The sequence below is a fragment of the Mus musculus genome, chromosome 15 (genome assembly GCF_000001635.26).
Source record: "Mus musculus strain C57BL/6J chromosome 15, GRCm38.p6 C57BL/6J".
Classification (NCBI taxonomy): Eukaryota; Metazoa; Chordata; class Mammalia; order Rodentia; family Muridae; genus Mus; species Mus musculus.
The window spans coordinates 93,227,136-93,371,314 of NC_000081.6; the positions used below are offsets into that span (position 1 = coordinate 93,227,136).

General features: G+C 43.6%; 2 protein-coding genes, 1 non-coding gene and 1 pseudogene across 8 annotated transcripts; 1 reads left to right on the forward strand and 3 right to left on the reverse strand.

Moving 5' to 3' along the window:
• Window positions 1–12,594: 12,594 nt before the first annotated feature.
• On the reverse strand, window positions 12,595–48,201 carry Gxylt1 (glucoside xylosyltransferase 1). Of its 4 annotated transcripts, none has more exons than NM_001346785.1 (8): window positions 47,741–48,044; window positions 38,736–38,828; window positions 34,612–34,783; window positions 31,930–32,055; window positions 27,166–27,417; window positions 21,224–21,347; window positions 20,724–20,896; window positions 12,595–17,994 (listed from the first exon to the last, which is right to left on the reverse strand). In NM_001346785.1, exons 1-8 carry the CDS (start codon window positions 47,944–47,946, stop codon window positions 17,833–17,835), a joined length of 1,308 nt encoding a protein of 435 aa, NP_001333714.1. In that variant the 5' UTR covers window positions 47,947–48,044; the 3' UTR covers window positions 12,595–17,832. The 4 variants fall into 4 exon arrangements, with proteins under 4 accessions (NP_001333714.1, XP_006520911.1, NP_001343935.1 ...); XM_006520848.1 differs by having other exon boundaries at window positions 12,600–17,994; window positions 20,724–20,854; window positions 47,741–48,201; NM_001033275.5 differs by lacking the exon at window positions 38,736–38,828 and adding an exon at window positions 18,468–18,557 and having other exon boundaries at window positions 12,607–17,994.
• An 8,496-nt stretch (window positions 48,202–56,697) lies between these two features.
• On the reverse strand, window positions 56,698–109,800 carry Yaf2 (YY1 associated factor 2). Of its 3 annotated transcripts, XM_006521292.3 has the most exons (6): window positions 109,622–109,741; window positions 109,205–109,330; window positions 90,423–90,473; window positions 65,418–65,438; window positions 59,275–59,427; window positions 57,143–58,487 (listed from the first exon to the last, which is right to left on the reverse strand). In XM_006521292.3, the coding sequence occupies exons 1-6, from the start codon at window positions 109,645–109,647 to the stop codon at window positions 58,253–58,255; spliced, it is 612 nt and encodes a 203-aa protein (XP_006521355.1). In that variant the 5' UTR covers window positions 109,648–109,741; the 3' UTR covers window positions 57,143–58,252. The 3 variants fall into 3 exon arrangements, 2 of the variants coding, with proteins under 2 accessions (NP_077151.3, XP_006521355.1); NR_028315.1 differs by lacking the exon at window positions 65,418–65,438 and having other exon boundaries at window positions 56,698–58,487; window positions 90,404–90,473; window positions 109,622–109,800; NM_024189.6 differs by lacking the exons at window positions 65,418–65,438; window positions 90,423–90,473 and having other exon boundaries at window positions 56,698–58,487; window positions 109,622–109,800.
• Window positions 79,689–83,345, reverse strand: Gm52193 (annotated as a pseudogene).
• Window positions 109,801–117,548: 7,748 nt separating the features above from the next.
• Gm26371 lies at window positions 117,549–117,652 on the forward strand. The gene has a single exon (XR_003951741.1). It is a non-coding gene; the product is annotated as a U6 spliceosomal RNA (small nuclear RNA).
• Window positions 117,653–144,179: the final 26,527 nt, after the last annotated feature.

The following is a 144,179-nucleotide window of genomic DNA, read 5'->3' on the forward strand; positions in this document are numbered from 1 at the left end:
TGCCTGTCTCGGCTACTTTCTCCTGGATGGAGTAAAGGTTGTCTTACTCACTCCTAGCTCCCCGCACCCCAGCCTCCCATGACCTTGGAGCATGGACCTCACATACATTCTGGAAAGAGCTTCTGTTACAGAAAAAATTAGTGTTAGTCTAATTTCTGTTGTGAGCAGCTCAATACCGCAGATGAAGCAAGTTGTAAAGAAAAGAGATTAATTTGATTCACAGTTGATTCAGCCTCAGGGAGCCCCATCTGGTAATGGGTATCTTGTTGGCAGAGTCCCAAGCAGAGCTGGGGCTCGCTCACATGGCAAGCGACAAGGAATGTAGGAATAGGTAGAGTTGTCTGGTCTCTCGCCTCTTACAGACCTACAAGGATTCAGCCATGTGAGCCTGACTTCTATGTCATTTGACCCCAGTCACCTCCCCAAAGTCCCCTCTAACCATCACCAGTGGATAGCCAGTAGGTTTCTGCCCTCTAGATACACCACAGCAGAGGTCGGATTGTAACCTGAGTTTCCCATAGGCCAAGGACAGAGAAGGGTACCCTGAGGGAGTCTGTGCTGGCCCATTACAGCCAGCCTGTGTAGTATGACTTTCCTGAATGCAGTGGAGCCTCAGAAAATGCCTGCCTTGCTTTGTAAAAGCAGCCAGTGAAGTGTGGGCGAGGGAAACCAAGAGGGTAACCTGGAAAATGCCCAGGCAAAGGAAGACCTTTCCGCTGAGGACTGCAGAGCCAGGAAGCAAGTGCCCTCTGGTGGAGGACTGCATCAGCTTCACCACGGAAGCCAACAAAACTGCAGCCTCGCCCAGAGAGGACCAGAGAGAGGGCTTGTCCTTTTTCTCATCTCTTCCTGTGTTTGAGGAAGACAGGAGAGAAACAAGCCCCACCGGCACTGAGGAAGAGTTTTCATCCGGTGTGAGGCTAAAGCTTTTAACTGTTCTAGACTGAACTGGTAAGAGAAAATGATGAGACCTGCCCAAGGTATTATCTGGAGGGCAAAAAGTAAGATTTAGAATAGAATTATTAAAAAGCAGCTTATGCCGGGCAGGTGGTGGTGGTACACACCTTTAATTCTGGCACTTGGGAAACAGAAGCAGGTGGATCTCTGAGTTCCAGGCCGGTTTGGTCTACAGAGTGAGTTCCAAGACAGCCAGGGCTACCTAGAAAAATCCTGTCTCAAAAGAAAACAAGCAAACAATAAGCATAAACAGAAACAAAACGAAGCAACAACGAAAGAAACAAGCTTACGCCCTCAACTTAATTCTGCATCTCTATAATGCAGCTGTGCGCTCGTCCACACCAGAACGACACCACACCCCAAGCTTCAACAGCCAGGTGGATTTCTAGCCTTGCAATGGAAAACCAACTCTGTTTGCAGACTGAACTGTACAAGCTGCTTCGGGAGTTGAGGAATTCCAGCTGACAGCGGTCATGCAGGACATACCACACAGCATATGGGGGAAGTGCCGAGTGCACACCATGGACCATGGCATGAGCCAGAAAAGCCCTGCGCTGCTGGAAACGGCTTCCTAGACAGCACAAGGCCTGCATTCGCTGTGCCTGGACAAATGGACACAGGTACACTGATAGACAGACTGAACTCTGGAGGTGGGAAGAATAGTATAAGGAAGGTACAGAGCTGACCACCTGGCATCACGGCGTACCTGGCCACCGAGGTATTCGCGTAAAGGAGCAAAGGGTACACGCTTGTAAGAGTCAGAGGTGGGCCAGGCTTCAGTGGCTGTGGCCTATCAGCCAAAGGAAGCTGGACCGCATTGCAGAGGCAATAAGAATACACTAGGGATTCTTCTGTAGTTGCTTTTGAAATGATGGTCAAAAGTGAGGCTCGAAGAGAGAAGCATTTAGAAAAGAAATATCCTTTTCCAAGAGAACCCTATGTCAAAAGAACGAGCTAACCAAACACACAGAAAGGGCTTAAACATAAAAGCTGCGAACGAGCCCAGATGATGGAGCTGATGTTCACCTGTCCAGAAAGGAAAGCAGCAGCTTCCTCGCACAGATGGAGATGCTCACAAGGGTTGCAGCATACGGTCACAGTGTGACAAGCAGAAGGTGGAATATGGTTCACAGGAAACAGTTTGAGGTTTACCGCTAGAGGGGTCACCCCATTCCGGGTGACCTTGTTACTTTTGGTTTCCTCTGGTTGTCATATGTGATGTGCTGGGTCATACAGGGGCAGGGTAGGTTGTCTCTTTTGCTTCTACGTGATCAAAACGGGAATGAGGCCAATACATTGGACACAGGGGGGTCAGTGTGGGTCAATCGTTCGTTCAATGGCATATCACACAGCAGCAAGGGTGTCACTCAGAGATGCTATCAGCTCCACCAGCTCTTCTCACAAGCTGATTTCCCTCTTCTGATAACTGCCAGTTAATTAATTCGACCGTGGGTGTGTTCTGGAGTTACTATCAACAAGACAAATGATACCAGCTTCACGAGCGGGAGCTACAATTCAATTATTCTTAATTAGGCAGTGCTTATCTAGGGAAGAGTGCTCCCACAAGATCCTTGCCACCCCCCCTGGGGTGCCACTGTCCCTGCATCTATCCTCATTGGGAATTCTTCATTTACATTTAGGGGTTCTATCCTGGACTTAGAATGCACAATTGATACCCCATTATTATGTCCTTAATCAGGGCACAGAAAGAAGTGAAGATAGAAATACGCAACAATGGGGGCTGGAGAGATGGTTCAGCAGTTAGGACCACTGAATCCTCTTCTGAAGGTCCTGAGTTCAAATCCCAGCAACCACATGGTGGCTCACAACCTTCTATAAAGAGATCCGACGCCTTCTTCTGGTGTAGCTGAAGACAACTACAGTGTACTTACATATAATAAGAAATAAATCTTCTTAGAAAGAAAGAAAGAAAGAAAGAAAGAAAGAAAGAAAGAAGAAAGAAAGAGAGAGAGAGAGAGGAGGGGAAAGGAGGGGAGGGGAGAGGAGGGGAGCGGAGGGGAGGGAGGGGAGGGGAGAGGAGAGGAGGGCACTGGAGGAGAGGGGAGGCGAGAGGAGAAGAGAGGGGGAGGGGAGGGGGGAGAGGAGGGGAATGGAGAGGAGGGGAGAGGAGGGGAGAGGAGGGGAGGGGAGGGGAATGGAGGAGAGGGGAGAGGAGAGGAAGGGAATGGAGGGGAGGGAGGGAGGGAGAGAGAGAGAGAGAGAGAGAGAGAGAGAGAGAGAGAGAGAGAGAAGAGAAAATAAACGCAACAAGGGTTACACTGCCTCAGCCATCCAAGGCTCCCTGCTACTTCCACTTCCTGGCCTTCCCTGCTCCACACTGACAGAAGGAAGCACTTTCAAAACCATGACAGTGTTCAGTCCTTCCACCTCCTGGAGGTTTTCACCTAAGCTAGTGAAATGGCACTTAATTTTTAAAGTACCTTATGTGGACAGGGTGGCAGAAGAGACCCCCTCCCCCAACTGGATTCTGGAGTGGGAAGCTAAAAGCAAAATACACCAAATGTAAATGTTACCATCTCATTCTTTTCTTATTGTCTCTTGTGGCTTTTGTGTTGGGCTTTTGGAGACAGGGTCAGACTATATCGTCTGCACAGGCTCTATGATCGCACTGCCTTGCCTTCTGAGGGCTAGAAGGCAGACGTGTGCCAGGCAGCTGGGACAGCTGGATCCATCTTAACCATTGCTAAGTTAAACACAGTCACGCATCTTGCTGACAATCTCCAGTGCTCTTCTCAGCTGGTAGAACTGAAGGTTCACACCCACTGGGCAGCACTACCCATACCTATTGGGCAGCACTACCTGAACCCACTGGGTACCACTACCCACACCCATTGGGCACCACTACCAGCTCCTCTCTACTAGTCCATGACCCCCTTCAATGGGCTGGAGAGATGGCTCAGGGGTCATGTGCATGCTGCTCTTGCAGAAGACCTGGGTTCAGTTCCCAATACCCATCATTCATCTTTTAAATATCCACACAAAAGTGACGTAATAATCACAATAGAAACACCAAGCACATACTGTCTAGCTCTGGGCAAACCCGTGTGGATGGCACTTGTGCTGGGTAGCTTCCTTGCGCCCCCTATCCAGCTCCACTCTCCACCATATTCCACACCAGCTGTGAGGTCTGAGATTGGATAGCACGAGCTCCCTGCTGGGGTCCTCGTTGCTTCTGGATGATGTTGCCTAGAACCTGGAACCCTCTCTACGTCAGAATAGGTTAGGAAAGGGTAATGGCTGTCCACTGCTCTAAGCACCGGGGCATTCCAAAATCTTGTGCTGTTCTCTTACACCTATTTGCAAATACTTATCACACTTAGTGCCCCATTCCAGTAGCCCCAATCACCCTGACACACCCCCACTCTCTCAAAGGTTCTTGTCAAACAACCAACTTGAAAGCCAACTTGAGCTATAATCCCTAAGAAATTCTGCTCGGAGCATTTATGCAGCTCCTAATAGTTTCGATGCCGTGTTCCTACATCTTTTCTGGTATTTGTGTGTATCGGGCACTACTATTGCCAGTTAATCACTGTACCATTTCCAACTGTCTAGGGCTAGTGCTGTTGCTGATCTGACCCTGTTCCTCAGTTTCTCCCACCCTCCCAGGCTCATTGGACACACTGTGGTCCTCTAACGCCAGCAATGCCACGATGAAGTTCACTATTCCAAACACTGGATATATGGCAAGGTATGGTCCGTGCTTTCTAAAACAGAACAATGCTGAGCAAAATACAAGTAAGTACTGTTAAGATACACTGTGGTGTACCTTGTCACAATCTGAATTAAGCCTCCATCCCCAGTCGCCATCTTCTGGCTTTACAGTTTGAACATCCATCTCCCTTAAGTGTCCTCAGGCATAGCTGAGCAGTGTCCAGCGAGCCGCTTCATGGGTATCTAGGATCCGGGTGTCTGCTCTCTTCTGCTTTGGTCTCCTGACGTCCTCATGCTGAGGTCCTTGATGGTGACTTTAGTGAGGTTACTGCTGCACTGTCATCCCTCCCCAAAGGAGCCGTCTTCCCCCTTAACTTAGCATGAGTACCTCAGACAAAGGTACAAATGTTTTTATGGGTGAGACAAATGAGTGAGTATATGGATGCTCTTTCTTATATGTGGGGATAGGCATGTATGGCATGTGTAGAGGTCACAGGAAATGGGGTAGGGAGTAGACCGACCAAACCTAAGGATCTCATTTGTTTGAAATAATAATAATAATAATAATAATAATAATAATAATAATAATAATAATAATAAATTTCTAATTATATATAATATATATGTAATTTCTAGTAACTTTGAACAAAAGTACCCCACTCACATTGGTGAGACAAGCTGTTCCCAAATACAGGTTATGCCACAAGTTACTGGTCAGGGAGGCACCCAAAATACCCACACAACCCAATGCCGGTTATTGCCACTACTCTTGGCTGTCTATCATAACTACACATGGTTAAGACCTTATTTCTGAAGACATCACATAACTTGGTTTCAGAACACAGAAAAGGTAGTCCTGGAATGGCTAGGATACTCTCCCCCCACCACCCACCCACCCACCAGCTAGCTTTCACAGTGGTGAAAGGTGGTACACATGATTCTGGGTCGGTCGGAAAAAAAATAATCAATGACTTCATTCAGGGCTACCCTACATGCTTCAATACCGACCCATCAGGCAAGATGTGCCCGTGGTACAAGAGTGGCAAGACTTTATGAGGGTACCCAGCTCTCTCTTGACTGGATTTGGGGTCTGCTTTACAGCAGGGTATAATCATGCTTCATACTGTAAGCATGGTCAAAACCCAGTTAGAAAGGCCATAGGCCCTGGAGCAAACTTTCTATTGTTTTTCTATTGGCCACTGTGGTAGTTTGAATGAGAATGGCTCCTATAGGCTCATGTACATCAATGTTTGGTCCCCAGTTACTGGAACTGTTTGGGAAGAATTAGGAAGTGTGGCCTATTTGGAGGAGTGCTACTGTGGTCAGCCTTTTGATGTTTCTGTTCTTTTTTCATTTCCTTTTGTATTTACATTTCAAATGTTGTCCTCTTTCCCAGTTTCCCCTCTGGAATGCCTCTATCGCACCCCATCCCACCCCAGCATCTATGATGGGTGCTCCCCCACCCATCCACCCACTGCTACCTCACCACTCTGGCATTCCTCTACACTGGGGAATCAACCCTTCACAGGACCAAGGGCCTCTCTTCCCACTAATGCCAGACAATGCCATCCTCTACTATATATGTGGCTGGAGCCATGGGTCCCTCCATGTGTACTCTTTGGTTGGTGGTTTAGTACCTGGGAGGGAGGGGCAGGGAGGAGGAGGGAGGGAAATAAGGGAAGGGAAGGGAGGGAGGGATCTTGTTGGTTGATATTGTTGCTCTTCTTATGGGGTTGCAAACCCCTTCAGCTCCTTCAGTCCTTCCTCTTAACTCTTCCATTGGGGTTCCTGTGCTCAGTCCAATGGTTGGCTGGAAGCATCCACCTCTGTATTTGTCAGGCTCTGGCAGGGCCTCTGAGGAGACAACTATATCAGGCTCCTGTCAGCAAGCACTTCTTGGCATCCACAATAGTGTCTGTGTTTGGTGTGTGTATATGAGATGGATCCACAGATGGGGGAGTCTCTGGATGGCCTTTCCTTCAGTCTCTACTCCACACTTAGTCCCCATATTTCCTTTTGACAGGAGCCATTCTAGGTTAAAACTTTGGAGAGTGCATGACACCATCCCCCAACCAGGGGCCTTGCCTAACCTCTGGATATGGTCTCTACAGTTTCTCCCTCCCCTTTGTTGGGCATTTCAACTAATCTCATCCTTGTTAGGTCCTGGGAGCCTCTTGCTTTCCTGGCATCTGGGACTTGCTGGTGGCTACCTCTAGTTCCCCATCCCCCATTGCCACACACCTCTGTTCAAATTCCTGACCCTCTGTATATCATCCCTGTCTCCTCCCATACCTGATTCTGCCCCCTCTTTTTCTCCCTCCCCTTCCTCTCTTCCTCCCAAGTCCTTCCTACCCTCTATCTCCTGTATTTTGTTCCCCCTTCTAAGGACTGAAGCACCCACATTTTGGTCTTCTTGAGCATCATATGGCCTATGAATTGGTATTCAAATTGTCCAAATTCTCTTGGGTATTCCAAGCTTTTGGGCTAATGTCCACTTATCAGTGAGTGCATACCATGTGTGTTCTTTTGTGACTGGGCTACATCACTCAGAGTGATATTTTCTAGTTCCATCCATTTGCTTAAGAATTTCATGAATTCGGATGTGAGGGCGATCTGGCTGCGACATCTGTCACCCCATTGATCGCCAGGGTTGATTCGGCTGATCTGGCTGGCTAGGCGGGTGTCCCCTTCCTCCCTCACCGCTCCATGTGCGTCCCTCCCGAAGCTGCGCGCTCGGTCGAAGAGGACGACCTTCCCCGAATAGAGGAGGACCGGTCTTCGGTCAAGGGTATACGAGTAGCTGCGCTCCCCTGCTAGAACCTCCAAACAAGCTCTCAAGAATTTCATGAATTCATCATTTTTAATAGCTGAGTAATACCCCATTGTGTAGATGTACCACATTTTCTGTATCCATTCCTCTGTGGAAGGACATCTGGGTTCTTTCCAGCTCCTGGCTATTATAAATAAGGCTACTATGAACATAGTGGAACATATGTCCTTATTACATATTGGAGCATCTTCTGGGTATATGCCCAGGAGGGTATAGTTGGGTCCTCAGGTAATACTATGTCCAATTCTCTGAGGAACTAACAGATTTCCAGAAGGGTTGTACCAGCTTGCAATCCCACCAGCAATGGAAGAGTGTTCCTCTTTCTCCACATCCTCGCCAGCATCTGCTGTCACCTGAGTTTTGGATCTTAGCCACACTGACTGGTTTGAGGTGAAATCTCAGGGTTGTTTTGATTTGCACTTCCCTGATGACTAAGGATGTTGAACATTTCTTTAGGTGCTTCTTGGCCATTCAATATTCCTCAGTTGAGAATTCTTTGTTTAGGTCTGTTCCCCATTTTTAAATAGGGTTATTTGGTTCTCTGGAGTCTAACTTCTTGAGTTCTTTGTATATATTGGATATTAGCCCCCTATTGGATGCAGGGTTGGTAAAGATCTTTTCCTAGTCTGTTGGTTGCTGTTTTGTCCTATTGACAGTGTCCTTTGCCTTACAGAAGCCTTGCAATTTTATGAGGTCCCATTTTCAATTGTTGATCTTAAAGCACAAGCTATTGGTGTTCTGTTCAGGAATTTTTCCCCTGTGCCCATGTGTTCAAGGCTCTTCCCCACTTTCTCTTCTATTAGTTTCAGTGTATCTGGCTTTATGTGGAGGTCCTCAATCCACTTGGACTTGAGCTTTGTACAGGGAGATAAAAACGGGTTGATTTGCATTCTTCTCCATGCTGACCACCAGTTGAACCAAGCCCTACACCATTCCCAGTACGTCCTTCTTCCTCCTGCTTCTGGATCAGGTGTGAGCTCTCAGCTACTGCTCCAGCACCATGCCTGCCACCCGCCATGCACCCTGTCATGATGGCCATGGACTCTGACCCTCTGGAACTGGGTCCTCAAATTAAATGCTCTCTCTTCTAAGTTGTCTTACCTGTTGTGTTTTAACACAGCAACAGAAAAGTAAGACAGTCACGTAGTCTGACTTCTCATTATTTATATCCACAGATTTGTGCTGTTCCGGGCCTTGGTTAGAGATTCATCTTAATACAGAGACTTGCTATTGTTCAAGGTTCCCAAAGTAAGTGGCTGTGGGTGTTCAGATGAAGGTGGGGTATCTCTATCACACACCCCACCAAGGCTCAGGGAATGCTGCAGGAGAACAGGTAGAGAGTACGTAAGAGCTAGAGTGTAGGGAAGTGTGCTGTGAAATGCATCTTCTAGACATAACATGGATGCTGTGGTCCTGAAATCACAGCAGCAGTACCCGCACAAGACTTCCACAAGATCAAGCCACATGGAGGGGTAAGGGTCTCCAAGGCTCCACCCCCTAGCTGAGCTGATGACAGGTGATAGCTGCTGTCGAGTGCATTTTATGACTTGGGCCTAGCAGTAGCATTACATTCGTAATAGAATTCTAGTAATAAAGGTTTTGATTAACAAGGAGAGAAACCGAGTAGCTAGGGGACGCGGTCTCCCTTATGCTAATCACAAATTATCTTCAGCCCCCGATAGACCAGTGAGCATTTGACTGAGAGCTTAAAAACTCGATGATATAAAACTTCTATCAAATCAGGTAAATATTTCAATTTCTCATATTGGCTGTCTGCTCTTAAAAATTCTTAATAGAGAGACTGAAGAGGTAGCTTCAGTGGTTAGGAGTGCTGACAGCTCTGTTGTGAGGACCAGATCCCAGCACCCACACTAGACGTTCTTTTTTTTTTTTAAACCCTGTCTCTCTTTTTTAAAAAAAGATTTATTTATTATTATACATAAGTACACTATAGCTTGCAGGAAGCGGGTGCAGCCCGAGGCCCGTGAAACCCACTTGTTTACTGCCTTGCCCGAGCATGCGCAGTGAGGCTGCATGCTTGGGCTGCCTGCCAGGCTGGACTGTTCCTCGTGATTGGGACCTGTCAGCCTATCTGTGAACAACCTGAGCACATGCCTGGAGCGTGTGTGTGTGTGTGTGTGTGTGTGTGTGTGTGTGTGTGTGTGTGAATTCTGATTGGATGAGGTGGGGTGGAGTTAGAAGGAAGTGAGTGGGCGCGAGTTGTGAGGGTTTTTTTAGCCCTTGCCCTAGGTAGAAGCCAGAAGTAGAATAAGAGTAGTTTTAGCCCTTGCCATGAGTAGAAGAGAAGCTGTTGTAATAGGAGTAGTTTAGCCCTTGCCCTAAGAAGAAGCTGCTGGGGAAGAGAGCTATAAAAGAAAAAGCCCGAAGTAAAGACGTTGCTGTGTGAACCCGACTTGGTGTCTGTGTCGTTCGTGTTGCCGTTGGAGACTGCGGGGACCAACGACAGTAGCTGTCTTCAAACACCAGAAGAGGGCATCAGATCTCGCTAAGGGTGGTTGCGAGCCACCATGTGGTTGCTGGGATTTGAACTCAGGACCTTTGGAAGAGCAGTCAGTGCTCTCACCTCCTGAGCTATCTCACCAGTACCACACTAGATTTTCTTAAACAACCCTGGAGTTGTTTCCTTCTGTACCCACACCCTCCCCTCTCCCCAGCCTGAACCTGTCTTCACTTCGTTAACACCTGTATCCTGCTCTCCCCTCCCCACCCCCTGGTGCCTTTATATTTTCCTGGTTCTCCATGCTGTATACTTACACTTGAGGATTTGAAGCTTGGAGCCTCAGATGAGAACATGTGCGGCTTGTCTCTGTTTATCCCACCCAATAGGATCTTCTCCAGGTCCTGCCATTTACCCACAGATTTCAAGTATTCCACTGTGGTGAAGAACATTTACGCTGTTTCCATCTCCTGGCTATTACGAAGAGTGCAGCAATGTACATGGCTGAGCGAGGATCTAGAGAGTATGATGTCGAATCCTTGAGGCATACGCTTAGGAGTGGGACAGCCAGGTCATAGAGTAATTTATTCTTAGCTCAGAGCTTTTGAGATTCTCCATGCTGATTTCTACAGTGGCCGCACATGCATATTCCGATCAAGTGTATGGGGGATTTTCTTCATGGCATTGCTAGCATTTGCTGCCAGTTGTTTTGCTAATCTTTGTCATTCTGACGGGTGAGATGAAATCTCGGTTGTTTTAACTTGCATTTCCTTAATTGATGAACACTTTGAGATACTTCTAGGTCATTTTTATTTCTTCTTTTGAGAACTGTTTATATTTTTTTTTTCTTGTTTTTTTGAGACAGGGTTTCTCTGTGTAGCCCTGACTGTCCTGGAACTCACTTTGTAGACCAGGCTGGCCTCGAACTCAGAAATCTGCCTGCCTCTGCCTCCCAAGTGCTGGGATTAAAGGCGTGTGCCACCACACCTGGCCTGTTTATATTCTTAACCCATCTTTTTAAATTGGGTCATTTGTTTTCTTGACTTATTTGTATTTGACATATGTCAAACTGGCTAAGACCCTCTCCCATTCTGTGGGTTTCTTCCCGTGCTTGTTTCCTTAAATGTATGGAGCATCTTAGTTTTGTGAGGCCCCAGCTGTAAATTGTTGGCCTTAATTCCTGGGCAACTAAAGAGGGCCAGCAAGCTGACTCAGCAGGTTAAGGCACTTATCACTGTACCCAACAGCCTGAGTTGGAACCCTGAAACCACGTGGTGGAAAGAATACTAATTCTTTCTTTTTAAATTTCAACAAGTATTTCATAGCGTATAAAGCAATTAAAATGTGATATTACTAATACTTTCACCACAAATTTCTTTTTAATTTCCTTTTTAGATTTTATATGTTTGCCTGCATGTCTTATCTGTGTATCACATGAGTGCAATAACTATGAAGGACAGAAGAGGGTGTTGAGTCTCATGAAACCAGTCACAAGTGGTGCGCCACCGTGTAGGTGCTGGGAATCAAACCCAGGTCCTCTGGAAGATCAGTCATCTCTCTGGCCCCTTCATTACCGATCTTAAGGAACTTTTGAAGTCTTAACAAAAGCCATCATCAACTCAACAACCTCCCAAGGCTACTTACACTGTGACACCCCAGAAAACAGCTGTATAAAAAAATACACAAGGCTGGAAGCTTGCATCAACAGACTTGCTAAAACAAAATCAGCCCCTGGAACAGTCAGGATATTCTTCTCTAGGCTTGGCATTTAGCATTCCCTTAAAATTGTAACAAATGCTCACCTGCCAAATAAAAGACAGTGTGTGTGTGTCCACCCAGCAGCTACCTCCCCAGCCCTAGGCTCCGACCCTAGCCACTCTACCCAGAACTCACACACTGCTTGCTCTCAGTGGCCGTTCCTCTTCGAAGGAAGCCATTTTTAAATCTAGAGGCAAACCTCCATGATCTTAAGCCAATCAGGTGAGCTTCATTCTCTTTGAAAAAATGTTTTAAAAAAAAATTATTATAACTCTCGGACCAAGTAAAAACTCCCTCTAATTGTCACCTGTCACCAAGTTCACAAGATAAGAGGCGAGGGACACAAGGGGCTGAGGTTCCTGGCATTTTCAATTGCTGAATTAGCCAGGTCGAGACTGCCCCCTGAGAGACTTCCTTACCAAGCAGCCCAACCTACAGATTGTAAAACTGGTGCCTTCATTTATTTTTTCCTTTGGTGCTGGAGACTGAGTATCTAGCTTTCTTTATGTTGTGTGTATGTATACCCATGGTATGTATGTCTGCACAACTGCAGACCAAAAACAAAGGTTCATGTTGAGCGCCTTCCTCTGCCATGCTACACTGTTTTGAGACAAGATCTCATTGTGTAGCCCCTAGCTGGCTTGGAATTACATAGACCAGGTTGGCATCAAACTCAAGAGCCCCATTTACCTGTCTCCCAAGTCCTGGAATTAAAGGTGTGTGCCACCACATCCAGGCCTATAAGCTAATCTCTCTGAGCCCAGAGTTCACTGGCTGGACTACCTGGCCAGCAAGCTCTACCTGTAACCTTCAGCAGCGCTAGGGTTACAGGTGTGCAGCAGCGTGCCTGCCAGCTCTTATGTGCTAGGATCCTAATTTCAGCCTGTAAAATAGTTTTGCCTGGTAAAAAAAAAAAAATTTAGACACATGAGGAAATCCAACATTTATTGAGTACATATTTAGTAACAGCAATACAGTTTCTCACGAAACACCTGAGCTGAACCTCCAGAACGGAACAAGGCATCTTCCAATACTGGTAAGCTAGACCCCAAGTCTACACTTCTACACTCCCCGTTACGAGTTCTCAAGATACACAAGTGACTTAAAAGATATTCACATTATAGCAAACCAAAATCGTTTTAAGGTAAAAGCAGTTTCGAGGCAGTAATGTCTACACAGCATGGTTCATCATGACGTCTTCCTGCAGCTTCAGACAACTGCGCTCAGCACAGCAACAGACCCAAGCAAACTGCTTGGCAGAAGGGAACCCTTGCACTGTTCCGGGTTCTCATTTCCATCTCTCTGCCCTGCTCCAGAGCTCACAGAATCCCTCCCTCCCAGCTCTCACGTATCGGTGGGAGCTCATGTAACAAAGGCATGCTCTGCTCAATTCCGAATAGGCACGGTCCAGAACAAGACCACACGCTGTGGATTGTTTTATAACATTTCAGTATTCCCTGAAGAGATTTTATACAAAAGCTGAAAATAGCTATTATAGGTTTTTTAATTATTAAAAAAACCCACTTGTAACAGTTCAAATAGAAGTATCCCTACTGAACTACCACAGTGAGACAGTTTACTTTTCAAATGGCATATAGGCTGTTGCGATCTCTTAATCAACTTTTAGAAGAAGCGGTCACGGTCTGCTGTGTGAAGACGCTCTAATAGTCTGACTGCATATGTAATCTCCACAGGTCAAAGGTCGCAATCAGTGCTCAAGTTTGATAGTAAAATATCTGGTGTTCACAGTATTATTGAGAGACACTCCCTACAAAGCTCCTGACTGTTTGAAACGTAAATTTATAGAAAAGTTTAAGGAAATCCCAGGAGATACTTGTTAGCCAGGATGAGGTGACAAGTTTTCAAAAGTAAACCGGACACTGGTATGTAATCAACTGTAGATTGCCCGGGCCAATATACAATTACACATTATCTCATGATTCTCTAAGTACTACATATTTGATTTAACACACACTTTTAGAGGCGTTTTTTGTTTTTGGGGGGTTTTGGGGTTTTTTTTGTTTGTTTTTATTTTGCTTTTTGAGACAAGATCTCAGCAAAGGCCACATTGGCCTTGCATGTACCTCAGGTTCCCAAGTATTGGGTGACAGGTCACGTGCCACCATGCCCAGTTTTGATCCTTATTAACAACAGCTTTTAGACAGCTGTCTTAAATCTATATAACTCAGGGTTTTGTTTTGTTTTTTAATTTTATCTTCAATGAATTAAAAAAGTAAGAAACATTAGAACAAGTTAGCAAGCTTTAGAAGAAAGAAGGGCTGCTTTAGCAATGTAGAAAAAGATGACTACTGTAAAACCAGTCACCTTGGTCTACCTCCATTGAATATTAAAATGCAGTAAGGCGATTATTACTTTAAGACACTTGAAATTATACTTAATAAATGGATAACTGGCCCCACATTTGACATATTGCACACTCTATTTTTCTTCTTTATTCCAAAAAACCAAAAACATTTTTGAAAAGACAGCTCAACCATCTTTCTAAAAACATCTCAAAGAGGTTGGCTGTGCTTGTGCTATTTACTACAAGCAACTGAAGAGGGCACTGAGTATTTTTTACTGCTTTTAGGTTATATATATGTGTTGCCTGTGTGGAGTTATGTGCACCACCTGTGTCTGGTGTCCACAGAGGTTAGAAGAGTGTGTTGGATCCCTTGGCACTGGAGTTACAGAGAGCTGTGGACCACCATGTGGGTGCTGGCACCAAGTGCTGGTAATGACTGCGCCACTCTGTCTGACAGTGACGATTCTTTAAGGTTTTTCTTTTACTATGTCTACCGTCTCCCGTCCTCTTGAGTCCACTGAAAACGGTTCAGCTGAAAGTATCCCCGCTGAGGAAAAAGCAGACGTAACCCTTGTCCCAGCCACCATTCCAGGTCACGCCACAAGCTAAGGATTATTTTATAACATTTCAGTACTCCCTGAGAGGAGATATTCATATAAAAGCTGGAAATATCTTTTAGACTTAAAAACAACAAACAGACAAACAAACAAATGGCCAGACTGGCCTCTCATTATCATGCTAGGGAAAACCAGTGGGCGATTTAGACATTTCAATGCAGTTCCCTTCACAGACCTCCTCTAAAGGACATTAAAATGGAAAATATGTGTTTCCACAGGGAAAGAAAAAAAAAAGACAACTACCACTAAAGGACCAGTGAACAAGGTGACCAAGAAACATGCCTAGCATCGATGGCTCATACAAGGCTGGTTCTGGCAGTGCACAGCGAGCACTGACCTAGGCAGGGGACCCCATGTTTCCGCAGTTTCCTCCACGTGCACCTGTCTCCCCACTATCCTTCCATCTTCCTCTCACTCTGCCTTCCGCCATTCTCTTAACCCTCTCTCTCTTTCCCTCTTCCTTGACTACTCATTTCCATCTTCCTTTTCTTCTCTACTTCCTCTTCCTTGGCATCTGTTCCTCCCACATACCATCAACAAATCTACACCGGAGAAACCAGAATGCTCCCAGCCTCGGGGGAGCCCGTGTGCGGTAAAACCGGGCTCCATCAACACTGGCATGGCTGAGGAGCTCCACGCGTTCCTCCAGTCACCCCTTCCAGGCCTCACCTCTTTGGCACTGCAGTCAGCACACCTCCCAAGCCCACAAAGAGGGGAGTCCATGCCAGTCCCCATCTGTTCTCCTCATTACACTGACAGGCGTGGCGTAGGTCATGAGCACGTCTTCATGAAGGAAAACTGCATTTTCTTAAAACACTTTCTAGAGTTTTTCCAAACTCTTTTCATACAAATGAAGTTTGGTGCATTTTCAAATCCTTTCTTTAAACAGCCTCAGTCAATCACAGTGGAACACGTGGGGCTGAGTCTTCAGCTACTGAGAAAATGGCATCTGAAGGGACTTACTCATATGAATCCCTCTGTCAAAAACCCCACTGCTTCCTCTATCCAAAACAGCACTTACAATTTAGCAATTGTGCCAATAACTGTGACATCCTAACTTCCACCTTAAAGATAGCGTAATAATTTCCATGCTTCCTAAACTAGCTGATATCGGATCCTTCTGAGGAACTCATTTAAAGCAGAATCACCATGTCCCATGCGTAGCTAAGACACGCAGGGAAATGGGTTAAGGACTGGGGAGGAGCTGGAACCAAAGGCCAGCTGCTGCTCTTGCTGGGGATGATATAGTTGCTCTAGTCACTTGTAAGTACCAAAGCACTCACTGCAGGGACACAGAACGATGCCTGCCGGAGACTTTAACATAAGAAAGGAATAAATGAAGTAAATGTAGCAAGACCCTGACGGGTGACAGACTGACCAGTGAGAGCCGCTGCACGAGGCTCTTACCTCTTCTCATCTTCCATTATTTTCTGTACTGCCGGGCCCTGACCACATAAAGCAAGCACTCTGAATATTGAGGTATAGCCCTACTCTACTTTGATGTAAGTTTTTAATCTCTTCATTTAAAAATTGTCTTAAAGACTCCTTCCTAGGTGTAGGAGATGCAGGACAGCTGACTTTGGCAAGTTCTCTCATATCACGTCAGCCAACGGATAAGGTTCCCCCTCACGGTCCCCCCTAACGAGCTACACTGCACACCGTCCACAGGGGCTGCCTTTACGATGGCGTTCTGCCAAGGAACCCTGGCTGCTGCTCCCTCAACCTGTCTGAGTACTGAGCTAGTTAACAATTCCTCCCCTGGGCGCAGATCCTTTTGATGGTATTTTAGACCTTCTCAGTCTGTCTCTGGTGAACTACAGAAGCTGGAACAACTGTACTGATCCCGTCTTCCGAATATTCCCAGAGGATACAGGACCATCACAACCGATACTGTTCCTTCATAACTTCCCTTTCTTCATGTACGGTTTAAAAATCCGAGAGAAAAAGAAGACAGACCAGGACTCAGGAGCACCTGGTAGGAAGAAACATGAGCCCCAGTACGTGAGATCACGTGCCCCAGGACAGCACATGCTGCCCGCTCAGAGTCCGTGAGGTGTCAAGGCAACACGAGCAAGGAGCACTCTTCCAGAGTTTAACAAGGCAATTGTCTTCAATGGTGTTCAAAATAAGAAATGCACATTTACCCAAATCAAAACTTTTTCTACAGCTAGATATAAAAATCTTCTCCCTCCAAACCAGCCACCACATCTGTCTAATCTAAAGTAAGGCTCTGAATTTTCTCTTCAAAAGGATCCTGGAAATGCACTTGAGGTAGAAGGGAAGTCTGAATGGACCACTGTTAACCTCACAGGCTTATGTATTTGGTCCGTTGCATTTTCCACAGTCCTTTTAGTGTTGCGATTAGATTCTTACTTTATTCTCAGCATAATATATTTTGCTTCCAGAATGCCCAGTAAAGCTGAAATTTCTCACTTAAAGTGATTTTTTAAAATGTCCCCAAATATCTTAGAGCTTAGGTTTGGCAAGACAATTTAATACATACAAAATGAACACACTTCATTTGTCAACACACACACACACACACACACGCACGCACTCACTCTCACACACACACACACTCATACACACACACACACACACACACACACACACATACACACACACAATGCCTCCTTTAAGTTTTCACTATTTCCTCCTTTCTCATACAGGTAATTTTTAAATGTGCAGCTTACTTAAAATCTACAAATAATCTCAAACATGATTGTCACCAAATATCGTAGAGCAGAGATGAAATGTATGCGGGTACATAGATTGTCAATGGTTACATTGGTTACATCACATTTCTTAAGAAACAGAACCTTTCTGCTCCTGTAAACGTTTTCTCCCACTGTAAAGTGAGGTTAGTGCTGACATAGTTATTGCTAAACTCACAGCTTGAGTCTCCACCACGTCGAGGTACATTGTCTCCATCCACCCTCCCAGGCCTTCCTTACTTGATTACGAGCCAACCCAGCTCACAGCCCACACTGTCCAATGCTTTCACTACTGCTGGAATGACACCAAGTAACGTTACAAAATACCAGAGATCCGACTGTCTTCTCCCTGGAGCACAAGAGTTCAACTTACTCTTCATGACATGAATATACTGCTCTTTAATTCTTCCAAAGAGAATTATTGTGGAGACAGAAATGCCTCCCTAAATCCTTTTCCAGTCTATTCCTTCACATCTCCTGAGGCGTTGCTTGTCTCATCCATTTCCTTCGGTCATGAAGAATCACCTTTCCTTCGGTGGCGTGTCATAACGGTTTCTTATGCTTTTTGTCAACTGCTTGATAAATATTTTGTACGTTTTTCCACAGTATGTGTGAACTGTCTTCTGCAGCTCCAGCTCTAAAGGTTTTAGTAAGGAACGGACGGAATCATCCTCAAGAGAGCACTAGAGAAGAAATACAACAGGCAACAGTACAAATGATTAATTGTTTTCCAAGTAAGTTCTCCAGTCAGTTAAATATTAACAACTACCATTTGCTATCTCACATGAAGTACACTTAGCCAGTGGTATCAGTGAATTAAACATGACTATTTATTAGAGAAGGGATTGATAGCAAATCTCTGAGGACAGGGACTCTTTAGAAAGAGGCAATGCAAGGACTTCCCAAGCCAAGAACACATGCAAGAGCAGAAAAGATGCAGAGAAATGCTGGAGGGTGGGGCATACACCTTTAATCCCAACACTCAGCAGGCAGAGGCAGGAGGAGTTCCAGGACAGCCAGGGCTACACAGAGAAACCCTGTCTCAAACAAACAAACAAACAAAGCAAGAAGCAAAAGGATGCAGAAAAACTGGCATAAAATGGCTAAACTTGTTACAGGCACCCGGGAGAAACTAGTAAAAGCCAGACTCACTCACGGAAAAGGGCAGGCGCCTTCCCATTCAGTCCGTCCCACTCCATCCCCTGAACCCACGCAGCGACACTGCTGACGCTGTTAGACACCAACACTACAGCCAGAGCAGGAAGAGTGAAATGAGTCACTTCCCAAAGAAGCTCAGAGACTTAGTACAGTGTGGCTGTGATGATGATGGAGAAAGCCTCCAGAGGATCCGTATGCTAGACTGGACCCTAGGTCACTCAGAGTGACTCTGGGAGGTGGTGGTGTATTTAGGAGGGGGACCTAATAGAGGAAGTTAAATCATGGTGACATTCCTTAGAGGGGGAAACGGAACGGCGACTGCTCCTGTCCCTTCTCTTGCTTCCTCTGTTATCTCCTCTCATCATGATATAATGTTTTACCACAGGCAACGCGGCCAGGTGACTATGGACTGAAATTTCTGAAACTGAGCAAAAGAACACTACACATAAACTGACAAACTCAAGCGTTTCTTAATACAATAGGAAGTTTGTGGCCATACTACACAAAAGAACCCAAGGATAGATACATATGAGAACTGCCAAGTACCGCAGACTCTTCACACTCTTATAGCACATGACTGTCTAGAAAGTAAGCAAGCCAGAAACTATCAGTTAAATGCTGATGGTACATTTTGGCCACGTTCTATCTATGATGCAGAACTGAGATAGAAACTGAGATAAAGTGAACTGAGGTTATCCCCGAGGGTCGGTCACAGCACACGGATTGAAGGGGAACAACACCCCTCCCAATCACCTCCCTGCCGGCCTGCTTCAGTATGGCTGCAAGGCGCTATGCAGACTGATGGGAAGAAATCAGTTGGAGCGACTGTCAGAGACTGCATGAGTGGTAACAGAGCTGAGAATGAGAGCTGCTGAATGCTCACCACGAAATGAGCCATCTCTCAAAAGGAGGGATGGGGGCTGGTGAGATGGCTCAGTGGGTAAGAGCACCCGACTGCTCTTCCGAAGGTCAGGAGTTCAAATCCCAGCAACCACATGGTGGCTCACAACCATCCGTAACAAGATCTCTCTTCTGGAGTGTCTGAGGACAGCTACAGTGTACTTGCATATAATCAATAAATAAATCTTTAAAAAAAAAAAAAAAAAAAAAGGAGGGATGGGCATGTCAAGATCTGGATCTCTGTGGAACACTGTCCTCCAGCCATGACAGGGCTGCCCCACAAAGTCTCAGTGGCTCTGATTACCTGCATGAGATCAGGCAAGACTGGGCAGAGCACCAGTGTCATGGAGGGACAGACTTAAGTGGTGGCACCCCTTCTTAAGGAGTTAAGTGGCAATTAATGGTTCCTAGACGTGGGAGCTCTCTTATCTACAGCTCTACATTTTCCTCAGTAGTGTGCCCACTGGTAAAATGGAAGGAAGGAGAAAGGGAGAGAAGGTAGAATGGTGGGTGGGTAGGTAAGAGGGAGAGAGGGAGGGAGGGCGGAAAAGGACATGGAAGGAGAGGGACTACCTGGGTAGGGGAAGGGATCAGAAGGATAAGAGGTGAGTACAGTAAAGTGCATGTGTGGGGATGCACACCCTGTCATGATACGATATAATAGATGATTGATATATGAAGATAGATATAGATATATGTCTTATTATATATGTCATCTACTATATGTTCTATATGTGCTAACAATGCACTATGTAGAAGAGGTAAGCTAACAGTGACCTGGGCTGGGAAAAGCATGACAAAGATACCAGGAAGTCATGTAAATAAGAGAAAAAGAAACCAAAGCTCTGCCCGAAGACATTGGTAGTGGATCTGAAAGCGAAGGTGTACCTGTGTTCCAAGCCAAATCAGAAACACCTTCTGCATCAACACAAATTGAAGGAAATACAATCATGGAGGGCAGGCACCCCAAAGCCTAGAGTTTGTGAACTGTGGGCACAACATCCCAACTCCAAGAGGAAGCTACACAACTGTAAGCTAGCAGGAAGCTTTGATGTTTACCAATCAAAGGAGTTTAGGAACACGTGGCAGATACACCTGAGTTTAACATCCGTATAATGGTTAATAAACACCTTTAGTCTTAATGAGAAAGGAATTGCAGTTCTTAGGTGTCAAGAAGATAATTTATATAATTCAAGCTCAGACATGCAGAGCGAGAACCTGTGACAAACCATGAAGCCAGATCTTGGGAGCAGGTGACCTTACAATAAACGACAGGAAATTCTTTACACTATATTTACAAACTCCGCATGATACTGTAAATTTTAAGTGAAAACTTCGGGGGAGCAAACCTTACATTTCTTAGTGCTTCATACACAGCTCTGAATGCTGGCTGCTTGTCGTCATGGTAAACACCTCTGTTTCCATGAAGAATGAAGACTCCTTCTTCTTCTGCTTCTCGGCAGTTGCTCCCATATATACAGTGATCTGGTCGGTAATTCCATTGACATGGAAAAACAAAGAGGCTTTCTACAACGAGGAGAAGACCAGCAACAGGAGAGCGATAAAGCACGCAAGGACTCTACGGAATCGACACTTAAAAACTATAGATGGTCTTTAGATTTCTCCCAACCAAATCAGTATTCAAATCTTACTGAAATATAGACAACCATTAATACAAGCAAAATTCGAACCAATGTGTTTCCTATGGTACAAAGGATTGAATTGAGGACACTGTACCTGCTAACCAAGTACTGTACCACTGAGCTGACCCCAGCCCACTGTTTCTTGCTTTTTGATTTTTAGTCTGTGATTGGTTTTACAAATGTAAAGAATTAAAGGAATTTAGATGGTTACCTGGATTGTGGGAAAACACGATATTTAACAGATCCTGATCGCCCCACGTGATGTTCAGTTTGTACTTTTTAAGCAGTGGCATAAGTATGTCCCCCCATTGTAGCCGCGCAGTTGTCATATCATTCTGTTGATAAAAGCATTGCAAAGTTTTAGCATTCACGTTCCAGGGGCAGCGTGACAGCTCCCATTCTTCCCTTAGAACCACTGCAAAGCCCAAAGAAAACAGAAAACCCCCTAGTTACACAACCATGTGTCCTGTACAACCTGCGCATGAGGAGGCTGCTGGTCCAGAAGGGAAGGCCGCATTGATGGTGAGACAGGGAGGGACCAGCACAGAGCGGCACGGCAGCTCACCCACTCATGCTAAAGTGAGAGCTATGAAAAGTGGTTTCTTGCTTTGTTTCTTGAGACAAGGTTTTACCGTAGACTGGGGCTATCCTCAAACTGATGATTTTCCTGTGTCTGTCTGGGAAGCAGAAACTACAAACTGTACCCCCACGGCCATCTTTGAAAGCTCGTGGCTTGGTGAGGCTGGGTTGCTGTGGATGTCCCTGCAGATGTCCCTGGAGTTCTCTCAGTGTACACAGAGATTTGTCCACACCTTCCCAGGAGAAATCACCAAGCAGCCGGCCTCTCACTGAAGCATTCACTGAGACTCCTGGAATGCACTGCTCTCAGACCATGGGGGACTACAGCACCACTAGTACATAAAATTTATCAATGGATTTTTGATCTTTATTTTCCATACTCTACGAACTTATTTCTGTTAAGCTTCTTGCTTTTCTCTTTTCTTTTTTTATACACAGTCTTATGTAACCCAGGCTGGCTTCGAACTCATGGCCAATGAGCTCTTGCTTCTCTCTGCCTCCCAAAAGCCGGGGAGGCACACTGCTTATTAGCATTAAAACTTTAACTGTAGTTATTTTATTTATTAATTTCAAATAATTTTCTTTAAACTTCCAAAATAACAGTGATTTTTGACAGGGAAAAAAAAAACCACGTGCCAGACATTGTTCTGAGCACTTCTTACCAGTTCAACCCCAACTCTAACACAAACACACAGATATCAAACTTGAGTCCGTTGTAAGGACACAGTCTGCATCATAAAATATGTGCGTATCTGTGTGTGTTCGTGAGTGCACATATATGTGTGCACATACATAACATATAAAGCTGTGTATACATATACAAAGATAAGAATCTTAACTCTGATCACCAGTATCCATGGAAAAAAGCAATGTGCGGGAAGATAACTGCAGTGCTGGGCAGGGGCAGGGGCAGGGGCAGAGGCAGGGAACAGGAGGATCACTTAGCTTGCCAGCCAACCACTTTAGCTAGTTCAGCGAAGGATCCTGACTCAGGGGATAGGGTGGAGAGTGAGAGAAGCAGGACACCTGCTGTCCTAAAGCTGTCCTCTAAGCTGGGTGCCTTCCTGCTCCTCAGAGTACTGTGACTGCCTGCATCAGACAATCAGCATCAACCTTGTCGCCTGTCCATATCCCTCCCAGAAGCAGGAGGAGGACGGTCATGAGCCCCTTAGTTGAGACTTCCTCTGCTAGCTCCCTCCCTTCTGAGCCATTTACATGTAATTCTGTCTTGACTGCACCCAACCTTGTGGAAGGTTAACTGAAGGTGGGATCACACACGTGGAGCTAGGAGAAAGTTGTCATCTATGCTGGGAAGAGACTTTCTGGTGCTACAAGTATTATTAGGAGCCATCCACTATCTGGTAAAACAAAAACTAAACAAACCCTCTACAGCTATGCTCTATAAGCAAGCCAAATAAATTCCGGTTCCCTAAGTTGGATTGGTGACACCTTTGTGCTATGGCTTGTCATCAGAGTAGACATCTATTTCCCTGACAAAACAAGAGATAAAGCTTGTACCCATTAGGTAGGAAAAAACAAAAAAAAACTAGTCCACATGTAACACAGTATGGAATATATACAAGAAAAGAACTCAGATCCTAACTTAACACAGCTTTTGTTTTTCTAATCAATAAGAAATGTTAAGTAAGCTTTCATAGTTTTCTAAGCAGTAGGAAAGGTCTCAGTATGCCCGTTCGCACATGCCTGTTATGAGGAAGCTGAGGAAGGAATATTAATGGGCGTCTGAAGCCACCCCTGAGCCACATACGGCCATAAAGCAGCCCTGTCTCAAAAAAGCAAAAGGGGCTGGAGAGATGCCTCAGTGGGCAAGAGCATTGACTTCTCTTCCAAAGGTCCTGAGTTCAAATCCCAGCAACCACATGGTGGCTGACAACCACCTGTAATGAGATCTGGCACCCTCTTCTGGTGCACCTGAAGTCAGCTACAATGTACTTATGTGTAATAATAAATCTTTGGGCCAGGACGAGCAAGGACTGAGCGAGTGGAGTCAACCAGAGCAAGCAGAGGTCCTAAAAATTCAATTCCCAACAACCACATGAAGGCTATACACACACAACCATCTGTACAACTACTGTGGACTCACATCATAAAATAAATAAATCTTTAAAAAATAATTTAAAAAAAAAGCAAAAGGGCTGGAGCCAGGTCGGCCATTGAAGGCGAGGCTCACAATCAGGACAGCAGCACTGGCCAGGTGGGTTGGGGAGTAGTGTGCTTGCCACACAGTGCAGATGCCAGCCTTTAGATCCTCAGGAGGTAGGTAAAGTCAGGCAGGTACGGCAGCTGCTCAGAGTGAGCTAGCCGAGCCATAACTGGTTAAATCCCTCAGATCATCAAGAGATACTACTTCAGTCAAGAGTGACTAAAGAAGACACTCAACATCATTAGGTCTTTGCATCCATGTAAATATATAGCGTGTGTATACCACACACATGCACACACATGCAAGAAAACCAAGATTCAACGTTGCAAACACCATCAGGACACAAAGTGCGAGTGTACCCAACAGTTTAAACAACAGAGTGTCCTGCTTACCAAGCAGTAAGAGATACAAAGAACAAAACAGAGCTTCGTTGTTTTTAATGCTCCTGTGATGCAGCAGATTGGAACTGCATGATAACAACAGCAAGAACAGTGTCAGCCAGGAAATAAATAAGCCGGGCCTTTATTATAAACAGGTTCTCTTTAGGTTTGCATGTAAGAACCATGAAGCCACGTCCAAGGATCTGTAAGGAACAACCTGTAAGGAAAGTGACTGCGAGCCAAGTGGCTAAAGACCCAAAATTTATAATCTGTGCCCAAAGTTACTGAGCAGGGGAAACCAAGGCAACATTTGCTACAAAGACAGAAAAACTAGGAAGAAAAATATACATGAATGTATTTTAAAAATCAGTAAATGCTATAGAGCCATCCCAGCAAGTTCCTGTGTGACAATGCTGAAGAATGACATCGTCACAGAGCTGTGTCTCTAGCTGGCCTAAAACCAGAAAGAAAACAGGAAGGGGGGGCGGAACCTCTCAGGAAGCTGAGAGGACTTTAAGAGCAGTAGTGAGTTTCAGCTCTACTGTCCAGTTTTAAAATCAAAGTGTTAAATTATTTCCACTTTTTTTGCAATAGCAAATTCATAATTCTACCAAGTTCAAAATGCAGTCAGTGAGAAGTCAAACAGTTCTCAGCAGATAACCTTACAGCACCATCTTCTGGCGCGACATCAGCAAACACAGTCTGGCAAGCAGAAGAGCAGGCCGGTGGACAAGCTGCTTCCGCATAAGAAAGCTTTACGGCCCATGAGATGGAACCACCCAGAACCTAAGAGCAAACGAAACAAAGCATCCACTGTTCAGCGCGAGCTGACGCCAAGTGTGGGGGCGGCTCCTGGGGTCAACTTGACTCCACCTGAAGTTAACTGACACCCAAGCAAATAACGCTGGTGAGGGGGGTTTCTTAATGAAACCATCTGAAGTGGGAAGCCATTCAGTTTCCATCTGCTTCACACCTGCTGGCAGCCTATACAAAGGACGTGGAAGGAGGAGGCTTGACCTCACTCCCGATGGCCAGCCCATCCTTCACCGCATTACCGGCTACATCCTGAGGATTCCGACGTGAAGACCAGCTGACACATCTTCCCTGCACCAAACAACTCCTGGATTCTTAGACTTTTGGTTGGTAGATAGCCATTGTTGAACTATCAGAAGCACATCCTGTAAGTCACTAATAACTCCTGTATGTATATAGTGAGTATATAGTATGTATATATGCTCTACATATATATCTAATGAGACAATTCATTCTATCCGTTGTGTTCCTCTAGAGAACCCTGCAGTACATTACTGATGGAAAGGCTGACACACACTAGTGACGACAGCAAGCAACACTCTGCCCACACTGAAGACAGCACCGGCACTGACGTGGAGGAACACGGCTTCCCCCCAGCACTCGGGAGGCAGAGGCAGACAGAGAAGTTCAGAACAGCCAGGAGCTCAAAACAAAACAAAAAACAAACAAACAAAAAAACACAGGAGGAAAAAAAGGGGAAAAAATTCTGCATGGCATAAAGATATGAAGATTTAAACAGATATATAGAAGGGACAAAGAACAATGTAAATTCTGATCTGCCAGAACTCACTGAAAAATGCAATTATATAACACAGATAAACTCTTAGTTCCCCAGAGCTTAATTATTCCTAACTAGAAATAAAAACATAAGCATTGGAGGGAAAGCCTGTGGTGTTGGTTTTTTTTTTCCAGAAATCCATGTTTTTACTTAACTTCACCTCACACTTATTTTAAAATCTGACCAGTAGGTGTCGTGCTGTAAACTGGACTTTGTAGGGTTGTTTGCTTAGTTAAACTGTGTAGTATGTGTATGTGCCTGAGTAATGTTGTATGTGCTGTGTTCCTGCAGTCACCTGTGGGGGGGAGGGGGGGAAGAGCAGAGGATCAGAGGATGCCCTGAACTGGAGTCGCCATGCAGCTGTGAGCCTCCAAATCTTAGTGCTGGGAACCAAACCCAGCTCTTCCGCATGAGGTGATCAGCAACCATTTAAGCCACTAAGCAGACAGGCCTAAAGCACGGGCATATTACATCACCCTCCACTGTACAGATAAAGAAACCCCCGAGACAGTCAAAACTCACCCCACCCACTCAGTCCTAAGGAGACACGGTTGGAGCCAGACTGACAGGCTGCAGAATCTATACTGACAACCAAAACCCCGCCCTGAATGTCACTTTAGAGTCACGTTCTCTATGCTATAAAATGATGACAGTTTCCTGCATTGACACTTGGTACACGGCTATTTTACTTCACTGTGAGAAATACCATCTGATGTATTTCTGACCTACTTGAATTGACCCCTACAGAACACTATGAACACACTTCTTCCCAATTATCCTAAGTAATAAGAAATAATTTAGTGTGTGTGTATATATGTATATATATATATATATATAAAAGATATATGGGGATGGCAGTGAGATAACATCTCACCTATGTAGCTCTGGCTGGCAAAGAGCCTGCCCCCGCCTCCTGAGTCCTGGGATTGAAGATGTGCACCACCACGTCTTGCATACACACAGGACATGTTAATTGTCTTCTGTTTTCCTTACAAGTAAGTGTATTTACCATGTGAGTCCCTGGTGCTCTTAGCGACCAGAAAAGGCGTAAGATCCCCTGGAACTGGAGTTTCAGTTGTGAGCTGCCTGCCATAGATGCTGGAGACTGAATCTGGGCCCTCTGTGAGAGCAGGACGTATAGTTAGCGACTGAGCCATCTCTCCAGCCCCACAGCTATGTGTTTTTTACAGAACTGCTCCATTTTTAGTTATGTGTGTGTTTGTGCCTGCAGAACCTCAGATCTCCTGGGGTTTGTGGGAGAGAGTACAGGCTGTAGTGAGCTACCTAATGTGGATGCTAAAGTCTCATCACTGTCCAGTGTAAAAGCTCTTAACCACTGAACATCTCTGCAGTCCTAGTCTAATTTAGGCTTTAAGAAAATCAAAGGTGTGCAGGAGAAAGGAAAGCTCGGTGAAGCGCCTGCGCTGTGCACTACCTACCTTGAAGTACTTCCTCCTCATCCGGGTCATGTTCATCAGCATCACTCCAGAGTTCACGCCCGTCCTCCCATAGTACGGGTGCCGGGCAAAGCGATTATACCATCCAATTCTGGGCTCCTCGTGTTCTGGTGCCATCGCAGCAATTTGTGTGGAATTAAATTTCTTTAGTAATGACCAAATATCATCAACAGGTCGTAAAAAAAGGATATCAGTGTCCACATACAACAGTGAGTCAACTTCTTTCAGTATTAACTATGAGGAGAGATTTGAATAATTAGTTACAAATATATTCAACAGAAATTACATCTTGATACGCTAATTTAAAATCTTTTAAGGTAATTTTTCTGAAATTTGTCATTTTTTGAAAAATTCATACTTTGCTATTTTTCCATCAGTTTTTTAAAAACTAGAAAATCAAGCCCTAATAAAAACCTCAACACTTCCAGTAAGAATTAAAAAAAAAAAAGTAGCACAGGTCAGGGAGAAAGCTGTCTTCTTGCTGCACACCACACTAACTTCTGCTGGGTTCACATGTGGAGCCTTAACACCGAAGTACAGGCACACAAAAATGAAGGTCTCCCCAACCCAGCCCCTCCACTGCACTACTTCAGTGCCCACTACTAAGTGCGAGACAGACTGTAGCCCAGGATATCCAGTCTGCACTCATATTTCTATGCACACCACCAACAAATCAAAACCACACACTTAGGAAGAAGAAGGGCAGAGCAAGACTTTTATTTTAAAACTAAGACTGACTCTGTGATACTTTTCAAATCTTCAGAGTGCCTTCCACAGAGAATTTTTCAAAGATAAGTTTTCATTTTTCCTTACAAACTTTTAAAATAATATACCTGCAAATTTAAATTTGTTGTTTGTCCTGGTATACAGCTCAATGGTTAGGTTTTAAAGAAACAGAAGTGTCCAGCCTTTTGACATCTGAAATATGACACCATCCACAAAGTCCACACACTGGAGGACCATGCAATGAAGTTAGCAAAAGTAGAAGAATAAGTCTGGTAATGTTCTACCCAAGTCTACAACTTTGTACCGGCTGCATTGATAGCCATTCCGCTGTGCGTGGCAGGCTGAGTGTGGAAACTTTGTCTGTCGTTAAGCACAGTGATCCTCTTAACCTTCCCATTCCTGCAGCAACGCTGAGCCACTGGCTCACTGAGCAGTTCCACTGAAACCCACATTCCTCTCTCAGGCTGCTCCAGGCCAGTTTAGGAGCCGATATGGAAAATACCTGATGGTACCGGTTGAGACTGAATGCCGCAGGCCCCCTAACTCAGAGATCAGTTAAAAGGTGAGTTAGGCTGTGCCTCCCACCAACAGAAAAGGGGGAAAACTGTTTTTCGGTGTTATTGGGTTTTTTCACTTTGCTTTTTAAGCGTCTTGTGAAGAGTCCTAGGGGGCCCTCTATGATGGCTAATCTCAGTTGTCAACCTAACCACATCTGGAATCAACTAAAACACAAGGAGCTGGGCACACTGGGGGTGGGGGGAGGTGAGTTCTTAACTGGATCACTTGAGGCTGAAAGACTCATCTTAAATCTAAGCCACTTTCTGATGGGAGCCTACCTAAAAGGAATAAAATGAAGTTTTGTTTTTTGCCTGCTTGTGTTTACTCTTGCTGACAAGTTCATCTACACTGCTGCTGAGGCATTACCTTACTGGAATAAAAACTACTTCTTTGGGATTCCAATGCAGACTGAAAACTAGCTGAAACATCCAGCCTTTTTAACTCAACAACTACTGGATTCTTGGCCTTTCAGTCAGGAGACAGCCATTGTTAGACTGGCCAGATCATAGGCTGTAAGCCAGTCTAATAAATACCTTTTAATATCCATAGACTCATTCTATCCATTCTGTTCCTCTAGAAAACTCAGATTAATACACCCGGTGTTTCAATAGACAGCCCAGGCTGGACTTGAACTTCATGGTTCTTCCTTCTTCGGCCTCCCAAGGGACCTGATCACAGAACTGAATATTAAAATTACACCTAGCTCAAGATTCGTTTTTCTATCAATATTCTGCTTCTATGCCCTAACACACCATAGAGTAACATTCTTAGAAGACTACAAAGACACTGTTTATAGCTTCACACTTAAAACCAGGCCTGGTGGTATGGGCCCTATAAATAACTCCGATTATTCAGGAGGCTGATGTAAAAGGATACTGAATTCAGCTAGGACAATGTTGGAAAACTGTCTCAACAGTAACAAGCAGGCTACAAGCGCACCTCAGTGGCTGACAGGCTGTTCCCCAGCACTACTGAATGAATACACAAACCATGTTTTGATTTTACCCGTGCATGTATTTTACATTCCAAGTTCAACACCAACACACACAATCGCATAGACTGTCTTCCCAGGGTTCCTTGGGAATAGATGGCATGGGTGCAAGGCATGTCGGTGCTTTCTTCTACGTCAAGGGTAGCTCAGTAAGAGTTTATCATTAGGGGAGAAAAGTACCAATTTACTTAAACCTCATTTGAAAGAGACAGTAACTGTACAGTATAAGGATAACCAAAGGCTTAATTAACAGTTCATTAGGACTCTAGCCCAGCCGCATGCAAATGATCCGGTAGATGCAGTTCAGAACGCCAGCAGTTAAACTTCTTAAGTACACGTAGCAGGGAAATCCACACCTTCATGCCTTGCTCTCACCAGGACGATTGCCGGTCACGGACCTGTGTAACTACCTGCCTGTTCCCTGACCATCCCCCGTCAGACAACAAGCTCCATGACAACATGAAGCCTGCATCTTTCCCATGTACTGCTATGTAACCAGCACTTCAGCTGACAGAAAAAAAGCCAGTGCCACATAGTCAGTGACACTGCAGTAATTCAATGTAAGACTCGTATGAAGCCTGGCGTCATGGCCCATACCTTCAATCCCAGAATTTAGAAGGCAGGGTCAAGTGGATCTCTAAGTTCAAGACTAGCTAGTACAGCATTTTGTGCTCCGATCAGCTAGGACTATGAAGTAAGACCCTGCCTGAAAAAATAATAAGGTTCTTACTAAAAGCTTTCAAAGCCTTCATGTGTGTTTTAACAGCAGAAAGGAAATTTGAGAAAGATTTTAGGATCCAAATTTTGCAAGCATCCAAGATCACTGGTGAAGCCAACTTGACTGTCAGAATCATAATGTGAAAGCTGGCCTTGTAGCCCACCACACAGGAGGCTGAGGCAGGATCACCTCAAGTTCGAGGCCAGCCTTAGCTACAGGAGACCCTCCCTATCTGAACACAAATAGAAAACTCAACCAACAGGGCTGGAGAGATGGTTCAGTGGTTAAGAGTGCTTCCTGCTCGCAGAGGACCCAGCCTCTAGCTCCCATGCATCCACATCTGGCCGTGCACAGCACTGCTAACTCCAGCTCCAGGGAATCCCGTGCCCTCTCTGAGCTCCAAAGACTCCCACATGTACATGCATTCCCATACATGTGTGCACATAACTGTCAAGGAATGTTAAAGAAATACTCAAATAACAAAAGCAATCACAACTTAAATACAATTGATATTACTTGGGCATAATAAACTATATTCTTAATTTACTCCGATGCTTTGACCTCTTAAGCAGCGACTGAAGGTTCTTTCCTATAATTCATGTATTTTCCAGGAACTTACAGCTTTTTTTGTTTGGTGTTTGTTTGTTTCTGAGACAGGGTTTCTCTGTTGTGTAGCTCTGGCTGTCTTTATCTCTCTATGTAGACCAGGCTGGTCTTAAACTCCCAAAGATTCTGCCTGCCTGTTTGTGCTGGGATTAAAGGTGTGCACAGCACACAGAGCAGAACTTAGGCTTCTGCCTTGAGTATCTTCATTGCCATAAGCAAATACACAAGTATACCACAAGAATTTTAAATGTCAGGACTTAGAAAAATAACTGGGGATTTTAAATTTTAAGTCAAATCAACTCAAACTTACACGGTATCTTTAGATTGGGGTTTGTTACCCAAAATCCTCAGCAAAGAGCTCTAGTAAGCAAACGGCCCCTCTCTGCTCTCTCCTGCCCCAGAGCTGTAGCGGATTCAGGCATCACTTAGGAAAGGGAAGGTGGCCACAACACAAATGTCATCAGGGATGCAGCGGTCTGACTTCCCTGGCTGTGCATGCAGCCACGGGCCTGCAGACCGAGACCTGAGCACTATGGTCCCCTCGGGTAAGGCAGTTCACGCTTCTCAGGGCTGAGGATCAGACCCACCCTCACTGAGCCAGAGGCACAGACGGCTCCGTTTTTATTGTCTTGATTATCACCAGGACCTGCTCTATGGAAATTTCTTTCTCGTGTTTGACATGTGTCTGTTTACTTAATGAGGCTTATATGTAATTATTCAGAAACTCTTTTGTGGTGGTTTAAATAGGTGTAGGTCCCATAGGATTATAGATTTGAATGCTTGGTCACCATGGAGTGACACTGCTAGGAGGTGTGGCCTCGTTGGAATAGGTGTGTCGACAGGAGTTTAAGGCAGACCCGGTGGCCACTTCTCCCTGCTACCTGAGGATCTAGGTGCGGAACTCTCATCTACCTCTCGAGCACCATGTCTGCCTGTGTGCCACCATGCTTCCCACCAGGATGACAATGCACTAAGTCTCTAAACTTATAAGCCAGCCCCAATTAAATGTTTACCACTGTAAGAATTCCTATGCTAATGGTGTCTCTTTACAGCAACAGAAATGCTGACTAACACGTGTTCTGTATAAAATTAAGTTTCAAATTTAAAAAGAGATAGAAACGAAGCCCTGGGAAGGAAACCGACTCACTGGCAAGAACAGCCTCTGGGACGCACAGGGCTTAAAGAGCTTCTTCCAGTCCGCGGCGCTGTCACCTGGGAAGGTGATAGGGTACAGGCTGTAGTCAAATCTCCGCAGGAAGGACCAGCTGGCAAGCTAAAGTCAGAAAAACATAAGCCAATTTGGATTTGTTTTACTTTCAACCTTCTCTGTAACATCATAAACTAATAATACTAATAATAGCTACAAAACGAAAATGCTGAAACTTAAAACCGCATTTATGTTATACCGTTAAAAGGTTCTTTTTCCTCACTTCCTCCATTTTTATTTCAAATCTAAGAATCATGACGATACACTTAAACCTTTCCATCACGGCCTCCGGGGAAGTGGATTTTAAAGTCAGTGTTCAGACCACTGAGATTGATCAGCCCAGAACGCTAAGAATGAGAATCTGAGTTCAGGTCCCCAGCACAGTGCTCGGTAGGACAGGGAAACAACTACGCTTGCTCGGCCATCAGCCTGTCCAGGAACCAGTGAATTCCAGACTAAAGAAATCTTATTGCGAACAGACAAGGGCTGAGCACATGCAGGTGCCCCTTGCTAAACCAACGGCCCAGAGTTGATCTCCCTTAATTTCACTCATATGAATTTTCTTAATTCTAAGCAAATTAAAATCAGGAAAATTAACTTATTACCACAGTATATAAGATAAAATATTCATATTTCGTGTCAGACTAATACAACACCAGCTGAGTCCACTTATGTATAGTTTAAACATATACTGGTATTCCTAATACACTATTTCTATAAATACATAGCCAGTGCCAATTTTACAAAACTATTAAGGACCAAACTTAAAAGAAAATCTACAGTGAATATTACTCTTTAGTGTTCCAAACTTGATTCAAAACACTGCCTTGGTCCAGATTCAGTTAAACATAATTTATCATTGTTGCTTCCCAAAGGGTTTATGCTACTGCAGCTATATAAACTGAGGAATGGCCCCTCCAAAGGCAAGCCTCAACCCAAGGCTCCTGCCTCAGCCTGTGATGAAATGGAATGAGGAACACTTGCCAACAGGGCTAGCTTTAGAATGTCTGGTTCAGATTACCCAACAAGCACACAACAACGACCACACAGCAACGACCACACAGCAACGACCACACAGCAACGACCACACAGCAACGACCACACAGCAACGACCACACAGCAACGACCAGGGGAGGTGGGGTAGCTGACAGCAGGCTGATTAAATGTCTCCTCGGTCAGCTGTACTCAGGGACTCTTCAAAGCATGAGCTTTTGTTGTGACACCCTGCTGGTGTCCCTGTTCATTATTTTAAAGAATAGAAATTTCGGGTTGGAGAGGTGGCTCAGTGGTTCAGAGCACCAACTGCTCTTCCAGAGGTCCTAGTTCAATTCCCAGCAACCACAAGGTGGCTCACAACCATCTGTAATGGAGATCCAATGCACTCTTCTAGTGTGTGTCTGAAGATAGCAACAGTGTACTCACATACATAATAAATAAATCTTAAAAAAAAAAAAATAGCAATTTCATTTTCCCTTTCAATTTACAAATCATTTAAAGGTCTTTGTAATACTTCAAAATGAAATCTTTGACATTTTTCATTTAATATTGAAATATTTTGCTATTTGGTCCATCAAATATCTGATAATCTTTCATTAAAATCAAAGCCAAACATTTCACTTGAAAATACAGTATAGAGCTGGGCCTGGAACTCAGACCTGTATAATCCCAGCACTCAGGAAGCCAGGGTTAGCTTGGGTAACAGTTGAGACCCTGTCTCAAAACAATGACAAAACAAAAACAAAAATAAATTATACTTTAACAAACAACCTAGATTAAGAGAAAAGGATGATAAAGTATGCATAAAAACAGAGATGAGTCAAAAACTTTTAAAGTGTAAGTAAACCTATTATAGCTCTCAGAATTAAAGTTCTTGGCCAAAAACAAAAAGGCTACAAATGGTATTTTTCCTTCAACCTGAAATGAACTTGGAAGGCAAAGACTCTTTCTCAGTAGTTAAGTCACATGCAGCAGTCCCGAGCAGCTTAGCCTGAGCAGAGGTGCGTTGGGATGAGGGCTCACATCACAGCCATCACCTCCCCACCGCAGGGCACACAGTCACCTTCCTTGTGTACCAGGCTGTCCCTCTGCTCGGCATCCCTAGTTCCTGTGTGGGCAACTGTTGTTGAGGAGGAGACACGGCTGCCCTAAGTGAACGGTCTCGTCTCCTCTGGCAGCTGCTAGGACCCAAGGCTAAGCTCCTATTAAAAGTGGAAGACGTCACCCTATGATGCAAACGGCCCTGAGGGGAAGAAGCATGGCCTCCGCTCTTCTTCTCCTCATATTGGATACAATATGGCGGTGATGCTTGGAGCTTGAACGGCTGCCTTAAACCATGAGTCCTGACTACAGCCACTACAAAACAGGAGCCGCTCTTTATACATACATGATGGCCCATGATGCGGCACTCTGCCTACTTCTATCTCACTTCTCAGTCCAAACACCCTGGACAGAGGAAGGAAATCAACTCTTCGTTCTTGGCAGGCCGTAGGTGGCCTGCTCCCAGACACTGCACCTGGACTCCTGGAAAGCACGCTCTAGCGAGAGCGCTGCCGAAGGACAGCTGTAGCCCAGCAGACTAATGGTCAGTCAGCTCTGCAGTGTCACTGAGCACCAAGTACTTACTCTGTCTTTAAAGCTATCGTGCAGTTGGTCTTCAGCAAAGATGTGGACGTGCAGTGGCTTGATGCTGAAAATCAGAGCTGACTTCAACATAGTCACAGTTTCTTCCAGTCTCTCACCACAGGCAACAACAGCAAGGTGCATTTTCTCATCGGGCCTTGTTTTCATATCATACCTAGCAACAACGAGAAGTATTTCCAACAGCTCAGCATGGACTTACTAACTAATGGCATTTTACTGTGTTTAAAATCACAAGTTTACAACTTCCTTTTAAAATGCAAAAGAAATACCAAGCTACAAGACACTGCAATGCTAGCCCACCACCCAATCGTGTATGTCTACCCTTTCTCCAGTTCTCCACAGCCGGCCCTCCTCGAGGCAACCCTCCCGAGAAAATAACTCCACTCACCACTCGCCCTGGTGCCAAGACAGGAGGCCTACCCTTCAGACACCTAAACTCTTCATTTTTTAAAAAAATTAAAACTTCTAATTCCATTTAAAACCCTTCCATATGCCTCTTCAACCCAAAATCAGACCACTATAAAGCAAGTATTCTACGATTTCATCCATAAATATTTCAATATTTCATCTTAAGCCATACCAATTACAAGAAACTTGTTCGTGTAACTTTGTCCACTGGCACCCATTCAGCTGCACTCACCAAGTGTGTAAACATTTCTGAAGGGCCTTACACATCAGGGTCTCCTCAGGCCCCCTTCCTGCCTAGGCGGGAACTTTTGTCTAACAGAGCAGTGGATTCAGGCTGGGGGGCCCTTCCCCTCCTTGGTGTGGGCTCCGCACACTGCTCTAGTAACGGCACTGAACAGAAGTGGTGCCTTCTCCCCACTGCTCCTTTAATACCAAGCCCTCATGTCTGCTAAGTCCCTCATTTCCTATCATGAAAGCTGCATGGGTACCACTTATGCTGTGACACAAGAACACAAATTTAGTTCATCTCAGAACAGTAGAAGCCACGGTCACAGAGAAGGCAATCGAGGCACAGAATTCTACAGAATTCTACATCATCCTCCTGTTTGCTTCTCCTCACAGTGGTTTTGAAAAAGTCTTCACTAAAGCCTGAGCCTGAGGAAGGGAAGATGATTCTGAGGCTGAGCACACAGTGCTCTTGCAGAAACCTGGTGGATGCCGGGGCTGCCCATCCCCCTTCCTTGCCCTCTCACGCACTTAGGAGGGGCTTATGTCACCAACCAAGGTAAGATTTTACTCATTTTAGTTTTGTTTAACAGGGCATCCACGATTTCTGTTTTCCTACGTGGTCTCCACTGTCACTGTCCACAAGGTGGCTCACAACCATCTGTAACTCCAATGCCCAGGATCTGACACCCTGTTCGGACTTCTGCAGGCACCAGACCACACATTTGGTGCACAGACATATATGCAGGCAAAACACTCAAACACACAAAGTAAGTCTAAACAACAACAACAAAATTAAAACATCACACCAGGCAAGGAGCTGTAAGCTTATAGTTCCAGCACTTGGAAGTCAGAGGAAACAGGATCCAGCCTTGGCTCCAAAGCAAGACTGTCTCAGGAAAAACGAAATCATAATTTGAGAATCTCCAATTCATTCAGTTGCTTAACTGGTCCACACATAGAGTACATCCCAGAGTCAGGAGTCAGGAGCAGCTCAGCTGTTAACTGACCTGTAACAGTCACACTTTGCTCTGCACAGAACCCTGCAGAAAATGTTAACAAACACTATACACCTTAGAAGAAAAGAAAAATGTTCCTCAAGGAAAGAAAATGAAATCTACCTAAAAGCAGACTCAAGAAGCAGTCATGCTTACAATACCTGGACTCAGGAGGTGGAAGCAAATGGTCAGGAGGCCAGCGTCACTCTTAGCTAGACAGCAAGTTTGAGATCTGTGATCTATGATCCACAAGACCCAACGCTGTCTCAGAGACAACAACAAAGCAAAACTAAAACAGTTCACCCGCTCCCCACACGTTACTAAGTACAGCTTGGCTATGGGTGTCACACTCTGGTAGCATCATGCAGACTACAGCACGCAAGGTGACAAGATGAAGCATGCAGTCTCTACCCCTCAGCACCAAGAACAGAAACAACTGCAGAAGAATGAAAAGAAATCCACTGGAAGCTTCTACGTTGCAGGAACTGATGGCTAACGTTTACTAAGCTTTCAGAGGGAAGCAGCCATTCTGGTAATTCTGGCCCAAGTGAACAGTGGGATTGTCATCATGCTCTGGAAATGTGCTTTATCTGAATTCAATAGCAAGATAAATGCTACCAAAAAAGAGTTTTAAAATAAAACCTATTTTCCATATAACAAGAGGAAATCTCTAGATAATTCAAAGAACACCAACGGGCTCTCCTAATCCAGGAGAGAATAATATAAGCAGGAGGCACAGCACTGCCTGCCCATGGGCACAAGGACACCTCAGCATGGCAGGGACTGGGAGCTGGGCACACAATCCTGGGGCCCAGCAGGATCCCGCAGACCACTCACAAAGAGAGGAGCCCTGGACTACAAAGGGGTTAGATTTTGTTGCAGACAACAGGGATCCAGCTCCCTTGGCAGGCTTCCTACCCAGCCACCCCTCAAGTCCTTCTAGATAGCTCTCCAACTTCCTATGTCCTAAGCTACTGACTGGAGTAGTAATGGATGGTTTTGACTGTCAACCTGACATAATGCACAGTGAACAAGAAGGCCATCTCAGGAGGAAAACTGCCAAGGTTAGATTGGCCTTCAACTGCGATAGTTTCCTCTCATCAACTCCTGACATGAGGCCTTCACGAAATGTCAAGTCTTGTCATTCTCTACCCAAGGTCACTACTGCAAACATTACCAGGCAAGCTCTGAAACACAAGAGTGTCACCATCCTGACTCGAGAATGCAGTAACTGGCATGGTCCTGGCAAACAGTGTGAGTTTAAATTAACCATTACGTAGTGAGCCTCAAACTCTCTTGCTCTCAAAGGACAAGTCAGGCCATCCCAGGTTCTCCTCCAGCAATGTCTCAGGACTGTGACTGCCTTACCTACTCGTATCAATACTTGATTCCTCCCTGAAGGCAAGAGCAGGATGGGATACAATCCAATACAGCCTTCCTCACGCAGTGACTTAAAAGGTTACACTCCTTCAGTAAGGATGTCTTTACCCTCCGCTTCCCCTAACACCTCCAGGCTAAAGATAACACAATCCTTCCTTAGCTGTCACATCCCCTCCAAGAGTGTTGTAGCACACTACCTTTTGGGTTTTTTAATATTTTATTTATTTGAGGCGGGTATACACACACAGTACACACATGGATGCCAAAGGGTCACCTGCAGGAGGCAATCATCTTCCTCCACTATGTGTCCTGAGAGCCAACGCAGTGTGAGGCATGTCAGCTCCAGTATCTTTACCAGATGAACAATCTCACCTGCCCCAGGATTTATAAATACTGGGTACTAAATACCCAGTATTAAAGATTCTAGCTTTAGATAACTGCATGTATAAACACACACTATCTGTAATGTCTAATGGAAGCCTTTTATCATCTTGTCTACATAAATTGTTGACTTGACACAGCTTAAGAGTCATCCGAGAGCAGAACACCTAGATCAGAATGGCATGTGGGCATGTTTGTGGGACTGTCGTAATGAACAGTGTGGGAGGTACCACCCAGAGGTAGGAGGGCCTTGGCTCTATAAGGGCAGCTGAGGTAAGCATGCAAGAAATCCAGCAAGCAGCACTTGTCCATGTTCCTGCCTTGAGTCCCTCCCCTGCCGTCCTTCAGAAATGGACTGTGTGACCTGGAAGTACAAACCAAATACACCCTTTCCTCCCAAGCTGCAGTAGTCAGGATATTCTATCAACCTAGAACACACCTAGGTATCAATTTATCAGTTAAGCTCAACCACAAATTCCTCTAAAAGCTATAGCTTATCTTAATAACATTTGGAAAAATTGAGCATTTACACATAGTATTATTAAAGTTAATAAGTAAAAGATGAGAAAAGGAAGAGAAAACCCAACCAGAAAAATCAACTTAGTTATATGATACTGAAATACAGGAAAAGAAAGTTTTATACAGTGAAATGTTTGATCATCTACTATCTAATCTTACCTACTCTCATCTACTAATTAAATATTAAGGGCCTACCTAAAAGCCGCTTCCCAAAAGCAGTTCATTCCACAAACATCAGAGGGCAGCATCCAATAGGGATTCCAGTAACTCAGAGAGAACTCTTTACACCTGACAGTGGAAGAAATAACAGGCCTGGTGAGCATTCACATTAGGCACTACCGAGGAATTTCCTGAATAACAATCACTTTATGCTCAGCTTTAGAGCAACCAAACTGAAAACCCAATTGCTATAGAAAAACTGAAGCATTTTCAGAAAACCAATGTCTTCTTAGGGCTCAAAATTTTAAAAAAACCCACTAGGTGAGAATATCTTATGAATAGAAATGTTTTCAGGTCAGGAACTCTTTGGAAACATTAAGATCTCCTCCCTCTGACTAAGACACCGATACATCTTATCTTTTTCTTCTTAGATTATGGGTACTATCTTAGAAAATTCATTTCACCAACATCTGTTTATAACAAAAATAAAATGTCACAAATGCAGGTATAATGGGAGAAAAGAATCATTAAATACATTCCAATTGATTGACTGAAATTACTCATGCGGTGTTTCAAGCTGGCCACGAGACCCGGCGCTGACAGCCTTCACGCCTACCCCTGCTTCGCTGCGCTGCGCTGCGCTCCAAACGCTGAGCTGAGGACACTGCAGCTTTCCTCCTAAGGCCGGAGAAAAGCTGGCTCATGCTGCAAAATGGTTCACGGTCACTGCCTTCCAATGCAGCCATCTGACGCTGACCACCCTTAGGGACAGAGTCGGGCACGTCAGTGACCTAGGACACCTCATCCTAGCAGCATGGGGCTCTGTCTTCTCCATGGAGTCAATTAAAAGTTACTATTCTGATATCAAAAGATCTATAAAATGTCAGACTTGCAAAACTCTTGTGTCTAATGTCCCACAAACCGCCTTGATCTATGATCTAAGACTGGAGTCCTCAGCCGGAAGTCCTATTACCATCTCTAGGAAAGGTGCATACCAGACTAATGATGAAATACGACTCTGGGACCAGGGTCTGACTGGTGATCTTTTAGATACTGCCTGTTGATTTCTGTACACTATTGTATAAACAACTACAGCACGAGAATGTTAAGATCACTAGGAAAACTTGTACTGTTACACAAGGTTTTCCTGACAGATATACCTAAGCCCACAAAGTTATATGTCTTAATTTTAAAAAGTTAGTCAGGAAAATAAATGTGTGTCTAATAATAATGCTTGTCTCTTGATTAGAAACGCCCTTTCTTATAGGCAGCCAAACTCAGTGGTACCCTAACTAATAACATATATTTCAAATTGTGTCAAATTCAAGTGCCTGAAGATCCATTTAATAAGCCTCACAAACTTTTCAGATAAAGACATTTTCAGTGTTATTTTAACAGTTTATTTACAATCAACACCTAGCATGTACCTTTGTTCTTGGCCAGGGGTAGCGGTGGAGGTGGGAAGGGTGGGCATGGGGGACTGGAACTAACCAGATTATTCCATGTCTCCTGTCAAACCGCACAACAGGGTAACAACGGAAATGAAAATAGAAATCTCAGTTTTCCAATAAAAATTACTTTGTGAAGTTGGGTGTAACAATGCCATTTTCTTTGCAGCTCTCACTTGTTTTAGACAACAAATCATTTGTGCATTGTTTCCAAAATCTGTCTGGTCCTAAGGTCACTTATTAGACCGACAGATACAGGGTCCTAGCCTCTACCTCATTAACCAAGCAGCAGCAGGGTAACTGAAGTAACCAAGGCCAAGCCTGAATGAGAAACAGTGTAGCAAGTGTAGCAAGCAAGCGTCCACACGGGACTCAGGAGTGGAGCACAAGCCTGGAATTCTGTAACCCCAGAGCATGACACAAGAACGCTCTGGTTACAGCCCCACCGAAGAACTGTTCATCAGAAGTACCGCCACTGGCTTGTCTACTATGCATAGGTATATGGACTGCTGGACCCGTTCATCCCCTCAAACGTCTAATGAGTTTTAATCTTATAAAATTTTAGAAATACACAAAGGTCTTCTCTGGATTTTGCTGGTGTCAAACAATGAGGTCAAAGTTCAGAAAGTTCAGAATGCCAATAAACTCTACAGCACTTCTATCAGCAGGCAGGTAGATTTCTTGTCTCATCCAAAATCTAGGTATATTCTTACTGTTTTAATGAATACACTGCCCTTATTTTTAAGCATGGCAACTTTTAAACTCTGCTTCTTGGCCTTTGAGCCCAGGGACACACACTTTAAGATACTTTAAGAGAAATAACATGAGCAGGTGCAAGGTAGCCATCCAAGCAGAAGGCAGCACTAAATGCCAGTTCTGTGGCAAGCTGACCTACTGGGTACTCTCCCAGTCAGCTTCTGGGCCAACTTCCTCCTATCAACACCAAGTTCTGCTTTCTCTTCCTGTTTATTCAATACATTATCAACTCAATGATCAAATATACTGGCAAACTCCAGTGAGTAAAAAGCCCAGATCACACATGTCCAGTGGGGAATGAGAAAATATCATCTTTGATATTGCAATGTGGGATACCTACCCAATTCTCCAATAGCACTCGCGTGTACTCCTACCCTCTGAGGTAAGATAGGATTTCCTATCTGGCTGGACCTCTTTAGTCTGGGTTTCAGAATGAGATGCTCAATGTAGAGTCATAGCCACAGTCTCTTAATGCTTCACAAATTGTTATTGTGGGAGCTGGGGAGATGGCTCAGTGGTTAAGAGCACTGACTGTTCTTCCAAAGGTCCCGAGTTCAAATCCCAGCAACCACATGGTGGCTCACAACCATCTGTAATGAGATCTGACAAGATCTTCTGGAGTATCTGAAGACAGCTACAGTGTACTTACATATAATAAATAAATCTTTTTAAAAAAAGAAATTGTTATAGTTTATTGTTAGTTTATAAACTACTGAAAAACTTGAGTTGTTAAAAAAGCAAGAGTAATGTAAGCCATAACTCTCTTTTAAGGCATTAACTTAGGGACTAGCAACACGGCTCCGCAGGTAAAGCGGCTTGAAGCTCATCGTGACAACCTGAGAACACTCTGGAACCCACACAGTGAAAGGAGAGAACAGACCGCTGCAGGCTGTCCTCCAACCTCCATAGTCACTAGGGCACACATATGCACACACAAAATAAGTTATTAAAAAGGTACAAGTTTAAGCCACAATATTCCATTACTTCCACTCCTAAACACTCAAGAACACTAAGATTAGCTATGTTTGTAGGAAAAATGTCTATGGCCCGGTAGAGTGATAGAAGGAGGAGATCACCTCAGGCCAGAGAATGAGTGTGAGGCTAGCCTTAGCTACAAGAGACCCTGCCCCAAGACAACAACAAAAGTAAAGGCAAATGAGTGTTCACAACACCATTATTCCTAACAGTCAAACAGTGGAAAACCACCCAAATGCCTATCAGCTAATGAACGAAATGTGTTAGATTTGTTTAATAAAATAGTACCAAGTGTAGTCATCCATTCTATGGGTGAACCCTAAAAGACAAACTAAATGAAAGAGGGTAAACTCAAACTCTACTTTCAAGGATTCAGTACGAGAAATGTTCGGGATAAGCAAATCTGCAACCACAGCAGACTTGCAGGATCGTGGGCTGCAGGGCTAAGAAACAGCGTGGGAAGGTACTACTAACAGATACAGGGCTCTTTGTGGGCAGTCAGTAAACTCTATTAAGAGCGAATGCAGACATATAAAACTTGACAGTTTTAGGGTGTTTCTTGGTTTTAACACCATGTTGGAAAACACACAGAAGAACATAGGCAAGATTTAAAATTTCCCATTGGGGGTTGAGGAGACTTCACTCAGTAAAGTGAGAAACAAGCATGAGGCCGGTCGGGATCCTCATCGCACAGGTAAAAAGCCAAACACGGCAGCACGCCTGGGACCCCAGTGCTGCAGGTGGAGACAGGAAGATCCCTGGGTCTGCTGTCCAGCCAGGCCAGCTCCACGGTCAGTGAGAAAGCTGTCTCAGAAAAAAGGCGATTGATAGAAGACATCAAATGTCAACCTCTGGTCCACATACACACATACATACATACATATATACACATATATATGTTAGACACACACACATGCACATGTGCACACAAGTATATACATGGACATATACACATGCATATACTACACGCACAGGAAAGGTTTTACGGATATGTAAGAACACACTAAGAATATGCACACCACCTACCATTATGAAAAACACAAAACAGAAACACTAAGGAAACTGCAAAGAGGATTTACCAGGTAAAGGCAGCTGCTGCTCTTGCAGAGGACCAGAGTTTGATTCCCAGCATGCACATCAGGCAGCTCAAACTGTCTGTAACTCCAGCACCCAGGGACACACAGAGTTAAATAGAAATAAATCCAGAAGAAGAGAAAGTCAAGTGGAGACGTAAGGCTTCTTTGGAGAGTCAGTTGTGCTGGATGGAAAGTCGGAGGCAGGAGGCAGGTGATCTCCTTGAGTTCCAGGACAGCCAGGGTTAAAAACAAAACAAAAACGCCTGGCACCAGCTACTTGGGAGGCTGAAATGAGGAACCTGCGTCTAGGAGATGTAGGCTGGTGTGAGTAACAGTGAGACCGGGCCAAGGACACAAGCAGACATCACTGACAGAGGCACTTCACAATTCTGCTCTCCTCAGTAACACGTCTCAGGCTTGAAGCGGACTCAAATCCAAGACCGGACGTCTTCTGCAGGGATCTGAGGAGGCCCTAAGCAAACGTGTGAAGAGCAGATGGAGTCCTGAGTGAATGTGCCTGACAAGTCAAAGAGCTAGCCTCAGATCCAGAAGAACAAGAAAGCCCCTCCCCCTTAAGCCACACCCCCTCTCCCATGAGGCTCAGGGGAGTGTGATTATAACAGGGTAGACAAGTACAATTACTGACAGTGGAGCTAAGTAAGACTGACCAGTGTGTGCTAAAACTCCCAACCCCATTTTCCTCCTCCAAGGTTTACAGTCTATGAATTCTCCACTACAGACACTGCTCACCGGCAACTCTTTCCTCTGTGCTGAGGTACCACACCAGCGTGTAGGTGCCACCACACCACCCCAGCTTTTCTATATATGTGTCTGTCTGTCTGTCTGTCTGTCCTTTCTTCATTCTCTCTCTGCTCCAGTCAGATTTCTAGGACCAAGTCATATAGGATACAACAGTCTTCTTTATTAAACTGAAAAGGGTATTTGTTCTTTCCAAAATGTCCATAATAACCACGAGACTTTAAAACCTGTATACAACAGAAGGTTTTCTTGACTCTTGAGAGTCAAGGAAAATTTCAGGCAAATCCACTGTGAGAATATGGAGGAGTGAGTTCAGGCTACAAGGCTCAGTGTTATACAATCCCAAGCCTGGGCACCTGTGACCACGCAGGAGACCAAAATTCATACATGCACTTTAAAGACTATTCTCAGAATGCTACCAGGCTACCAGGATTTACGATCTGCCTGGGCAACTCACTTGAAACTGCTTTTGTGTCTAGACCACTTCATTTCTAGCTCTAAATCAGATCTTCCCCTTTCCTAGATCTCTCAGAAAGTGAGGGAAGGTAGTTACATTAGCAGATAGCGTTGAAACTGTCTTGCCATTTCATGAAGTGACCACAAAGCACACTCTCTCCCCCTGACAAAAAGTAAATCTAGATCACAGATATAAATGTTTCCCTTAATGTGTGAGAGGACGAACTCTGGAAGAAAGTTATTCTATGCATAGTAAAGATTAAGAACAATAAAGAAAAAATAGCCAATCTGAAAACAAAAAATTTTATCATCCACTGCAATTTTATCATACACTTTCCAAGAGCTGGAGAGATGGCTGAGCAGGTAAGAGCACTGACTGCTCTTCCAAAGATCCTAAGTTCAAATCCCAGCAACCACGCGGTGGCTAACAACCAACTATAATAAGATCTGACGCCCTCTTCTGGTGCATCTGAAATCAGCTACAGTGTACTTATGTATAATAATAAATCAATCTTTGGGTCAGAGTGAGAAGGGACTGAATGAGTGGGGTTGACCAGAGCAAGCAGAAGTCCCAAAAATTTAATTCCCAACAGCCACATGAAGGCTCACAACCATCTCTACAGCTACAGTGGACTCATATAAATAAAATAAATAAATGTTTTTTAAAAAGATATACTTTCCAAACAAAAACTATGCAGGGAGAAGAATTTTAATAGAAATAAGTATTTAGCCGGATGATGGTGGCGCACACCTTTAATCCCAGCACTTGGGAGGCAGAGGCAGGCAGATTTCTGAGTTCGAGGTCAGCCTGGTCTACAGAGTGAGTTCCAGGACAGCCAGGGCCACACAGAGAAACCCTTTCTCGAAAAACCAAAAAATAAAAAAGAAATGAATATTTATACTTTAAGATCTCTAAGCCAAAACTACACTGTTTTGTGAGATGAGTATCTCAAAAAGCTCATAATATTAGTTACTAGCTCTTCCTAAATACTATGCTAAGTATTTGGGCTGTTTTTGTATGCCTCCCTCACCTGAAAATCCTCCTGTCCCATGTGATGACTGACGTCAGGGATGGATGGGGCCTTCGGTGATTAGACCATAAGGGTCAGTGCCCCAAGAATGACATTACAAGAAGCGGCTATAGACCTGCCTGGCCATGTGAGCACACAGCAAAAAGGTGTGAGAAACAATGTATCACTGCTGTTTCCATCTGCACAGACTGTAAAAAGGTGTGAGAAACAATGTATCGCTGTTGTTTCCATCTGCAGTCTCAAGTTTTGCTACAGCAGCCCACATAGCACTCAACAAAGCTATGAGAAGCCACGGCAGCGTCCAATAAGCTAGCGTGCAGGTGTGGCCCTGGCGGCACAAGCCTCACGTAATGACACAGAGTGAGGGCCTTCCCTCCCTAAGTACTCTTACTTTCTCCAGCACTCACTGCCCCAACTCCCTTTCCTTCAAAAACAGATCCAAGGAAGGGGAAACAGCAATGCAAAGACATAATGGTCAAATCTATCTCTCAACTGTCAGCGCTTCTCAGTGTTTGTCTGCATTGTAACAATAGCTCATGGTCAAAACACAGAATACTGGCATCCTAGTTTACCAGGTTTCTGACTAGGTCCCAAAGAATAAATTTGCTTCCCAAAGGGGGGGGGGGGAGAGATATATGCTTACACCTGAAAATTAAAACAATCACCATATCAGCTAGTTTTATGGTGCCAGGTACGGCACTAAGCAATCTATGCAACTATGTCACTTCAGTCCTCACAAATGTTCCACATCTAATCAGGAAGTCACACACCCAGTACGTGGCAAAGTAAAGTTGGTGACTCAAAAGCCCTCTCCGTCTCTCGTCTTTACATTCTCAGTAGTATATCCTACCAATGTCGACACGATTCAGCAAACATGAACTGGAGGTCTAGCCAGTCTGAAAAGAAGTGACGATCATTTCAGAATGTGCGTCAAAAATATCAAGCTGTTGGTACTAAACATAGGTAACTCTTGTCGATTATACTTCAGTGTAGCAGAGAAGGAACCCTGTGATCAAGGGCGCCTGCAAAAGTGACTGGATGGAGGCACGGGTTTCTCCAACTGACTCTACTACTCTCTCTAACTCCTGGAGGGGTTGAACTCGGCACCTGACAAGGCAAGTCCCTTATGGCTGGGATACAAACTCAGTCCTTGGTCTGTTGAACCTGGGTCTCATTATGCAGCCCAGGCTGGCCTGGAACTCCCAATGAAAACCAGACAGGTACTGAATTTTCCATCCTCCTACCTTACCTCCTGAATGCTGAGAATACAGGTGTAAGCCACCAAGCCTAGTTTGAAATAATCGTTTCAAATAGGATATACTAGTTGAAAGGAGATTTCTCTCAAACACTGTCCTTACCATTTAAAAATGTTTTCCTTCCAAGTTGGATTTTTTTTCCCCAAATACTTCTTATGTAATTCTGGGCAATTAATACTTTTGTTTTGTTTTGTTTTGTTTTGTTTTTTGAGACAGGGCTCCTCTGTAGAGCCCCGGATATCCTGGACATTGCTCTGCGGACCAGGCTGGCCTCGAACTCAGAGATCTGCCTATTTCTGCTTCCCGAGTGCTGAAATTAAAGACATGCACCACCACCGCCAGGCTTTTAAATGTGTAGCCCAGGCTGGCCTCGAACTCATGGTCCTCCTGCCTCCGCTCTCCTCGGCAAATCCTACTGGGGGTCTGGGGGTGTAGGTTGTAGGCAGTGGAACCTGAGAGCACACCTATACCCCACATTTCTCTGACTACAATCAAACCATAAACCAAGAGCTCACTATCTCCATGCTAGCTTCTCTTTTACCCGCTTCCCGCTGGAAAAGACCATCAACTCTCAGATGCTACATAGACAACAGCTCAAAGTGGATGTACTCTTTTTACAATTCCTGTCTTCCACTCTCCAATTAGTTGGTCTCAGAACTGCCCAAACACAGGAATCCACCAAGGAGGCAGTGCGAATTAAGTAAACTGCCCAAACAGTTTTCCATTTAAATTTCATGATTCTAACCGTGGCAGTGACTTATGCAAATCCACCAACTCATTATGCTGTGTTATAAATATTCATTTCTTTTTTTTTAAAGTGATTTCTTCATACCTTACTCCTCCCATAGATATAAGCATATTAAGTATCACTCATGTTTCTGAACTTCCTTTACGTTTCCAAAAAAACGAATATTTTCAAAATAAAAATTCACAGCTCGCTTTATGCCACATCCAGATTTCTTTAGCTACGGCTACTGATAAAAAGCTAAGATTTAGGCGGAAAATTTAGACACCTGGGAGGTGGAGGGCTCAACTAGGGCGCCAGCCTGATTCTCAAATTACTCAGCTTCGACTCCATGGAAACAGGAGGGAATCCCACTAGCCGCAGTGTAATTAGGATTTTGTGGGACACCACTTACTTCCAACGAACCTTTCAGAAAGTTGCAAAGCGATTCAATTTCTAACTGGTCTAACACTGAATCTGAAGCCAGCCAGCCAGTGCTCGGTGATGGAGCGGCGCGTCCGGCCCTCCCAGACCTCCACTCCCGGCAATGCGGCTCATACCTGCCCGTCCGGCCCGGGCCCGCGCTGCCCGCGCCTCTCCCCGTGCCGCGTCCACCGTCCGCCAGCCAGGAAACTACCGCGGCCTGCGGCCTGCGGCCCCCGGCAGCTCCTTCCTCCAAGGACACCGCGAGCTGGCTGAAGGCGTACAGCAGCGAGCAGAAGCCGCAGGCCAGGCACAGCCCTACGACCCGCAGGTAGCGCCGCATCCCGGCCCGCGCTGCCGCCACCGCCGCTGCCGCCGTCACCGCCGTCACCGCCGCCGCCGCCGCGCCCGCCCGGGCGAACTACGAAGAATCGCAACGCGCAGCCGCAGCGTGACCAGCCTGGTTCCCGCCCCTCCCCGCTCCGCCCCTCCGCCCGAATCCCCGCCAGGTCCCACTCGGTCCCATGCCGCCCAAGCCCAGCACCCCACACGACACGCCCCTAGCCCTGCCATGCCCCGCCCCGCTCACAGCCCCTCCCACATCCGGCGCAGGCCCCGCCTCTGTTTCAAACCACAGCCCCTGCCTGGTATTGTCCCGCCTCCGGGCCACGCCCCAACGCCCGGCCAAGGCTCCGCCTCCGCAGCGCACCCGGAAGCGGAGCTGAGCGCTGGCGCTCTCCCGGCCTTCACGCCGAGCCTTGAGATGGATGCTGGTTCCTCTTTACAGATTGCCCGGCTCTGAGCTGTGGACAAGTGTAGCGAAAGAAGCAGGGCTGTAGGCCCTTGCCCTAAATCTGCGATTTTTCTTTGCGCAGTTTGTGGCGCTGGGCAACTTGAATTCTCAGGCATCGCTGCGTTGACTAAAAAGAAACCGTGGTTACCGCACTTGCTAACTCTTCCTCGACCCATCCTGCTCCTCACGGACCTCAGCGTCGGGTCTAAAACATCTGTGCTTCGTGGGATGTCGTAAGGCGGCGGTAGTGCAATGGTGCTTTGCTTGCCCATCCACACAAGGCTGGGAAGGCAGCCTTATTAGACGTTGCTGACAAATCATTTGCATACCCAAAGCAAAACTGGTCCTCTCCAAACCCGGCCTCCCTTCCTTCCCGCCACACTCCACGCCTTGAGCTGGGTCACGCTGAAGCCTCGTAGGGACCTAGGGACGGGGAGGAAGGCAGATATTGAGAATGTGCAGCTCGGGGACTTTGGTACGGGAGACCTGTGGACGATTTAACAAAGCTTAAACTCTATGATTATTCTTAGTCCCTTAATAGGCTTTCGTTGACCAATCGTGTCATACCCAACATACTTTTGGCTCAAAACCTTTAAAGCAACCTCATCGAATCAATGGTTTCCACCATTCTGAAAGCTTAAAATGTCATTAGATGAGATCTGACACCTGTCAGTTTTTCCTGTTTGCTATAATCAATCTGATGGTCCAACCGGTATCTGGAAACTGCCTTAACTTCTGACTTTATTCTGTATTGGAACGTGTTATTCCACCCAACCCGAATCCATGTTCCCAGGCAATACACACGCCATTCACATCTGGTGCAAAAGCTCTTATTCCCTTTTGAAGAAGGCTGTTGTACAAAGACAGGATAGCCACCGGGTGTGGACACGCCCCAAAGTGAGTCGCTTGTACCTTCCAGTTAGTATAGCAGAGTATTCCTGAGCGAGGGTGGCCCTCTTAAGAGAAGGAATTCTAGACTGAGCGAGCAATGAAAGCGGCTCTCGTATTCAGGAGACTGAGAAGCGCGATGCCAGGATGAGTCCGCAAGAAAGGACTCGGGGAGTGGTTAAGACTGCAGAGAGGGATAGCAGTTACTCTTGGAAACTCTTGGAAGTTTGAACTTGATCTGCTTGAAGGTTTTTAAGGAAGGAAGGAAGATGATCACATTTGCATGTTAGAGAGCGAGTCTGGTTGGAGTGAAGGCTGGGACAGAGATGAGAGATTGGAGTAAGCGAATCCAGAGCCAAAACTGAGACTTAAACACTTAAAAATCCACTTAAAATGCACACAAGATATACTTGAACACACTTAACCTGCACATGCACCTAAATACATGTAAACAATTAAATGCTTTAGATGCACGCTTAAAACACATATTTTTAAAATGCACTTGAAACAAAAACATTTAAAATACAAGTAAAATGCACATATTTTAAAAATATACAGGCAAAACCACACTGAAAAGCACACACTTAAAACTAGATGCATGCACACTTAAAAGTGCACACACACGTCATGAGAAAAACCTCGCTATTGAATTGTTCAAGTTGCATCTGGGTCACTGAGAAGTGTGCCCACAAAGGACAATGTGAGGGACAATAACAGGCATAAAAGCTCTCATTCCCTGGCTCTATGACCATGGCAAGATCACCTGATGAACTATGGGCTGTTTCCATCTCAGAAGGATTAAATGTCATGCCTTAACTCCCCCCCCACCCCCCAAAAAAATCCAATGAACAACGAAGATGTATAAGGAGAAAAAAAAAAACATACATTTGTTCATTCAATAAATATTTATTGAATATTTTCTACATGCCAGACAAGAGGCTCGGATGCACAGTATTCAGGAATAAAGGAGTGTCCTACCCTCAAAAAGGAGACAGGCCAGTAAAAACAAAGAGAATAGTACATCTTTCTAACACACCTTACAATTCTCAGAGAAATAAAGATAAAAGAGTGCAGAGAATTACAAGAGCACTAACAAGAAGGGAGAGTTGGAGGACATGGTACCAGCTAGAGTAAAGAGTGAGGACCCAGGCAGAACGGCCCATTTCAAAGATACTGAGGAAAGCTGCCTCAATGACTGACACCTGTAATTCCTGCACTTCGGAGGCCAAGGCAGGGTTACCACCACAGGTTCAAAGCCAGCCTGGTCAGCATAGTGAGTCCCACATCAAACTGCGTAACACACTGTGGCCCCATTTTTTAAAAAAGGGTGTGTGGGGGGGTAATTGCTAATACTTTTTTTTCCCCAAGAAACTACATGTAGAAAGAATAAAGAGTAATCTCTCAACTCACAGATCATAAAGCATAAAGGGAAGCCAGCCAACAATGTATGCGAAGAACACACAGAATAATCATGTTCTTCACAGGGGGGTTCACGATCTTTTAATCCTATACTTTGCAAAAGATGTTGTTGCAAAAAATTAAAATTAAAATTAAAAAAGGCCATCTACAAATGAGACCGTTTATACTACCTACACACCAAGCAGCCCTGGCTACCTGGAAGCTGAGGGAGGAGTCACTGCATGTTGCTCTCTAGCCAGCATTCACCTGCTTCTTCTTTTTTTTCCATTTTTATCTTCCTAAATTGACTTTTGTTACTGAAAACAACTTTACCTATTTCAACATCGAGTGGACATTCCCTTCCTTTCTTTCACGTATATATTACAAGTAGATCTCTAGGACAACAATCTTTAATTTGCCGGTGACAGGCTGAGTAAATCCAAATTCTCAACTCAGCAGAATGAGTGTGAATGGAAGAAACAGGATTTAAGTAAGGTCAGGCATATTCAACGCGGTGACACTGTAGACAATGACAAGGAATGGAGTTTGAAATTAATATGCAAAGGTTTTTTTTTTCTCTAAAGTTGGACAAAAGATTTGTATGAGGTAGAAAACTGATTCTGGATTTAAATCAAATATTAAGAATCTCTATTTTAGAAGGTCCTGGGCTAGAAGAGGTTTGAGTGCATACTGCTCTTGCGGAAGACCAGAGCTATGCTCCTGGTACCTATCCTGGGAAGCTCACAACCACCTGTAACTTCCACTCCAGGGGATCCCATGCCGTCCTCAGGACTTCACATGCATAGATAGACTCACAGACACACACACACTAAACACACAAACACACACACACAAACAAACAAACATTTAAAATGGTGGTGCTCTCTCTTCTCATTTTCCCATCCATCCCTGCCACTCAGATATGTATACAGTCCTGTCCAGTATTTCCTTCCAATTTCTACATTTGACTTCATTTAAAAAATAAAGAAGTCATCTTTTAGGCAAATGCTCTTACCCGTGTCTCAGGGGCTGCAATTACAGGTGTCCGTCGTCTCCTGTCCCCTGCCCCCTGCCCAATATTCTATGTAGACATAGCAGTGTTTTCATAAAGAGAAACTGATCTTCAGGTAGCTATGGGTGTGCACACCTCTATTAGCACTGGGAAAGCTGAAATTGGAGGATTCCAAGGTCTGGCCAGCCTGGGTGATGTAATAAGACCCTGTTGCCAAAGAAAATCCAAAATAAAACCTGAAAGTGTGGCTGGATGTGGTGGTGCATGACCTTAGTGCCAGCCACTAGGAAGCAGAGGCATGTGTCTATCTGTGAAGTCAACCCCTGCCTTGTCTACAAACCAAGGAGAGCAACACAGAAAGACCCTGTCTCACAAAGAAAAGGGAAAGTGCCCGGCAGCTATCTTCTTCTGAGCCAGACACATGGGCCTCTACATTTTGTGTCTCGGCCTCTCTTGGGCCTGTGCTGTGACTCTGCACACTCAAGCTGCTCCACGTGAAGACACGCTTCCATTTGTTCTGCCTTGGCTTCTCTGCTCGATAGCTAGTTTCTTGGGGTGCAGTTCTCCCCGCTTTCGCTTCCCTCCCCCACCAGCAAGTAAGCCGGATCTCTTCCACTGTTGCTCTAACTGTAAGGCAAAAGCAGCACACACGAGAAGCCTAAAGGATTAGGCCTTGGTCTTCAGTTTAGTTCTGGATTTTTCGATGAAACTCTACAGAGAAGCGGTGAGCAGATGGGAGCTTTCTTCTGAGTCATCAGATGAAAACTAGGATTCAACCTTAGGGCCTAGGCTCCTCCTAACTCAGGGAAGGCGGCAGCGGTACTGCATCCTTGCCCTAAACTTACCTTTGGCTTATCCTCACACATAGAAATAAAACCATTTTTTAAAAACGTATGAGTATTAAGGGGCAGAAAAGATGGCTCAGTGACGGAGAGGGATTGCTGCTCTCGAAGAGACCTGGCTGGGTTCAGCTGCCAGCATCCACATGATGGTTCACAACCCTCGGTAACTGGGTTCAGTTCTGACCTCCACAGGCACCAGACACACACAAGATTCCCAGATATACACACACGCAAAACACATAAGATAAAAATGTTTTTAAGTAGTAATTTTAAGTCTTATTCACCCAAGAGAATTGAGGCAGTTTATAAGAACAAAAAAAAAAAAAAATCCATAGTCAAAATCATTATATATATGAAATAAGTTAGAATAAGGACAGCCATCTAGTTCTACGTAAATTATTAAAAACAGTCAATTTGGGGGCTGGAGAGATGACTCAGTGTGTAAGAGCACTGGCTGCTTTTCCAGAGGTCCTGAGTTCAATCCTCAGCAACCATATGGCGGCTCACCGCCACCTGCAATGGGATCTGATGCCCTGTGTCTGAAGTCTGTGTGTCTGAAGACAGCAACTCATAAAGTAAATAAATCTTTTTAGAAAAAAGCCAATTTTAACTGAAACTTCTTACAACTAAAACAAAAATGAAGAATACTCAATCTAAATTGCCTTAAGAGAAAGGCAAATTAATTTCTCAGATGAAGTAAACTTTTGCAGAATCCAGTCTGAGTAAAATTTCTATTTTGGAGAGTAATGCAGAATCGTCCTTCAACACTTTCACAAAGAAGAAATGTGAGACTTTATTGACTCTTTGGGGGGTGTGGGTGGGGGGCTCAGTGGTTTAGAACACATGCTGCTCTTGCAGAGGACCTGGGTTTGGTTTTCAGTGCCCACACAGTGGCCATCGCTAACTCCAGTTCCAAGGCATCCAACAGCCTTTTCTTCCTCGGGCACTGCACACATGTGGTGCACTTACACATGCAAGCAAAACACTCATACACATAAAAATAAATATAGTAAATGAGGGAGAAGGAAATGGCTCACCTCTAATTAGAATGCTGAAAAAGGTAAAGTTTTGACAATGTAAGCTGGAGTAATAGATCACAAACAACTCACTCAAACGACTCATCAGTCATTCAATTAGCTGCAAATGCCCAAGTGAGGTCCCAGTATTCCAGTGCAGCCTTCCAGTATTCCAGTGCAGCCTTCCAGGGGATGTTTAAGGCCTAGGTGAATCTTCTAAGAAAAAGGTCTCAGGCACTCCCTCCTCTGCCACTTCTATGTCTCATGTGTATTTTCACTGTTGCAGGGGTATCATCTCTGACATGTGTACTCCACATCTTTGGCATCTTTGTAACCAACCCTTGAAACAGTAACTAAAAGCCAAAGCATACTTAATAAAGATCCTGCAGTAAACAAAACTTACATCAGGAAAAAACTGACTGGTAAGCGATCTGTGAAAAGATGCAGAAAGTGGGGCTGGGGTGAAGTTCTTGTGCTGATAGAATGAACTGGGGTTGAGTCTCCAGAACCTACAGTTAAAACATAAAACTAACAAGCAAGCAAGCAAAGATTCAGTGATCCATACTTGTAACGCTGAGCTGGGGCAGTGGAGACAAGCAGGCCCCTTGGGCTCACTAGTCAGTCAGCCTTAGCCTACTGGACAAGTTGTTTTTCAAACCTTGAAATCAAAAAAACAAGAAAGTTAGATCAGTGTTTAAGAGCCGATCTTGTTGCTCCTGCAAAGCACCCAGGTTTGACTTTCAGGACCTAAATGGTGGCTGACAACTGTCATGACTCCAGTCCAAGGGGATCGTACCCCATGGTGCAGAAACCAAACACTCATAAAATAAAACCAAACAAACATAGGCACACACCTATAATTGAGCAGACAGAAGGTGGCTGATTTCTGTGTTCTGTGAGTTCAAGGACAGTTTGATACACACAGTGAGTTCCAGGACAGCCAGGAGACCTAGAGAGACCCTGTCTCAAAACCAAACAGGTTTTATTAAAATTTTAAAAAAACAAAAACAAACAAACAAACAAACAAAATGAGAAACACAGTGATTAACTCCTGAGGAATGAAGCAGGCAGCACCCAGATAGACATACCTTACACATGTAACACGGAGATGAGGAAATATGTCCCCAAACTCTGAAACCTTCAGAACTCCACTTGATTTTTCACTGAAGTATCTGGTCTTTTCACGGTACTTCGAGTGGTCAAGAATTGGCCCATCCCATAAAGACAAGATGATCTATACGTCTAAGAAAAGCCTAAGTCACGACGTTCAAATGATCTGGGATAGCAGGTATGTGTTATATAAATAAAACTTGTCTATGGTAGCTTACAGTAAAACAGGTTTGATGGAAAACTAAACTATTACAGATATTGATGCCCTACTTAACAACACGTGCTATGGGAACTGCTAATGACTAATTACAAAGATGACTTCTCACTGTATGTCACTGGCATGTCCCCAGAGGCTGCACTTCTCTCCCTGGTGGCCTCCTGCCGGAAGCTGGGCCCTGACACTCTCTGCTCCTCCTTCCTCCCTCAGTCTCTCCAAGAGGAAGCCTACTCTCCCTTACCTCTGCTAGCAGTGGGGAGCAGAAGCCTCCCTCCCTTTCTGCTGTTGAAGACCACCAAAACGCCCTTGCTTTCTGTGTCCTCACTGCTTCCCTTGGGCTATCTTTGTCACTCATTTTTCTGTATTTCAACTTTTCTACATTCTTTGTTCTAGACTTCTGTACATGCCTGCAGTGGCTGAGGGGGAGAACAGTAATGAAATGTGTTTATTTATTTTTTTGTTTGTGTTGGAAGGGTTTTGGTTTTGTGTCGTTACTGTTGTTTTGAGACAGTTTCTCTGTGTAGCCCTGGCTATCCTGGAACTGGCTCTGCAGACCAGGCTGGTCTTAAACATGCAAAGAGCCACCTGCCTTTGCCTCCCTAGTGCTAAGACTAAAGGCATGTGTCAGCACTGCCCTGCAACACATTGTTTTCCTGCTATCCTACACGCACACAGACATACACCCTCTCTCTGTTTCACTGTCTCTTTCTCCGTCTTTCTCTCTCCCTCTCTCTCTCTCTGTGTCTCTCTCTCTACTTAATTCTCAAATCACACAGCAAAGATTCCTTTCTATAACCAGTTCCTACATTAGATCTTTACAAAGAGAGAAGAGGTAAGTCGCTAAGACAGTATAGTAAGAAACCCAAGTCAATAAGCATTAAGGTAGAGTGTAAGCCAGAAGCGCATTCTCTTAGGCACTGAGGACACCTAACTAAATGGAAGTTGACTTGCCATCAACTCAGTTGATTTTCTTCCTTCTACTAATGTACTTCACCTTGTATATATCACTATAATTTTAGGAAAGCATTTAATAAAACTTTTAATTAAAACCTTTAAGTCTGCTGAGTAATATAAAAGGTTTTTAGATGTATATTCTTATGCGCTTCAAAGTGCACCTTCATTTTTACTTATCTTTACTTTTATTGTGAAAAACACTCAAGGTCTTTGAGTAAGTATGGAGTCTGGTTGCTGACGGGGCTGGAGAGACAGCTCAGTGGTCAAGGGCAGCTGCTGCTCCTGCCGAGGACCAGAGTTTGATTAACAGCAGTCACATAGGAGCACACCATCGTTTGGAACTCTCTGCAGGTACCAGGCACGCCCGTGGTACACACACATTCAGGCAAGCAAAATACTCACACATAAAATAAAAAACTAAAAAGGAACTCACCACTAAAACGATATCACAAATTTCCGAGACAGCCACAGATGCGCTCTAAGCCCTGGCTCTGGATAGTCTTGCATATTTAACATCAAGCGCATGCAGTAACGGAATGTGTACGGCTTCCTGACAGGAACATCTCTGAGGTAGCATGAGTAAAGGCGGAGGAAGGAAAAAGCAAAACCCTACACTAGGTGGCGTCGTTCCTTTCTGCAGTCTCACAATGGAGAGGGTGAGGTTCTCCACCGCAGAAAGGACGTCCTCACCCTCTCCATTGTGAGATACACTGCCTTTACTTATTTTGTGTTTTAGGAACCAAAGTATTTCCTACAAGCATTTAAAATTGAATACACTAAACATTTATACATGAAAATCAATGTAAAAATAACATCTTTAAAAAGAACGTAGCCAGTTAGTTGGTATTCCATTGGAAGTATCTTAGAATAAAACAAGTTTTAAGCCTTCATTTAACAACACTGAAGAATGAGGTATCTGAGCGTTTTCATCACAGATTTTTACTGTATGCAATAAACTATTCACAACTAGCACGTTACAAGAGTACCACTGTGCCAATGAAACGAACTGCATTTCAACAGTGACATTACCATGAGAAACCAAGTATCACAACTGTCAGGGACCACAGATTTTCCTTCAAATGTTGCCATGATGTCTTTTATGTGGTAGATGATATTCAAGGTACGTTTTATCTTTAGGTTAATTTACATTTCAGAAGCTCCCCCCACCCCCATAGGCAGATATATATTAAGCAAATGGCTAGCAAAAACAAGAGAACCTGAGGAGAATAAGATAGAGCATGTAGTTTCTAAGATGTATTTTCAAATACAACATAACACACTCCATTTAGTTGTAAACAAAATGCAAAACTGTAAGTCATAAAAAATATTTTATTGGTGATTATACATAAGTGAGTGGGGCCGTAAATACTTTTTATTTCAAGATATTGATAAGTGCATAAATTGAAGGTTGTATCTGGAACTAGAGTACTGTGGTTTCCATATGAATTGTTTTATTTAGTAAAAGGCCAATTAAGCTGACTTAGGAGTGACACCTCAGTTCTGTGTAATAGTTACATGTTTATATCAACTAGAGTCACATGTCTGTGACCCTGGGTAGGGTTGGAACAGGGAGACAGTGATAAAACTATCATTAAGTTAGAGCGTTTGCAAGTATGGCAAGTTCTTTCCTGCTTCTGCCAGATGCTTGCTTCTTTAACTCTAATGTCTTAGAGGATGCAGGAAATACCAGTGTTCAACGACAACAGCGCTAACCCTGATCAGAAAGCTAAACAAGCCACGTCGTACTGTCTACTAGTGAACAGTACAATAAATTGATGCTTTGAAAAATAAGCAAACTAACAAACATAAACTGCAAAAAATGGATAAAACATAACTCAGAAACAATAATTTAGTAAAAACATGTCAAAAAACATTGGCAAAGATTCATACAAATTCTTTATTTAATAACAACTTCCTATTTAATCACACCAAGTACCAGCAGGTGCATTAAGAGGATAACCATTAAGAAAATCCTGTTGCAGCAATAGTTGATTAAGTTGATCTCTGACTTGCATACATATAACTATTTGTTTCACAATTCTCAAATAATACATATTTAGGCAGCTTGCACTATGTAATAAAAAATTTAAACTCATTACATGCCAATAGTAGAGAATTCAATAATTATGTGTTAGAATTCACTAAACTATAAGTGAAAATAGACTTACCAATAACACTGCATAATGAATAATTCAACCACATTTTCATGGCATTTAACAGCAGAGACCAAAATGTTAACTCTGGAAATGTTTGGTAGCTTACACTGCAATAAAATCTAATAAATCCTGGCAAATTCGTATTTCGTGTAAAACTCAAATTATAGGTTATGCATGAGTGTGTCTGTCATGAAAATGTGGTAGTTGTTGGCATACTCTGCATCTCCATGGAGGACAGGCATGACTAAGTGGAGCAAGAACGGTTAGTGAGACTCTCCGTTGAGGGAGGAGGCTTCTCCCCGCGGCGAGGAGGACCTGGACACACCCCGCTCAGTGCTGTCCGAGCTGCAGCTGCCCTGGCTGTGCTGATCGCCAGCAGCGCTGGACGCAGGCGCTGACTTGGCTTTCTCCTTAAAGTCTGTGATAATGACTGTTAGATCTCCAACAGTGACTTCCAAATGCTGAGCGCTACTCCGATCCACATTTTTTAATCTTGGTCTAAACACAAAAAAAAAAGCAATGAGTTCTTAAACTAGATTTTCTCACTATCACATTTCTGAGTAAATACTAAATAAACAAGCAAAGTAACAAAATGAGTCATACTGAAGGTTGCAGGTAGCTTAATCATTTTATTCCAATAGATGTTTTAGGACAATAAGAAACAAGTGCACCACAAAGGCAGCTGATAAGGCTGGGGACTGGAGAGATTGCTCAATGGTTAAGAGCGCTAGCTGTTTTTCCAGAGGACCCAGGTTTGATTCCCACTACCCACATGGAGGCTCACACCGTCCCTGACTCCAGGGGCAGCAGATGTGACACCATGAGTGGCGTTGGAGGCATGCACATAGTGCACAAACACTTGTACACATAAAACAATAAATAACCCTTTAAAGCTAGGGCCAGGTAACTCTTTACTCCACTGCTGCCCACCTCACTGTTAGGACATGACCCAGAACCGTGATCGTGTTCAGAGCTCATGATTTGGAATACCACTTTCCTGAATTTCAAGTACCTATTTTTTTTTAATTGATAAAAGAAAAAAGAACAGACATATAAATGTCTTCTAAATATCTGCTAAGGAAGAGCAGCCTCTTCACATTTAACCTTGTATTTTTACCTTTTCTGATTTCTAACGTAACTTTCAAGTGCAGAAAGCTTCTGTAATATTCTATACTGAGATAAAATAGCTTACTTTCATGTTGTATACAGGAGTACAATCAAAGTTTAAAAAGGAATATTAAATGGTTGTTTCTATTATTTTGAAACCCCACGGAGCCCACTCTACCTGGTTTTCTTGTGACAGTTCTTTTTGCTAGCAGCTTCCTTCTCACTCTTGTCCTTCTCTACTCGGTCTTTCTTCTCTTTCTTCGACTGGGTAGGGGGCACGAACTGCTGCGTGACCTGCTGTGCGACCAGCTGGGAGACAGGGCGTGGCTTCCTGTGCATAGGACGAAAAGGGGTTTACTACAACTTAAAGGTGCATGTCTTTATGAAATAAAAGCAGGCTTGAGAATATGTTTGTGATATTTTCAACTTTAGATTTCTCATATATGAAATATAAATTTTTATTTCTGTTCAATAAAATAGAACAAACTATCATAACAGTTAAAATTTATTATATGTAAGTACACTGTAGCTGTCTTCAGACACACCAGAAGAGGTGTCAGATCTCATTACAGATGGTTATGAGCCACCATGAGGTTGCTGGGATTTGAACTCAGGGACCTCTGGAAGAGCAGTCAGTGCTCTTACCCGCTCAGCCATCTCACCAGACCCAACAGTTAAAATTTAAGACCAAGATATATGCTCAGGCCATTAGAATGCAGCTGTACATAAAGGAACATGTAACACTGTTGACAATTTATATCCAAGAAAATAAGGCACACATAATACAAACATGAATTTCAAAAATTTAACCAATGTTTACACTTCAATGGTTTCTGTGTATCAGCATTGTGGCTGAAGTACAGGGCCTCACACACAAAAGCATGAGCTAAGGGACATCACAGGCCCCTAGACTTCCTCCCAAGAGAAAGCTAAGTATCTGTAGTGCCACTTGGTTCCCTCTTTAAAATCTTTCATTCATTCACTGATTATTTGTTTACTGCCAAAACTCATCACCAAATCCTTGAGACTCTTTCTGTCTCTGGTTACAATCTTAAGATGCATTTCTGATGCTGGAGTATCCTCCACTCTGTGACATTTCCAATGGCTACATTTCAGGGTGCCTTCTTGGCTTTGCCTTTAATGCTGGCTTGAGCAAGCATCCCATCAGTCAGACAAGGCCCCTCCAGCTTCACAGAGCTCGATTCAGAGGAACAAAGAGAGAAAGAAAGGCAAAGAAGCAGGAGGACAGTGTGGAAAAACATGGGAGATTGGATATACACACACGCATGCGCACGCGCGCACACACGCACACGCACACACGGGATGGAGATATAAAATTAGTTTTATTGCTTAGGAAATCCTATCCTGAAAAAAAAAAAAAAAAAACCCTTAGACCTTATAGTATTGATTGAGGTCACACAACCCCAGAACAAAACCAAGCGTATATGTTTCCCTTCCTCTGGAGACCCTAGCCCACAGTGTGTATACATACATGTGGGCATAGTAAAGTATGTAGAATGGAGAACAAAAACAGGAACACATACTGGGTGATGAGGAAGGGCTGAGCACAGGAAACGAGCATTTGAGTCATGAAAGAGAATGTGAAGCCAACTGTTCCCCCTGTTTCAACCCTGTCATGGTTTCTGTCTTTTATCTTTTTTTTCCTGAAGTAGAAGATAAGTGCATATTATCAAATGCATATTATCAAAAATCATGTACATTGGATAGAGCATTTTAAAAAATCTTTTTTACTTTCTTATAAAAGAACAAAAAATAGCAGGATGCAACCAAAAGATGAGAAAACACTGCATAATATTGTATAATCAAACATAAAACATTTGAAGGCTAGCAGGATATAAAGAGGCAGAGTTTTAAAAACAGAACTGACAGAAATCAGGGTTAAATGTCCAGGCTAACTGGAGAAGCCGGCTCTGTGAGTTAAGTGCTTTCTGTACACCTGAGTTTGAACCTGCAGCACTCAGGTCAAAAGCTAGGCATGCCTCTTGGCACACCTGTGAACCCAGCATTGGCACAAGGAGGGCTAAGGATGACAGCTAAGGCTCATTGGACACCAGCGCAGCAAGTTCCAGGTTCAGTGAGAGATCCTAGGTCAAGGCAATAAGGCTGGAGGTAAGGGGAGAGAGACACTAGAGGACACTAGACATCCTCCTGTGACCTCCATGGACACAGGTCTGCGTGTGCCTTCTCACACACATACACATGCATACACAACACATGCAAAACCAGCCACACCTATGGAAGTGATCTGGAGGTGTTGCGTTTCGTGGTCAGCTCTGCTAAGGAAGGAACACAAGGGCTGAGTCAAGTTCATGTATTATCCAAGCAGTGTCAGAATCCCCAGAAGGGTTGTTGTCTTGTCAACTCCTGCCGCCACAGTTCTCATTTAGTGACTTCTGAGTGGAGACCAAGAATTTGTATTTCTGGCTAGTTTTCAAGTAATGCTAATTTGTCTGACTCAGGCAAGTTATGTGAAAAAAATTTTCCTGGGAAGATACAACACACAAATCTACTCACTTTATAAGGAACACTCAACAGGACACAATATGGATACCCTCAAAGTCCAATGTACTGGACCTATGAGTTTTATTAGGGCTACTTACAGAAGCAGAAATGACTCAAAACACAACTGCATCACAAAAACACACCAGAGCATGAGTGGCAGCTCACAAAGCCAGGAACCTGGTATAGTCCCTGCGAAGAGGAGCCACGCCTTCCCTCCCTTCTGCCCCAGAGATGGCCTTTGTAGGAGCCTCCACAAGAGCTGTGAAAGGGTGGCATCTCCTTGGCTTGAAGCTGTGGCAGATCTGTCCATGGTGGTGTGTCTCCTTTCCTGCCTCAGCCTGCAATAGCTGGCGCTGTCCATCATGGCCATCTCTCTCCAACTCCCACACAGCTCACCAGTGTGCCTCAGCCAAAGCCACCACAGCCAGGAAGGACTTCCCATCCCAACCAATGGAACTAATGGAGGGAAGAGGAGGTGGAAAAAAGCCACCAATCCCTGCGCAGGAAAACCCACCAATCTCCAACCTCCCCAAGATCAGAACTTGAGGCCTGGAGAGACGGCTCAGCAGTTAAGAGCACTGACTGACTGCTCTACTGAAGGTCCTGAGTTCAATTCCCAGGAACCACATGGTGGCTCACAACCACCTGTAATAGAATCTGATGCCCTCTTCTGGTGTCTGAAGACAGCTACGTGTACTCATTATAAATCTTTAAAAAAAAATCAGGACTTGAAATCTCACCAATCTTCAATCTGAAAATCTCTGTCCTGAAAAGCTCTATCCCCTACGAAATTCTATGTAAGTCCTGGCCTTTTCTCAACTCCCTGGACCGTCCAATAAATCTCTTTTATGAGATTTGCTGCCTTGGAATAAGCTGCGAAGCAATGAGAAGAAGGGAAGAAGCAAAGAAGCGGAGCGGGCTGAGGCTCCTGGGCTCCTCGGCACAGCTGGGCGCGCTCCCCTGGGAGCTGGGATGCCTCTGCTGAGCAGGCTTCCTTCCAGAGATGTGCGATTGCTGAGTTCCTGCGTCTCAGGATACCCTTCCCTTGGGACACCTTCTCCCTCGGCTGTGTGGTTCCTGGGCTTCCAGGATACCCTTCCATCCCAGCAGGACCACATAGAGCACACCGCAGTCTGCAGGCAGTTCGACAGGTCCTTGAAGTGTCCTTTCAAGGTGCCGGCCTCAGTTGCTCTAGAACTCTTGCAGGCAGCTCCTCTGGTTTCTCTTCTTTCAGGGAGCTGGTGTGGCCTCGGGGTCTTCTTTGCAGCTCTGTTCCACTGAGCTCTAGACTCTCCGCTTTTATTGCTTGCTCTAGCAGGGAGGGCCCAGCAAACCTAGCAATTTCAAGCCTTCCTGAAGCTCATTTGAGTCATTTACCTAAGGAGCGTTCCTGCAGGATAGGATGTTTCAGTCTCAGAGGAAACAGTTACACAGCAAGAGCTCTTTCTGAAAAGAAGCTTCAAGAAATGTAAGACTTTTAGCAAATACTGTCATCACTGCAGTAGGAAGCCGAAGACACTGCAGAGGACACATGTTCAGGAATAAGAGTTACCTGGGAGCAACCCTCACTGAAGAAGCTCAAGCAAATTTAACAAAGACTATGGTACATAGTCTTTGTTAATAAATAAACCCAGACTTTTAAGTACTGGTAATTCACAAAATCTAAGAACCAAACTGAGTGTTAGAAAAGAATATAATATTAATTGTATGTCTCCTTACCTATGCTAGAAACACCATCAGAAAGGCAGCCTGGGTGTTAGCTGGCACTCTGTAGCTACAACAGTACTACTGCATATACCTTAGACACCAAGAATGAATGTAGAGGAATGAATAATAAGTGAGTTTTATTTCCTTACTGACATCTAATCATGTGTATGTGGTGAGTGCACCATGTAACCAGCCAGATCCAATGCACATCATCTCTGACTGACGTCCTTAAGGAGCTGGGCTCGGCCTCTGAGCTTCTGGGCCAGGATCAGCCACTTGCTACATATGGGTAAAGACACTGTGCGTGAGGTAGAGTAATAACTATTTCTTTTTTTTTAAGTTATACAAAAATATGGAAAGAGAAAACAGAAAGATATGGCATGGTTGGGATTTTTTAATCAGGTTAATGCAGTAAAGAGTCAGTTAAAATGAAGTAAGTTCTCAAAAATACAAAGTATAGCTAAGAAACTGTCATTGCAGGGAATTGTAAATTGCTGGGTCTCTTCATTAAATTATAGCTTTGCCACGTTCATATACTGTGCTTTGTACTGTTATTCCTTTTACCTCAAAATTTAATACAAATGAATATATAAAAATATTACTTACAAAATTACAAAGTGGAAATCCTAGAGCTGGGGAGACAGTTCAGCCAATGAAGAGCACTTACGGCTCTTGCACTGGACCTGGGTTCAGTTCCCAGCACACACATGGCAGCTCAAAACTATCTGTAATCCCAGGTCCCAGTGTCCTCTTCTTGCCTCTTCAGGTACTGTCTCACACACCACACACACACACAGCATACATGTCCACAGGAAGAGCAAATACACATAAAATAAAAATAATTCTTTAAAAAGTGGAAATCCTGGAGTTTCCAGACATTAGCAAATTGAAGTGCCTTGTTTTTGTCAATACAATTTATAACATTTGGCTAGAGAGATGGCTCACCCGTTTAGAGCAGTGACTGCTCTTCCAGAGGTCCTAGGTTCAATGCCCAGCAACCACATGGTGGCTCACAACCATCTGTAATGGGAACTGGTGCCCTCTTCTGGTGTGTCTGAAGACAGCTACAGTGTACTCACAATGTATAGCACTGATAATCACTATAAGTAGTGCTACCTTCAGAGAAAGGCGCCTAAAAGAGCAGTTACCTAGCTTTGCCACGTTTTTCTCTGTCACCCCATGTAGGTTGTCACCAAGCGAGTACCATCAGCTCCTTGGCACTGCTTCGCTGCATCACACTCCCACTTTCAGGCAAGAAGAAAACAATCCTAGCGCTCCAACTCACAAATCCTACAATACAGTTGCTACTCTTTTTTATTCTTTGAAGTCTTATTCATTCTTAACAGCTATTCTCTCTCTACAATTACTCCTCGTGGAGGCAGGAGATGACAGGCAGGCTAACCACATAGATGTAAAAGTAAACATCTATTAATAAGGTATATTTTATATCATAAATCCATAAAGCTGAATCAAATCCTTTATTTTAAATGAATTATCAATTCAGAATATTCCTACTATCAATGGCAAGAATAAAATAGTTGAGAATACTATAGTTAGTCCACAAGGCAAAACCAACAGAACTAATTGAATCTGTCAGAGGAGAAAAAGGATACATCAGGCTATAAACAAGTGACATTATATCTATACTAGGGTCCAACAGGATGGGGTGTAAGTGAAACAATGGACTCTAGTGTCTCCCTGGATACTGAGGGATAAAAACCTCCGGTCATGTACGGAAAAGGACTGGGGGCATCTAGGGAAGACAACAGTGGCCTTCTCTAGTAAGAGAACCAATAGACTTGATATGGGGCATGCTGAATACTATGGCTGCAGTGTAGAATCTCTTACTGGCTCATCATGCATTTGGACAGTTGTTTTCCAGCTGGGAGTGCTGTTTTGGGAGACAATGAGACCTTTAAAAAAAAAGTGGACTGGATCACTGGGGAAGGCCTTTCATGTGACATCCATTTCTGGTTCTGACAGGAGTTTTGCTCCTTGATCTGCCAGATTAAAAAAAAACAAAACCAGATTTAAAAAAAACAAAACCAGATTAAAAAAAAACAAAATAGGCCTGCTCTCAGCCCGCCCAACAGGCCAAGCAGTGGTGCTTTCCTTATGGAGATGCCCTGCACTATGAAGCCACGGGCCTCTATTCTACTTAGTTGCTCTGTCAGCTGCTTTATAAGTGGCAAGAAAAGCAAACGAATACCCTGAGTTTGCAGGTTTGGGAGTGAAGCTGGCCACGGGGCAAGCAGAACCGTAGAACTGGTGCTCCGATAAGCAATTACAGCTATCACCTCTGTACCTTGTGTCCTTTATTGTATTCCTTGCCTTTAAAAATGTTATTCCTTAAAGAGACTTACGGCTTTTCAAGGTGCTGAGAAAAAGTGACAGTTGACTGCTTGGCCCTAATCAGGACATTGATATAATCCCACATTAGGCTCAGGGAACACTGCAGAAGAGGGAGTACAAGAATGTAGAGCCACAACACAGGGAGAAGGGCTGAGACATACTACTTTCTAGGTATGATACGACCACTGCGATAGTGGTCCCATAGCAGCTATGGGTGTGTACATACACTAGACTTGTATAAGAATGGGCCTCTTAACAGTCAGTCATGGAGGGGAAAGGGGCTCATGAGGCCAAGCCCTCACTGCTGAACTACTGGTTATCAATGGCTCCTGTGAGTGGGAGTCACTGCTCTCAGTTGTTTACCACCACAGTGCCTACCAGGCTCCAGATGACAGTGCCAAACCCAGAAGGCCTTGGTTAAACCCACTGTGTCACAAAGTAAAGAAAAGCAAAGGAACGTGGGAAACGGATTTGCAGCAAGAAGCAGAGGTGAAACACACTAAGAGGGACCTAAGAGAGGGACCAAGGTGAGAGGAACCAGAATGCATTAACATGCATAAAGCTGTCAGAGTAAAGTTACTTTTTAAATGTTTCTGAGTAATTATATCTTTCTTCTTTTATCATAGGCTTTTTTATATTCTATAATACTCCACTGTTTTTATTCTTATTCTAATGATAAGGATTACATTTCATCTGAAGACTATAACTGTACTCTACAATTCTAAGATTATTTAATCTTATTCAACTTTGAATGAAAAGAAAAGAGTTAAGAAGAACACATTTATTAACTGAAATAAAATTCCCTACTGCTCTTTAGAGAATGAATAGGCTTTAAAATTCCTTCAATGACAGCAGTGGGGATACAGTTTATCACAGGCCTTTATAATGTAGAGTGTTACAACTCCACCATGCATGTACTATCTGTCCACAGGGATCAGAACGAAGTGTGATCTCTCTTCCATTTGATAAGAGCAATCTGCTGAATGAGAGAGAAGGGCCTTTCTCCCCCAAGAGCACAAATCTACTTTTATTTATTTATTTACTCTCCATTAGTTTAAATCCGGAATGAATACAGCGTCACCCGGATTCTGTGTCCAATGGCCTTCTCGGGAAGGTTGCTTCAGAATTAGGCACGATCACTCTGGGTTTTTTTGGTTTGCCTCCATGAGTCGCTGTATTGTGTTTTGCTTTATACACATAAGCACATCTCTTGCCTAAGTAGAACTCCGTTTCATCTCTGGCATAAACGCCTTCAATTTTAAGAAGAGCCGTGTGCTCTTTGGTTTCGGAGACCTTGCTTGTAGCCAGCAAAAATGGCCTTGAACCACAGCCTTCCAGACACACTTGCTTTTTAAGAAGTTCTGTTCCCAGCAGGCCCCAGAAATCTACTCCTGAAGTCCAGCAGCACAAACTTCTCTCAACTCCACTGAGACAGGGTCTTTAATGGTGGAAACAGTTAACTCAGAAAGTACAGGATGTCATTATGAAATAAACTTCCTTCCTCAACTATTTTGTTATAAGACAAGTAATTAATTAGTGCACTTATTCAAACATAAAATGTCACACACAAAATTAACATTGTCAAGAATAAGTGGGTAAGAAAGTAAACAATGGAGACAAGTATGGAAGCACATGCTTATGACCCAGCACACACTGCTGGGCTGAGTGAGCTACACGGTGAAGTCGACCCCAATCTAGTTTGCACAGGAGAAAACTACTAGTATGCTACTAAAGAAACGTAACAACAGAGGTCTAATGGCAGACTGTTGTACCCACAGGCTAGGCTCGCCCAACCCACATCCGAGGAGCTGCTTCCAGCAGTAGATGGAAAGAAACAGACTCACGACTGGACAGTGCAGAACGAGAGCCTTCGTAGCACCCAGTCCTAAAAGGACTGCTTTATTAAGCCCCTCCTCTGGAGGGCTCAGGGATCTATGAGGAACAGGAAGCTGAAAAATTTTAGAGTCAGAAGGAATGGATGGCACCAAGGAAAAAGTGTCCTGCAGACACAACAGGACTGATGTACATACGAGCTCACAGAGACTGTGGCGTTACACCCTAAACGACCTACAGAGGTTCAAGCCAGACCGGGTGAAGAGGATCCCACTTCTAAACAAGAAGCTATTTATAATTGTTACTGCTGGCAAAAGAGAAACCAGCTCTTCCCACTGGGGTGTCACTGGGTACACAACCATATCAGAGCAGACCCTATGTCCAGGAGTAGCTGGCCAGAGGAGCTGGGGGGAACCTGACACCTTTTTGTTTCATTTTGGTGGGGGGGGGTTCTGTTTTTGTTTGTTTGCTTGTTTGTTTTAGAGTGAGAATGAGTGAGTGTGTGTGTGTGTGTGAGAGAGAGAGAGAGAGAGAGTTAAACAAGAGAGAGAAGATAGTAGGTAAGAAGGTGGGAAGGCTCTAGAAGGAGTTAGGGAAGAGAAAACATGACCAAAGTATATTGTATGAAAAATGTTAAATAAATAGTGTACAGGATGAGAAACTACTTAACATACTGTCTTAGGAACCGGTGCTCCTGTTGCTACCCTAGGTTTCCAGGCAATGGGGTCCATGAGAAGCTTGAGAGCACACAGGCAGGCAGTGCTGACACCTGAGTTAGGCACCCACCTACTCAAGACCTCAGTCTCTCCTTCTTCATCTTTGAACAACACAGCAATGGTCTACTCCCGTCCTGACTTGACAAAGCCACAGAACTGTTTGTCTTCTCCACCCTACTGTAACCTGGCTTTCCCAACTCCACAACAGGTGTAGGACAACTGCTGCTTTTATTCCTCACTTCTCTCCGTCCTTCAAAACAGCACCCAGTGAGCCTCACACCTGATGGCATTCCTGCCGTTATACTGCACCCCCATTTTTAAACAGCTCAAATGATCAAATTATTAAAGAAATGACAAATTGAGCCTTCTGTCACTTCTGTGATAATCATTTGGATCACTCGATCTGGGGAGCCCGATGCTATATCTAAAGGACTTCAGCGACTTTGTGGAGATGTACACATGGCAAGGAACTAGGTAACCCTGTCAACAGCACTCGCTGTGTGTGAGCCGTCTTTGGAAGGAGGTACCCAGAGGTCAAGCCTGCAGACCAGTGCAGCCTCACTTAGCATCTTCTTCCCTACTCCACCCTTCCTCCCCAGAGTCTGGCTGAACTGGCTAACCTGGCTGAACTGGCTAACCTGGAACTAGCAATCTTCCTGTCTTGGCCTCCTGAGGGATTAGGCTATAGGCATAGACCACCATGACAGGCCTCAGCAAATATTAACTACAACCTGAGAATAATCTAGAGCCTAAAATATCTGCTAAAAACTGAGGCAAACTTATGACTTACCAAAACAGATAAAATAAATGTTCTAAGGCAATTTGCTGCAAAAAAAAAAAAAAAAAAAAAAATTGTGACCCTGGTCACTAAAGCGTCTGAACAGAAATGCAGTCATTTCTAAGTGGGAGAGGAAGACACAGCAGGAAGAGAAGGCTGAGCAACAGGAGCAGCTTGTCAATGCGTGCAGATCACTCACTCTGGGAGCCAGCTGCTGTGTGGACAGGGCAAAAGACACCAACCTGCTCAACAATACTTTAGGCTGTAACTGTTTCTATGGTCTTAAGACAGCAGTTCTCAGCCTGTGCTTCACAACCCCGTTGGGTATGGACCAACCCTTTCATGCGGGTCTCATATCAGATATTTACATTATGATTGATTCATAACAAAACTGGGTAGAAAAATTAGTTATGAAGTACCAATGAAAATAATTTTACAGCCGGACGTAGTGGCGCACGCCTTTAATCCTAGCACTGGGGAGGCAGAGGCAGGCGGATTTCTGAGTTTGAGGCCAGCCTGGTCTACAGAGTGAGTTCCAGGGCAGCCAGGGCTACACAGAGAAACCCTGTCCCGAAAAACCAAAATGAATGAATGAATGAATGAATGAATGAATGATTTTACACTCGAAGGTCCTCACCGCAGAGACGCTGTATTAAAGGGTCACAGCAGAGAGGTGAAGAACCGCTGCTCTGAGATCACTGAGCTTTCGAAACTGTCTTTAGTATTTTATAACTATCTTGCTACATTTATTTGTGTTTGTGTGTATGTGTGTGCATGCCATGGAGCCCATGGAGATCAGAGAAGCGGTAGGAGGAAGTTCTCCTCCTCTATCGTGTAGACCCTGAGGGTCAAGCTCAGATTATCAGAGCTTAGAAACAAGCACCCACACTTGCTGGGCTGTCTCTCTGGCCCTAGGTTATAATATCTAATGCATTTTACTCTTAGAAACTAAAAGCACGGCACGTGTATAATTTTATTACGCAATAGTCTATTTGAAAACGATGAGGTTCACCTGTGGAGATCACGTTCAATTTAAAATTTCTCCATACAAGCTATGATGCTGAACTGAAGAGAGCCTAATGAAGGTCATGTGGTTTCTAGAACCCGTGAGATCCAATCAGGTAGAAAAAAGCAGGAGGAACCCAGGAAAGACTTCTAACATAGTATATGTCCAAGTAGTTGCTGAATAAATTTGAAAGGCAAGAAACATAAATAACACCTCCATACCTCAAAGTCAGAGAAAACTGTTCTTGAAGAGAGGATGTTTCAAGCTAGTCCCTGGGCAGTTTCAGTAAGCAATGCTGAGAAGCGGGACAGTTAAAGAAGAGGAAGCAGGAAGCAGGACGAGCAAAGCTACCATGCCCAAAGATTCACAGAATTTACAAAGCACTTTCAAGAAAATCTGTAAGGACTTAGTTGAAAGAAAAAGACAGACTTTTCAAGAGGGCCGCTCTCGAGACCAGGAGACTCGGGCTGTGGGAGGCTCGACCTGACAGAGTGAGGAGTCTGCAGCCAGGAGTTATATTTCACAAACTTAATCTATCTTAACATTTTTAATTAATAGATTTTTGCATATAATTTTATTTGTTTGTTTGTCTGTTTTTCAAGACAGGGTTTCTCTGTATAGCTATGGCTGTCCTGGAACTCACTTTGTAGACCAGGCTGACCTCGAACTCAGAAATCCGCCTGCCTCTGCTTCCCGAGTAATGGGATTAAAGGTGTGCACCACCACGCCCGGCTACATATAATTTTAAATGTTTTATAATGAATTACTTGAAAATAGTCCACTTCAAATCCTCACTACTGTCAACGCAAGGACACTGGGGATAGACCCTACACTAGACATGTTCCTTCTTGGCTGTGTGGGGCTGGACATACATATGTCCATATGTGTACCTAGGTGCTTGCAATTTACAATGCTGCCACAGAAGATGAACCCACAACATGTCAATAAATTGTTAAGTCAAGCCATCATAAAGGCTGTTTATCTGCATCTACATATAATTTAAACATGATGCCAGGCAAATTATTACATGACAAAATTTATATAGACTATCTAACATTTTTACATCAGATGGAAAAGCTATTGTTGTTTACAAGCGTGTGTTTGTATTCTATGTATGCCCAGTTCAAGCCAGCTCTGGCTTCTCTTTCTAAAGCTGGTGAAAAACCACCATGACTTTTGTAAAGTTAAGCTACTTCCAGATCAGATGATGAAAAGGAAGTTGTGGTTTTAAGTGACCTTCTTGCTTCCTATCTATATTCTTCTAAGCAAAAATTACTTTAGCACAGAGAGCCAAAGTATAAATGCTTTGTTTAAACTAACAATGTCTAAATATGAAACGGCAATGAGCCAGCCAGCCACCAGCATTAGAGAACTTGACACCTTTGATTGAACACTAGAATTAGGCTGGCCAGAATACAAAAGTGCATCTGAGACAAATTCACTGTCTTACACAGAGCCACCATGTTCTGCACAGATGCAGGGGGACTACGTGAGGATAATTTTGCATGTAAGAAGTATACACTTCATAGTGCATCATCTAATCATATACAGTGTGCTTTTACTAACAATTCAAAATTTGATACAACTAAAAACATAAATGTGCAGGTAGAAGTAAAAGCAAGCCTGTCGAGAAACAAACAAAAAAACAAAACAAAACAAAACAAAACAAAAAAATGCCAGCAGTGACGTGAGAAAGGAAGGGGGTGGCAAAATATGCAGGGAAAAGAGTCCTCATAGACTCTGTTCTTGCACAGAGATGACCATGTGGAGCCCTATGTGATAGTTTCATTTAATGTAGTAAGGTTTTAGTTACAGATAAATAAAGTATTTAGATAAAACTGATTCTCTAGTTGACTAAACACCTTCCATGCTTCACTCTTAAAGACACAGAAGCTGTTGATCCTAAGGGCTCCTTGGGTGGCGATGCAGCAGCTTATATGAAGCTCTCCTCCTTTACTTCTCAGGATATCTGCTTCCGGCAACTCTAGTCACCCATTCACTACTCCAGCCCTTCCAGCCGCTTATAACTTAACTAAGTCTATCACAGTCTGAAAGACTAGGTGGGGACAGAGCTCAGGAGGTGAGGTGCTTGCCATAAAAATATAAAGAACAAAACTTAAAAGACTCCCAGAACCCCACACAAAAGCCAAGTAATTGTGGCAAGTGCCTGTAATCCCAGCAGAGAATGGGGGCAGAGACTGGGGATGCCCAGGACAAGCTGGCTGGCTAGCCTAGGAGAGCCAGAGTCTTGGTTCAGTGAGGGATCCTGGCCCTCCCCCCCAGGAAAGTAGAGAGCAATTGAGGAAGGCACTCAACATCAACTTTGGGCCTCCATACATATATGCACAAACTTCTAAGCACACCCAGACACGTACACCTTCAACACACGAATGCACATGCACACATACACGTACCCCTCATATCAGTGCTTGTTGTTTCATGAAGCAGTTTGTGTATACTATAACTACAAGCTGACAAGGAAAACTAACAACCCAACAACAGCAGCCTTTAAAGCTGCCTGGAGCATTCTGGGGGCTTGGCAAGCAGGGCTTGGAAGGGAAGGCTCCCTAACCCTCACAACCACAGCGGCTGGGTGCTAGCTTCATTAGGTAACTGAAGAGGCTGCGTGACCCCACGTGGCAGTTAGAAAAGTGAGGACAGCTTCAGCAAGGCAAGTTACTCCTAAACAGAGTTACTGAACGAACAGCCCACCAGAGCCCTGGCTTTCTTCTCCATCACACTTCTGATTTCTGAGACTTTAAGTATATTCATCATCATTAAACTAATAGAACAAGAGCATTTCCTTCATTTAATCTCTACTATATCCCCATGAGCACACTCTTGACTGTGGTTTTGAAGTGCATATTTAATTTTGCTAACACACTGTTGAATTTTTGGTTTTTTTTTTTTTTTTTTTGGAATGAATTTTCAACTTAGCTAAATCATTTCAAAACCTGTAATTTTTCCCTTACTAATAAACAAATTGTTTTTAGAACATTTTACTGTATGTTGGCAGTCCCAAAACAATCTTCGACCCAGCCCTGCTTGGATGCTCTGTGCTTTCTGCACACCCCTGCCTGATGGCCCCAGGCTGCTCTGCTGCTCTCACTCCTGGGGCACTAATGTTTACTGAGTTTGACTGTAAGGCAGGCACTACTCTAAGTGCTGTTTCTATTAACTCACTTAGTCTCCACGGCAACTTTGACTTATAGGAATTTAATGCTTTAAGAAAACAATAGGAAAATTCAACTTTGTCTTTATTCTCAGTCAGCTTAATTATATACCAAATCATCCTGTGAAAATCTTTAAAAAGTCCCTCACAAGACCATGTGGGCCTGGTAAGTTCAAGGTTTCAGTCTCTTGTATGGTCATTTTTATTAATTCATATTTTCCTACCAAAAATAATCCATTCCCCTTGCCTCCTTTCCTTTTGGGAGACAGGATATTCTTCTATGATTTAGGCTGCCTTAGAACTCACAACCTTTCCCAGCCCAGCGTTCTGAGGACTGGAATCTGGCTATGTACACCACATTGAGCTTGTATTTTCTGATTGACTAGCTATGCCAACTGATCCCTGATAAACATGAGCATCATTTATACCCAGGTTACTTTCTTTCTTGTAGCCCTAATTCTACTTAGAGTAACTTCAAATTCTAGCTAAGAAAACCTGTCTGGTCTTGCACATACGCAGGTGTGTCCAGGTGCATATGGACATGTGGATGCATGTGCATGTGTGTGCATATGGACATGTGGATGCTTGTGGATGCATGTGCCTGTGTGTGCACATGGATGCATGTGTGTGCACATGGAAGATGGAGGTCAACTCAGGCACTGCTCCTCAGGAGCTGTCAACCTTGATTTTTGTGGGTAATGTCTCTTAGAAATCCTGGAATTCATCAGTTAGGCTAGACTGGCTGCCTAGGAGGCCGCAGAGAGTCGCCTAACAGTCCTCCACACTGGGATCACAAGTACGCACTAGAAAGCCTGGCTTTTGTGTGAGGACTGAGAACTGACCTCGGGTCCTCAGATTTTTGCGGCAAACACTGTACTGACGGAGCCGTCCCCCGTCCCCCCCTCTTAATTTCCCTGTAATGAAGCTGATGCTTTCATTTTCCTGAACTGCGCGTTGTTTTCTGGCTTTTATTTTGTTAACCTTCATCCCTTACTACTTTGTTCTATCTCATCTTAGGTTTATCTTGTCAGTCTCTATCCTATGTGTTATTTACATATTTAATCTTATTGGATTTTTCTAGACAAACCACAATTGTCAGTTTGCAATACAACTTTAAACTAAGACTTTTTTTAGGATTGTTTGTTTGTTTTATGGATCCCAGTATGGCCTAACTTGCTAGGTAGCAGAAAAAGACCTAAGATCCTGTGTCTTGGGGATGACACTTGTGGACCACACCGAGTTTACACAGTGCTGGAGATAACCTGGAGCTTATGCCCCACTATTTATACCGTAGAGCGAGCTGCCTACTTGGGAAACGTTAACTTAGACGAATCATTAGTTTATTACTTGAGCCGATCATGCTGGAGAGAGATGGTCTCAAGAATACTTCCTGTTTTCTCCCTTAACTGTGTTTAACCTTGATTTACTTAAAATGTGCGCTCACTCATTGCAAGTGGTCTGCCTGTAAATGGTAATCTGAGGGGTTACACAGCCTAGGCAAGCATCTACCAGATGGGAGGACGTCCCTGGCCGAGGAAGGACGGGGCAGCGTCTGCACATCACATGCACACTTGCCATGGATTCTGGGTGGAGGTCAGAGGACAACAGGAGTAGGTGCTTTCTTTCCACAGAGAATCATCCAGAGATCAAACTCAGGTGGTCAGGCCTATGCAGCAAGCACCTTCACCCACTGAGTCGTCCTAACTTCACAAGATGAGACTGTGGTTTTAGGGTTTACAAAAGGGCTGTGGTTTGCTTCCTAGGTGCTGCACCGCTATTCACTTAAAGCCTTACTGTGGAGTGCATAGTTGATAGCATACTTACTTAAAAACTGCTTCTCAGGCTAGGAAGCAGGTCAACTAATAGCACAAGGGCCTGCTCCATCCCCAGACCCCTATGAAAGTGCCAGGCATGGCGGTGCACAGTAACAGCAGACACAGCGGTGGCAGAGACAGAGAAAGCTTGCTTAGCAGTTAAGCTTAATGGTAGGTATTGCTAGTTTTAACAAGTATGTTTGGCCTGGTTTTTATGTTTTCTTTGATTTTTTTTCTTTCACACTTTTTCCTTCTGGTTTCCTTCTATGATACAATTAACACAGAGCTCAAGCAAACACGTATGGAGTACCTGTTCCTTGAGAGACACCAGGCTTGGAGGGATGGAATGGTACCCAAGGCATCAGCAACATAACATAAATGCTGCTGCCCACCCCCCATCTCAGAAGTGGGGGAGTAAGGGTGAACAAAAAGTCTGTCAAGATATGACATACTGAAATTTAAATGTGCCAGATGGAGTGGTGCACACATTTAGTCCCAGTGCCGAGGAGGCAGAGGCAGGCAGATTCCTGTGAGCCTGAGGCCAGCCTGTCTATATAGCAGGTCTGGGCCTGCAAGGGCTATATAGAAAGATGCTGTCTCAAAACAAAAACAAACAAACAAACAAAAAGACCAAAAGCCCTGCCCAATGAAAGAATGGGAAGAAGACTATTTCAAAGAGAGACTAAGCACTATATGCACCAAAGGGGGCGAAACTACAGAACGGCAGCAAGCGTGAGACTGGGTGAGGGAGGACTGTAAAAGCTGACGCCTGAGAAGCAGGCGTGGCAGCTCAGGGAGAGCCATGTTAGAGAACCTAAGGAAGTCCATCGAAGAAAGAAAATGACATCCATCATATAAAGTCTTGTGTGGAGAATGACATAAGGAACTGGGGACGTCAGAGGGCACACTACTAAGATAATCAAGCAAGAGATGGCAGTAATGTGGTATGCTGGCAAACCGTGAAGATGGACAGATGGAAATTGATGCCATGGTCTTATGATATAGTCCTTTTCCCAACCAAATCTTGGAAGCATGTGTTTACTGCTAGTTCTATGCAAAGTCACTTTCACACCGACCACAACATGAACTTTTTAAAATTCTTTTTTAAAATTTACTTTGTTATCTGAGTGTTTAGTCTGCATGTATGTCTTTGTATCACATGCATGCTGGCGCCATCTCACAGTTATAAAAAACATCATCTCACATGGATGATGTCTGTAATAAATAACTCCACTAATGAACATAATTTCATTCTTTCAGTAACTGTTTATTGAATATATATCACTAGGTCTAAGGATATACTGCTCAGCGGGAAATGACGTGCCTGGCATATGTGAAGCCCTGAACAAATTCCCAGTACCAAACAAGCAAATACACAAGCAAGGCAGGCCAATGTCAGATAGCATGGACATGGGAGTGTGGCAAGAAAGCCACTCTAGCCTTACAAAGCTGGTGCTTCATGAAGTAACGTGTAACTAAACTGGGTACATGTCTGATTATGTCCTCCAACAGTACTTTAAAGCAGCGGGCGGTAAGCCAGCTAAAGCGACACCTCCTCATGTTAGTCGTCCACTCACCAGCACAGTATGTGTGTGTCCAGTCCTAGGGACAGACACACAGACTCTCTGCTCCTACAATGCTTCACTGTGGGAAACACAGGGAGACAGCGGTGCACACAGATGAGCTGGGCCTGGAGCACCGCTCAGAAGTGCCATTCTCCATCAAGAGGAAGGGAGAGCGCTCGGCGACGCTGCTGCAACACAGTCTGCAGAGGAGAAAGCCGGAGCCACACAGGAACTCATGTCAGACAGTCAGGAAGGGAAAAGCCAAGGGCAAAATTCCCAGGCAGGCTCAGTGTGTAAGTGCATCTGCCACCAAGTCTGATCACCTAGGTCGCAGAGGAGGAGAGATTAAAGGACACCTGCAACCTAGCACGCGTGTGCGTGTGCACAAAATTACAATATTGCTTTAGTTACCACAAAACAGCTGGCATACCCAAGGAGCAATGAGAAAGTAAATTCAAGAGCAATGAGTGAAAGAAAATGGTGAAAGTCATTTGAGGAAACAGCAAACAGTCAGATTACATATTATCTTTCAATCAGACACAGAAAAAACTTAAAATTTTATTCAAATTAGGATGAGAAATTAGAAGGATAGGAAGAGCCCTAATCAAAAAAATAACACGATGTTAAAATAAAAATTACCAAACTGGAGACAGATCAAAGAGGAGCAGAATAATAGAAATCATAGAGCATTTATGGGGCAAAGTCAACAGAAATGATCACTACTCATGCCAGGATGGTAATAGCAGCACACATGTAAGGTGGAGGAACTTCAACAATACTTTAGATATTGGTATGGCACATACAATCTTCAGATGAATGGAAAATATAGAATAAGAAAGAGGCTATCTCGAAAGTAGTCAGGAATACACTAAGTTAAGACAGCTACACGCAGAATGTCTAAAGAATGGCCCAGCAGAAACACTACTTTACAGTCCCAGTTTAAATGTGTATACTAACTAGCAAGATATTCTAAACGACTTTAGCTCAACAGTACATAACCAGGTATCTCTAACACAACAGACAAGGTTTGGGCCCCTATGGTTTTGTTGTGGAAAGGAAAAAAAAAAATACACAAGCAATTAAAATATTGTTTTTTGGGGCTGGAAAGACAGCTCAGTGGTGAAGAGCACATAGCCCTCTTCCTGAGGACCTGAGTTTAGTTCCCCAGCACCCATATATAAAATTCTCAAGGAATAAACGCTGTACAATGCACTGGCCTCATTCCAGAATTATGTTACATTCAAAGAACTTTCCAATTAATCTAAAATTAAGAAGGACAGAGGGAAATAAGTATGGGACACTGTCACCTGAACCTGACTATGTGGAAAACCACTTAAGAGTGTCACCTACAAGTCGGGCAGTGGTGGTGCACGCCTCTAATCCCAGCACTCAGGAGGCAGAGGCAGGCAGATTTCTGAGTTTGAGGCCAGCCTGGTCTACAGAGTGAGTTCCAGGACAGCCAGGGCTACACAGAGAAACCCTGTCTCAAAAAAACAAAAAAACAAAACAAAAAAAAACCATATATATATGTTTTAACATATATATATGTTTTATATATTTATGTTTTATATATATAAAAATAAAGTATTACCTATAGATAGTTTACCATGACTGGCCCATTAAAGTCTTCCTTCCTGCCCAATGTAAGAATTAAGCTATAAATTATAAATGGAATAGGACTCTTTTAATCCCTATGCTCTGGCAATGTGAAGATTTCGGTACCTCTCAAGAGTAAGATTAATGCTGTGGCCCTCATCTTTTACCATTTTCAGTAGTTTCTTTAAAAAAAAAACAAAAAAAAAAAACTGGAATATAGCCCTATTCATTAATGCTTGTGGTAGGATTAAGTGTTTCCATGAATATTTAATTTTTCATGAAGATAACGTAATTAAAATATACAATTCTCTAATATACAACAACAACAGAACTGGGGAGGCGGCTCAGTCAGTAAGATGTCTGCCATGTAAGCATGAGAAGCCGAATTTGGTCCCTAGAAGCCGTGTATAAAAAACCCGGAGTGCAAGTTCACGCCACCAGCACCCGGAAGACAGCCAGGAGGACCTCTGCATCGCACAGGCCAACCGCTCAATCATGTGGTTCAGGTAGATCCTTAAGAACCACAGTGGGGACTGACAGAGTAAGGCATTCAAAGTGAAGTGCTGCTTCCAGCACACACAGACTTAGTAACAACAGTAATAGAGAGGCACTATACACGCGCAACAGGCTCGCTAGATCTTCTCAGCTGAAATTTAAGGGTTAATCTTCACAAAATGAGATAAGCACCGTTCACTAGGATTTATTCAATGTATCCCTCCTTAGCTTTTAACTTTAATTTTAATTTTTTTCCCTTGAATATTTTACATCTTCTAACTTGTTTAACCACCCATAAAATACACCCCTCTACTTATGGAGAAAATACCATTATTATTATTATTACTATTATTTATTTATTTTTAGGTTTTCTGAGACAAGGTTTCTCTGTGTAGCCCTGGCTGTCCTGAAATTCACTCTGTAGAACAGGCTGGCCTCAAACTCAGAAATCCGTCTGCCTCTGCCCCTGCCTCTGCCTCCCAAGTGCTGGGGTTAAAGGTGTGCACCACCACTGCCTGGCAACAGCATTATTTTTATAACATACCATGACAGATATGAAAGGTATTTAATTTCTCATATTATTATCTGGAAATAGTTCTTAGTCTGCTTAACAACTTAGAAGGTGGCCTGTAGAAATAATTTCACTAGCAAAACAAAGAACACAGGCAGATTTATAACTCTAATTCAAGGGCCATAGACACATAGCAATGAGAAAAACAATTCCACTATCCCAAAATTGTAAGTCTACTAATTTTTAAAAATAAATTCAACTGATCATGGTGATGTGTGCCTTTAATATCAGCAGGAGGATCTAAGTTTGAGGTCAGCCTAGTCTATCCAGGGAATTCTAGACCAGCAAGAGCTCCGTAGAGAGTCTTGTCTCAGAAATAAAATAAAACCATGCTGGGCACGGTGGCGCACACCTTTAACCCCAGCGCTCGGCAGGCAGAGGCAGGAGGATTTCTGTGAGTGCAAGAGCTGTTACACAGAGAAAACTTGTCTTGAAAAACCAAATAAACAAACAAATAATTAAGTATGTAAAAAAACAAATAAATAAATCTAACTCAGATAGGTGAAATTTAAATGAATTTTTGAGAACCAAAAACTCTTACAGACTAAAATACTACATGTCAGTGTTTTGGCTCAACAAGTCAAGGCTTTATATAGAACTCTCAGTAAAACTACCTTAGTCTGGGCCACCAAAAGAAGAAAAGCAAGCAACAGAAAATGTCTCAAAGAACTTAAGAAGAATTTTGGCTAGCAATGTTAGTTAACTCTAGAGTGAAGTATTCACTCAGATACCTAAGAATCCTGAAAGCACAAGACATTATCCTTGGTGTTTTGGAAAAGACGACGAGTGAGAGCATTGTCAATGTCACTGCCCGTTTCCCCTTCCCTTGCATTCACAGAGTCGACTCCAGATTTATAAGCACGGAAAGGCAGCAGGGCCCAGTGAACCCGAAGCCAAATGACTGACATTCATTCAAGTCTCAGTTCTGAATCTCACCTCTGCTGCTCACTGTCGGTTAGAACAATGGTGTACTCCGAATGGTGTAGCTTGCATATGGCTAAGGATGTCAGCAGCTAGCATTTGAGAAGTGAAGGGTCATCTTCAACTACACAGAATGAAGCCAAACGAGGCATGACGGGACACGCTTTTAAACCTGCACTCATCATCAGACCTGTGGATCCTGAACCATACAGGACACCACTGATAGAGAATAGTTTAAAATCCTTCATATTAATATCAATAGTATGCATTGGAACACTCTCACATTACCCTCAAAATATCCTCAGAAAGAGATCAGCTACAATACCACTTGGGAAGCATGAGGCCATATATTTCTGAGCAAGTTTATCCTATAGCTGTTTAGAGTCAACCGCGTTAAAGATCATCTCCTGGCACAACCAGACAGAAGTGACTTCTGAATCCCAACTGAGGATAACTAAGAAGTGCAAGGTGAAGTATGAAATTTCTGTACTATATGAAAGTGGCCTAAACCAAGTCAATAATACAACTGTTGGTGTGCACCATGCGCCCCAGACATCTGCTGACCAATGATAAAAACTCAAGTCTAATCCTGCACATATGATTTGTGGAAATCATAGAATCTTAGAAGTTTAGAAGTGATCTTAGAAATCAGACATTCTATGTTTTATTTGAGATATAGAATTTTAATACAATTTCCTGATTTTTTTTTCAAAAGGAGTTCTGGCAAAGTTTTATTAAAGGAGAATTTTCTTGGTTTACTTCTCCCCAGTCTGACTGGCACACTTCTAGAATCCCCTGGGTCTATGACAGCCAGTGTGAATACGCTAGTATTTTCTGCACGCTGTGCCCAGTTCAACAGTATTGCCACCGTAGTGATGGACAGCAGGTTTAGCCCACATGGCATAGTACTCTATTTCAGAGTTCCTCAAAGCTGGGCAGCTTGGGGGGAGGGAGGAGATAACCAAATTCACTTTGCCTTGTCTGAGCATCTTCAGAGTGTGTTTGTACCCCGGCACATACTTTCCACTTTTCATAACAAACTGGAGCCTAGAGTTGATCAACTCCAAAGACATTTTCATCTTCTTTGTGGCCACCATCTTCCTGCCTTAGGTGCAGAACAACCCCCAACCAAGATCAGCCGCCAAGATGGCCAGGGAGTGAGAAAGGGTTTTCTGAGATTTTTTTATATAGATACTAAGATTTAACCATTCACTGTTAACTGAAATTTAGACAAAACAAGTAGCAATTTGAGTATTAACATGATAATTATTTTAAATGTTTTAATATTTTATGAGTTATATTAACATTCAAATAAGAATAAATTTTTCTGGAATTTTACAAATATGTAATTTTTATAAAAATTGGAGATTTGTAGGACACTTTAATTTTTATACATTTGAAACCTTATTTTTACCATATTCTCACTGTATGTTTATCACATTAAATTGAATTTTAATACATGTTATGATTTTCATAATTAAAGCCTTTTGTTTAAAAAAAATTAGTACTCATGAAGCAGACATAAGCAGTTGTCTGTGAGTACAAGGCTAGCCTAGCTCATATACAGAACTCAGCCAGGGCTACACAAGACCCTATCTCAAAAACAAAAGATTAAAATTAATAAATTGAAAAAAGTTTAAGATCACTATGAATACATGAGACCATCTAAAACAAAAGATAGTGTATGCTAAGATTCATGTGTTAGAAGCTTATCCCACAATGTGGTCACCTTGGGAGGGGTTAGAACTTTAAGAGGGAGTAGAGTGGGAAGCAATTAGGTCGTCTGGGCCATCATCCCCCACAGGGATTATTCTAAAGTTCTTAAAAGAATGAGCTATTAGTAGCTGGGAAAATAACTCAGTAAACTCTTCAGTACCCAAGCGTAAGCACCTGAGGTCAAGCCCTGACCCTGCATAAAAGGCCACGCACGGTGGTTCACACTTGTAACCCCAGCACTGAGGAGACGGGATCCCTGTGGCTCACTGGCCAGCTAGCTCAATCAGCAAATCCCTGTCCCCATCAGAGACCTGTCTCAAAGAAACAAAGTAACAGCTCCTGAGAAAAGACACTAGAGCGTCATGTCCGACCTCCACTCTCTCCTACACACACACACACACACACACACACACACACACACACACACACACACACACACACCCCTATATGGCTAATTTCAGATGAGGATATTGACATTTCTAACACACCAGAAGGTTCCTGGTGATCTCATCATACCGTAATTCCTTCAAGAACAGTATTTTTGGAAAGTCGTACCGTTCATATCATCTATGAACTTCCTATAAATGAAATCATTCAATTTATGCTTTTGATTCTCACCTTTTATTCAACACTGTCTAAAATATCCATCACATGCTGCATTATTTATTTTTACTGCTATGTAGCAGTTCAGCCTAAAAACCATAATTCTGTTTTTGAGACATCATCTCAGTAGCCTGAGAATAGTCTTGAAACACCTCTCTTTGCAGCCCTCAGATGCTGGGATCTCAGCGTTTACACCAGGTATGACTTACACTAACACTGTGAGCCCTGCTTCATTCCCAGAGCTGTCATGATCATTTTTATGCCTTACATTTTTTTACACAAAGGTTATTTTACACGCATGTCCAGAAAAAAAAGTCCCATATGATTACTGTCTAATGCTACATAATTCTGAGAAGTAGTTTTAATAAAATTTGTTTTCATATGAACCTTAAAGTTCCTAACCATAGAGATAGAATATTACTTTATTCCTGTCTAATTTTATATCCTTCAGTAAAATTTTGGGAACTTAATAAAGTTTTCTATAATGAAGATGTCCCCACTTTCTAAATGGATATTGGCAGTTCAAATAAGGGCCTTCTAGGGGCACTGATTTCTCTTAGTACTACAAATGACAGGTTCACTGCAAGACTGCTCAGTGCATAGAGGTAGCTGCCTCGAAAGCTTGGCTAGCCATTTACAAGAAAGAGGGAAATAGTTCCCAAAAGTTGTCCTCTGACCTTCACATTCCAACACAGTACATGTCACAGAAACTAGAAACACACACTGTCTTACTTAGGGTCACTATTGCTGTGATGAAACACCATGGCCAGAGGAATCTGGGGAGAACAGAGTTTACTCAGCTTCCTCTTCCACATCACTGTTCATCATGGAAGTCAGGACAGGAACTCACAAAGGACAGGAACCTGGAAGCAGGAGCTGATGCAGAGGCCATGGAGGGATGCTGCTTACTGGCTTATTCTTCATGGATTACTCAGCTTGCTTGCTTTTTTTTTTTTTTTTTTTTGGTTTTTCAAGACAGGGTTTCTCTGTGTAGCCCTGGCTGTCCTGGCACTCACCACTCACTTTGTAGACCAGGCTGGCCTCGAACTCAGAAGTCCGCCTGCCTCTGCCTCCCGAGTGCTGGGATTAAAGGTGTGCGCCACCACGCCCGGCTGCAGCTTGCTTTCTGATAGAACCCAGGACTATCAGTCCAGGGCTGGCAGCACCCACAATAGTCAGAACCCTCACCGTGGGTCCTTCCTTTCAGGTAACTCAAGCTTGGGTCAAGTTGACAAAACTGGCCAACACACGCATTAACGATATATTTTGAAAATTAAATTTTCTACAAAGATGTTTATCTCGTTTCTCTTCCTCTCCTTCCTTCCAAGTCTGTTGGACTTTATTGACCCCTTTTGTTATACAACGGACAGACATTTTGTTTGTTTTGTTTTGTTTTTGTTTTTTGTTTGTTTGTTTGTTTGTTTGTTTTTCGAGACAGGGTTTCTCTGAATAGCCCTGGCTGTCCTGGAACTCACTCTGTAGACCAGGATGGCCTCGAACTCAGAAATCAACCTGCCCTGCCTCCTGAGTGCTGGGACTAAAGGCGTATGCCACCACGCCCGGCTGACATGTTTTTATGCTCTGACAAGAATGAACTTACGTCTCACTGTAACTTATGATCCATGTTAGACTGGGAAAGCACTTGTGTTACAGGTCAAAGGGGGTGCACTTCTCTAGTTTGTGAAGGATATCTCTTTTTTTCTCAACTTTGAAATATATATTTATTTTCCTTTATCACCAATTTTATATCTCTTCAGAAAAAAATGTATCATGAAATAACAAGAGGATCCTGTGGGAAACTGAGGTCTAGTCACAGAGCTAATATCTCTGGCCACAATGATCAGGAACCCCTCTTTGAAGTAATTTGTAGTACTTGTATTAATTTTTTATTAATTTTATATTATATAATACAGAATTATTTAATTTGTATTAATTTTTAGCATGAAAAAGTATTAAATCTTTATAATTTGCTTTTACTAAATTTAGAATTTTTGTTAAGTTTACTTGCAAAATTAAATAAGTAAATCTCGAATGTTAAACTATTCTTACATTCTTATTACATTTGAATTTTCATGTCTGTGTCCATAAATGAGTTTGGACATAATCCATTTCCCTTTGTGTATTCTTTTTAGCCTGGCTTTCAAGGTAACATCTGCCTTATTAACCAAAGGCTGCTTTCCCCTTTTAAACTCTTCCTGGACTGATCCATACGAAATTGAGTTTTGCTCTTTTAAAGTAACTGATCACTGATCCTACTCAGTACCCAGACTTCCCATGTTCTCCTCCAGGGTCTAACTTGGGTACCATATCAGGTGCCTACTCAGACCACCCCTACCTTCACCACAGCCAAGTAACAACCCACAGATCCTGTCTGCTCAGCTTCCAACCACTGCAGGTTCAGGTCTCCTGACCTCCTGTCCACTCCTTTCCCCAAACCCATGGTTGTGGGTGCCTGGGTCCCACAATCCGTGTATCAACCTAGTCTGGACTTCCTTGTCTATAACAAAAAGGAATTCTAGGCTTGGGTCAGGATCCTCCCTAGCTATTCCCCAAAGCAGAGGACACTCCCACATCACAGCCAGCCTTTCTACCCAGCCTTTCTACCCCACTCTCCAGGCACGGGACAGAAGCACATCCTGTGCACCAGCCCGGTTCCCCGTCCACCTGATTCCATTCCACCCAGGCCTCCTCCAGCCTCCAGACCCAGCCTGTCGCTCCATTCTCTCTTCTGGCCCAACTGCCTCTGTCCATATCAGACTCAGAACTAACAAAGACCACAAGCCTAGATCTCACTGCAAAAATACAAACAATATAAAAGATCAAGCCAAGATCTTCTCTCCAAAACCTACCATTCCTGTAGAATAAATATCTGCCAATGAGAATTACCTAGGTGAACTCCAGAATACAATACAAACACCAACATCGAAACTATTCTTTATGAGCCAAGCATGGTGGCACGTGTCTTTAATCCCAGCATTCAGGAGACAGAGGCAGGGAGGTAGGTCTCTCTGAGTTTGACACAAGTCTGGTCTACATATTGAGTTCCAAGCCAGGGCTACATCTTGAGATTTTGCTTAAAGCAAACAACAACCAAAACAAAACAACCTTATTCATGCATGGGACTGTAAGCCTAGCCCACTCCCTGTGAGGACTTCCTAACTTCACTCTGTCCTTAATCCTTAACCTGCAGGCCAGCACAGCCCTCACCTCACCCCTAATCAAAGTAGCTTCTTCCTGAAGATGAAGACGGCACAGAAAGCCATGGCTGATCAAAATGCAGAGGACAGCGGACAGTGGAGCACTCATCCCCAGCGGAGGTCGCAACATTCAAGTGTCGTGAGTATAGAGGGAAGTGGGGCAAAGAAGCTCCAAGAGCCAAAGTACCACTATGCCTGCAAAGATCCTGTCTTCTATGACAAGGGAGATGGTTCCCTAAACAAGACCTGAGAAAGAACATGCCAACGTGGCTGGGGAAATCTCACAAGGCCTGACTGCAATTAATGGCAGCTGAGGAAGAACTAGAGATCTCCATGGATGTCTCCTGATAGGTTATTTTGTCCCAAGTGGTCACTATTAAACACATGGACATATGAGCAGTAACAAAGAGACCCAACAGGGTGTGGTTATAAATGTGTGCGTATGTGTGTTCAGTAATCAGAGGTCATGAACTTGAGAGGACTTGGGAGGATAAAGGAGGATTCCGAGAGAAGATGGAGGGAGGTGCACGAGACCTCATGTGTAAGCTCATCAATGGTCATGCCGTCAGAGCTCCTCATTTTGGTTCCCTTGGAAGAGAAGAGCTTCAAAGCCACCGATCCACCATCTAACCACTGTACGGAAACAGCCCAGCCCCTGCCAGGAGGCCGCGCCATGCTCAGTGCCACACTTTCCTCCTCCAGAGCCCTTGGCACACTGTAAAATCTAAGTCTAAGGTACCGAGCACACGTCAACTCTGCTCTGTAAAGAAAACACCAACAAGCCCACTCCTCCCAATATTGTTCTCACACATTAGGAAGCAAAATGGAGTTTTCTGCTGTGGAAACTGGCCTGGCAGTTCCATAAAGGTAAAAGCTGCAGCTGTTAATATTGCCTAGCAAGTCTGTGATAGGTAAGCACTCAAAAACTAACATACCAGGTCCAAGATATCACTCACTGACACACTGTTGTGATCCCCAGGATGACAAACAAAATAAAGACCCAAAGCCAGGTGTGCTAGCAAATGCTCAAAATCTCAGCACTAACGAGGAGGTGGGAGTAAGAAGCATACGGAGTTACAGATTAGTCTGGAGAACATGAGACTGACTGACTGTCTCTCTCTCTCTCTCTCTCTCTCTCTCTCTCTCCTCCCTCCCTCTCTCTCCCCCTCCCTCCCCCTCCTCCCCCCCCTCTCTCTCTCTCTCACACACACACACACACACACACACACACACACGTAAAAAACAAAAGTCGGCATATAATGTTCCTAGCAGGACTATTTACAATAAGCACAAAGTGAAAACAATCTGAATATCTGTCAATGGATGAATAAACAAAACATGGTACCATCTACATATAACTGATAATATTTGGTGGGGAAGAAGAGAAACATGAAATTACCAGGTGCGCGAGCATGAATCCATAATTCAAAAGACTGACATACAATGACTGCATGTCTATATCCATGTAACATTTAATTTGAAAAGATTCTTTCCTACAATATAGATTTGTCTTCACATTAAGATTTATATACAATCTGGATGTAGAGGCTCATGTCTACAATGGAAGCACTCAGAACTAATTACAGGTGTGAGCTTGTGCCCAGCAAGACTGTCAATTTTTTGTTTGTTGCTGTTTCAGACAGGGTTAACCCAGGCTAGCCTCAAACTCCTCATGCAGAAAGAGATGACCTCCTACCTCCAATGGGATTGCAGGTGTGTGCCACGTCTCCCAGCTAAGACCCTTTCCTTGATGTCATTCTTACCAAACACGACACTGGCGTGCTTGAGTAGGTAGAGGCTGCTCAATCTGTAATCCCTCTGAAAATGGGATTCAGCAGATCTGTTCTCTCTCTGCTCTTCCTCTCCCACTCTGGTCCATACGTATGTCCTACCCAAATATCTACTTTTTCTGAAACTATTCCTGAACTCAAAATGCTTCATATTCAAGTACTTTGGCATATGTCTTCAAAGAATAAAGGTATAAGCACTCTGCCACTACTGGGCCACACTGAGGTTCCACAGCATTTTACAGAGGTGCATTGCGGCACATTGGTAATCATGATCAAGCCATCTGACTAACTGTTCTTTGTCTCGTTTCATCTAATGATTAGATATGAACAAGTTTTCTCATGATTGTCTAGAGACACTCAAATCTGCCAAAGAGCATTTCATCCTTTAATGGCCTTAAAATTACATTTCATTTACCCCTAGATTGAACATGTATTCTTAAAAGCAAGCATTTATACAAATCAAGCAATAATCCTCTAGGATATACAAACCTCAAAAATGAAATACACTGCCTTTGTAGCTTAATTTATAAAGACTGCACATGATCTTAAAGTGAAAGTATTATAAGAAATATTCTCAAAATTGCAAAAGGTGAGAGGTGGGGTTGCCATCGCACAGTCACATCTCTGACCCATAATTGTTTCTGTCTGAAAGAATTACAGGAATGGGAATGGAGAGGACACTGAGGAAAAGAAGGTCCAGCAACAGGCCCAAAGTGGGATCCAGCTCAAGGGGAGGTCCCAGGGCCTGACACTATCACTGAGGCTATGGAGCACTCACAAAAAGGGATCTATCATGACGCCCTCTGACAGACCCAACAAGCAGCTGAAAGAGTCAGATGCAGATATTTGCACACAACCAATGGACAGAAGCAGCTGACCCCTGTTGTTGAATTAGGGAAGGCTGAAGGAAGCTGAGGAGAAGGGTGATCCTGTAGGAGGACCAGCAGCCTTAATTAATCTGGACCCCTGAGATCTCTCAAACACTGGACCACCAAACAGACAAAATACACCAGGTGATATGGGGCCACCAACACACATACAGCAGAGGACTGCCAGGTCTGTGCTCATTCAGAAATGACACACCTAACCCTCAAGAGACTGGAGGCCCCAGGGAGTTTAGAGGTCAGGTCGGGTGGGGGGTGGGGGCATCCACATGGAGATGGGGTGGGGTGGGGAGGAAGTGTGGGATATGGAGAAGACAGAGAGTGGATTGGGGGGGTGGAATGTTGAGTGCAAAAAATAAATTAAAAATAAAATTTTAAAAAGACTATATAAAGAAAATTAAAATGGAATTACAACAGCTTTAAATACTCAGATATGAATGAGAATTTATAAAACAGCTATGCTCAGTATATACTCAGGCTCGAGGTGCCAAAACTTCTCTTGAAGAACAGTGATCTAGTAATAGTACAAAACAAAAGACATCAAAAATAAGAAAGTAATTGTAGGAAACCCAACTCAGTAGTAGAGCACTTCCGTGGGAAGCTTCAGGTTTGGGTTTGAGTGGGGGGAGGGGAGGGGAGGGGAGGGGAGGGGAGGGGAGGGGAGGGGAGGGGAGGGGAGGGAAGGGGAGGAGAGGGGAGGGGAGGGGAGGGGAGGGAGGGACTGGGATTGAGTAACGGGGAGAGAGACAGAGACAGGGATAAGTCTAACCTGTAACTTAAGAAATCAGTGCTCATCACAGCAAGAGCCTTAATTCTGACAAGCCATGGAGAAATAAGTGCAGCAACCCCAAGAGCATGCTTCAGGTACTCCTCCAGTCAAACTAAAATGCTCATTGAAAACTGCCACCTACCACATGCTGGCCAGCCAAGCTGGTTACCTCTGTAAGCCTCACAGTCTGGGGGTGGAAGCAGAAGGATCAGGAGTTCAAGGCTAGCTTCAGCTAATCAGGGAGTTTGCAGCCAGCCTGATCATTCGAAGAACCAGTTTCAACAACAAAGAATAAAGCTAAAAACCTCTTTTTTAAAAAATGCTAGCCAGGGGGCTGGAGAGATGGCTCAATAGTTAAGAACGCCAACTGTTCTTCTGAAGGTCGTGAGTTCAAATCCCAGCAACCACATGGTGGCTCACAACCATCCGTAATGAGATCTGACGCCCTCTTCTGGGGTGTCTGAAGACAACTACAGTGTACTTATATATAATAGATAAATAAATCTTTTTAAAAAAAAAAAAATGCTAGCCAGAGCAGAAATGAAGCTCAGAGAATACTTGCTGTGTCCAAAGCTAAGAAAGAAAGGAAAGGGGTAACTGATAGTTGACTAAAAACAAATGCCAGCCATGGGGGCACAAACTTAAATCGCAGCCCCTGAGAGACACAAACACATAAGAAGGTCAGCCTGGTCTACACAGTGAGCACCTGTCTCAAACAAACAAAGCTACTATTACTAATACTGTTCAGAATACTCTGCCGAAATAATCTGACCAAATTTGTATGTGTAAAAATTCAAGCACTTCATTTAAAGTGATACTGTAAATAAATTCCTAAGAGTTCAACAAGTAGCTTTCCTGTTTTACTTTAGAATTATTACACAATTTAACTAAAACACCTAATTTTTAGAAAGTTCTACTAAATGACTCTTCTTTAGATCCACTGTCATACCTATGCATATATCTATTAATAGCTTGCTATACTATCCCTAATAGCTTTCATGACCAAAAAAACAAAAACAAAAACAAAAACAAAGGTATACAAACCAACTCCCTGCCTCTTACTTTCCTAAAGAGAAGAAATCTGAGAGAAAACCACCTCGTTGTGAAAACCAGAACTTACCAGTAACGTGAGCTATCATCCTATTGGGTCTTTTCCCTCACAGATCCACCCTCGCTTCTGTCCATCTCCAGGATCGTCACAACGCGCATCCCGGGAACTGAGGGCATGCAGCACGGATGCACACGGGGGAAGCTGGGTGGGTTTAGGAGGCTGGAGACATGCTGCAGGCACTCACTTACCTTCCTGAGAGGGGATCACAACGGTCCCTTGGTCCTCAAGGCATTCGCAATAGCTTCAGAGAATGTGGATCTGTGGAGATTACCCAATAGGAGAACCCCAGTTACTGGTAAGTGATCCAGTACTTTCTTCTCTATCAGAGTAAGAAGATTATTTCATTTTACTTGAGATTATTAACTCAGGTAGCGCTACAGGAAAAACAGATGTGAATGCATCACAGAGCTAAACATTTACTCACCAAAAGAAAAATGGATAAAAATGTGACTGACATAGTCAGAAATACAAGGAAAATACAGATTTCATTTGTAAATGTCCAATATAACAACAGATGTATTTTCTAAGATTTATTTATTTATTATATGTAAGTACACTGTAGCTGACTTCAGACATACCAGAAAAGGGCATCAGATCTCATTACAGATGGTTGTGAGTCACCATGTGGTTGCTGGGATTTGAACTCAGAACCTCTAGAAGAGTAGTCAGTGCTCTTAACCGCTGAGCCATCTCTCTAGCCCATGGCAGATGTATTTTAACAACAAAAATTAGCTGTGAAACTTGCATTTCACTGAAATATCACCATTATTTTGTAATATTAGTATAACAATAAACTGTTGTTGAAAATCTGCCATTTCTCAGGATTGTCAGGCCACCGTGTGAATTTTTTTAAATTATTTTTTAAATTTTATTTACATTGGTATTTTGTCTCCATATATGTCTGTGGGGAGTGTCATATCCCCTGGAACTGGAAATACACTTGTGAACTGTCATGTGGGTGCTGAGATTTGAACCTGGGTCCTTTGGAAGAGCAGCTAGTGATCTTAACCGCTGAGCCATCTCTCCAGCCCTGTAAATTTTATACTAAAATTTACACAACTAATATGGTGGGCTAGCAATCATTAGACTTCACGTGGGGACTGAACCTAGGGCTAAGCAACCCCCGGCCACCTGAGCCCCCTGCGCCAGCCCCCTGCGCCAGCCGGCAAGATCCCTGTGGCCTCACTCTTCTTTACTCCGTGGAAATAAACTAAACAAAGCTTCTAAGTTTCCCTGTCTCATCTAAAACTTAAGGAAGACTAAAACAATATAAAGTCACTTCTCCACAGAAACAAATTTAGATTATGAAGATCTTGTATCTTAATACTGTTATGAAGTATCTAGTACATGGCACAAATAGCAAAGTCTCTTAGAGTAGCTTGCTAAAATTTTTGCTAGATTCACACTTAATTTTATCATGCGCATTTCTCTGGGTAAATTATATCCATTTTCTAAGTCTAAAGTATAATCATCATGAATGATTTCAATTTTAAGTGACTAGTTCATTCAATCTGGGTACTCCAGGCACCAGGTGTACTCCAGTGTGTCTCACCACACATCTGTCTTCACTGTGGTGACACTGAGTGCTGAGCACAGGGACACAGCAGGGCAGGGAACTAGGACAAGGGTAAGCCCTTATCAAAGCAGGAAGTCTAAGCTTGCTGGGCTTTCTTCCCTGCCCTGCTATGTGGCCTGCTCTGTGCCTGCTCCACCACAGGGACTGCGCTCTTTCCAGAAGCTGGACATAGTCTACCAAGCTGAACTCAGCAAGCCTCTTTTCTTCCTCCAGTATCCACCTTCATGGATTTGTTATTGAAACAGACAGCAGATCTCTGTTTTGAATTGTAATGTACAGATTAGGGCTGTTGTTTGGTTTTAGTTTGTTTGAGACAGAATTTCTCTGTGTATCCCTGGATATCCTGGGCTCATTCTGTAGACCAGGCTAGCTTTGGACTCAAGAGATCCATCTGCCTCCGCCTCCCAAGCGCCTGAATTTAAAGCGTACACTACCACACCAAGCTCAGTTTACTATTTTTAAGAGTCATCTAAATCAGTATTTTTAGTTACAGACTCTCCCGTAAAGTCAAGTCACTGAAGAATGGGGAGCACACTGAACAAAGAATTTACATGTATTACATGGGTTACAAGAGCAATTATATAAACATTTTTAGAGCTAAAAGGCATCATTCCAAATAAAGCAATATCCAATTTTTTATTTAAAGCAAATATTGACTCCATTTAGATATGAGTTCTAAACTTAAAATATAATTAAATTCATTTAACAGTAAGAGCATTAGGCACATGCACAGTATTCTCACAGACCCAACAGGCTAACGTGCATTCGGAGTGAAAGTTACACGGCGCTGCTGCTGTTGCATAAACTCAACTACAACGGAGTAGTTCTCTGTGTGCGCCAACAGGACTTGAAGCAAGACCTCACACATTAGCCAATGTTCTCCCACTAAGCCATAAGCCTTCCAAGCAGATTATACTTCTAATTCTAGAGGTCAGGGTGCTCTGCTCAATAAGAGAACCTTAAACTCTACGATTATAATATGCATCAACCAAAACTGACTCCTCAGTATTCAAAACAGGACCAAACATTTCATCACAGACTCAATCTGAACTGTAAAAATAAATAAATAAATCCCAGATTCAAATGAGAAAATGAGGTAGCTAAAGCCAGATAGGCCAATCTCTATAAATTCAAGGCCAGCCTGGTCCACAAAGGAGTTTCAGGGCATCCCCAGCTACACAGAAAGACTCTGTCTCAAAAAGAAAAAACAAACAAACAAAAAACCGAACAAACAGAAAAACAGCATGTGGTAGCTAGCTGGGCATGGTGAAGCACACTTATCCCAATAATCAAGACGCAGGAGGATCCTTTGTTTAAGCCGCTTTTTTGGGTAGACAAACAAACTCTCTCAAATAACATAAAACCCAGGCGTGGTGTTTTGCCTGTAATCCCACACTCTTGAGGCCTAGGCAGAAGAATCACCATTAGTCTGAGGCCACGTTGAGCCGGGCAGTGAGTTTAAAGTCATGCCGGGCTTTCTGTCTATACAGTCAGATGCTACCTGGGATGAGAGTGGGACTGAGGGCTGAAGCAGCTCCACTGTAGAGCACTTGCCTAACATGCACAACATTGTAGGTTCAACGCCCAGCAGTCAACATAAGAACCTGGGTAGGATAAAGGTAGCAGGTATAATTCATTGTTGGACCCTTGTCTATTATGTATGAGGCCTGGGATTCTATCTCTAGCTGTCTCTTTTGTCTCTGTTTTTCTCTCTATGTCTCTATCACACACATATACACACTCTGAATATTCACATTTTAACTACATAAGCCATGATCAATATCATTCTAATACACAACTATAAGACATTATGGTAGATTTGTCTTAGTAATGGAAACTACCCAGACATTAAAATTTGCCAGAAACACTGTTGTGAATTATTTCTATAGCCAATGTCATTGCCAACAAATTATGAAGTGAAAATATGAGGTCAGTGCATGTCCACTTTCTTGAGTGACACTTCAGAACTAACGCATAAATAAGCAACTGTTGTTAAAGTGCAGGTGAGCTCCAATCCCCGAAGCCCTGCTCTGCCCTCAGCAGCTTGCTTTACTTCCATTCTGGGTTCCCATAATGAACACAAAGTTTAACTGTAAACTCTGGTGGACCCTGAAATGACTGCAACTCAACTGAAAACTTGACTGCAGCTTTGTAACAAAAAAGAGGAGACAAATAATGGTCACAATATTTAAATTGCTTTAACTAGAGCTTATAGTCCTACAGTATTTTTCAAGTCAATACTTTTTTACTGGTTATTTTTACTGTTGGCACATTGGTGCTTTGCCCATATGTATATAAGTACACTGAGTGTGTACCTGGTGCCTGAGGCAGTGCAAAGAGGGCAGCAGATATCTGAAACGGAGTCACATATAGACGAGAGGTACCATGTGGGTGCTGGAAATCAAACCCTGGTCCTCTCTAAGAGCAACAAGTGCTCTTCACCGCCTTCAAATCAATTCTAGGTACCAAGCTCTAAAATACGACTGTGCGTTTTCTGTGTAAAACTGACTTTATTAAACAATGGCAAATTTTTCTAGTGTGAATTCAGTATAGTATGGTTAAGAGTTCTAGTTACTATGACAACTAAAGCATCATCCTGAGCACCTTTCTGCTTCCTTTGAAAGGGAAGTTAGTCCTTATTACCAATAAGCAAGGTTTCAGGAATAATTCCTCTTTTACATCTTACCAGGCTGAATTCTACTCATTAAGTTTAAACTACTTCCACTCTCACTTGAGAAGTGATAGAAAAACATCATAGATGAAGGTGTTGCTGCTGAGCCTGATGATGTAAATTTCATGCCCAGAACCCACATGATAGAAAAAAAGTTACCCTCTAAATCCATACAGACAAACGAATGCACAAATGCAATCAAGTGCACATAAGACTAAGAGTTTAATTGATCTGCAGAGAATTTGCCTGTTTTATTTAAGGTCTGGGTTCAATACACAACACTTTAAAAAATTTAAGAAGTCAGTTCCACAAGAAATGGTTCCTCACCTGTCTTTCTACTTCCAACAGTGACCTTGCCATCTTATCTATGCCCACTTTAGCTTGGACCCTGTGAGCGTAAGGCTGTCCCTTACCCTCCCTTCCAGCTCTGCTACCATCAACAGCAGCAGCCTCACTACAGCATCTCAAGATGGAAGCATGTTCCGATTTCACCAGCAGCTCACTGATCTCCACAGCTGAAGTCTTAGGTGGTTTCTGAATGGCTCATGCTCTAAGCAACGGTTACTCACACAGAACCTGAATCTGACCCAGTGTCCTTCAGGGATGGCTGGAACTCTACAGACCTGACAGACTTATGAACAGTGCACTCATCTGCTTAGAGCTGAACAGTGGAGTCCTATGAGTCCTCCTCCTAAAAACAGAAGACAGAGGAGCTTCCTCAAGCCACATATGTGCACTCACAATTAGCTATGCAACAGTCCATATTTCCTTCCATAAATTTTATACACACACACACACAAACACACACACATACTGTAGCTGTCTTCAGACATTACACATGGTTCTGAGCCATCATGTGGTTGCTGGGATTGAACTCAGGACCTCTGGAAGAGCAGTCAGTGCTCTTAACCACTGAGCCATCTCTCCAGCCTCCAACTGTCCATATTTTCAAAGTGACACTTCTTTACAATTAAAAAAAAAAATTGACACCAGGTTCCACCCAAAGTCCTAGGGACATTAATTATATTACACTCTGTAACTATAAATAAAACTTACATATAAATGTATAGATTTATTTCTCCTCCAAAAAAAAGTATAGTTTTAAATAATAAATATTACTAAATAATAGTAGCATTCTTCTTTGGGCATTAAAGCTAGCTAATAACATAATTTTGTTCACTTTTCTACCTATTAATATTAATCCCCTTATTTAACTTATAGATACAATGCACAGTTGTTGCAATTATCAGGAGAGGCCGAGAGCCCTGATGTGGTAAATGAGTGTTACATATGTATGTAGCCCACGGCCGTCCTGGGAAAGCTTCAACCAGCTTCTGCAGCACTGTCCATTCTCCGCGGCTTCTCCCTCCTCAAGGTCCCTCCTCCAACTCTTCTGTGCTTCTTTGTTCTTCAGTGCTCATTGTCTAGCACTGGAGGGAGAGGACTGCTGCCATTCCCCAAGGTCTTCTGAGGTTCTCTCTTCATCTCTGCAGTCTACTCCTTCTCATCTTCTTCATCCACTTCCTGGGCTTCCACTTAGTCACACATGCCAACCATTACAATAGACTGATGGCCCCTCTCTCCTGAGCCTTCTCTACATACCTAGATCACTGCACAGCTACCTCTCAGACTTCCTCTGGGTAGCTAGGGTTTATCAAAGCTGAAAGTAAACTATTGCCTTCCTGACACTTAGCATCAAAGAGTCTACTTATCCAATCACATAGGTAAGCCAGACTCCATTTGTGAGTCCTTCTTCCACATAACCCAATATTCTATCCCCATAACTATATCTAATTAACAATCTAGTCCTATAAGTTTTCCCCTGAACATCCTAAATTCCATTCACTTCCCTCTGCATTGGCAGTGCATCACCACAACCAACTCTTCCTCAACGGCTGCAATTACTTCTCCTAAATGGTCCTCTGCAGTTAGAATTTAACCAGCAAGTGTGAATAAGTCAGAATAAAACACTACTGGCTGTGGTTCTAAACATACATGCTATTGATAGTGAAAGAAAACATTTTTTAAATGCCTAAAAATAAAATCACAGAAAATTAAGGTCTTTTATCCAGTAAAATGGGGGAAAATGTACCCCATGTAACTCAAAATGAAATGAAATAAATGTTCCTTAGAAAGTAAGTGGACGGGCTGGAGAGCGTGGCTTAAGATGGCTCTTAAGCACTGCCTGCTCTTCCAGAGATCCTGAATTCAATTCCCAGCAACCACATGGTGGCTCACAACATCTGGAGTGGGACCCAATGCCCTCTTCTGCTGTGTCTGAAGAGAGCAATGGTGTACTCATATACATAAAATAAATAAGTAACTCTTTAATAAAAATAAAAATAAAAAAGGAAAAGGAAATGAGTGGAAACCAGGAGCTCCTGGAATAAAGGCCTCCACAGTTCAATGCAGTATTCTCAGCTCCTCAGCAAGGTGCAGACAGGCAGGGTGGAGCTCCATTAAGACTCCAACCACTGGGGACATGGCATACTACATCCATCACTCTACCCAGGCACCACCCTTACTCATCACCAGAATGCCAGGTGGGGTAAACAGCTGCCGCATTAGACCGCAACGTCACGCTCGGACCAACCGTTCCCGTAGGAAGAAAACTCTAGGAAGATACAGTGAAGCAAAACCAACATCCTTCCAAAACACAACCGCTACTTTAGCACAGAGCGCTCCAGCACAGAGCGCTCCAGCACAGAGCGCTCCAGCACAGAGCGCTTTAGCACAGAGCGCTCCAGCACAGAATGCTTCCAGATTAGCTGCTTACTAATACCTCAGCACACACTGCTCAACATCCTACACTACTGGAATACTTCTTAGATAGTAAAATGTTAAATTTACTCTTCTGGTCAAGATACATATATGACGATCGACATCAGCATACCAGAAAATTCACTTATTCATATATTTTTGAATTCCTCCATGCTCATGCCTCCCCTAATACACACAATCGGAGGCCCGGGAGGAGGCGGGAGTAAGGGAAGGAAGAGGGTGGGCAGGGTAGAAACTGACCTTAGCAATTTACGAAAGATGATTTTATTAGGAACTACTTACTCTTTTATGTTCTGATATCATGAGTAAGCACACTGGAATCCAAATATCTTACAATCAAGACTATTACTGTATCAGCACTCACATATTTGACTGCTTTAGCTAACCCTTTTTAGTCATTACTTTCATTTAAAACTGTGAGAAAAGTATTTGTATAATCTCTATCTTAAAAATGGGAAGAACTAATACTCAAAAAAGACAGAAAATGGTAAAATAAAAACAAACAAGGAAGCCTGCCACAGAAAAATAAAGCAAACAAACAAACAAACAAACAAAACCATCCTGTCTTAGTTAGGTTTCTATAGCTACAACAAAACATCCTGACCAAAGCAAGTCAGGGAGGAAAGGGTTGATTCAGCTCACATTTGCTGCTCATCTCCAAAGGAAGTCAGGACAGGAACTCAAGCAGGGCAGAATCCTGGAGGCAGGAGCTGGTGCAGAGGCCATGGAGGGTTGGGGCTTAACAGCTTGCTTCATTGCTCACCCTGCTTTCTTATAGAACCCAGGGCCCCACCCACAAAAGGTTAACACTCCCCCATTCATCACTATTTGAGAACATGCCTTACAGCTGGATCTCATGGAGGCATTCCCTCAACTGAGGCTCCCTCCTCTCTGATGACTCTAGCTCGTGTCAGGTTGACTTACAAATCCAGCCAGTACATATTCAAATACGAGAGCTCCAGACCATGCTGCTAACTGCAGAGAGCTCTTCAAGTTCACACGTTTGACTTTTCATTATTTTACTGAAGACATGTAAAAATTTTTAAAAGGATAAAGTATGCTACCACAAGCCCCAATGGCCTCTCAACAGCCCGCAACTATTTTCATCTTGGACATAGCTGGAGCCTCCCCTGCTGGTTTAGAAGACCTGCTAAGACTTCTGCTAAGAGATAAGAATTTCCTATGTGAGCTGGGAATGTGCGCATGCGGAGGCCTTTAATCTCAGTACTTTGAGAGGCAGGGTTAGGCAGATCTCTGAATTTGAGGCCAGACTGGTCTACAGGTTTACAGAGTGAGAGTCAGGCCTACACAGAGAAACCCTGTCTTGAAAAGCAAAAACAAACAAACAAACAAAAAGTATTATGTGTCAGGCACGGACATAGCCCAAAAAAGAGATCATGCTTTATCTAAAATAAATGGCTGTGACTGGTCCAAACGATCCTCCTCCCTCAGCCTCCCACATGCGAGTATTACAGACATGTTCCTTCATGTGCTGCTCTTCAGGTCCTACTTATAGGAAGTGTGTTTTATGTTAGATGTTAACAAGATATATAGATATATCTAGGTATGAAGAAAATTACAAGAAATCCTTAAACGCTTGGTAAGGAGTCTGTATTCTCCCTCAGCTAGACAGAAGTGGTCCTCGACCTCCAGATACTTTAATCTCACACTAACTAGCTACTGGCCTGGCCTATCTCCCCACTATCACCATCACCACCAACAAATCAGAGTAGAGCCTCAAGTCCTAAGACAAACAGCGTAAGAAAACGCAAACAGTAAAAACCTCATTCTAAGCACGGCCTCTTAGAGCTTTACGACAACACTACAAAACTCTTCCAAATGTAGCTGAAATCCCAAAGGGGGCCTGCAAACAACAGTGGCCTTAACTTATTCAAGAAACTGAACGATAAACTCCTACTGCAAATCTCTTGACAGTGTTCTTCACTCTGCAGACTGCCTGAGCCCTCTTAGGGTACCACGCAATCCTAACCAGTCTGTCCCAGGAAGTGAGCATGCGTTCAGGAGGTTCTTTAAAGACTCCCTCCAACTCCTAAAATTTTAGTTCTACAATTTTGTAAAACAAACAATATTATCAAATCTCTACAGAATCGTTCAAAGCAGATGACTGTTTATGTCATAGGACAGTTTATGTAACAACAGAAAGAGTAAAAATCTAAGACTCAAACACTATAGACGTTCAACAAATATTTGATTAAGTGAACACCTTACTTAAAAAACCACAATGATATGACATTTCATTACAAGCTTTAAATGGAATAACTTTAAACCAAAGGCTCAAGGATTCAGATGAGCCCTGTGGTTTATATCCCCGGATGACAGTTGAGACTTAACATTCACATCCCACCAAGTGTATTGTCCTCAAGGAAGGAGACAAGCAGAGTCTTGGCTCGCTCTCTCGTCTGAGAAACTCTCTCCGAAAGCACAGGCAGGCGGCCTGACCACAGCTCTGGATCTGACACCGTGACTAGATGGGCACTCCTCCTCCTCAGCCACGTAGGGAAGCCTGGCAAACGGAAGGCTACATAGGAACAGACTGTTCTATGTGTCCGTGGTAAGGTACCAATTAGCAGTAGAAATGCTTCGACTAAATTCCTCCTGACAGAACCACTAATGGTCACTAAAAATGAACCTGACAAGCAGCTGTTCTACTGTCCCCCTCACCAGTAAACACCACTGCTTACTACTTAAGCTACGTGTTCTGCCTGTGTGCGAGGATGTGCAGCATGCAAAAGGACATCAGATTCCCTAGAACTGAGTGATAGATGTTTGTGACACCATTTGTGTTGCACTAGTTTCTAGAAGTGCCCATAACCACTTTGTATACTCGTGAGCCTCTGCAAAGCTTTAAGGAAGGCATAAAGGATAAACAAGATTTACCTACAAAATAGATTTAACTTGTCCCAGGGTGGGCAAGTATCCCCAGAGTTTCCTATGTATCCCCACCCTTACCTCTACCCTGGGGAGCACAAACTGTTCTCTCAGCTTGGGACCTTACAACAGCTAGGTGTAGCCAATGAGAAAGCAGCTGCCAGCACCGCCTACTTAGAGCCTTAGTGGCAACAAAAGCGCAGTTCCCGAGGCCCTAGAGCTAGCCCTACCTGGCCCTGGGGTGAGAAATGGGAACCAACCTGAGGGAGGGAACTTGAGTTAAGGACTTGCCTCCATCAGACTGGCCTGTGGGCATGTCTGTGGAGAATTTTCTAACTGCTAACTGACATCAGAGGGCTCAGCCCACAGTGGGCAGTGCCATCCCTGGGCAGAGGTCCTGGGTTCCAGAAGGAAAGTAGCAGAGCAGGCCGGAGGGGGCCAGAGAGCAAGCAGCATTCTTCCAAGGTGCAGCTCCTGCCTCCAGGTTCCCTCAATGACAGACTAAAGCCCTTCCTCCCAAGCTGCTTTAGGTCAGCTTTCTCACAACTGAAAAGCAGACAGGGATGAGGGCTAGGGATGCACAGCCATGACTGTGGGTTACAGACAAACAACATTGTTACCTAAGGATGCGCTCTATTGAAGAACTGGTGAGAGTGACAGGATCCTTCCTGCTGACTGGACCCCACTGCCAATGCACTTGTCTCGCCTCCGTTACAGAAAGCTAACCTCTGACTGTCACACGGATTAAAGAAGCATCGTGAAAACATGTCAGGGCAGCTAAAAGCACAAGTGAGAAAACCAACTCACATAGTGCATGGGTCAGGGACACTATGAAAGTCTTGAGTTTACGGCTAAGTCAGGTGCCAATAACCAAAAGGATGACAGGGGGGAAAATTGTACAACTACCTGTGCCTACAAATGTTAAAACAATGGTTAAAAAATTCTGCATGGAGGGACACTGCATGGATAGAAAAAAAAGAAAGAAAAACAAACAAACAAAAAAACTTCTAGAAGCCTTATGGTTACTGAATGGGCTTTGGTGCTAGGACATGGAGAAATGAGGCGAGGCTAGTTCAAAGCATACATCCTACTAGCTACAATCTGCAGGTGAGAAAGATAGTACGAAGGGTGATGAAGAATTGTTGCCAATGGCCTACTCAGCATGGGCCCTTCATGTTAAAGTCATCAGTATGCCAGGTGAGATGTGCCCACTGGTGGCTCAATAGTCCCATGGCTGGTGTGAGTATATTCAACGACCTTCCCAGACCTGGTCCCTGGGAAGGAGCTCACGACTGAAAGTACTTATGAGGCAGGACGAGAGCTGGAGGCTAGGGAGGTCATAGAGGATGCTGGCGACGTCACTGCTGTCTGTTTTGCTAATGGGCATGATGCGAGATAAATGAACGAATGTTGAGGGACTCTTGTCTCCATAGATCCATTTAGCAAAACCGATCAAACTACCTCTGTGTTTATTCCTCATTCCCAAGGGTCATTACTGTTGTTGGTTTTGGCCCAACAAGCTTCATTGTATACGGTCAGTGACTACTGCAGACTCATAACCAGTCAAAACACCAAGGATAAGTGACTCTCACCATGGACAACAGCACAATGCTCCGCCCTAAATAAGAGAAAATGATCTTACATCAAGGCTCAGGGATCATGTGAAAAAAAGACCACAAGAAATAAAAAAGAGCCAGAGGACAGACTAGACTGTTGAGAACTCTTTTCTCCAGCCACTGCCATCTTGAAATCAGTGTAGCTGCACGAGACATTTCCTATCTCTCCTGCAGATGCAGGAGAGAAAGTCCAGGCGTAAGAAGGTGCACGAGTCACCCCTTCTCCTGTATGAAATGTACACACTGGCAGCAGGAAGCCTCTTCTTGGATGGTTCATGCTCCTCCTCTAAGCGACCCCAGTTAAACTTACTGGTTCACAAGCTGGTGTGAGGCAGAACTGTTTCTCCGTCTGTCTCTGCCTCCCTATCTGAGGCACACAGAAATAGTATTGCCCAGGAACAGCCCAACACCCGAGCATCATGCTCTGAGGCTCATCGTTTACTGAGAAACCACTTTTTTAAAACCTACAAGGACCATTATTATATAGGATTTTTAAAAGTTGTTTGCAGCATTTTGAGAAAGAAAGCAATCAGTCTAATATCTCAGGAAAGAAATGGCACGGGATTGTGAACTGTAACTAGAGAAACTAAACAGAGGACCTGAGACAACACACGAATGGCAGACAGTACATGAAGACTCCCAGTAAATTAGGGTCACAGTTGAGAATATGATGCTGTCTAGCTTAGGTAAGAGAGAAGGTTCTGCCACATCCAAGAGAAGGAATGTAGAAACGTCAGATATGACTAAGCAAAAAACTAGGAAACACAGTGTTTGTGACATCAAGGAAAGAATATTTTCATTCAAAAAACAAAAGCCACCAACAAAGACCAAGAAGGTGACACTGGAAGAAGTCTGAAATCAAGTCAATAAGGTTTAGCAATGAGGTAGGCAGTCAGTCATCAGACTAAATAAGGAGGAGAAAGTATCTGTTCAAGTCAGTCTACTTTAGGGAAAGAAACCCAAGACTTTAAAACTGTAGCCTAGCAGTTCACAGTTTTTGGTCTCAGGATCTCACATGCTTCTGTGGTTTTTGTAAAGATTTAAATGTGTTTTTATTGTATGCATCTGAGTGTTTGCCTCTGTGTGTGTGTGTGTGTGCACCAAATGCATGCAATGCCAAGGAGGTCAGAAGAGGGCTTCATATCGCCCTGAGACAGCAGATACGGACAGTTACAAGCAGCCATGTAGGTGCTGGGAATTGAACCATGATCCTCTGGAAGAGCAGCCAGTGCTCTTAACCTCTGAGCCACCTCTCCAGCCTCTGTTTATGTGTGCTCATCTGTGTATACTGGACACCTCTGCAGCCTCTGTTTATGTGTGCGCATCTGTGTATACTGGACACCTCTGCAGCCTCTGTTTATGTGTGCGCATCTGTGTATACTGGACACCTCTCCAGCCTCTGTTTATGTGTGCGCATCTGTGTATACTGGACACCTCTATGTGTGCGCATCTGTGTATACTGGACTAGAAAGGAAAACCCTGAGATCACAGCCCAGGGCAAGGCACTGCTTTACCTCATGAAGCCTTGCAGAAGCCACACAAATGTATAATATAGATTTGCCAGTTCATTTTAAAACACATCACATCTTAGTTCAGTGATTCCCTGTAAGAGGGGAAAGTCTCTGCATCTTCCAAAACACAGTAACTTTGTATACAGTGGGTTTTTTGTTTTTTGTTTTTTGTTTTTTGCAAGCTTCCCAAAATCTACTTAACCAAAGTGTGTTCTGTTATACCTATTTATGCAGTTAATTTTTGTACTGTGTTATCTTGGCCCAAAAGTATGAAATATACTTAGACTCCAATAGGTATGCTAAAGAAGAAAAGGGTCTTGTCTTTTCTTTTCTTTTTGCAAAGACAGTGTCTTACATTGTAGCCCAGGCTGACCTGAAACTTGCACTATGCCTGCCTCTACTTCCAAGGCACTGGAACAACAAGCATGCACCTCCACACCCCAGCCTCAGCGGCCCTTCATATAATTATGGACACTCTTCTAACTAAGTAGTCATTTCTTAAAATCTAGCTGCAATGGAGAACCTACAACCACATCAACTAAATTTTCAAGATATTTCCTTAAAAACCTTTCTGTTTTGTACTTCGATTATTTATGCATGGCTCTTTAACACCACACACTGCATTGATTATCAAGAAATAACAGCTCACTAAATTATACAGATCTTCCAAATGTGGAGACATTTCATGAAAATATCAGAAATTACATTCACTGGTATCAACACCAGTTTTACCAGAAAATAAATATATATATATAAGCAGAAAGTAAAAGTAGTGCATAGGAAAATAATATGAGAAGCACTAAACTCATTACTGTGACTATGGGTTTGTAAAAGTATAGTTTTCACTTGACTTATATCACTGATAAAAAACACTATCAATTTTTCTCTTAGGAGTGACAGACTTACCTGAATTTGGTTTTAGAAAATATGTATGAAAGATTCGCATCTGAATAATTATGGTTTTCCAGGTAGTCTTTCAAGTGTAAACGACGTTTCATGAAAATGAAGACAGTCAGCTCGACTTGTGCCAAGGCAGCACAAGTGTCCCCCTTGGCCGCCATCACGGCACTTGGCCTTCAGTACCACGCTCTATGTACTTCCCATCTGTCAGACTAAGAGCAAAGACTTGATAAAACCAGCCTTGTGTCATGTTTCACAAGCCCCTTTAGGTGACACTGGGGTGGACTTTCACTAGGTGGGGAAGGGTACGATGAAACCTTGGCAGCAGTGCCTCTACTTTAACGCACACTAGACGGACACGTTTACCTCCCCACACCTCTGCACCTCACAACGGTCAGCTGTAAAAAGAACAACCTGGGCATCACTAACTCTTGTAACCATGCTCACAGCTCCCAAGGTTCCTCCTCTGACACTCTGAAATCATCACTAGATACTACCCAAACAGTTATCCCTCTCGTAATCTCCTGTAAACAATAAACTTGCATGCCTTCTTTAACCCAAGGCAGAGAATAAACCCTCAAGAACAAGTCCCTGACGAACAAGCACGACTGCTCTTCACGTAGTGGAGGACCAGGACTGTGTATGTCAATGGAAAGCCCAGACCAGTACAGGGCCCTTGTTTTGTCTCTCTTATTTCTATACCTTGTATCTAGAACTGGTGCCAAACCTCACCTCAAACCAACAAGCAGCCACTGTAACAGACAGCAGTACACTGTAAAGATTTTTACCTGGTAATAACTGGCTGCATTGGGTTTCTTCAAAATGTGTACTTTAGAATTTATTCACAGAAACTGAAATAACTTGTTACCATTAATCAGCTCATAAATAAAAGCATAGCTCATGAAGAATGTATTATTTATTCATTTCTGTGTATGAGTATTGTACCTGTACTTGTATCTATACACCATGTATGTGCCTGTTACTGCCAAAGGCCAGAAGAGGCCATCAGAGCCCCTAGGACTGGAATTATTGTCAGTTGTGAGCTGACACATGAGTGTCGGGAATGGAACCCAGGAGCTGAAAGAGCACCTGCTGCCCTTAGCCAATGATCCACCTTTCCAGCCCCTCACTTATAAAATTGTATTTATGCCAAAGTGTTTCTCATCCATAAAAACACTACCAAAAAGCAAAGAAACACAAAATTTCCTCATTACAGTGAGTACCTAACTCAATCTGCTAACTCAGATTTTATATAACCAAATATACTAAAGAAACTTTGCTGAATGCCACAGTTCAAATGAGGTATGAACCTGTTACCAGACTCACCTACCATAAAAACTAACACTTTTTCTAATTGTGACATCTTTTCCTTATCTCCCCAAACGGACCCAAGGAGAAACCTATCTTAAAACCTACATTACCTGTTATGCTTGGCCATCTGAATGACTGGAAGAACTTACCAGCTCTCATTCAGATCAGAGTTCAAAACCAAAGCTAACAGTGTTGTCACCTCTATTTATAACCATCTGCTATCCAAATTCAGCAAGAAAGTAATTTTCTATTCCTCCATGAGGATACTCGTCTTAATTCAATCATCAGCAATTACTACCTTCACAGGCAACACTATATACATCCCTTTCTAGGACACTGAACGGTTTATTTCCCAAAGTCTTACACTATTATACTTACTGAATTTAAGACAAAAGCCAGCTATAGAGGAGACGAGGACAATGTCTGACAATGTCTTTGTTTTATTGCTTTTATCTCATTAGTTTTTATTTTGTTTTTGCTCCCTATCTGGGGTGGCTCATGCCTGCAATCCCAGCACTCAGGAGGCTCCGGCTAGAGGAATGCTGTATGCTCAAGGTTAGCCTGAGATACAGGGCAAGGCTGACTCAAAAGAATCCCGAGGGGTTTTGGTTTTTGGTTTTTTAGGTGGGGGTATCATTTTGTTTTACATTTATCGTTGCTTCTCATAAAAGCATGATATAGAAATTTAATATCTTTGAAGTAAATTGTTTATAGTCTAGATTTTTTAAAGGATTAATCAAGTTTAAACTAAAGCCATCAAATACAAAATGAAATTCAATGATAAAATGGCATAATTTATAGGATATAATTTATTAACCGAGGAATTGTGGCATCTATCGTATGAGGATAGCCTCATTCTGCAGCATGGCATGGCCTACCAAAGATGCAGCCAAAGAAAGTCATTGCCTGTTCCGATACAGAGCAGCGGCATCGGGTGTTCTAGAGAGTACATGTGTGTACATACATGCATGTAAGTATACAGCACATGTGTGCACATACACGTATGTAAGTATACAGCACATGTGTGCACATACACATATGTAAGTATACAGTACATGTGTGTACATACGCTATGTAGGTATACCGTACATGTGTGCACATACACGTATGTGTGTATACAGTACATGTGTGCACATACACGTATGTATTTACATGTGTGCACACACATGTATGTAAGTATACAGCGCGTGTGTGTACATACACGTATGTAAGTATACAGCGCGTGTGTGTACATACACGTATGTAAGTATACAGTACATGTGTGCACATACACGTATGTAAGTACACAGTACATGTGTGCACATACACGTATGTAAGTACACAGTACATGTGTGCACATACACATAAAGAAGAAAAGGCTTCAGACATCTAGAATAGCTTAGGCTTGCCTTCGTGATTGGCAGCTAGAACAGATTCAGTTCAGAGGTTGTTCTGACCCAAGGGATCCAAATGCTGGCTGTGGTCACACAAACAAGTCATTAGCAAGCTGTGTCCCTGTGTGCTGCAGCTGCCCCCTCCCTGCTCTCCTTCCATCCTATCTGCCAACAGGCACATCAACTGGGGGAACAATGTCCCCCGACCACTCAACTCTTGCCTTCCATCTGTGTCCCAGTCCTTCACCTGGTTTCCTGTCACTCCTAAGAGGAAACACTGTGCATGTAACCAGCATCTACTTATTAACAAGGCCATGTTCTACTGATCCATCCAAACACTGTGCATGTAACCAGCATCTACTTATTAACAAGACCATGTTCTACTGATCCATCCAAACACAGATCTCGGGGCGGGGGGGGGGGGGGGGAGGGGGGGAGCAAAGGGAAATGTAACAGACAACAGAGAAGTTACAACTCCTGCCATTCACTTAGGGGTAAAGTCAAAGGAGACAATTCAGAGAGAGAGAGAGGAAGAAGCTCAGAGGGACACCGTTCTGAGCACCTACTTTTAGGAACACGGTGTCCCTTAGACTTCTGGTGAGGGGCCCAGAGCCTCTTCAGTTTCAATCCAAATGACAATGCTTCTCTGAGTCCTCCTCAAGTAATGTTTCCACCACTAAAAATTGGATCTACTGGTTAAAAACAAAAACAAAAACAAAAACAAAAAGCCAGGGGCCTGCAGGTGGGTCTCAGGCCTCTCTAAAGCAGGCCCACTTCTGTTGTGGGCCAGCTCCCCTGTGTGCTACAATCCTCCTTCTTCCAGGAGTCAGGGACTCAGCCTGGTGCTTCTCTTCTGAGTGTCACCACCTACTCTACTTCTCGGGGCTCCTCTAACCCCAAGACTGGCTGTGGAGTAGGACACACCAGCTTGCCCCCATCCTTGCTGTCCCTGCAAATAAACAAATAGGCTCTTCTAATCCAGTGTTCGTCTAAAAGTATGAGAGGATACAAGTAAAAACAAAAGCAAAAAAAAAAAAAAAAAAAAAAAAAACCCAAGTCAAATGATCTCCATATTGCTCATTTACAAATACACATATATTATACACTAAGCCGTTTCCATCCTTATATAGACATATACACCGTGCTTTCCAAAACACTTAAAACGTGAGTCCAGAAATAGCAAGTAGTTTCTCTTTTTAGAATCTTTCCTTGAACTTAAAAGGGATTTAAAACCTTGCTTTTTAATAGACACCAAGAAATACTAAAAATATTGTATTCAATGTAAATGAGAATTCGTAGTAAAAACCTATTGAGATTTATGACAGGTATGTCAAAAACAACCAGTATTGTAGAAACAATAAAATCCTGACATGTCTCTACACTTACAATGTTAGTAAAATTCTATAAACTGAGTTTTTAAAAAAAAAACAGGATACATCATTTTTAGAAATAACTTTGACTATTTAGAATGTCAAAATTATACAGGCCCTCTGTTTCAAACAGAAAATTCCCCGTATTCTGTAATCATTTGTATTTGAATAGGCTTCATAGCAGCAAAATAAATGCCTTACTTAAATATTGCTACAAATCACTGTAGAAGTGGATTTAAAGGCGGCCTTCCCAAGGGAACTATGACCAAGTGGAGACAGATCAAGAATGCTACTGAGTTCGAATTTCCTAAATTTAACTCTTTTAAATGGTTTTTTTTTTTTTTTTTGGAAAGACAATTATAATACTATATGCCTACCATACAACAAATCCAGGGCCGGCAACAGACAAAGATCATGTCATCTCGTTTGTGTAAAAATATCCAGGCACTGGAGTAAAACTGCGTTGCTGGGTTCACCTCCCAACCAACTACTTAACTGTAAAAAATTATTACAGAAATAGAACAACAACAAAAAAAAACCCAGACGCGAAACCTTGGCCTGACCCTTTCCGGACATCCGTTACTAAGAAAGTTTAATCCATTACGATCCTACAAGCGATACTTTTTCCCCAGGGGGACCGAGTGACATCGCGGCCTTTCCTCCGTCCCCTCCCCCGCCCCGGCTCCCCGTCCCCGCCCCCTCCCCGCACACTAACACCACAATGCGACCAGCGATCACGGTCTCTGCGCCCGGCTGGGGAGGGGGCACCGCACCGGCCACGCATGGAACGGCACGGCACGGCAGCGGCCGGCGACCCCCATGGATAATTCATCCTCCGCAGCAGGCGCCACCGCCGCCGCCACCGAGCCCTCGCCGCCAGCCGCGGCTCAGCCGGGTCGCGCCCCACCGCGGCCGCCGCCTGGCTGGCCGCCCCGCCGTCCCGCGTCGCGCGGGGGGCCCCGCGGGGGATCCACGGGCGCGCCGGACTCACCGGGTGGAGGTGCCCTTCCGCACATCGCACATCATGCACTTGAAGGCCTCGGCGCTGTTCCGGAAGGTGCAGACACTGCAGTCCCAGTAGCCCTCATCCGAGGCGGGCTTCGGCTGCCGCTTCGGCCTGCAGGACACAACCGGACACGACGCAGCGCGGGGTCAGCCGCAGGCCGCGCCCGGCCCCGCGCCCCGCCCCGCCCGGCCCGCGACCCCCGCCCCGCCCGGCGCCGCGCGGGGGAGGGGAGCGCGGCCGCTGACCCCGGCCGCCATCGCGGCCCATTGTGGGCAGCCGCGCGCCCCGCCGCGCCGCGCCGCACCCCCTCTCCCCACACACACGCGCGCGCCCCGCGCCGCGCCGCTCCACGCCACGCCACGGGACCCCGGGCCGCGGGCGCTCCGCCGGCGGGCGCCCTACCTGGTGGGGCTCTTCTTGTCGCCCATGCTCGCTGCCGACGCGCGCCGGTCTGTCAGCGCCGGGGTGAGGGGCCGGCGGAAGCGCGGAGGCGAGGGGGCGGGGAAGGCCGCGCCGCGAGCTGCAGCCGCCGCCGCCGCCGTCGCCGCCGCCGCTGCCGCCGCCGCCGCCGGATCCCACGCAGCCTCCAGCTGTCGGGGAAACTCCTGCCTGCGCGCACGTGACCCGCGCCGGCCAACCAGCGGCCGCGCCGGAGACTTCAAACGCGGGGAGCGCGGCCCAGCACCGGCGGCGAGTTCGCGGCGCCGCCTCCCTCCAGCTCGCCCGCCCGCTGGCTGCCCCGGAGCGCTCCGGCCGTGGCTCGCACGCCCCGAAGGGCGCGATGGCAGGCGCCCGCAGACACGCGTGCGCCCGGCGCGGCGGGGACTGTCATCCTTCCTTCTGGGGAAGCGACCCAGAGGCTCGGGAGAGGTTCGGTGCCCTGCTCTAGCTTACATAATTCAAACGTGACGAAACCAGGGTCTGATCCGGTTTTAATTGCAGCGGCGTCCTCCTGGCCTCACGGGGCTCTGCAGTGGCTTGTTATAAAACGGACGCTCGTGAGCCTACGTAAGGCAGACGAGGTTGCTTGTGCCCTGGACACCACCTCCCCGAGTCTCCTTACTCCAGCCTGTCGGGGATACACACCTCGCCTGCTAGACCCAAACAGCCATCTCGCTGGTCCTTGAAGCTCTGCTTCCCACCTCGCCGATCTGGCGGGTACCCCACAACCAGAGTTAGCTTGACATCCCTCTGATCGAGGGGCGACTTTAGCATGCCAAGTCGGTGAACCGTCATCAGGAAAGCTGCCCCTGAAGAAAGGAGAGATGAAATCCATCCCTTCTCGGAGCCCTGCCTTCTTCTGCCTTATTTGGGTGTGCTGATGGAGGCGTTGTAGCCTCCGCATCAGGCTTAACTAACTGAAGGGGACCCAGTTCAGGCACTGCGTACTTAACAGTTGATCTGACTGTGTGGCTCCTGGGATACTATAAGGTTGTTTAGAAAATGTATCCAGCTGGGCCAGAGCAGGATGGAGCAAATTTTCATCATGATACTCAGAGTGAGATGGCAACTAAAAACTTGAGGAGTTAACTGTTTAGGAAGTCCTTAATATTTTGAACTATATCGTCTGTGGGTAATTGAAACAGGAAAGCAAAACTCCAGCAAAAGGGAGACTACTGTATTGATGTGTTACTTACCAAACAAGAGTTAATAACCAAACTGGAGGATGCTCTCCTTTTTATCATTGGGAATATGATATTAATTGGGGTAATTAAGAGGGAAATAGGCTTCAAGCTTCTGAGAAAAGAAAGTCAAAATGAATTATAGCAGAACGGGTGGGAGTATACAGCTCAGAGATGGAGCACTTGCACAAGGCACTGAGTTACTAGAAATTTGGAAAAGCATTTAAAAGATTGTTTTATGTGGGGTTTGCTTGGGTGCTTAGTATTACTTTATTTTTGCAGAATAGAGAGTCTGACTTAGTTGAGTGTAAAAGTTATATATTAGAGGTTGCGTTAATTTTCCAAGATAAAAGAGGCTGAGTGGTTTATGCAATGGAAATGTTTTTTCCCATAATACTGGAGGCTCCGAGTAGAAGATAAAGATGTCAGGGCTGCTTTCATCCAAGGCTCCACTTTGCTTGCAGATAGCCATCTACCTAGGTCCCACCTTCAAAGGGACATCTTTGTATGTGAGTGCCTGTATCCTAATCTCTTTTTATCACTTCTGCCTATGCCATGCTCTCTTATAAGGACGTCACTCATTGGATTAGCACCTACATTAATGATCTCTCTCTCTCTCTCTCTCCTTATATAGGCATCGGTGTTTCTCCTCCATGTATGACTGCGTGCGTGTGATGGTGTTGAGTCCCCTGGAACTAGAGTTACAGTTTTTTGTTGTTGTTGTTGTTGTTTGGTTTTTCGAGACAGGGTTTCTCTGTATAACCCTGGCTGTCCTGGAACTCACTTTGTAGACCAGGCTGGCCTCGAACTCAGAAATCTGCCTGCCTCTGCCTCCCCAGTGCTGGGATTAAAGGCATGTGCCACCACCGCCCGGCTTAGAGTTACAGTTTTAACCCACCATGTGGATGCTGAGAATTGAACCAGGATCCTCTGGAAGCACAGTCAGTGCGTTTAACCGCCGATCCATCTCACCAGCCGCCTGATGACCTCATTTTAATTACCTCTTTAAAGAGAAGCAGAAAGGGCTTCCCAACCATCTGTAATGAGACCTAGTACAGTGTACTCAGATACATAAAGTAAATAAATCTTTAAAAGATGGGGGGGCAAGAAGAGGGGTGGAAGCAGACAGCAGAGAAGCAATCCCGTTGGGCCAGCTCTGTTCTGCTCTGTTGCCTCTACTGCAGAGCCTCCGGGACTATACCTGTCAATGAGAGAACCTGTGTCTAGCATCTACACACCATCCTTTCTGTAGTTCCCCACAGGGTCCTAGCTGACACTAGTAACTATCTCATGTTTCCTCAGTGTGGTTGTCAGTTTTATGTCAACCTGACCCAAGCTAGAGCCATCAGAGAGCAGGGAACCTCAGTTGAGAAAATACCACCAATGAGATCCAGCCACAAGGCATTTTCTTAGTAATCCATCGGGGAGAAAGCAGGCTGAGCAAGCCACGTGGAGCAAGCCAGTTAGCAGCACTCCTCCATGGCCTCTGCACCAGCTCCTGCCTCCAGGTTCCTGCGCTGTGTGAGTTCCTGTCTGGACTTTTTCCAACGATGAGCAGCAATATGGAATTATAACGCTTTCCTCTCCAGCTTGCTTTTTGGTCATGGTGTTGTATCACAGCAGTAGAAACCCTAAGTCACTCAGCCAGGCTGAGTTCTTTAGCTGGCAAAGTTCCTGATGAGTCTTCCTGCTCAAACAGTGCTGGCTCATGTGAATGCTAAGGTCTCCACCAACTTTAAGTGTTAGATGCTAAAGTACTAAGAAGTGCTCTCAAGACCACCTCGCACTGAAGACAATGCCACCATGTTTACGCTGACAGCGTAGCAGCAGCCCAGATTTACCTTTGTAGTCAGGTTCAGTTTCCCCATTCAACAAGTCCCTTGTTTACCAGGTGGCCCGGTGGTGTAAGGGGCACTAAATATCCAAGTAATAGTTTCTTCTTTCCATTCATTGGAACCACTATGGTGGTCTCATGGTAGCATCATAGGACTCATAACCCCTAGTTAAGTAGTGTTCAGTATGGAGGCCACAGAAAGCAAAATGTCTGCAAACAAGTATGATAAGAAGAGCCACATCTCTCCCTCTCTCCCTGTCTGTGCACATGTGTGTTCTTCTCTGTATGCACACATGCATATGCAGGCCAGCTGTCAACATCAGGTGTCTTCTTCAACCACTCAACACGTTGTCTTTGAGATCAGGTCTCCTGCTGGACCTGGGGTTCTCTGATTCAGCTAGACTGGCTGGCCAGTGAACCCCGAGATCCTTTGTCTCTGCCTCTTCCATGCTGGGATAACAGGCTCACACCACTGTATCCCGCTTTTTTTTTTTTTAAAGATTTATTTATTTGTTATATGTAAGTACATTGTAGCTGTCTTCAGACACTCCAGAAGAGGGAGTCAGATCTCGTTACAGATGGTTGTGAGCCAGCATGTGGTTGCTGGGATTTGAACTCTGGACCTTCAGAAGAGCAGTTGGGTGCTCTTACCCACTGAGCCATCTCACCAGCCCCTGTATCCCGCTTTTATCCAAGGGTCCTAAGAAGTTGAACTTGGACCCTATGCTTTCACAGCTAGAACTTTCCCAGTTGAACAATCCCCCAAGCCCAATCGCAGCTTTGCACTTGTATTCTGGTAACCGGAAGGGCAGCACCATCTTTTGACCTCTGACCCAAAAGGTACATTGCATCTTGCAAGACGGCATCACGCCCAAGCATGGTGATTCACACAGATAATCCCATCCCTCAGGGGACTGTAGCAGAGGGATTGCTACTGTGAGTTATAGGCCAGCCAGGTCTGTAGAGGAAGGTCCTGTCACAATAAACAATAAACGAAAGAACAGGAAGTATCATACTCTTTCAGGATGTTGTCTGATGCAACCAAGACTTAGTCATAAGCATTATACTGCTCTGTAGGGGCAGTTGCTTCATAGAGATGAAGTATGTGGTATGATTAGTGAGTTCCCGGGGTATGAACAGAGTGCTGCTTTCCTCTTGACATGAGCTCAGTTCATTAACCAGAAGCACTGTTGATCAGAATACAATGAAAGTGATGACAGAGTCCACAGATAGTGGTACCAACGGGAGTAGTCTATAACGCAGTGAGGGCAGATACTAGATAGAATACATGCCTGTTTCACTGAAAATATCTTACTTCCGTTCCACAAGGAAATGGTCAATATAATGAAACTCTTGAGGGAGCTGATTTCTTCACTCAAGGAAACGTGCCACACCCAGTGTTGGTTCGTGCTCTTTCCTAGTAAGAGACTCAGCAGTAGTAATGTATCCAGCAGAGCTACAAGGTTACTTTAGTGAGAGGAGCATGAGCTGAGCTCATGCAAAGGTTCTGTTTCAGACAATATGGCTGACACTCTGCACATGAGCTCACTGAGAAAGCGCTGTGGTGTGGTTGGGAAAGGTGAATGACATTCATGTTCTCCCGTTACAAGCTCTCCCTTCATCGGATGCTCTTTGTGGATTGGCTTTATAGCCCACTCTGCCACTCCTTCTAAAATACCCATCCAATACCCGGTTCTCACCTTTTTGCATCAGTTCTCCAGTCATCTCTGAGTTCCTGTCATGGGGCTTAGAGATTAGAAATTACCCTTGAATCAGCACACACCCACACTCCAACCATGCCCTAATCCAGACAATGTGGTCAGTTGAACTGCTAAACTTTCTCCTTAACAGAGTTTTTCTTCACTGCCGCCCCCAGAGCCACTTCTCATCAGGACTAGAGTTACACAGCCATCTACCTTGGTTGGTGCCATCATATCCTACGGAACCATTTGTAAGCCAGGTCTAAAGTTCTTCCTTTATCTGTTGCATGAAATTCTTTTTAAAGCTTCAGATGTGGACAGAGGAAATTCCTATTGTGCATTTGTCTTTATTCTTGCTTGCATCCAATATCCTACACACCATTTCTATGGAATGCTTGTTGTTATGCATGTACATACAGACTATGGACTTCGTGCATTTCAGAAAAAGAAGCTTATTGTGGTCATTTGGTCTGATGTCATGGTTAATGGTTCCATCTCTACACAGAGGTAAATATAAAGACAGAAGCATGCCTTAAAAGAATCATCTACAAAAGAGGCATAGGTTTGCTTCCATAGAAGTCCACACTATGATTTTTATCTTTATATTTTTGGGTACAAAGAATATCTGGGGCTGGTGAGATGGCTCAGCAGTTGAGAGCACTGACTGTTCTTCCAAAGGTCCTGAGCTCAAATCCCAGCAACCACATGGTGGCTCACAACCACCTGTAATGAGATCTGACGCCCTCTTTTGGCGCGTCTGAAGACAACCACAGTATACTTATGTATAATAATAAATAAGTCTTTGAAATAAATAAATAAATAAATATTTTAAAATATCTGCTTAGTGTGCTGTTGACTATTCTGTTGACATGGCTATTTGAATATTATATCTCACCATTCTCACTGGTACTTATTTTGATATCGTGAAAGTGTTGTTTGAACTATGTTCTTTTAATCTAGGTGTGGTGGCATGTTTGTGTTATCTCAGTACTTGAGGGTAGAGGTAGAAGGAACTTGAGTTAAACCTGAGTGACAGAGCAAAACCTTAAACTCTGTGGTGTGTGTAATTGTCTGGTCACATTCAGAAATTCTCTTTCAGCATCTCTTAACTCAGTTTATACTAAATGCCCATCACTTTCCAACCATATTTTGTTACTTTTTTTTTCTTTTTTTTTTTTTACAGAGATTGCCAGTTCAATTTTATCTTTTCCATTTTTCATCACTTCTGTTGGTTTCTCTTTGACACATTTCTCCTCTGTCTACTTTCCCTTGCATCTCCACTTTTGTCTACTTGGTTATTGTTTAGGCAGGACCCCACGTCTGCACAAGCTGGCCTCATTAGGTAGCTGAAGATGACTGTGAATTCCTGGTCCTACTCGTTCTACCTCCCCAGTGCTGATTCCAGATGTGCAATGCAATGTGTATTTTCTTGTTACAATGTGTGTGTGTGTGTGTGTGTGTGTGTGTGTGTGTGTGTGTATACATGCATGCAGGTGCTGCCAAGAATCTCAAATACCCCAGGTGCTGGGATTTGAACTCAGGACCTCTACAAGAACAGTAGGTGCTCTTAACTACCAGGGCTGTCCTGGTGCTCACTTTGTAGACCAGGCTGGCCACGAACTCAGAAATCCACCTATCTCTGGCTCCCAAGTGCTGGGATTAAAGGCGTGTGCCACCACCACCCGACTTCTTCTTTTTTTTTTTTTAAGTAAAGTTTTTTTTATTTGCTATATACAAGTTCACTGTAGCTATCTTCAGATGCACTAGAGGTCATCAGATCCCATTACAGATGGTTGTGAGCCACCATGGTTGCTGGGATTTGAACTCAGGACCTCTGGAAGAGCAGTCAGTGCTCTTAACCGCTGAGCCATCTCTCCAGCCCCCTGTATAGCAGTTCTTATTAGAGCCATTTAAGTTGCTTTTAAAATGCCCCATGGGTAAGATTTTTATATGTATCCTTGTGGAGTGACCAAGATTGCAAAAGAGAAGCCGGGCACGGTAGGATCTGCTTGGCTTGGTGTGTGTGGATTCCTAAAAGTGCAGTTAAGTTACTTGTTCACAAGGAGTTTTAAGTTCGCTGTCACTAAAACACAAACAGTCTCAAAATGGAAAGTTCTTTACTGTCCTACTGTGCTTCTTTCTATCTTGATGTGCTCTTGCACATCAGCACTGTAGGTATCGAAGGAGCACAGGGAAGCAACGCCATGTGTGCCCCACGGTCCAACATGTTCATGGTGGATTTACTAACAAGTAGCGTTTTAATGAACTTATTGCAAAGATTTATTTATTGATTTTAGAATTATTTATTTATTCTATGTCTATGAGTACACTGAAGCTGTCTTCAGACACACACCAGAAGAGGGCATCGGATCCCATTACAGATGGTTGGGAGCCACCATGTGGTTGCTGGGAATTGAACTCAGGACCTCTGGAAGACCATTCAGTGCTCTCAACCACTGAGCCATCTCTCCTTCCCCTCATTCATTTATTATATTAGTTTATAAGCTTTCAGTGTGAAATACGTTGTAGTTATACTTAGAACTTTTGGTAAGGTGAAATGTATTTTAAATGTCCTTTCATTAATGTTTTTGACCTGCAAATTTCTGCTATGACATTTGAAAATTTAGAAGTACCTAAAAACCTTTCTGCCAAACAAAGTCAAAAACAGCACAAACACAGCCATCTTTTCAAATTTCTCAGCAGAAAAAAAATGTTTTTTCTTCAGATTAATCATGGCGGATGATATATAAAGGGGGATTTTCAATCTTTTGTTCTAACATCTTCCATAAGAGAATGTTTGACGGCCAAGTGTGGCGGCACACGATTTTAATCCCAGTACTCAGAGGCAGAGGCAGGTGGACCTCTGTGAATTTGAGGTCACCCTGGCCTATATAGGGGCTTCCAGGAGAGCCAGGGCTGCATAACCCTGTCTCAAAAAGAGAAAATGACTGGGCCAGTGTCTGCATTTGCTTTTATAGTAATATATAAATAACACTATTCAAAGAGAGCATTTCATGAGAAGAGAGTAGAATCATAGCCTTGCCATCAATACAGAAAGAACTGCTTGGGGGGAAGCGGGGCGGGCCAGAGGGAGTGGAGAATGGGGAAGGGAAGGGAGGGGCTAGAAACAAAAGAAAATGGCATATATGTATAAAAATGGCAAAAATAGTGCTGTGCTTGCTTCAGTAGCCCATATTCTAAAATTCAAACAACAAAGGAGATTAACTTGGCCCCGGCACAAGGGTGTACACAAATCCGTGAAGGAGTCCACATTTTAATGTGACCACAGTACATTCTGTACACGGGTAAGATGACATAATGAAACTCATCATTATGACTGATTGATATATGCCAACAAAAACATTAAAATGTCCCTAAATAATGCAAGTTGTTAATATAGAAACAAACACATCATAAAAAATATATTCAATAGCATTTTATATACTATGTACTATAATGTTTTAACTATTACTGGCATTTCTTAGATTATGTTTCATGTTTGTTTGTTTGTTGTTGCTATGACTCTGACTTTTATCCTCACAAGTAACAATTCATGGGTCCAACATGAGGCTAATCTGAGCTGTGCTCTGTGCCAAGAAGAAGGCTGCAGCATCCTGAACTTAGAGAGGCCCAGGTTCAGGTCCAGGGCAGGACTCGTGCTGTACTCTAGTGCAGAAGGTCCCTTAGGCGGTGGGGTCAGCATCTCGGGGGTGCAGGTGGGCTCTTGGCATGCACTTATTTTCTTGGGAATTGCTCAAATCCCTTATTCTTTCCTTTATCCTTCCTTTGTTTCTGTTGTTGCTTGTTATCTTTGGTTTTGGGTTTTTTATTTGTGGGATTTGTGTACAGTCTTGCCTCTGCCTCAACAACACAGAGATTGTAACTGTGAACTACCATGCCTAGCTTATATTTCTAAGTTGTTGACTAGATAAATTCCTGAATGACTTTGAAATAATAGCATTCTATGGAGTTATAGCTATCTAAAACCCTGCAAATCCATTTATGTTACGTTTACATGGGAAAACAAAGATGCATATACAATGCCTTGTAGTGCCAGTGTGGTACATATGCCTTTAATCCCAGAGGCAGAGAGAGGCAGATCTCTGAATTGAAGGCTAGCCTGGTCTACATAGTTCCAGGCTAGCCTGGTCTACATAGTGAGATCCTTTCCCCAAAATAAAACTGTGGGTGTGGGTTCATGTATGTGTTTGTATATGTACACATATATGCACAGTAGATATTCAGTACAGTGAAATTCATTCTCCTATGAATTTTTGGATATGTGTAGTCATGTAATCAGGATCACAGAATCAAGATGTAGAACAGACTGGAGAGATAACTCAATGGTTAAGAGCACTGGCTGGTTGCCCCAGTGTTGGGGAACGCCAGGGCGGTGAGGTAGGAGTGAGTGAGTGGGTAGGGGAGCACCCGCATAGAAGCAGGGGGAGGGGGGGAAAGGATAGGTGGTTTGCAGAGGGAAACCTGGAAAGGGATTAACATTGAAATGTAAATAAAGAAAATATCCAATAAAAAATTAAATATAGCCAGGCGTGGTGGCGCACGCCTTTAATCCCAGCACTCAGGAGGCAGAGGCAGGCAGATTTCTGAGTTCGAGGCCAGCCTGGTCTACAAAGTGAGTTCCAGGACAGCCAGGGCTATACAGAGAAACACTGTCTCAAAAAAAAAAACAAAAAACAAGCAAACAACAACAACAACAAAAAAAAACAGAACAAAAAAAATATATATATATAGTCATAAAAAAAAAAAAAAAAAAAAAAAGCACTGGCTACTCTTCCAGAGGTTCTGAGTTCAATTCCCAGTAACCACATGGTGGCTCACAACCATCTGTAATGAGATCTGATGCCCTCTCCTGGCACACATGTGTACCTGCAGATAGAACACTCATACATAAAATAAATAAATCAACATTTAAAAAAAAATGTAGAGGAGTTTCATCGTACCCCAACTTGCCACCTGCTGTCTGGTATGGCTAAACTTAACCTTTGGCAGCTACCATCTTGTTCCTAACCCTAGATCACTTTTCCTAGTATGCATTGTATAACAATTTCCTCCAAGCTTGAAACATTCCATTGAGGAGAAAGTTCCAGTAGGCAGGAAGGTAACAACTCAAAATAGTTTCAGGAAGTCCCTGAAACTGACAAGATTCGCTAGACCCCATGCAATGCCAGAGGAAGCCATAAAGCTGAGAGTCCCCCCCTCAGACAGAAGGTAAATTGAGTTGCAAAGAAGACACTCAGATGAGCTAAGCTGCCAAGAAGACTGAGAAAGCTGAGTTGCAAACCATCAAAGAGGCTGCCAGGAAGACTGAGAGCAGAGCAGCAGCCTGGAAAAAAACAGAAGCCAGCTGAGCTGCCTGGAAGACGCTTAGATCAAGTGAGGCGCATGGTAAGAACACCCTTCAACCTGCTGGGCTGCCTGCAGGCTGTGCAGTGTGCTCCAGGTTCCCAGCTTTGTGAGCTGTCACTCATGCTGGGGCGGGCTTTGGTGTGATGTAGATGTCTTTGAGTCAGTTCTTCTCCTGTGAGTAACCCTTCACCCACATTCCTGTAAGCAACCTCAATTAAACTCTTTAGTCCACTAAACTGGACTTTGGTGTTATTGGTATTTTTGTTTGCCATAAGTTCTCTATCTGGAGCATGTAGACATGTGTATTACATCTCCCCAGAAAAAGTTCTGTCATTACAACATAATGTCATTCAAATAAAATCAAACAGAATATAGTCTCTCCCATCCGGAACCTTTCACATGGAATAATTCATGTGTGTGTGTGTGTGTGTGTGTGTGTGTGTGTGTGTGTGCACATTCTTGTCTACATACATGCTTGTGTGAGTGAGACCTCATGCATATCGGGAGGCAGAGGATGTGGGTAACATTAGTTTTCTTTCCACCTACCTATCTGACCGTCCATCTGTCCATCCATCCATCCACCCATCCATTTATCTGTTTTTGTTTTATTGAGCCAGGGTTCCTCATCACTCAGGAAATTATCGAACAGAAAAGGCTAGGGTGAAGGGCCAGGAAACCTAAGGATCTGTCTGTCCCTGCCTTCTTGATGCTGCAATTCCGAGCATGTGCCACCACACTCAGCTTGTGTATGAGTTCTGGAAATCTAATTTCTCACATCTGTGCAGCAAGGACTGACAGGCAGTTTCTCTCCCTCGGTGATGCAGCTACAGGCCAGATTAGACCAGATTAAAAGCAGATAAAGGCAAGTTTATTAGAAGGCAGATCTCGGGTGGGTTCTCCGATCTTACAGGTGGAGGTCAGTGAAGTCAGGCATCTGGGCTGAAGCAAGGGTGTTTTATAGAGCTTAGGGGAGGAGTGACGATGTGCCAGCTAGGAGCTGGGCTTGTGTCCATACGTGATCGAAAACTGAGCCCCTGGGCAGGCACCGTTGGGTGAGTTACTGGGAACACAGAAATGAGGCGGGATGACGTGATAGCCTGGAGTTTTCTCCAAGTGGGCGGGGGAGGGGGTTCTCTGTGAGGGCCTGATTGGGGGAAGGTGGGCAGACAGGGTCTCCCATCGTGTACAGGGGATGAGCAGGGCTTCCAGCCTAACCAGCACCTTAACCATTAGCCGTCTCCTCGGCCCCCTCTTAACAGTTTAAAGTTGACATTTAAGACTGAGATTGGTTTAAGCAAACTTTCGTGTAAAGCTTAGAATGTGAGCAAGGTACATTTCACTTGAAATGCCGTGGCTCCGGAACTATTAATTGAGAGCATTAGCCTTTGCACAATTGTTCACAATCAACCAACTGTATCACATAATTCTCTTATACTCTATCGGTCACCATGCCCGTTTCCTCTTCCCAGGCCCACGCTATCTTGAGCATGATAGATCAATCATTGATTTTTTAAAATCTAATCTAATAGATATTAGTAATGAGGTTCTCATATTTCGGTTGTTTGTGGGTGTTTTTATATAATGGATCAATTTCTGCTACTAAGCTGTTTGTTTAAGAGGTTGGGACTTTGGGGTTTTTTGTTGATGATGTCACTCTGGAAAGCCCAGACACACTTTAAATTTATGATTGTCTCGCCTCACTGGACCCATGCTGAGGTTACAGGTGTGCACCACAGCACCCACTGTGCTACTAAGCTTTATTTTTATCTATTGATTTAGTTGTGTTATTGCTATTTTTATTAAAATGGTGATATGTATTTCCTTTGACTTGGGAACTATTAGATCTTACATGAGCAGTATTTCTTTTCCTTCGAGGTGGGGACTGAAACGGGACTTTGTGTATGTCTTCCTTAGGTGTTTACTGCGATGAACAGACACCATGACCAAGGCAAGTCTTATAAAGGACAACATGTATTTGGGACCAGTGTACAGGTTCAGAGGTTCAGTTCATTATCAAGGCAGGAGCATGGCAGCATCCAGGCAGACATGGTGGAAGAGTTGAAAGTTCTACATCTTTCATCTAAAGGCTGCTAGAAGACTGACTTCCAGGCAGCTAGGACTAGGGTCTTAAAACCCATGCCTACAATGACACTCTTCCTCCAACGCCTACTCCAACAAGGCCACACCTCCAAATAGTGCCACTCCATGGGCCAAGCATATTCAAACCACCACACACTGAGCCACACAGCAAGCCTCATGAACTAATGTAGGAATGCTTACTTATTGTGAAATACAAGTAACTGGGATGTAACATTTAAACTTTTTTTTATAATTAACAAGTCAGATTTACGTATCAATAAATTCTCAATTCATAAGATGCCTGCACAATAATTTCAGAGCCAATTGATAATGATACAAGTTCCCCACCTAGATCAGACAAGTTATCCCAATTATTCTATCCCTATATGATATTCATAACTACCTGTGGCTATTTAAAACCACGCGGGACCAGGATCTTCTTCCTGTCCATCTGCTTCCATCTTGGCTTCCCCTCCTCCTTCCTCTGAGTTGCTCTCTGTCCCTGTAACTCTTCGCTCCACCTCCCTTTTCCCTGTCCAATCACAGGCCTCCTGCTGCAGTAATACGTTAATGTAATTGGAAAGGAAAAATCCTGCCACATATCACTCTTTCTGTTTAATTAAATTAAAAAAAAAACTTTCTCTCAAAATATAAATTGAGCACAGCTATTACCATTTTCTAACTTATAAAGTATAAAATAGACCTAATACTCAGTCCATCATTTTTGTCATTAAGATTGAACAATGTCATTTGTCCTAACTAAAAGACTTATAATTCTACACCTGACTTATGTCCTGGCTTTAGATTATATGCCATCTGAAAACCATCCTCTAAAATCTGTTCTCTCAATGTAAATAGCCTAGGTTGGCTATGAGACTGTAAGTCATCTTTCAACCCCATTAGAAATTCAAGAATGACCAACATTAATTGAAAATATATAGGAAGCCTAACATAGCTTCCAAAACTGAGACAAATTGTAGAGACAGCTGTCTACCTATGCAGCCCCAGTAATTCAGGATGTTGGAGCATGTCTTCAGCCTTCTGGCCAAGGATCATCTGACAAACCTTAGAGAATCAGGAATATTAAGGGCTAGCCTATTCTGTCTCAGCAGAATTAAGCTGTCCTAACATGTAAATTGTGTCCTTTCGAGAACAGTACAGGTCTGCAGGAGAGATTGGCAATTTTCTGCCCAGTGGTGACCTAGCCACAATGTACAACCTCACCTGGAGGTAAGATGCTAGGCTGCTTCTTTGAATCCACGAATGTGAAGCTGTTAGGAGCATATTTATCTCAATAAAAAGTGAATAAATAACATTTAATGTCACATTCTGTGGATTTCTGATGTTTTTGTAAAACAACTATCTATATGAAGTAATCTGGACTCTTCTCTGTTAACTACTCACAGGCTTAAACATCTCAGATCAGTTTATAATAGCAGTTATAGGACTGTGTCTAAGCCCTGTACTTTTACATTTTTTGTATCAATAGAAGAAATTTGTACCAATGGAAACCTTGATTTTGCATCAAAATAAATTCTGTACCAAAATAAGAAATTATGACTTCAACTTAGTAACAATTAAAAAGAGTTCTACCAAATAAAATTATGGCTATGCAATCAATTTTAGCTATCTCCTCCCTGTTCCATTATGACCATTTCTACATTCCATAGAAAGACAACCTGTAATAACTCCCCTCCAGCCCCAAAGCCCAGGGATGTGGGGCAAGGACTCTTCATAACTTCTTCAAGGTGAATATGGGGGTTGAGATATTTTGAAGGAAGGGAGGAGGGTAGGAAAAATAGGGGAATTGGTTGGCCTTAAGGAGCCACACCCGTGATTGATTTAGACTTTGATGTCTGTGTCCTGACTGGATCGAGCTGAAAGTTGGATCAGGAGCTCAAGCAGGTCAGTTCAGCATGTCTGACAATGAGAGTCACCACAGCTGTATATTCTGCAATATACAGATGTGTGGCATTTAAAACCACACGGGATCAGGATCCTCTTCCTGTCTGCCTCTATCTTGGCTTCCCCTTCTCCCCCCATTCTAACTTTTTTTTCTTTGTTTTGTTTTGTTTTTCAAAACAGGGTTTCTCTATGTCGCCTCAGCTGTCCTGAAACTCTCCCTGTAGACCAGACTGGCACCAAACTCAGAGATCCACTTGCCTCTGCCTGCCAAGTGCTGAGATTTAAGAATGTACCACCACCACCTGTCTATTTTAAACTATTTTTAAGGGTACAACTCAGTAGCTTTAAGTATACTCCCACAGTAGGATTATATTAACACCAACATTTCCAGTAGCTTTCAACTTTCAAGGGTGAAATGTCCAACAGTAACTGATACTTCTTGGCCCCAGGCTCTGGCACCCACCATTTCACTCATGTCTTTAGGGATAGGATGACCATGCACATACAGACACAGACTGCTCCTTTCAAACCTAACTTATCTCACTTTATGACTTTGAGGCTGAAAATGTGTGAAAGCCTTCCAGTCTGAGCCAGTGCCCTGAGCAGACCTTGCATGCTGGCTCTGCACGTAGTCCCACTACACCAAGACAAAGTTCTACTTTCAGGTGCTCTAACACAACCAGGATCACAGGATATCAGGAGCTTGATCACACCAGAATTTCAGGATCCCAGAAGGAGCTTGACTCCAAGGAGCTCTGACACATCCTTTTATATCAGGATCACAGCATCTCAGAATCACAGGATCACACCTGGATTCTGAGGAGTTCTGACACAACCAGGATCTCAGGAGAGAAAAGCTCCAGTCAGAGACAGCAAGGGCAGATAGCACTAGAGATAACCAGATGGTGAGAGGCAAGTACAAGAGCACAAGCAACAGAATCCAAGGCGACTTGGCATCATCAGAACCCAGTTCTCCCACCACAGCAAGTCCTGGATACCCCAACACATGGGAAAAGCAAGATTCTGATTCAAAATCACTTCTCATGATGGTGATTCAGGACTTTAAGGAGGACATAAATAACTCCCTTAAACACAGGTAAACAGGAGAACACAGGAAACAGAAGCCCTTAAAGAGGAAACACAAAAATCCCTTGAACAATTGCAGGAAAACACAATCAAGCAGGTGAAGGGATTGAACAAAACCATCCAGGATCTGAAAATGGAAATAGAAACAATAAAGAAATCACAAAGAGAGACAACCCTGGAGATAGAAAACCTAGTAAAGAGATCAGGAATCATAGATGCAAGCATAACCAACAAAATACAAGAGATAGAAGAGAGAATCTCAGGTGCAGAAGATACTATAGAAGACATTGGCACAACAGTCAAAGAAAATGCAAAAATTTCCTAACCCAAAACATCCAGGAAATCCAGGACACAATGAGAAGACCAAACCTAAGAAAAATAGGTATAGGAGAGAGCCAAGATTCCCAACTAAAAGGGCCAGTAAATATCTTCAACAAAATTATAGAAGAAACCTTCCCTAACCTAAAGAAAGAGATGTCCATGAACATACAGGAAGCCTACAGAACTCCAAATAGACTGGACCAGAAAAGAAATTCCTCCAGTCACATAATAATAAAAACAAATGCACAAAATAAAGAAAGAATATTAAAAGCAGTAAGGAAAATAGAACAAGTAACATATAAAGGCAGACCTATCAGAATCACACCAGACTTCTCACCAGAGACTATAAAAGTCAGAAGATCCTGGGCAGATTTCATTCAGACACTAAGAGAGCACAAATGCCAGCCCAGGCTACTATACACAGCAAAACTCTCAATTACCATAGATGGAGAAACCAAGATATTCCATGACAAAAACAAATTTACACAATATCTTTCCATAAATCCAGCCCTTCAAAGGATAATAGATGAAAAATGCCAACACAAGAAGGTAAACTACACCCTAGAAAAAGCAAAAAAGTAATCTTCTTTCAACAAACCCAAAACAAGATAGCCACACAAACATAATTCCACCTCTAACAACAAAAGTAACAGGAAGCAACAATCACTATTCCTTAATATCTCTTAACATCAATGGACTCAATTCCCCAATAAAAAGACATAGACAATGAAAGAAAGATAAAATTTCAAGACCAGTAAGTCATATAAAGTACTCAGAAATTGCTGGTTGTTTATGAGCCTAGAGGCTGCCTGGGGCTGAGAAAAAAGAAAAACAAACCCGGGTATGCCCCGTAGTTAAAACATTCCTGGAAACAGCTTAACCTTAAAGATAAAGAGGAATGTGAGGACACAACAGGGCTATCTAAACTGAGTCAACAACTCACAGAACTCTAACACCCTGCACGTACATGTAAATTTTCTGCTGATGTTTAAATAAGCCAACAGTGTGTCACTATGCTGAATTCCACACCCCTAAGCCCCTTACACCATAAAAACCCCTAGCTTTCGAGCCTCGTGGCCAACATCCGTTATCTCCTGTGTGAGATGCACGTCGGTCCAGAGCTCCGTCATTAAACTACCTCATGTAATTACATCAGGGCAGTCTATTCATGATTCTTTGGGTGCACGCCAAATCGAAAATTGAGTGGGGGTTTCCCCACTAAGTTCTATCAACAACAGACTGGATACCTAAACAGGATCCTACATTTTGCTGCACACAAGAAACACACCTCGTGACAAAGACAGACACTACCTCAGAATAAAAGGTTGGAAAACAATTTCCCAAGTGAAAGATACTGAGTCTTTCACAAGCAAATGGTCCCAAGAAACAAGCTAGAGTAGCCATTCTAATGTCAAATAAAATCAACTTTCAACCAAAAGTTGTTCAAAGAGATAAGGAAGGATAAGAAATACTCATTAAAGGAAAAATCTACCAAGATGAACTCTCAATTCTGAACATTTATGCTCCAAATGCAAGGGCACCCACATTCATAAAAGAAACTTTACTAAAGCTCAAAGCACACATCGCACCCCACATAATAATAATAGGAGACTTCAGCACCCCACTCTCAGCAATGGACAGATCATGGAAACAGAAACTAAACAAAGACACAGTGAAACTAACAGAAGTTATAAACCAAATGGACTTAACATATCTATAGATCATTTCATCCTAAAACAAAAGAATATACATTCTTCTCAGCATCTCATGGCACCTTCCCCAAAATTTACCATATAATTGTTCACAAAACAGGTCTCAGCAGATACAAAAAGACGGAAATAATCCTATGCATCCTATCAGATCAATGGACTAAGGCTGGTCTTCAATAACAACAACAACAAAAAAAAAAACGGAAAGTCCACATACACATGGAAGCTGAACAACACTCTACTCAATGATAACTTGGTCAAGGAAAAAGTAAAGAAATTAAAGACTTACCCTGGCATGGTGGTGCATGCCTTTAATCCCAGCACTCGAGAGGCAGAGGCAGGCAGATTTCTGAGTTCGAGGCCAGCCTGGTCTAAAGAGTGAGTTCCAGGACAGCCAGGGCTACACAGAGAAACCCTGTCTCAAAAAACCAAAAAAATACAAAGAAAAAAAAAAGAAATTAAAGACTTTTTAGAATTTAATAAAAATGAAGGCACATCATACCAGAAGTTATGGGACACAATGAAAGTAGTGTGAAGAGAAAAACTCATAGTTCTGCTTCCAAAAAGAAAGGGAAAGAGCACATAGTAGCAGCTTGACAACACACCTAAAAGCTCTAGAACAAACAAAACACCCAAGAGTAGATGGCAGGAAATAATCAAACTCAGGGCTGAAATCAACCAAATAGAAACAAAAAGAACTATACAAAGAATCAACAAAACCAGGAGCTGGTTCTTTGAGAAAACCAACAAGGTAGATAAACCTTTAGACAAACTAATCAGAGGGAACAGAGACAGTATCCAAATTAACAAAATCAGAAATGAAAACAGAGACATAACAACGGAAACCAAGGAAATTTTAAAATATTATCTCTCGAAAAAAAAAAATCAAATCCTACTACAAAGGCCTATACTCAACAAAACTGGGAAATCTGGATGAAATGGACAAGTTTCTAGACAGCTACCAGGTAGCAAAGTTAAATCAAAACCAGATTAACGGTCTAAACAGTCCCATAACCCCTAAACAAATAGAAGCAGTCATTAAAACTCTCCCAACCAAAAATGCCCAGGACCAGATGGTTTTAGGGCAGAATTCTATCAGACCTTCAAAGAAGACCTAATACCGATACTCTTCAAACTAATCCACAAAATAGAAACAGAAGGTACACTACTCAATTCATTCTAAAAAGCTACAGTTACACTGATACCAAAACCACACAAAGACCCAACAAAGAAAGAGAACTTCAGACCAGTTTCCCTTATGAACATTGATGTAAAATACTCAATGAAGTTCTTGCCAACTGAATCTAAAAACACATCAAAATAATTATCCATCATGATCAAAGTAGGCTTCATCCCAGGGATGCAGGGTGGTTCAATACATGGAAATCCATCGATGTAATCTACTATATAAACAAACTCAAAGGAAAAAAGAAAAACACATGATCCTTTCATTAGATGCTGAGAAATCATTGGACAAAATTCATCACCCCTTCATGGTAAAAGCCTTGAAAAGATCAGGAATTCAAGGCCCATACCTAAACATAGTGAAAGCAATATACAGCAAACCAGTAGCCAACATCAAACTAAATGGAGAGAAACTTGAAGCAATCCCACTAAAATCAGGGACTAGACAAGGCTGTCCACTCTCTCCCTACCTATTCAACATTGTACTCAAAGTTCTAGCCAAAGCAATTAGACAACAAAAGGAGGTCGAAGGCATACAAATTGGAAAGGAAGAAGTCAAAATATCACTATTTGCAGATGATGTGATAGTATACTTAAGTGGCCCCAAAAATTCCACCAGAGAACTCCTAAACATGGTAAACAATTTCAGCAAAGTGGCTGCATATAAAATTAACTCAAACAAATCTTCATCTACTCAAAGGATAAACAGGCTGAGAAAGAAATTAGGGAAACAACACCCTTCATGATAGTCACAAATTATATAAAATAACTTGGTGTGACTCTAACAAAGCAAGCAAAAGATCTGTATGACAAGAACTGCAAGTCTCTGAAGAAAGAAATCAAAGATGGAAACATCTCCCATGCTCATGGATTGATGGGATTAATGTACTATAAACTGCCATTTTGCCGAAAGCAATCTACAGATTCAACACAATCCCCCTCAAAATTCCAACTCAATTCTAGATTAGAAAGGGCAATTTGCAAATTCATCTGGAGTAACAAAAAAACCTAGGATAGCAAAAACTATTCTCAACAATAAAAGAACCTCTGGGGGAATCACCATGCCTGACCTAAAGATGTACTACAGAGCAATTGTGATTAAAAACTGCATGGTACTGGTACAATGACAGACAGGAAGATCAATGGAATAGAATTGAAGACCCAGAAATGAACCCACATACCTATGGTCAATTGATCTTTGAAAAAGGAACTAAAACCATCCAGTGGAAAAAAAGACAGCATTTTCAAGAAATGGTGCTGGCTCAACTGGTAGTCAGCATGTAGAAGAATGCAAATTGATCTATTCTTATCTCCTTGTACAAAGGTCAAGTCCAAGTGCATCAAGGACCTCCATATAAAACCAGATACACTCAATCTAATAGAAGAGAAAGTGGAGAAGAGACTCAAACGCATGGGCACAGGGGAAAAGTTCCTGAACAGAACACCAATGGCTTGTACTGTAAGATCAACAATCAAAGCCGGGTGTAGTGGCTCACGCCTTTAATCCCAGCACTCGGGAGGCAGAGGCAGGCGGATTTCTGAGTTCGAGGCCAGCCTGCTCTACAAAGTGAGTTCCAGGACAGCCAGGACTATACAGAGAAATCCTGTCTCGAAAAACCAAAATAAAAAAAAAAATCAACAATCAACAAATGGGACCTCATAAAACTGCAAAGCAAAGGCAAATGACACTGTCAATAGGACAAAATGGCAACCAACAGATTAGGGAAAGATCTTTACCAACCCTACATCTGATAGAGGGCTAATATCCAATATATATAAAGAACTCAAAAAGTTAGAACCCTATTTAAAAGTGGAGAGCAGAGCTAAACAAAGAATTATCAACTGAGGAATATCAAATGGCCAAGAAGCACTTAAAGAAATGTTCAACATCCTTAGTCATCAGGGAAATACAAATCAAAACAACCCTGAGATTCCACCTCACAATAGTCAGGGTGGCTAAGATCAAAAACTCAGATGACAGCAGATGCTGGTGAGGATGTGGAGAAAGAGGAACACTCCTCCATTGTTGGTGGGATTGCAAGCTGGTACAACCATTCTGGAAATCAGTCTGGTAGTTTCTCAGAATATTGGACATAGTATTACCCGAGGACCTAGCTATACCACTCCTAGGCACCCAAATGATGCTCCAACATATAAGGACACATGTGCCGCTTTGTTCATAGTAGCCTTATTTATAATAGCCAGAAGCTGGAAAGAACCCAGATGTCCTTCCACAGAGGAATGGACACAGAAAATGTGGTACATTTACACAATGGATACTAACTCAACTATTAAAAACAATGAATTCATGAAATTCTTTGGCAAATGAATGGAACTAGAAAATACCATCTTGAGTGAGGTAACCCAATCACAAAAGAACACACATGGTATGCACTCACTAATAAATAGATATTAGCTGAAAAGCTCAGAATACCCAAGATACAATTCACAGACCACGTGAAGCTTAAGAAGAAGGAAGACAAAAGTATGGATACTTTGGTCCTTCTTAGAAGAGGGAACAAAATACTCACGGGAGCAAATACAAAGACAAAGTGTGGAGCAGAGACTGAAGGAAAGGCCATCCAGAAACTGCCCTACTTGGGGATCTATCCCATATACAGTCACCAAACCCAGACACTATTATGAATGCCAACAAGTGCATTCTGACAGGAGTCTCATATAGCTGTCTCCTGAGAGGCTCTGCCAGAGACTGACAAATACAGTGGCCAATACTCACATCCAACCATTGGACTGAGCACAGGGTGCCCAATGGTGGAGTTAGAGAAAAGACTGAAGAAGCTGAAGGGGTTTGCAGCCCCATAGAAGGAACAATAATATCAACCAACCAGAACCCCCAGAGCTCCCAGAGACTAAAGCACCAACCAAAGAGTACACATGGAGGAATCCATGACTCCAGCAGCATATGTAGCAGAGGATGGCCTTGTTGGGCATCAGTGGGAGGAGAGGTCCTTGGTCCTGTGAAGGCTCAATGTCCCAGTATTGGGGAATGCTAGGGTGGGGAGTTGGTAGTGGGTGAGTGGGTGGGGACCACCTTCATAGAAGCAGTGGGAGGGGAGAACCTGGAAAGGCGATACTATTTGAAATGTAAATAAATCCCATGCCAGGCTGGGTATGGTGGCACAAGCCTTTAATCCTAGCACTTGGGAGGCAGAGGCTGGCAGATTTCTGAGTTCGAGGCCAGCCTGGTCTACAGAGTGAGTTCCAGGACAGCCAGGGCTACACAGAGAAACCCTGTCTCGAAAAAGCACACACACACACACACACACACACACACACACACACACACACACACACACACACACACAATGTGTGAATATTTCCTTCTCCTTTAATGTTGCGTCACATCTCACTGCATTATAGCAGACACAGCTTCCCTTATGCCTTACGCCTACAAAAAGAAACACGACAAAATCCCCATCAGGAAGGGGCGGTGGCGGGTCTTCTCACTGTCCATCTCAGGAAAGACGCGAGCTGCTCATACTGTGCCCACAGTTGGGAAGGAGAGGGGAGAGAACGCTGGCTCTCAGCACGATTTCTCCTTTTTATTCGATCCAGAATCTCCACTTAAGGAGTGGCGCTGCCCACTCTCCGGTAATGCTCACACCGATGTGTGTTTCTCGGGCGATTCTGAATCTCATAGAGTAGGTAATGAAGACGGATCACCACAGACTTGCCCGGGTTGCCTCCTCATTTTGGATGCTTTGAACAGTGATGCTGTGGGCATGAGTCATAAAATAATCTTGAGTCATTGATTCCAGTCCTCTTGGGTGTGTCACTGGAGTAGAATTCATTGGATTATAATTTAATTCTATATTTAATTTTTAAAGGTATGGCATACTAACAGACTGCAGACTTCAAGGAATGTTGGAGCTATTTAACACAGACCCTTATAATAAAGAAAGGCTTATAGAGAGATGATATAGAAAAAGAAAGTGGATTTTTTATATGATTGGGCAATACTATATTGGGGGTGGGAAGGGTCAGGAAGGGCAGCTGAGAAAGAGATCCTGACTTTTCCATGAACTTTACTAGTATTAAAGATGCAATGTGTTTCTAGAGTTATTCTTTGCTTTTTCTAAAGATTTGCTTAAATTGAATTTATGCACATACACATGTATGATTGGATGTGAGTGCACGTGGGTACCTGCTGAGGCCGGAAGCAAGCACAGGATTCCTTGGAGCTGGGTGGCAGGAATCTGTAAGCCGCCTTACACTGGTATTGGGACCCTAACTCGGATCCTCATGATTGAGCAATAAGTGTGCTTAACCATTCAGCCATCTGTCCAGCCACTTATTGTTTGCTTTAAAAATTCTAATATTAGAGGTATATTCCGAATCTAAAATTTTAAATGTTTATTTTATTACTATCTCAGTTAATTTCCTATTGCTGTGTGATCACCATGACCAAGACAAGGTACAGGAGAGAGGGTTCACCGAGAGGTTGCTGTTTCAGAGGACAAGTCCATGACCATCATGGCAGGGAGCGTGGCAGCTTGCTGGCAGGCATGGTGCTGGAGTAGAAGCTGAGCGCTTGCATGTAATCCTAAGGTACAAGGCAGAGGTAACTAGGAACGGTGTGGAAGCCTCAGAGCCCACCCCAGTCACACACTGATTCCAGCAAGGACACACCTCTTAATCCTTCCCAAACAGTTCCACCAACTGGGGACCAAGTATTTAAATATGTGTGCTTACAGGGGCCATTCTCATTCAATTACATCCACCACAATTACTATTCAAAAAGATCACACTTGACAATACTTAGTCCTGGAAATAGGTTTTCTATGGGTTTTCCAGAAAAGAAACTAGGTATATATATCACATGCTTATAATCTCAGTACTCAGGAAGCTCGGGCAACAAGACAGAATGTGATTCTGAGCCATCTTGGGCTACCTAGTGCGTTCTAGAGCAAAAAGAAAGAACAAAAGAATAATGATATTTTATGTCAGTTTTCTGCCCTAAGTAAAATTTTATTATATTTAAAGTCTATAATGAGGCGGTATCTTTGATGTCAAGAGGAACAGAACATACACGTGTGATCATACATAAAATGCATCATAGAGTTTTTATTGGATTACATGATGGGAGAATCTACAAACCCAACAATGGCTGAGTGCGCGCAGGAAAGGCAAAGTGTGTTCAGTTGAGGAAGCTTCTGCAGTCCCAGCCTGCAATGCTGAAGGCAGGCAGCTCCCGGATTCCTGGTATTGCTGGTATGTCTACATTGAGAGACCAGAGAGAACGCAGCGATGTCCATGCGTGACAGCCACGGTCATAGAAGTACTTCCTTTGGAAGAGTGGCGCTTTGGGGCTCTGTGTGGCTCTGTCTCAGGGCTCCCACACGGCCATGTTTTTACTGAGTAGCCAGTAACATCGACAGTGCAGTATCTCATTCATTTAAAATGCCAGTGAAGGTGTGTGACCTCTCAGCAGAACTATAGAGAAATCCTCACTTGCTCTGATGCCCCTGAGGCTGAGACTCAAGCTCAGTAAGTCCTAACACTTGTCTTACCTCTACCACCATCACCCTTACAACAGCACACCACTGCCCCTTCCCTACCAGCATGAGGTTGTAAGAAAAGAATACTTGGGTGGGCATTGCTAACTGCTCCTCCTTTCCCAACACAACACTAATCTGCTACTAACATCATTGTGCTCTGCCTCAAACTATTGTGACTTGTTACGCTCCCATCAAAATCAGAATGGTCCATTAGCATTTATTATTATTATCATCATCATTATTATTATTATTATTATTATTATTATTATTATTATTGCCAATGCTATTTAAACGGTAATCTACTTCAGAGTTTCTAGGCAAGCTATTATTTTACTATTGAAAGGGGCAGCCTTGAGATGGAGATCAGTTAGGATGCTTACCTGACATCCTGGGCTTCAGTACGCCCAGCATCTTACAAAACTTGAGTTCAAGGCCAGCCTGGGCTACGTGAGACCCTGTCTCAAAAAGAGGATGAGGAACAGTCACACATGAGGGACAGGCACACATTACACCTCCTCCATTCCCCTCCCCCTCTCTTATCCATGTCTGTGACTAGCACTCAGTGCTTGGCAATTGCATCTTGCTGCCAGGAAAGCCACATGCCAAGATGAGTGCAGCAGGAAGCAGAGAGTATCTTCCCCTGATGGCCCGATGACCTGATGGAGCTCTAACACTAACCCTGAAATTCTTAGACTTCTTTTCCCTTAAGACTCTTAAGTTGCCCATCTGATCAACTCTTTCTACATTGAATTTTGTTACTGGCTCTCTTATGAAACTCCTCATGATTTCACGTGCATTGTACCAGTATTCCCACTAAGCTCTCTTTCCTAGCCATGCCTACTTCTCTATTTTCTTTGTCTTTCTTTTTTTTTGAACCAAGGTTTCAGGTAGCTCAGGTTGGCCTTGAACTTACATATAAGGATGACCTCCTGAGTGCAGGGCTCACGGGCAAGTGCCATCACACCCTCCTCCATTTTTTTAAATTTTATTTTATTAGATATTTTCTTTATTTACATTTCAAATGCTATCCTGAAAGTTCCCTATACCCTCCCCCACCCTGCTCCCCTCCCCACCCACCCACCCACTCCCACTTCTTGGCCCTGGCGTTGCCCTGTACTGGAGTGTATAAAGTTTGCAAGACCTAGGGGCCTCTCTTCCCAATGATGGCTGACTAGGTCATCTTCTGCTACATATGCAGCTAGAGTCAAGAGCTCTGGGGTACTGGTTAGTTCATATTGTTGTTCAACCTGTAGGGTTGCAGACCCCTTCAGCTCCTTGGGTACTTTCTCTAACTCCTCCATTGGGGACCCTGTGTTCCATCCTATAGATGACTGTGAACATCCACTTCTGTATTTGCCAGGCACTGGCATAGCCTCACAAGAGACAGTTATATCAGGGTCCTTTCAGCAAAATCTTGCTGGCATATGCAATAGTGTCTGGGTTTGGTGGCTGATTGTGGGATGGATTCCCTGGGTGGGGTAGTCTCTGGATAGTCCATCCTTTCGTCTTAGCTCCAAACTGTCTCTGTAACTCCTTTCATGGGTATTTTGTTCCCTGTTCTAAGATGGAATGAAGTATCCACACGTTGGTCTTCCTTCTTGATTTTCTTGTGTTTTGCAAATTGTATCTTGGGTATCCTAAGTTTCTGGGCTAATATCCACTTATCAGTTAGTGCATATCAAATGACTTCTTTTGTGATTGGTTTACCTCACTCAGGATGATATCCTCCAGATCTATCCATTTGCCTAAGAATTTCATAAATTCATTGTTTTTAATAGCTAGGTAATACTCCATTGTGTAAATGTACCACATTTTCTGTATCCATTCCTCTGTTAAGGGACATCTGGGTTCTTTCCAGCTTCTTGCTATTATAAATAAGGCTGCTATGAACATAGTGGAGCATGTGTCCATATTACCAGTTGGAACATCTTCTGGGTATATGCCCAGGAGAGGTATTGCTGGATCTTCCGGTAGTACTATGTCCAATTTTCTGAGGAACCGCCAGACTGACTTCCAGAGTGGTTGTACAAGCTTGCAATCCCACCAGCAATGGAGTAGTGTTCCTCTTTCTCCACATCTTCGCCAGCATCTGCTGTCACCTGAATTTTTGATAATTAGCCATTCTGACTGGTGTGAGGTGGAATCTCAGAGTTGTTTTGATTTGCATTTCCCTGATGATTAAGGATGTTGAACATTTTTTCAGGTGCTTCTCAGCCATTCGGTATTCCTCAGTTGATAATTCTTTGTTTAGCTCTGTACCCCATTTTTAATGGGGTTATTTGAATTTCTGGAGTCCAGCTTCTTGAACTCTTTGTATATATTGGATATTAGTCCCCTATCAGATTTAGGATTGGTAAAAATTCTTTCTCAATCTGTTGGTGGCCTTTTTGACTTATTGGCAGTGTCTTTTACCTTACAAAAGCTTTGCAATTTTTTGAGGTCCCATTTGTCAATTCTTGATCTTGCAGCACAAGCCATTGCTGTTCTGTTTAGGAATTTTTCCCCTGTGCCCATATCTTCAAGGCTTTTCCCCACTTTCTTCTCTATAAATTTCAGTGTCTCTGGTTTTCTGTGGAGGACTTTGATCCACTGAGACTTGAGCTTTGTACAAGGAGATAAGAATGGATCAATTCGCATTCTTCTACATGATAGCCTCCAGTTGTGCAATTTTGTCGAAAATGCTGTCATTTTTCCACTGGATGGTTTTAGCTTCCTTGTCAAAGATCAAGTGACCATAGGTGTGTGGGTTCATTTCTGGGTCTTCAATTCTATTCCATTGATCTACCTGTCTGTCGCTGTACCAGTACCATGCAGTTTTTATCACAATTGTTCTGTAATACAGCTTAAGGTCAGGCATGGTGATTCCCCCAGAGGTTCTTTTATTGTTGAGAAGAGTTTTTGCTATCCTAGGTTTTTTATTATTCCAGATGAATTTGCAGATTGCTCTTTCTAACTCAGTGAAGAATTGAGTTGGAATTTTGATGGGGATTGCATTGAATCTGCAGATTGCTTTTGGTAGGATAGCCATTTTGACTATATTAATCCTGCCAATCCATGAGCATAGGAGATCTTTCCATCTTCTGAGATCTTCTTCAATTTCTTTCTTCGGAGACTTGAAGTTCTTTTTTGTTTTGTTTTGTCTTGTTTGTTTTTGTTTTTGTTTTTAGAGACAGAGTTTCTCTGTGTAGCCTTGGCTGTCCTGGAACTCACTTTGTAGACAAGGCTGGCCTTGAACTCAGAAATTTGCCTGCCTCTGCCTCCCGAGAGCTGGGATTAAAGGTGTGTGCCACCATGCCTGACTGAGACGTGAAGTTCTTATCATACAGATGTTTCACTTCCTTAGTTAGAGTCACGCCAGGTATTTTATATTATTTGTGGCTATTGAGAAGGGTGTTGTTTCCCTAATTTCTCTCTCAGCCTGTTTATCCTTTGTGTAGAGAAAGGCCATTGACTTGTTTGAGTTAATTTTATATCCAGCTACTGCACTGAAGCTGTTTATCAGGTTTAGGAGTTCTCTGGTGGAATTTTTAGGGTCACTTATATATACTATCATATCATCTGCAAAAAGTGATATTTTGACTTCTTCCTTTCCAATTTGTATCCCCTTGATCTCCTTTTGTTGTCGAATTGCTCTGGCTAGGACTTCAAGTACTATATTGAATAGGTAAGGAGAAAGTGGGCAGCCTTGTCTAGTCCCTGATTTTAGTGGGATTGCTTCGAGTTTCTCTCCATTTAGTTTGATGTTGGCTACTGGTTTGCTGTATATTGCTTTTATTATGTTTAGGTGTGTGTGTGTGATATGTGGTGTGTGTGTGTGTGTATGTGTGTGTGTGTGTGGTGTATGTGTGATGTGTGATATGTGGTGTGTGTGTGTGTGTGTGTGTGTGTGTGTGTGGTGTGGTGTGTGTGTGGTGTGTGTGTGTGTATGTGGTGTGGTGTGTGTGTGTGTGTGTGTGTGTGTGTGTGTGTGAGAGAGAGAGAGAGAGAGAGAGTATGTGTGAAGCATTTACATATCTTCTCAGGACATTTCCCTCTTTTTCTCACTTTAGTAACTATTGTAACTCATTGCCACTGTCTCAAGCTTTGGATGCTAAATGGATCCCCGTTTCATACAGAATGCTGAAGCATGTCTGTGGCCAAGTTCTTCCCTTTCCAACCCCATCAAAGAATTTGTTAATACCTCCATCCCCTTTCCTATTCCCTCTAGTCTCAGGTAGAAATTACCTTTTTTTTTTAAAAAAATTTATTTATTTATTTAACGTATATGAATACACTGTCACTGTCTTCAGACACCCCAGAAGAGGGCATCAGATCTCATTACAGATGGTTGTGAGCCACCATGTGGATGCTGGGAATTTAACTTAGGACCTCTGGAAGAGCAGTCAGTGCTCTTAACCACGGAGCCATCGCTCCAGCCCAGAAATTACCTTTCTCATGACTGAATCTATTCTGTTTACTGAGGCTCTGGGTCAGTGCGTGTGAGTTGCCAGGTTCTGGTTCTCTGAGGAGGAATCTGAAGTCAGTTTATCTGTCCAGTCATCTTTCCTTCCCTTCTCCCTTTCTTCCAACAGTCTCCCACTATGACACCTAGGATGGTCTCACCTTGTAATCCCACCTTTCCGAGTGCCAGGATCCCATGTGCTGAGTTCACAGGCCCGCTCTGGCCGACAGGCTTCCAAAGCAGGCCCCTCGGGCTGTTGGCAATGCAGCCACAGAGCAAGCTCGCTGGAGAAACCAGCTGTTCTGTGTCCTCTTGTCTCCTTTGCTCTTCCAAGGCTCGTCTCTTTTTTGCTTTGTTTTCAAATGTTCCTTACTTTCTTCAGTATATAAAACAGGTTTCTCTGACCCATAAAAAGCAAAAGTACTTCCCCAAATCTTTTCTTAAGTCATAAATCTGTTTTATAATTCTGTGTTGATTTTCCTTTGCTGTATTATAAATTACAGTAAAGCTTTACAGCCAAAGGTCACTGACCTGATCATGGGTCAAGCATCAGGGCAGACATGAGCTGAGCATCCTAGCTTGGCGTATCACGAGACCACAACTTTGGTATTGGTGCAGACATCATCTCAGAGGATGCCTGAAAGCACTGACCTCTTTTGGCAGTTCCTTAGAGGCTGTTGTCTAGAAGTCTCCAATAGCCGTGTGCCATGTGGGCCTCTTTCTCGAGCGACTCAAGATGCAGCTGGCTTCCATCAGAATGAACCAACCAAACAAGAGATGGGAAGCCGGATGTGAGCAAGACTGTTTTTTAAAGATTTTATTTTTTAATTTATGTGATATGTAGGGTGGGGGTGAGTGGGATGTGTATGCATTTGTGGGTGTGTGGGATGTGTGTGTTTCTGTGTCTGTATGTGTGTGCATGTATGTGATGTGTGTGAGAGGGGATGGGGGTGTGGATATGTTATGTGTGCAAATGTGTGAAGGGTTGTTTGTGTGTGGTGTATGTGTAAGCATGTGTGTGTAGTGAGTGTATGTGATGTGTGTGTATATGTGTGGTGTGTATGTATGTATGTGATATGTGTATGGTGTGTGTGTGGTATGTGTGTATATGTAAGTGTGTGTGGTGTGTGTTCATGTGTGTGTGTATATGTAAGTGTATGGTGTGTGTGTATGTGATTGTGTGTATGTGTGTGGTGTGTCTGTATGCATGTGATGTATGTATGGTGTGTGTGTGTGTGTTTGTGGTATGTGCACATGTAAGTGTGTGTGCATGTAAGTGTGTGTGTATACACACATGTACGCATACATGCACATGAGAGAGAGAGAGAGAGAGAGAGAGAAAGAGAGAGAGTGTTGGTGCCACAGTGAATATGTAGAGGCCAGAAGATGGCTTTGGGTGTTGTTGGTCCTCTGCCTTCTACCTTGTTTGAGACAGGGTCTCTTTCCTGTCAGTCTATACCAGGCCACCCAATCCAGGAAATTTCGGGGATTCTCCCATCTCCATCCCTCATCTCACCATAGGAGCACTGGGACCAAAGACTTCCATATCCAGCTTTACCAGGTTCTAGGAATTCAGACTCAAGTCGTACTGTTCAGGTGGCAAGTGCTTAACCAACTGAGCCACCTCCTCTGTCCCTTCACACTAATGTCTCACATGTTACCCCCTGCCTGCCTCCCTAGAGCATTGCTTTCTACCCTCTTGTCACGCATAGGGAAAACAGGAAGTGACTGAAAACCTGAAGGACAAGTGTCTTCTGGGTAAAGTTTGTTGTCATTACCACCAATATTACACTTCTTATTTATTTGTCACAACGGCCTTCACATGCATCCATGGACACCCATACACGCGAGCGTGTACGCGCGCGCGCGCACACACACACACACACATGCACACCCTGTTTCTTGGCTATAGTGCTAGAAGACTTTCAAATGAATATCTTTTAGATTATTGGACTACATAATTATACAGGAGCAAAACATAATATCTGTATGAACTTTATGTATGGAGTGTATGAAACTAGCCTATTTGCAAGTCAGTACTCTAGCACTTAAAGCTGTATAAAGTATAAGTGGCTTTCTTATGAATCCCATTTTTCCCAAGCTTTATTTTCCTACTCCTATTTCATTGCATTCTCAAAGAGATGTGTGAAATTTTATATAATCATAAAATAGACATTTCAAAAATGCCATTGGTTCTTACACTCAATGTTATGACGATAGCAGGGAGTTTTTGCTGCGCTGTTTCGGATCCTGGAGGAATGCACACGCACACCCGCCCGGGAGCTATCTTCGGATCCATGAATGAAAAGATACACATTCATTAGCTTACTTTTAGAATGCCTTGGCTACTTCAATGGCTGGGCACTCCTATACCTTCCCCGGATGCCCCAGGCCCAATCAGGGAAGTGGCCAGTGGCCACCCACCCGAGTTCTCACCTGGCTGGTTGGCTTTCTATCCTGTCAATACTGTGCCCCATCCTTCTTTCCCAGTCATGGTGATTCTGCTCTAAAATCTAAGGGTCATGGGCCATTGGCCATTGACATCTTTATTGACTGATCAAAAACCAATTGGAGACAAAGACCTTTAGCATTCGGGCACGCAGATTCCCAGTTGAATCAAAGCATTAGAACCAATTTCCAACATGTAACTCTTTATGGTTAGATCATGTGAGATTGTTAACTCTTGGCATACACATAACCTGTCTTTTATTCCTACGCAAGTTAATTAAGATGGGGATATTATCTAAATTGATGCCTTAGTGATGTTTCTTAAAGGGCCTGTCATTAGCTAATCAATCCCTGTCCTAGCAAAAGCAACAAAACTAAAACCCACTGCCAGCCCTTTCTGCAAGTGAGCTCATTAGTCCTGACTAACAAGGCAAACAGTATTTGCAACTCTGTCATTGAGAACACTCTTAGGAGGTCTTCATTAGCCCTGATATATGTGAATACAGACACATGAGAAAGCAAATAAGCAAATACAGGTGATTCATGAGTCGTTCCCAGATAAAGCTAGCTGTGAGGTCCCGGTGTAGAGAGAAAGAGTTGACGGTAGGGCTAAGCTTTGCTGAAGTCAAAGCTGGAAATCCCACTGGTCCTAAGAAAGGTGATAAATGTTATCCTATATTTAGAAACAGCCATTGGGGGCTGGTGAGATGGCTGAGCGGGTAAAATCACTGACTGCTCTTCTGAAGGTCCTGAGTTCAAATCCCAGCAACCACATGGTGCCTCACAACCATCCGTAATGGGATCTGACGCCCTCTTCTGGTGCATCTGAAGTCAGCTATAGTGTACTTATGTAAATAATAAATAAATCTTTGGGCCAGAGCAATCAGGGACTGAGCAAGCTGAGTTGACCGGAGTGAGCAGAGGTCCTAAAAATTCAGTTCCCAACAACCACATGAAGGCTCACAACCATCTGTTTTATGTACTCACATACATAAAATAAATAAATAAACCCTTGAGAGAGAGAGAGAGAGAGAGAGAGAGAGAGAGAAAGGAAGGAAGGAAGAGCCATTGGCCGAGCCTTTGTGAATAAACCAATTCCTGCTGTTCATAAGAGACAAATGAGGCTCTGCTGATTTATCTCGGGCAGATCATGTGCCCTGAGCTGTTCCCTGACAGTAGAGACAGATTTACACACACTCTCGCGCTTTCTGGCTCAGCACTTGTGTAGGGCAGTGGACCATGCCAGGAAACTTGGTAAGGTCGAGTGGGTTGGAAGTGTAGAAACCTGAGAGAACAGTAGCTGCTTCGCCTGCTTCCAACCAGACCCCTGTCAGTGACCGGGCTCCCTACATAGAAACGAGACCACCACGTAGATCAGAACAGAGTTATCCATGCTGTTGCGCTTTCTAGAAGCCCTGAGGGTTTAGCCAATAAGACTGCCTGCCCAGACATTCTTTCCTGCAAAACGTATTTAATCTCTGGTCCACATTAAGGAGATGGTATGCACCCATTTTCCATGATGAACAATCAATAAACAGTTTGGAACTAAAGACTGTCTCTCACCTAGAACTGCCGCGGAGAGCACGGAGAAAGCTTTGGTCTACAGCGCCGCACAGCCTGTCTCCTGCTGAAGCCCCTCTGAGCTCCCAGACAACCGCTGCTAAACTAAGGACAGTCGCAGATGAGCTAAGCTGGTGTTCTCCCTTACCTAGGCCCTCCTCAGCAGCGACTGGATGTCCAGAAGTTTGGGAGCCCTCAGCCCCAGGGTCCTCATCAAAGACCCATGGATCCCCTGACCCTCCGATCCGACTCCTCTTCGCAGTTTGCAGTGGCGACTGGACACTCAGGAGTCAGGGAACCCCAGCTTCGACTTCCCACATCTTAGGCTGTGTCTTCCCATTCCCCTGATAGGTGGGTGTATCGGCGCTTTCCTTGAGCCCAGCACCGGACAGCAGGCATAAGATAAATGCAATCTAGCGCCTCTGAGTTCCAGCGGAGTTCTTACACCCCAGCGGCGAGGCAGAATGCTAAACCACACATTTGTGCAAACACCTGAGTGTATTCAAGATACAACCAGGATGGTGGAAGTATTAAAGAAGAAAATCAAAGTATCTGACCACAGAATCTCATGTTAACGTCTATCAAAAGTCAGGTTTGAGGGTAGAGATGTGAGTCAGTGGCAAAGCATTTTCTAGCATGAGCCAGGCTGTGCATTTTCACACATGCCTCGTCCCCTAGCCCGTGCACAGACGCGCGCGCGCGCCCACACACAGTGGGTTTGGTGTAGCATAACTTTGAGTTCACTGGAAATCAGACTACAGACTATGTAGCATATCTTTACTGGATTCTACGAAGGTCTTTTTTTGTTTGATTCTTTTAGTTCAAGCTGATTTAACCTGAATTTTCCTCAGGACTCTTTTCTACCCATCTTGATTAGTTTTCGTTGTCATTGGACGGTAGGGCTCTGTTCTTTGCCAATCTCTGTTTCTGCTTTTGCTTTCTTTCCCAAGAATTTGCTGACCTGCTCACGCCATCCTCTCTACCTGGCTCCAACTCGTGGCCTGCTTAGCTTAGCTCTTGTCTAACAATCTGTAAAGGCTTACATCCATCACACAGGACAAGACTGAGAGAGCCATTAAAACAGGGGGAGCCAGTTCTGTCCGCCCTGTGACCTCTGCTACTGAAATGGTCTCAACTGTGGGCTGTTTAGTTGAAGTTTCCCAACAGTTTTGGATTACAACCTTCAAGTAAGGAAGATGCAGATGCATAGATGTGATGCAGATGAATAGAATACAAACATTTCCCTCATTTTTAAAAGATTTATTTATTATTATATATAAGTACACTGTAGCTGTCCTCAGAAGAGGGCGTCAGATGTCATTACAGATGGCTGTGAGCCACCATGTGGTTGCTGGGATTTGAACTCAGGACCTTCGGAAGAGCAGTCAGTGATCCTAACCTTTACGGTATGAATACAGAGTCTTCGTGGGAGAAAGTGCTTCATGTACCAAACAAATTCAAGGGAACAAATGCTAATTTGGAGTTATTTCACAAAAAATAAATGTGGAACGACAGTCCGACTGTTAGAGATTAAAACCCAGGAAATAAAAGTCTTAATATATTCCCTCAAGTAAGTAATGATCTTCCATGTGTCTGGGTGTTTGTTTTGTTTTGGTTTTTTTTTTTTTTGTTGTTTTTGTTTTTCGAGACATGGTTTCTCTGTATAGCCCTGGCTGTCCTGGAACTCACTTTGTAGACCAGGCTGGCCTCGAACTCAGAAATCCTCCTGCCTCTGCCTCCAGAGTGCTAGGATCTAAGGCATGCGCCACCACTCCCGGCATGATTTTCAGTTTTGTTTCAGCTAAAATTATTTGCACCAGACTCAAAGAAATATATATATATATATTATATATATATGCATGCTACACATGACTGTTTAATATTTTAACTCTTTCATGACTGCTGGTATTTAGTATTTAGTGTTATTAGGGTATTACTGCTGTGAAGAGACACCATGACCAAGGCAACATTTACAAAGGACAGTATGTAATGGGGGCTGGCTTACAGTTGCAGAGGTTCAATCCATTTTCATCATGGCAGGAGGCATGGCAGTGTCCAGGCAGAAATGGTGCAGGAGAAGGAGATGAGAGCTCTATATCTTGGCTCCCGAGGCAGGCAGAAGGAGACTGTCCCTTCCACACTGGGCAGACCTTGAGCGCTAGGATCCCTCAAAGTCCACCCTCA

What these genes read in the sequence shown, in the direction of transcription:
- Gxylt1 (NM_001346785.1), bottom strand. Translation starts at nt 47,946, where the DNA reads ATGCGGCGCTACCTGCGGGTCGTAGGGCTGTGCCTGGCCTGCGGCTTC. An exon ending in ACGATAGCTTTAAAGACAGA is followed by an intron (nt 32,056 to 34,611) that starts GTAAGTACTTGG and finishes TTCTGACTTTAG; the next exon opens with CTTGCCAGCTGGTCCTTCCT. An exon ending in TGAGGAGGAAGTACTTCAAG is followed by an intron (nt 21,348 to 27,165) that starts GTAGGTAGTGCA and finishes TTTTATCAACAG; the next exon opens with AATGATATGACAACTGCGCG.
- Yaf2 (XM_006521292.3), bottom strand. Translation starts at nt 109,647, where the DNA reads ATGGGCGACAAGAAGAGCCCCACCAG. An exon ending in GACAAGAAGAGCCCCACCAG is followed by an intron (nt 109,331 to 109,621) that starts GTAGGGCGCCCG and finishes TGTGTCCTGCAG; the next exon opens with GCCGAAGCGGCAGCCGAAGC. An exon ending in CGGAAGGGCACCTCCACCCG is followed by an intron (nt 90,474 to 109,204) that starts GTGAGTCCGGCG and finishes TAATCTCCACAG; the next exon opens with ATCCACATTCTCTGAAGCTA.